The following is a 144,179-nucleotide window of genomic DNA, read 5'->3' as shown; positions in this document are numbered from 1 at the left end:
GACCTTTTGATATTTTATGTAAATTATATAATATATATTTGGTGTATTTATTGATATTTTACATAGGGTGTGTCATATACATTTACTGTAATTTTTGATATTTTATTTACAGTATATAATATACATTTGGTGTAATTTTTGATATTTTATGCACAGTATATTATATATAATTAGTGTAGTTTTGATAGTTTATTTATAGTATATATAACACATACTTGGGGTACTTTTTGATATTTTATGTACAGTATGTAATATATATTTACTGTAATTTTGATATTTATTTACAGTATATAAAATGTATTTGGTGTACTTTTAGTTAATATTATATGTACAATATATGAAATATTCTTACTGTACATTTTGATATTTTATGTAGAGTATATAATATATATTTGGTGTCCTTTTGACATTTTATGTGAATTTTATAATATATATTTGGTGTAGTTTTTGATATTTTACATAGGGTGTGTAATATATATTTACTGTAATTTTTGATATTTTATTTACTGTAAATATAATGCATTTGGTGTAATTTTTGATATTTTATGTACAGTATATTAAATATAATTACTGTAGTTTTTGATAGTTTATTTACAGTATATATAACACATATTTACTGTAATTTTTGATAATTTATTTACAGTATATAAAATGTATTTGGTGTACTTTTAGTTAATATTATATATACAACGTATGAAATATATTTACTGTACATTTTGATATTTTATGTACAGTATAGAAGATATATTTGGTGTCCTTTTGATATTTTATGTAAATTATATAATATATATTCGGTGTAGTTTGTGATATTTTACATAGGGTGTGTCATATATATTTACTGTGCTTTTTGATATTTTATTTACAGTATATAATATACATTTGGTGTAATTTTTGATATTTTATGTGCAGTATATTAAATAAAATTACTGTAGTTTTTGATAGTTTATTTACTGTATATATAACACATATTTGGTGTACTTTTTCATATTTTATGTACAGAATGTAATATATATTTACTGTACATTTTGATATTTTATTTACAGTATATAACGTATATTTGGTGTCCTTTGGTATTTCATGTAAATTATATAATATATATTTGTTGTAGATTGTGATATTTTACATATGGTGTGTAATATATATTTACTGTATTTTTGATATTTTATTTACAGTATATAAAATGTATTTGGTGTACTTTTAGTTAATATTATATGTACAATATATGAAATGTATTTACTCTACTTTTTGATATTTTATGTACAGTATATAAGATATATTTTGTGTCATTTTGATATTTTATGTAAATTATATAATATATATTTGGTGTAGATTGTGATATTTTACATACGGTGTGTAATATATATTTACTGTATTTTTGATATTTTATTTACAGTAAGTAATATACATTTGGTGTAATTTTTGATATTTTATGTACAGTATATTAAATATAATTACTGTAGTTTTTGATAGTTTATTTACAGTATATATAACACATATTTGGTGTACTTTTTGATATTTTATGTACAGTATGTAATACATATATACGGTAATTTTTGATATTTTATTTACAGTATATAAAATGTATTTGGTGTACTTTTAGTTAATATTATATATACAATATAAGAAATATATTTACTGTACTTTTTGATATTTTTTGTACAGTATAGAAGATATATTTGGTGTCCTTTTGATATTTTATGTAAATTATATAATATATATTTGGTGTAGTTTTTGATATTTTACATAGGGTGTGTCATATACATTTACTGTACTTTTTGATGTTTTATTTACAGTATATAATATACATTTGGTGTAATTTTTGATATTTTATGCACAGTATATTATATATAATTAGTGTAGTTTTGATAGTTTATTTATAGTATATATAACACATATTTGGTGTACTTTTTGATATTTTATGTACAGTATGTAATATATATTTACTGTACTTTTTGATATTTTATTTACAGTACATAAAATGTATTTGGTGTACTTTTAGTTAATATTATATGTACAATATATGAAATATAATTACTGTACATTTTGATGTTTTATGTTCAGTATATAAGGTATATTTGGTGTCCTTTTGATATTTTATGTAAATTATATAATATATATTTGGTGTACTTTGTGATATTTTACATACGGTGTGTAATGTATATTTACTGTACTTTTTGGTATTTTATTTACAGTAAATAATATACATTTGGTGTAATTTTTGATATTTTATGTACAGTATATTAAATATAATTACTGTAGTTTTTGATAGTTTATTTACAGTATATATTACACATATTTGGTGTACTTTTTGATATTTTATGTACAGTATGTAATATATATTTACTGTAATTTTTGATATTTTATTTACAGTATATAAAATGTATTTGGTGTACTTTCAGTTAATATTATATGTACAATATATGAAATATATTTACTGTACATTTTTATATTTTATGTACACTATATAAATATATTTGGTGTCCTTTTGATATTTTATGTAAATTATATAATATATATTTGTTGTAGATTGTGATATTTTACATATGGTATGTAATATATATTTACTGTAATTTTTGATAATTTATTTGCAGTATATAAAATGTATTTGGTGTACTTTTAGTTAATATTATATATACAATATATGAAATATATTTACTGTACTTTTTGATATTTTATGTACAGTATAGAAGATATATTTGGTGTCCTTTTGATATTTTATGTAAATTATATAGTATATATTTGGTGTAGTTTGTGATATTTTCCATAGGGTGTGTAATGTATATTTACTGTAATTTTTGATATTTTAATTACAGTATATAATATACATTTGGTGTAATTTTTGATATTTTATGTACGGTATAGTAAATATAATTACTGTAGTATTTCATAGTTTATTTACAGTATATATTACACATATTTGGTGTACTTTTTGATATATAATGTACACTATGTAATATATATTTACTGTAATTTTTGATATTTTATTTACAGTATATAAAATGTATTTGGTGTATTTTTATTTAATATTATATGTACCATATATGAAATATATTTACTGTACATTTGGATATTTTATGTACAGTATATAAGATATATTTTGTGTCCTTTTGATATTTTATGTAAATTATATAATATATATTTGGTGTAGTTTGTGATATTTTACATAGGGTGTGTAATATATATTTACTATATTTTTGATATTTTATTTACAGTACGTTATACATTTGCTCTAATTTTTTATATTTTATGTACAGTATATTAAATATAATTACTGTAGCTTTTGATAGTTTATTTACAGTATATATAACACATATTTGGTGTACTTTTTGATATTTTATATACAGTATGTAATATATATTTACTGTAAATTTTGATAATTTATTTACAGTATGTAAAATGTGTTTGGTGTACTTTTAGTTAATATTATATATACAATATATGAAATATATTTACTGTACATTTTGATATTTTATGTAAAGTATAGAAGATATAATTGGTGTCCTTTTGATATTTTATGTAAATTATATAATATATATTTGGTGAAGTTTGTGATATTTTACATAGGGTGTGTAATATATATTTACTGTACTTTATGATATATTATTTACAGTATATAATATACATTTGGTTTAATTTTTGATATTTTATGTACAGTATAGTAAATATAATTACAGTAGTTTTTGATAGTTTATTTACAGTATATATTACACATATTTGGTGAACTTTTTGATATTTTATGTACAGTATGTAATATATATTTACTGTACTTTTTGATACTTTATTTACTGTATATAAAATGTATTTGGTGTACTTTTAGTTAATATTATATGTACAATATATGAAATATATTTACTGTATATTTTGATATTTTATGTACACTATATAAGATATATTTGTTGTCCTTTTGATATTTTATGTAAATTATATAATATATATTTGGTGTAGATTGTGATATTTTATATATGGTGTGTAATATATATTTACTGTACATTTTGATACTTTATTTACACTATATAAAATGTATATGGTGTACTTTTAGTTAATATTATATGTACAATATATGAAATATATTTACTGTACATTTGATAATTTATGTACAGTATATAAGATATATTTGGTGTCCTTTTGACATTTTATGTGAATTTTATAATATATATTTGGTGTAGTTTGTGATATTTTACATAGGGTGTGTAATATATATTTACTGTAATTTTTGATGTTTTATTTACGGTATATAATATACATTTGGTTTAATTTTTGATATTTTAATTACAGTATATTAAATATAATTACTGTAGTTTTTGATAGTTTATTTACAGTATATATTACACATATTTGGTGTACTTTTTGATATTTTATGTACAGTATGTAATATATATTTAGTGTAATTTTTGATATTTTATTTACAGTATATAAAATGTATTTGGTGTACTTTCAGTTAATATTATATGTACAATATATGAAATATATTTACTGTACATTTTTATATTTTAAGTACACTATATAAATATATTTGGTGTCCTTTTGATATTTTATATGAATTTTGTAATATATATTTGGTGTAGTTTTTGATATTTTACATAGGGTGTGTAATATATATTTACTGTAATTTTTGATATATTATTTACAGTAAATAATATACATTTGGTGTAATATTTGATATTTTATGTAGAGTATATTAAATATAATTACTGTAGTTTTTGATTGTTTATTTACAGTATATATAACACATATTTGGTGTACTTTTTGATATTTTATGTACAGTATGTAATATATATTTACTGTAATTTTTGATAATTTATTTACAGTATATAAAATGTATTTGGTGTACTTTTAGATAATGTTATATATACAATATATGAAATATATTTACTGTACTTTTTGATATTTCATGTTCAGTATATAAGGTATATTTGGTGTCCTTTTGATATATTATGTAAATTATATAATATATATATGGTGTACTTTCTGATATTTTACATAGGGTGTGTAATATATATTTACTGTACTTTTTGATATTTTATTTACAATAAATAATATATATTTGGTTTAATTTTTGATATTTTATGTACAGCATATTAAATATAATTAGTGTAGTTTTGACAGTTTATTTACAGTATATATAACACATATTTGGTGTACTTTTTGATATTTAATGTACAGTATGTAATACATATTTACGGTAATTTTTGATATTTTATTTACAGTATATAAAATGTATTTGGTGTACTTTCAGTTAATATTATATGTTCAATATATGAAATATATTTACTGTACATTTTGATATTTTATATACAGTACATAAGATATATTTGGTGTCCTTTTGGTATTTTATGTAAATTATATAATATATATTTGGTGTAGTTTGTGATATTTTACATAGGGTGTGTCATATATATTTACTGTACTTTTTGATGCTTTATTTACAGTATATAATATACAATTCGTGTAATTTTTGATATTTTATGTACAGTATATTATATATAATTACTGTAGTTTTGATAGTTTACTTATAGTATATATAACACATATTTGGTGTACTTTTTGATATTTTATGTACTGTATGTAATATATATTTAATGTACTTTTTGATATTTTATTTACAGTATATAAAATGTACTTGGTGTACTTTTAGTTAATATTATATGTACAATATATGAAATATATTTACTGTACATTTTCATATTTTTTGTACAGTATAGAAGATATATTTGGTGTCCTTTTGATATTTTATGCAAATTATATAATATAAATTTGGTGTAGTTTTTGATATTTTACATAGCGTGTGTCATATATATTTACTGTACTTTTTGATATTTTATTTACAGTATATAATATACATTTGGTGTAATTTTTGATATTTTATGTACAGTATATTAAATATAATTACTGTATTTTGATAGTTTATTTACAGTATATATAACACATATTTTGTGTAGTTTTTCATATTTTATGTACAGTATGTAATATATATTTACTGTAATTTTGATAATTTATTTACAGTATATAAAATATATTTGGTGTAATTTTAGTTAATACTATATATACAATATAGGAAATATATTTACTGTAATTTTTGATATTTTTTGTACAGTATAGAAGATATATTTGGTGTCCTTTTGATATTTTATGTAAATTATATAGTATATATTTGGTGTAGTTTGTGATATTTTCCATAGGGTGTGTAATGTATATTTACTGTAATTTTTGATATTTTAATTACAGTATATAATATACATTTGGTGTAATTTTTGATATTTTATGTACGGTATAGTAAATATAATTACTGTAGTATTTCATAGTTTATTTACAGTATATATTACACATATTTGGTGTACTTTTTGATATATAATGTACACTATGTAATATATATTTACTGTAATTTTTGATATTTTATTTACAGTATATAAACTGTATTTGGTGTACTTTTAGTTAATATTTCATATACAATATATGAAATATATTTACTGTACTTTTTGACATTTTATGTACAGTATATAATATTTATTTGGTGTCCTTTTTATATTCTATGTAAATTATATAATATATATTTGGTGTAATTTTTGATATTTTATATACAGTACATTGAATATGATTACTGTAGTTTTTGATATTTACAGTATATATAACACATATTTGGTGTACTATTTGATATTTTATGTACATTATTTAATATATATTTACTGTACATTTTGATATTTTATTTACAGTATATAAAATGTATTTGGTGTACTTTTAGTTAATATTATATGTACAATATATGAAATATATTTACTGTACTTTTGCTATTTTGTGTACAGTATAGAAGATATATTTGGTGTCCTTTTGATATTTTATGTAAATTATATAATATATATTTGGTGTCGTTTTTGATATTTTACATAGGGTGTGTCATATATATTTACTGTACTTTTTGATATTTTATTTACAGTGTATAATATACATTTGGTGTAATTTTTGATATTTTATGAACAGTATAGTAAATATAAATACTGTAGTTTTTGATAGATTATTTACAGTATATATAACACATATTTGGTGTACTTTTTGATATTTTATGTACAGTATGTAATATATATTTACTGTAATTTTTGATAATTTATTTACAGTATGTAAAATGTATTTGGTGTACTTTTAGTTAATATTATATATACAATATATGAAATATATTTACTGTAATTTTTGATATTTAATGTACAGTATAGAAGATATATTTGGTGTCCTTTTGATATTTTATGTAAATTATACAATATAGATTTGGAGTAGTTTGTGATATTTTACATAGGGTGTGTAATATATATTTACTGTACTTTTTGATATTTTATTTACAGTATATAATATACATTTGGTGTAATTTTTGATATTTTATGTACAGTATAGTAAATATAATTACTGTAGCTTTTGATAGTTTATTTACAGTATATATTACACATATTTGGAGTACTTTTTGATATATTATGTACACTATGTAATATATATTTACTGTACTTTTTGATATTTTATTTACAGTATATAAAATGTATTTGGTGTACTTTTAGTTAATATTTCATGTACAATATATGAAATATATTTACTGTACTTTTTGATATTTTATGTACAGTATATAATATATATTTGGTGTCCTTTTTATATTCTATGTAAATTATATAATATATATTTGGTGTAGTTTGTGATATTTTACATAGGGTGTGTAATATATATTTACTATATTTTTGATATTTTATTTACAGTACGTTATACATTTGCTCTAATTTTTTATATTTTATGTACAGTATATTAAATATAATTACTGTAGCTTTTGATAGTTTATTTACAGTATATATAACACATATTTGGTGTACTTTTTGATATTTTATATACAGTATGTAATATATATTTACTGTAAATTTTGATAATTTATTTACAGTATGTAAAATGTGTTTGGTGTACTTTTAGTTAATATTATATATACAATATATGAAATATATTTACTGTACATTTTGATATTTTATGTAAAGTATAGAAGATATAATTGGTGTCCTTTTGATATTTTATGTAAATTATATAATATATATTTGGTGAAGTTTGTGATATTTTACATAGGGTGTGTAATATATATTTACTGTACTTTATGATATTTTATTTACAGTATATAATATACATTTGGTTTAATTTTTGATATTTTATGTACAGTATAGTAAATATAATTACAGTAGTTTTTGATAGTTTATTTACAGTATATATTACACATATTTGGTGAACTTTTTGATATTTTATGTACAGTATGTAATATATATTTACTGTACTTTTTGATATTTTATTTACAGTATATAAAATGTATTTGGTGTACTTTTAGTTAATATTTCATGTACAATATATGAAATATATTTACTGTACTTTTTGATATTTTATGTACAGTATATAATATATATTTGGTGTCCTTTTTATATTCTATGTAAATTATATAATATATATTTGGTGTAGTTTGTGATATTTTACATAGGGTGTGTAATATATATTTACTATATTTTTGATATTTTATTTACAGTACGTTATACATTTGCTCTAATTTTTTATATTTTATGTACAGTATATTAAATATAATTACTGTAGCTTTTGATAGTTTATTTACAGTATATATAACACATATTTGGTGTACTTTTTGATATTTTATATACAGTATGTAATATATATTTACTGTAAATTTTGATAATTTATTTACAGTATGTAAAATGTGTTTGGTGTACTTTTAGTTAATATTATATATACAATATATGAAATATATTTACTGTACATTTTGATATTTTATGTAAAGTATAGAAGATATAATTGGTGTCCTTTTGATATTTTATGTAAATTATATAATATATATTTGGTGAAGTTTGTGATATTTTACATAGGGTGTGTAATATATATTTACTGTACTTTATGATATTTTAATTACAGTATATAATATACATTTGGTGTAATTTTTGATATTTTATGTACGGTATAGTAAATATAATTACTGTAGTATTTCATAGTTTATTTACAGTATATATTACACATATTTGGTGTACTTTTTGATATATAATGTACACTATGTAATATATATTTACTGTAATTTTTGATATTTTATTTACAGTATATAAAATGTATTTGGTGTATTTTTATTTAATATTATATGTACCATATATGAAATATATTTACTCTACATTTGGATATTTTATGTACAGTATATAAGATATATTTTGTGTCCTTTTGATATTTTATGTAAATTATATAATATATATTTGGTGTAGTTTGTGATATTTTACATAGGGTGTGTAATATATATTTACTCTATTTTTGATATTTTATTTACAGTACGTTATACATTTGCTCTAATTTTTTATATTTTATGTACAGTATATTAAATATAATTACTGTAGCTTTTGATAGTTTATTTACAGTATATATAACACATATTTGGTGTACTTTTTGATATTTTATATACAGTATGTAATATATATTTACTGTAAATTTTGATAATTTATTTACAGTATGTAAAATGTGTTTGGTGTACTTTTAGTTTATATTATATATACAATATATGAAATATATTTACTGTACATTTTGATATTTTATGTAAAGTATAGAAGATATAATTGGTGTCCTTTTGATATTTTATGTAAATTATATAATATATATTTGGTGAAGTTTGTGATATTTTACATAGGGTGTGTAATATATATTTACTGTACTTTATGATATTTTATTTACAGTATATAATATACATTTGGTTTAATTTTTGATATTTTATGTACAGTATAGTAAATATAATTACAGTAGTTTTTGATAGTTTATTTACAGTATATATTACACATATTTGGTGAACTTTTTGATATTTTATGTACAGTATGTAATATATATTTACTGTACTTTTTGATATTTTATTTACAGTATATAAAATGTATTTGGTGTACTTTTAGTTAATATTTCATGTACAATATATGAAATATATTTACTGTACTTTTTGATATTTTATGTACAGTATATAATATATATTTGGTGTCCTTTTTATATTCTATGTAAATTATATAATATATATTTGGTGTAGTTTGTGATATTTTACATAGGGTGTGTAATATATATTTACTATATTTTTGATATTTTATTTACAGTACGTTATACATTTGCTCTAATTTTTTATATTTTATGTACAGTATATTAAATATAATTACTGTAGCTTTTGATAGTTTATTTACAGTATATATAACACATATTTGGTGTACTTTTTGATATTTTATATACAGTATGTAATATATATTTACTGTAAATTTTGATAATTTATTTACAGTATGTAAAATGTGTTTGGTGTACTTTTAGTTAATATTATATATACAATATATGAAATATATTTACTGTACATTTTGATATTTTATGTAAAGTATAGAAGATATAATTGGTGTCCTTTTGATATTTTATGTAAATTATATAATATATATTTGGTGAAGTTTGTGATATTTTACATAGGGTGTGTAATATATATTTACTGTACTTTATGATATTTTAATTACAGTATATAATATACATTTGGTGTAATTTTTGATATTTTATGTACGGTATAGTAAATATAATTACTGTAGTATTTCATAGTTTATTTACAGTATATATTACACATATTTGGTGTACTTTTTGATATATAATGTACACTATGTAATATATATTTACTGTAATTTTTGATATTTTATTTACAGTATATAAAATGTATTTGGTGTATTTTTATTTAATATTATATGTACCATATATGAAATATATTTACTCTACATTTGGATATTTTATGTACAGTATATAAGATATATTTTGTGTCCTTTTGATATTTTATGTAAATTATATAATATATATTTGGTGTAGTTTGTGATATTTTACATAGGGTGTGTAATATATATTTACTATATTTTTGATATTTTATTTACAGTACGTTATACATTTGCTCTAATTTTTTATATTTTATGTACAGTATATTAAATATAATTACTGTAGCTTTTGATAGTTTATTTACAGTATATATAACACATATTTGGTGTACTTTTTGATATTTTATATACAGTATGTAATATATATTTACTGTAAATTTTGATAATTTATTTACAGTATGTAAAATGTGTTTGGTGTACTTTTAGTTAATATTATATATACAATATATGAAATATATTTACTGTACATTTTGATATTTTATGTAAAGTATAGAAGATATATTTGGTGTCCTTTTGATATTTTATGTAAATTATATAGTATATATTTGGTGTAGTTTGTGATATTTTCCATAGGGTGTGTAATGTATATTTACTGTAATTTTTGATATTTTATTTACAGTATATAATATACATTTGGTGTAATTTTTGATATTTTATGTACGGTATAGTAAATATAATTACTGTAGTATTTCATAGTTTATTTACAGTATATATTACACATATTTGGTGTACTTTTTGATATATAATGTACACTATGTAATATATATTTACTGTAATTTTTGATATTTTATTTACAGTATATAAACTGTATTTGGTGTACTTTTAGTTAATATTTCATATACAATATATGAAATATATTTACTGTACTTTTTGACATTTTATGTACAGTATATAATATTTATTTTGTGTCCTTTTTATATTCTATGTAAATTATATAATATATATTTGGTGTAATTTTTGATATTTTATATACAGTACATTGAATATGATTACTGTAGTTTTTGATATTTACAGTATATATAACACATATTTGGTGTACTATTTGATATTTTATGTACATTATTTATTATATATTTACTGTACATTTTGATATTTTATTTACAGTATATAAAATGTATTTGGTGTACTTTTAGTTAATATTATATGTACAATATATGAAATATATTTACTGTACTTTTGCTATTTTGTGTACAGTATAGAAGATATATTTGGTGTCCTTTTGATATTTTATGTAAATTATATAATATATATTTGGTGTCGTTTTTGATATTTTACATAGGGTGTGTCATATATATTTACTGTACTTTTTGATATTTTATTTACAGTATATAATATACATTTGGTGTAATTTTTGATATTTTATGAACAGTATAGTAAATAAAAATACTGTAGTTTTTGATAGATTATTTACAGTATATATAACACATATTTGGTGTACTTTTTGATATTTTATGTACAGTATGTAATATATATTTACTGTAATTTTTGATAATTTATTTACAGTATGTAAAATGTATTTGGTGTACTTTTAGTTAATATTATATATACAATATATGAAATATATTTACTGTAATTTTTGATATTTAATGTATAGTATAGAAGATATATTTGGTGTCCTTTTGTTATTTTATGTAAATTATACAATATAGATTTGGAGTAGTTTGTGATATTTTACATAGGGTGTGTAATATATATTTACTGTACTTTTTGATATTTTATTTACAGTATATAATATACATTTGGTGTAATTTTTGATATTTTATGTACAGTATAGTAAATATAATTACTGTAGCTTTTGATAGTTTATTTACAGTATATATTACACATATTTGGAGTACTTTTTGATATATTATGTACACTATGTAATATATATTTACTGTACTTTTTGATATTTTATTTACAGTATATAAAATGTATTTGGTGTACTTTTAGTTAATATTTCATGTACAATATATGAAATATATTTACTGTACTTTTTGATATTTTATGTACAGTATATAATATATATTTGGTGTCCTTTTTATATTCTATGTAAATTATATAATATATATTTGGTGTAGTTTGTGATATTTTATATAGGGTGTGTAATATATATTTACTATATTTTTGATATTTTATTTACAGTACGTTATACATTTGCTCTAATTTTTTATATTTTATGTACAGTATATTAAATATAATTACTGTAGCTTTTGATAGTTTATTTACAGTATATATAACACATATTTGGTGTACTTTTTGATATTTTATATACAGTATGTAATATATATTTACTGTAAATTTTGATAATTTATTTACAGTATGTAAAATGTGTTTGGTGTACTTTTAGTTAATATTATATATACAATATATGAAATATATTTACTGTACATTTTGATATTTTATGTAAAGTATGGAAGATATAATTGGTGTCCTTTTGATATTTTATGTAAATTATATAATATATATTTGGTAAAGTTTGTGATATTTTACATAGGGTGTGTAATATATATTTACTGTACTTTATGATATTTTAATTACAGTATATAATATACATTTGGTGTAATTTTTGATATTTTATGTACGGTATAGTAAATATAATTACTGTAGTATTTCATAGTTTATTTACAGTATATATTACACATATTTGGTGTACTTTTTGATATATAATGTACACTATGTAATATATATTTACTGTAATTTTTGATATTTTATTTACAGTATATAAAATGTATTTGGTGTATTTTTATTTAATATTATATGTACCATATATGAAATATATTTACTGTACATTTGGATATTTTATGTACAGTATATAAGATATATTTTGTGTCCTTTTGATATTTTATGTAAATTATATAATATATATTTGGTGTAGTTTGTGATATTTTACATAGGGTGTGTAATATATATTTACTCTATTTTTGATATTTTATTTACAGTACGTTATACATTTGCTCTAATTTTTTATATTTTATGTACAGTATATTAAATATAATTACTGTAGCTTTTGATAGTTTATTTACAGTATATATAACACATATTTGGTGTACTTTTTGATATTTTATATACAGTATGTAATATATGTTTACTGTACATTTTGATATTTTATTTACAGTATATAAAATGTATTTGGTGTACTTTTAGTTAATATTATATGTACAATATATGAAATATATTTACTGTACATTTTGATATTTTGTGTACAGTATAGAAGATATATTTGGTGTCCTTTTGATATTTTATGTAAATTATATAATATATATTTGGTGTCGTTTTTGATATTTTACATAGGGTGTGTCATATATATTTACTGTACTTTTTGATATTTTATTTACAGTATATAATATACATTTGGTGTAATTTTTGATATTTTATGAACAGTATAGTAAATATAAATACTGTAGTTTTTGATAGATTATTTACAGTATATATGACACATATTTGGTGTACTTTTTGATATTTTATGTACAGTATGTAATATATATTTACTGTAATTTTTGATAATTTATTTACAGTATGTAAAATGTATTTGGTGTACTTTTAGTTAATATTATATATACAATATATGAAATATATTTACTGTAATTTTTGATATTTAATGTACAGTATAGAAGATATATTTGGTGTCCTTTTTATATTCTATGTAAATTATACAATATATATTTGGTGTAATTTTTGATATTTTACATAGGGTGTGTAGTGTATATTTACTGTCCTTTTTGATATTTAATTTACAGTATTTAATTTATATTTGGTGTAATTTTTGATATTTTATATACAGTACATTGAATATGATTACTGTAGTTTTTGATATTTACAGTATATATAACACATATTTGGTGTACTTTTTGATATTTTATGCACAGTATGTAATATATATTTACTGTACATTTTGATATTTTATTTACAGTATATAAAATGTATTTGGTGTACTTTTAGTTAATATTATATGTACAATATATGAAATATATTTACTGTACATTTTGATATTTTTTGTACAGTATAGAAGATATATTTGGTGTCCTTTTGATATTTTATGTAAATTATATAATATATATTTGGTGTAGTTTTTGATATTTTACATAGGGTGTGTAATATATATTTACTGTGCTTTTTGATATTTTATTTACAGTATATAATATATATTTGGTGTAATTTTTGATATTTTATGTACAGTATATTAAATATAATTACTGTAGATTTTGATAGTTTATTTACAGTATATATAACACATATTTGGTGTACTTTTTGATATTTTATGTACAGTATGTAATATATATTTACTGTAATTTTTGATAATTTATTTACAGTATATAAAATGTATTTGGTGTACTTTTAGTTAATATTATATGTACAATATATGAAATATATTTACTGTACTTTTTGATATTTTATGTACAGTATATAAGATATATTTTGTGTCCTTTGGATATTTTATGTAAATTATATAATATATATTTGGTGTAGATTGTGTTATTTTACATATGGTGTGCAATATACATTTACTGAACTTTCTGAAATTTTATTTACAGTAAATAATATACATTTGGTGTAATTTTTGATATTTTATGTACAGTATTTTAAATATAATTACTGTAGTTTTTTATAGTATATATACAGTATATGTAACACATATTTGTTGTACTTTTTCATATTTTATGTACAGTATGTAATATATATTTACTGTAGTTTTTGATATTTTATTTACAGTACATAAAATGTATTTGGTGTACTTTTACTTAATATTATATGTACAATATATGAAATATATTTACTGTACTTTTTGATATTTTATGTACAGTATATAATATATATTTTGTGTCCTTTTGATATTTTATGTTTATTTTATAATATATATTTAGTGTAGTTTTTGATATTTTCCACAGGGTGTGTAATATATATTTACTGTAATTTTTGATATTTTATTTACAGTAAATAATATACATTTGGTGTTATTTTTGATATTTTATGTACAGTATATTAACTATAATTACTGTAGTTTTTCATTGTTTATTTACAGTATATATTACACATATCTGGTGTACTTTTTGATATTTTATGTACAGTATGTAATATATATTTACTGTAATTTTTGATAATTTATTTGCAGTATATAAAATGTATTTGGTGTACTTTTAGTTAATATTATATATACAATATATGAAATATATTTACTGTACTTTTTGATATTTTATGTACAGTATAGAAGATATATTTGGTGTCCTTTTGATATTTTATGTAAATTATATAGTATATATTTGGTGTAGTTTGTGATATTTTCCATAGGGTGTGTAATGTATATTTACTGTACTTTTTGATATTTTATTTACAGTATATAATATACATTAGGTGTAATATTGGATATTTTATGTACAGTATATTAAATATAATTACTGTGGTTTTTGATAGTTTATTTACAGTATATATTACACATATTTGGTGTACCTTTTGATATTTCATGTACAGTGTGTAACATATATTTACTCTACTATTTGATATTTTATTTACAGTATATAAAATGTATTTGGTGTGCTTTTAGTTAATATTATATGTACAATATATGAAATATATTTACTGTACATTTTGATATTTTATATACAGTATATAAGATATATTTGGTGTCCTTTTGAAATTTTCTGTAAATTATATAATATATATTTGGTGTAGATTGTGATATTTTACCTAGGGTGTGTAAGATATATTTACTGTACTTTTTGATATTTCATTTACAGTAAATAATATACATTTGGTGTAATTTTTGATATTTTATGTAGAGTATATTAAATATAATTACTGCAGTTTTTGATAGTTTATTTACAGTATATATAACACATATTTCGTGTACTTTTTGATATTTTATGTACAGAATGTAATATATATTTACTGTACTTTTTGATATTTTATTTACAGTATATAAAATGTATTTGGTGTACTTTTAGTTAATATTATATGTACAGAATATGAAATATACTTACTGTACCTTTTGATAATTTATGTTCAGTATATAAGGTATATTTGGTGTCCTTTTGATATTTTATGAAAATTATATAGTATATATTTGTTGTAGTTTGTGATATTTTCCATAGGGTGTGTAATGTATATTTACTGTAATTTTTGATATTTTATTTACAGTATATAATATACATTTGGTGTAATATTTGATATTTTATGTACAGTATATTAAATATAATTACTGTAGTTTTTGATAGTTTATTTACACTATATATAACACATATTTGGTGAACTTTTTGATATTTTATGTACAGTATGTGATATATATTCACTGTAATTTTTGATATTTTATTTACACTATATAAAATGGATTTGGTGTACTTTTAGTTAATATTATATGTACAATATATGAAATATATTTAGTGTAGACTTTGATATTTTATGTACAGTCTATAAGATATATTTTGTGTCCTTTTGATATTTTATGTAAATTATATAATATATATTTGGTGTCGTTTTTGATATTTTACATAGGGTGTGTCATATATATTTACTGTACTTTTTGATATTTTATTTACAGTATATAATATACATTTGGTGTAATTTTTGATATTTTATGAACAGTATAGTAAATATAAATACTGTAGTTTTTGATAGATTATTTACAGTATATATAACACATAGTTGGTGTACTTTTTGATATTTTATGTACAGTATGTAATATATATTTACTGTAATTTTTGATAATTTATTTACAGTATGTAAAATGTATTTGGTGTACTTTTAGTTAATATTATATATACAATATATGAAATATATTTACTGTAATTTTTGATATTTAATGTACAGTATAGAAGATATATTTGGTGTCCTTTTGATATTTTATGTAAATTATACCATATAGATTTGGAGTAGTTTGTGATATTTTACATAGGGTGTGTAATATATATTTACTGTACTTTTTGATATTTTATTTACAGTATATAATATACATTTGGTGTAATTTTTGATATTTTATGTACAGTATAGTAAATATAATTACTGTAGCTTTTGATAGTTTATTTACAGTATATATTACACATATTTGGAGTACTTTTTGATATATTATGTACACTATGTAATATATATTTACTGTACTTTTTGATATTTTATTTACAGTATATAAAATGTATTTGGTGTACTTTTAGTTAATATTTCATGTACAATATATGAAATATATTTACTGTAATTTTTTGATATTTTATGTACAGTATATAATATATATTTGGTGTCCTTTTTATATTCTATGTAAATTATATAATATATATTTGGTGTAATTTTTGATATTTTACATAGGGTGTGTAGTGTATATTTACTGTCCTTTTTGATATTTTATTTACAGTATTTAATTTATATTTGGTGTAATTTTTGATATTTTATATACAGTACATTGAATATGATTACTGTAGTTTTTGATATTTACAGTATATATAACACATATTTGGTGTACTTTTTGATATTTTATGCACAGTATGTAATATATATTTACTGTACATTTTGATATTTTATTTACAGTATATAAAATGTATTTGGTGTACTTTTAGTTAATATTATATGTACAATATATGAAATATATTTACTGTACATTTTGATATTTTTTGTACAGTATAGAAGATATATTTGTTGTCCTTTTGATATTTTATGTAAATTATATAATATATATTTGGTGTAGTTTTTGATATTTTACATAGGGTGTGTAATATATATTTACTGTGCTTTTTGATATTTTATTTACAGTATATAATATATATTTGGTGTAATTTTTGATATTTTATGTACAGTATATTAAATATAATTACTGTAGATTTTGATAGTTTATTTACAGTATATATAACACATATTTGGTGTACTTTTTGATATTTTATGTACAGTATGTAATATATATTTACTGTAATTTTTGATAATTTATTTACAGTATGTAAAATGTATTTGGTGTACTTTTAGTTAATATTATATGTACAATATATGAAATATATTTACTGTACTTTTTGATATTTTATGTACAGTATATAAGATATATTTTGTGTCCTTTGGATATTTTATGTAAATTATATAATATATATTTGCTGTAGATTGTGTTATTTTACATATGGTGTGCAATATACATTTACTGAACTTTCTGAAATTTTATTTACAGTAAATAATATACATTTGGTGTAATTTTTGATATTTTATGTACAGTATTTTAAATATAATTACTGTAGATTTTATAGTATATATACAGTATATGTAACACATATTTGTTGTACTTTTTCATATTTTATGTACAGTATGTAATATATATTTACTGTAGTTTTTGATATTTTATTTACAGTACATAAAATGTATTTGGTGTACTTTTAGTTAATATTATATGTACAATATATGAAATATATTTACTGTACTTTTTGATATTTTATGTACAGTATATAATATATATTATGTGTCCTTTTGATATTTTATGTTTATTTTATAATATATATTTAGTGTAGTTTTTGATATTTTCCACAGGGTGTGTAATATATATTTACTGTAATTTTTGATATTTCATTTACAGTAAATAATATACATTTGGTGTTATTTTTGATATTTTATGTACAGTATATTAACTATAATTACTGTAGTTTTTCATTGTTTATTTACAGTATATATTACACATATTTGGTGTACTTTTTGATATTTTATGTACAGTATGTAATATATATTTACTGTAATTTTTGATAATTTATTTGCAGTATATAAAATGTATTTGGTGTACTTTTAGTTAATATTATATATACAATATATGAAATATATTTACTGTACTTTTTGATATTTTATGTACAGTATAGAAGATATATTTGGTGTCCTTTTGATATTTTATGTAAATTATATAGTATATATTTGGTGTAGTTTGTGATATTTTCCATAGGGTGTGTAATGTATATTTACTGTACTTTTTGATATTTTATTTACAGTATATAATATACATTAGGTGTAATATTTGATATTTTATGTACAGTATATTAAATATAATTACTGTGGTTTTTGATAGTTTATTTACAGTATATATTACACATATTTGATGTACCTTTTGATATTTCATGTACAGTGTGTAACATATATTTACTCTACTATTTGATATTTTATTTACAGTATATAAAATGTATTTGGTGTACTTTGAGTTAATATTATATGTGCAATATATGAAACATATTTACTGTACATTTTGATATTTTATGTACAGTATAGAAGATATATTTGGTGTCCTTTTCATATTTTATGTAAATTATATAATATATATTTGGTGTAGATTGTGATTTTTTACATATGGTGTGTAAGATGTATTTACTGTACTTTTTGATATTTTATTTACACTAAATAATATACATTTGGTGTAATTTTTGATATTTTATGTACAGTATATTAAATATAATTACTGCAGTTTTTGATAGTTTATTTACAGTATATATAACACATATTTGGTGTACTTTTTGATATTTTATGTACAGAATGTACTATATATTTACTGTACTTTTTGATATTTTATTTACAGTATATAAAATGTATTTGGTGTACTTTTAGTTAATATTATATGTACAATATACGAAATATATTTACTGTACATTTTGATATTTTATGTACAGTATAGAAGATATATTTGGTGTCCTTTTGATATTTTATGTAAATTATATAATATATATTTGGTGTAGTTTGTCCTATTTTACATAGGGTGTGTAATATATATTTACTGTACTTTTTGATATTTTATTTACAGTATATAATATACATTTGGTGTAATTTTTGATATTTTATGTACAGTATAGTAAATATAATTACTGTAGTTTTTGAGAGTTTATTTACAGTATATATTACACATATTTGGAGTACTTTTTGATATTTTATGTACACTATGTAATATATATTTACTGTACTTTTTGATATTTTATTAACAGTATATAAAATGTATTTGGTGTACTTTTAGTTAATATTACATGTACAATATATGAAATATATTTACTGTACTTTATGATATTTTATGTACAGTATACAATATATATTTGGTGTCCTTTTGATATTTTATGTGAATTTTATAACATATATTTGATGTAGGTTTTGATATTTTCCATAGGGTGTGTAATATATATTTACTGTAATTTTTGATATTTAATTTACAGTAAATAATATACATTTGGTGTAATTTTTGATATTTTATGTACAATATATAAGATATATTTGGTGTCCTTTTTATATTCTATGTAAATTATATAATATATATTTGGTGTAATTTTTGATATTTTTTCATAGGGTGTGTAGTATATATTTACTGTCCTTTTTGATATTTTATTTACAGTATTAAATTTATATTTGGTGTAATTCTTGATATTTTATATACAGTACATTGAATATGATTACTGTAGTTTTTGATATTTACAGTATATATAACACATATTTGGTGTACTTTTTGATATTTTATGTACAGTATGTAATATGTATTTACTGCACTTTTTGATATTTTATTTATAGTATATAAAATGTATTTGGTGTACTTTTAGTTAATATTATATGTACAATATATGAAATATATTTACTGTACTTTTTGATATTTTGTGTACAGTATAGAAGATATATTTGGTGTCCTTTTGATATTTTATGTAAATTATATTATATATATTTGGTGTAGTTTTTGATATTTTACATAGGGTGTGTCATAAACATTTACTGTACTTTTTGATATTTTATTTACAGTAAATAATATACATTTGGTGTAATTTTTGATATTTTATGTACAGTATATTATATATAATTAGTGTAGTTTTGATAGTTTATTTATAGTATATATTACACATGTTTGTTGTACATTTTGATATTTTATGTACAGTATGTAATATATATTTACTGTACATTTTGATATTTTATTTACAGTATATAAAATGTATTTGGTGTACTTTTAGTTAATATTTCATGTACAATATATGAAATATATTTACTGTACTTTTTGATATTTTATGTACAGTATATAATATATATTTGGTGTCCTTTTTATATTCTATGTAAATTATATAATATATATTTGGTGTAATTTTTGATATTTTACATAGGGTGTGTAGTGTATATTTACTGTCCTTTTTGATATTTTATTTACAGTATTTAATTTATATTTGGTGTAATTTTTGATATTTTATATACAGTACATTGAATATGATTACTGTAGTTTTTGATATTTACAGTATATATAACACATATTTGGTGTACTTTTTGATATTATATGCACAGTATGTAATATATATTTACTGTACATTTTGATATTTTATTTACAGTGTATAAAATGTATTTGGTGTACTTTTAGTTAATATTATATGTACAATATATGAAATATATTTACTGTACATTTTGATATTTTTTGTACAGTATAGAAGATATATTTGTTGTCCTTTTGATATTTTATGTAAATTATATAATATATATTTGGTGTAGTTTTTGATATTTTACATAGGGTGTGTAATATATATTTACTGTGCTTTTTGATATTTTATTTACAGTATATAATATATATTTGGTGTAATTTTTGATATTTTATGTACAGTATATTAAATATAATTACTGTAGATTTTGATAGTTTATTTACAGTATATATAACACATATTTGGTGTACTTTTTGATATTTTATGTACAGTATGTAATATATATTTACTGTAATATTTGATAATTTATTTACAGTATATAAAATGTATTTGGTGTACTTTTAGTTAATATTATATGTACAATATATGAAATATATTTACTGTACTTTTTGATATTTTATGTACAGTATATAAGATATATTTGGTGTCCTTTTGATATTTTATATGAATTTTGTAATATATATTTGGTGTAGTTTTTGATATTTTACATAGGGTGTGTAATATATATTTACTGTAATTTTTGATATATTATTTACAGTAAATAATATACATTTGGTGTAATATTTGATATTTTATGTAGAGTATATTAAATATAATTACTGTAGTTTTTGATTGTTTATTTACAGTATATATAACACATATTTGGTGTACTTTTTGATATTTTATGTACAGTATGTAATATATATTTACTGTAATTTTTGATAATTTATTTACAGTATATAAAATGTATTTGGTGTACTTTTAGTTAATGTTATATATACAATATATGAAATATATTTACTGTACTTTTTGATATTTCATGTTCAGTATATAAGGTATATTTGGTGTCCTTTTGATATATTATGTAAATTATATAATATATATATGGTGTACTTTCTGATATTTTACATAGGGTGTGTAATATATATTTACTGTACTTTTTGATATTTTATTTACAATAAATAATATATATTTGGTTTAATTTTTGATATTTTATGTACAGCATATTAAATATAATTAGTGTAGTTTTGACAGTTTATTTACAGTATATATAACACATATTTGGTGTACTTTTTGATATTTAATGTACAGTATGTAATACATATTTACGGTAATTTTTGATATTTTATTTACAGTATATAAAATGTATTTGGTGTACTTTCAGTTAATATTATATGTTCAATATATGAAATATATTTACTGTACATTTTGATATTTTATATACAGTACATAAGATATATTTGGTGTCCTTTTGGTATTTTATGTAAATTATATAATATATATTTGGTGTAGTTTGTGATATTTTACATAGGGTGTGTCATATATATTTACTGTACTTTTTGATGCTTTATTTACAGTATATAATATACAATTCGTGTAATTTTTGATATTTTATGTACAGTATATTATATATAATTACTGTAGTTTTGATAGTTTACTTATAGTATATATAACACATATTTGGTGTACTTTTTGATATTTTATGTACAGTATGTAATATATATTTAATGTACTTTTTGATATTTTATTTACAGTATATAAAATGTACTTGGTGTACTTTTAGTTAATATTATATGTACAATATATGAAATATATTTACTGTACATTTTCATATTTTTTGTACAGTATAGAAGATATATTTGGTGTCCTTTTGATATTTTATGCAAATTATATAATATAAATTTGGTGTAGTTTTTGATATTTTACATAGCGTGTGTCATATATATTTACTGTACTTTTTGATATTTTATTTACAGTATATAATATACATTTGGTGTAATTTTTGATATTTTATGTACAGTATATTAAATATAATTACTGTATTTTGATAGTTTATTTACAGTATATATAACACATATTTGGTGTAGTTTTTCATATTTTATGTACAGTATGTAATATATATTTACTGTAATTTTGATAATTTATTTACAGTATATAAAATATATTTGGTGTAATTTTAGTTAATATTATATATACAATATAGGAAATATATTTACTGTAATTTTTGATATTTTTTGTACAGTATAGAAGATATATTTGGTGACCTTTTGATATTTTATGTAAATTATATAATATATATTTGGTGTATTTATTGATATTTTACATAGGGTGTGTCATATACATTTACTGTAATTTTTGATATTTTATTTACAGTATATAATATACATTTGGTGTAATTTTTGATATTTTATGCACAGTATATTATATATAATTAGTGTAGTTTTGATAGTTTATTTATAGTATATATAACACATACTTGGGGTACTTTTTGATATTTTATGTACAGTATGTAATATATATTTACTGTAATTTTGATATTTATTTACAGTATATAAAATGTATTTGGTGTACTTTTAGTTAATATTATATGTACAATATATTAAATATTTTTACTGTACATTTTGATATTTTATGTAGAGAATATAATATATATTTGGTGTCCTTTTGACATTTTATGTGAATTTTATAATATATATTTGGTGTAGTTTTTGATATTTTACATAGGGTGTGTAATATATATTTACTGTAATTTTTGATATTTTATTTACTGTAAATATAATGCATTTGGTGTAATTTTTGATATTTTATGTACAGTATATTAAATATAATTACTGTAGTTTTTGATAGTTTATTTACAGTATATATAACACATATTTACTGTAATTTTTGATAATTTATTTACAGTATATAAAATGTATTTGGTGTACTTTTAGTTAATATTATATATACAACATATGAAATATATTTACTGTACATTTTGATATTTTATGTACAGTATAGAAGATATATTTGGTGTCCTTTTGATATTTTATGTAAATTATATAATATATATTCGGTGTAGTTTGTGATATTTTACATAGGGTGTGTCATATATATTTACTGTACTTTTTGATATTTTATTTACAGTATATAATATACATTTGGTGTAATTTTTGATATTTTATGTGCAGTATATTAAATATAATTACTGTAGTTTTTGATAGTTTATTTACTGTATATATAACACATATTTGGTGTACTTTTTCATATTTTATGTACAGAATGTAATATATATTTACTGTACATTTTGATATTTTATTTACAGTATATAACGTATATTTGGTGTCCTTTGGTATTTCATGTAAATTATATAATATATATTTGTTGTAGATTGTGATATTTTACATATGGTGTGTAATATATATTTACTGTATTTTTGATATTTTATTTACAGTATATAAAATGTATTTGGTGTACTTTTAGTTAATATTATATGTACAATATATGAAATGTATTTACTCTACTTTTTGATATTTTATGTACAGTATATAAGATATATTTTGTGTCATTTTGATATTTTATGTAAATTATATAATATATATTTGGTGTAGATTGTGATATTTTACATACGGTGTGTAATATATATTTACTGTATTTTTGATATTTTATTTACAGTAAGTAATATACATTTGGTGTAATTTTTGATATTTTATGTACAGTATATTAAATATAATTACTGTAGTTTTTGATAGTTTATTTACAGTATATATAACACATATTTGGTGTACTTTTTGATATTTTATGTACAGTATGTAATACATATATACGGTAATTTTTGATATTTTATTTACAGTATATAAAATGTATTTGGTGTACTTTTAGTTAATATTATATATACAATATAAGAAATATACTTACTGTACTTTTTGATATTTTTTGTACAGTATAGAAGATATATTTGGTGTCCTTTTGATATTTTATGTAAATTATATAATATATATTTGGTGTAGTTTTTGATATTTTACATAGGGTGTGTCATATACATTTACTGTACTTTTTGATGTTTTATTTACAGTATATAATATACATTTGGTGTAATTTTTGATATTTTATGCACAGTATATTATATATAATTAGTGTAGTTTTGATAGTTTATTTATAGTATATATAACACATATTTGGTGTACTTTTTGATATTTTATGTACAGTATGTAATATATATTTACTGTACTTTTTGATATTTTATTTACAGTATATAAAATGTATTTGGTGTACTTTTAGTTAATATTATATGTACAATATATGAAATATAATTACTGTACATTTTGATGTTTTATGTTCAGTATATAAGGTATATTTGGTGTCCTTTTGATATTTTATGTAAATTATATAATATATATTTGGTGTACTTTGTGATATTTTACATACGGTGTGTAATGTATATTTACTGTACTTTTTGGTATTTTATTTACAGTAAATAATATACATTTGGTGTAATTTTTGATATTTTATGTACAGTATAGTACATATAATTATTGTAGTTTTTGATAGTTTATTTACAGTATATATTACACATATTTGGAGTACTTTTTGATATTTTATGTACACTATGTAATATATATTTACTGTACTTTTTGATATTTTATTTACAGTATATAGAATGTATTTGGTGTACTTTTAGTTAATATTACATGTACAATATATGAAATATATTTACTGTACTTTTTGATATTTTATGTACAGTATATAATATATATTTGGTGTCCTTTTGATATTTTATGTGAATTTTATAATATATATTAGATGTAGTTTTTGATATTTTCCTTAGGGTGTGTAATATATATTTACTGTAATTTTTGATATTTTATTTACAGTAAATAAGATACATCTGGTGTAATTTTTGATATTTTATGTACAGTATATTAAATATAATTACTCTAGTTTTTGATTGTTTATTTACAGTATATATAACACATATTTGGTGTACTTTTTGATATTTTATGTACAGTATGTAATATATATTTACTGTAATTTTTGAGAATTTATTTACAGTATATAAAATGTATTTGGTGTACTTTTAGTTAATGTTATATATACAATATATGAAATATATTTACTGTACTTTTTGATATTTCATGTTCAGTACATAAGTTATATTTGGTGTCCTTTTGATATATTATGTAAATTATATAATATATATGGTGTAGTTTCTGATATTTTACATAGGGTGTGTAATATATATTTACTGTATTTTTGATATTTTATTTACAGTAAATAATATATATTTGGTGTAATTTTTGATATTTTATGTACAGTATTTTAAATATAATTAGTGTAGTTTTGATAGTTTATTTACAGTATATATAACACATATTTGGTGTACTTTTTCATATTTTATATATGGTATGTAATATATTTTTACTGTACTATTTGATATTTTATTTACAGTATATAAAATGTATTCGGTGTACTTTTAGTTAATATTATATGTACCATATATGAAATATATTTACTGTACATTTTGATATTTTATGTACAGTATATATGATATATTTGGTGTCCTTTTGATATTTTATGTAAATTATATAATATATATTTGTTGTAGATTGTGATATTTTACATAGGGTGTGTAAGATATATTTACTGTTCATTTTGATATTTTATTTACAGTAAATAACGTACATTTGGTGTAATTTTTCATTTTTCATGTACAGTATATTTAATATAATTACTGCAGTTTTTGATAGTTTATTTACAGTATATATAACACATATTTGGTGTACTTTTTGATATTTTATGTACAGTATGTAATATATATTTACTGTACTTTTTGATATTTTATTCACAGTATATAAAATGTATTTGGTGTACTTTTAGTTAATATTATATGTACAATATATGAAATATATTTACTGTACTTTTTGATATTTTGTGTACAGTATAGAAGATATATTTGGTGTCCTTTTGATATTTTATGTAAATTATATTATATATATTTGGTGTAGTTTTTGATATTTTACATAGGGTGTGTCATATACATTTACTGTACTTTTTGATATTTTATTTACAGTAAATAATATACATTTGGTGTAATTTTTGATATTTTATGTACAGTATATTATATATAATTAGTGTAGTTTTGATAGTTTATTTATAGTATATATTACACATATTTGTTGTACATTTTGATATTTTATGTACAATATGTAATATATATTTACTGTACTTTTTGATATTTAATTACACTACATAAAATGTATATGGTGTACTTTTAGTTAATATTATATGTACAATATATGAAATATATTTACTGTACATTTTGATATTTTATGTACACTATATAAGATATATTTGGTGTCCTTTTGATATTTTATGTAAGTTATATAATATATATTTGGTGTAGATTGTGATATTTTACATAGGGTGTGTAAGATATATTTACTGTAGTTTTTGATATTTTATTTACTGTAAATAATATACATTTGGTGTAATTTTTGATATTTTATGTACAGTATATTAAATATAATAACTGCAGTTATTGATAGTTTATTTACAGAATATATAACACATATTTGGTGTACTTTTTGATAGTTTATGTACAGAATGTAATATATATTTACTGTACTTTTTGATATTTTATTTACAGTATATAAAATGTATTTGGTGTACTTTTAGTTAATATTATATGTACAATATATGAAATATATTTACTGTACATTTTGATATTTCATGTTCAGTATATAAGGTATATTTGGTGTCCTTTTGATATTTTATATAAATTATATAATATATATTTGGTGTAGTTTCTGATATTTTACATAGGGTGTGTAATATATATTTACTGTACTTTTTGGAATTTTCTTTACAGTAAATAATATATATTTGGTTTAATTTTTGATATTTTATGTACAGTATATTAAATATAATTAGTGTAGTTTTGATAGTTTATTTACAGTATATATAACACATATTTGGTGTACTTTTTGATATTTTATGTACAGTATGTAATATATATTCACTGTAATATTTGATATTTTATTTACACCATATAAAATGTATTTGCTGTACTTTTAGTTAATATTATATGTACAATATATGAAATATATTTACTGTACGTTTTGATATTTTATGTACAGTATATAAGATATATTTGGTGTCATATTGATATTTTATGTAAATTATATAATATATATTTGTTGTAGATTGTGATATTTTATATATGGTGTGTAATATATATTTAGTGTACTTTTTGATATTTTATTTACACTATATAAAATGTATTTGGTGTACTTTTAGTTAATATTATATGTACAATATATGAAATATATTTACTGTACTTTTTGATATTTTATGTACAGTATATAAGATATATTTTGTGTCATATTGATATTTTATGTAAATTATATAATATATATTTGGTGTAGATTGTGATATTTTACATAGGGTGTGTAATATATATTTACTGTACTTTTTGATATTTTATTCACAGTAAATAATATACATTTGGTGTAATTTTTGATGTTTTATGTACAGTATATTAAATAAAATTACTGTAGTTTTTGATAGTTTATTTACAGTATATATAACACATATTTTGTGTACTTTTTGATATTTTATGTACAGTATGTAATACATATTTACTGTAATATTTGATATTTTATTTACACTATATAAAATGTATTTGGTGTACTTTCAGTTAATATTATATGTACAATATATGAAATATATTTACTGTACATTTTGATATTTTATGTACAGTATAGAAGATATATTTGGTGTCCTTTTGATATTTTATGTAAATTATATAATATATATTTGCTGTAGTTTGTGATATTTTACATAGGGTGTGTAATATATATTTACTGTAATTTTTGATATTTTATTTACAGTATATAATATACATTTGGTGTAATTTTTGATATTTTATGTACAGTATAGTAAATATAATTACTGTAGTTTTTGATAGTTTATTTACAGTATATATTACACATATTTGGAGTACTTTTTGATATTTTATGTACACTATGTAATATATATTTACTGTAATTATTGATATTTTATTTACAGTATATAAAATGTATTTGGTGTACTTTTAGTTAATATTACATGTACAATATATGAAATATATTTACTGTACTTTTTGATATTTTATGTACAGTATATAATATATATTTGGTGTCCTTTTGATATTTTATGTGAATTTTATAATATATATTTGGTGTAGTTTTTGATATTTTACATAGGGTGTGTAATCTATATTTACTGTAATTTTTGATATTTTATTTACAGTAAATAAGATACATCTGGTGTAATTTTTGATATTTTATGTACAGTATATTAAATATAATTACTGTAGTTTTTGATTGTTTATTTACAGTATATATAACACATATTTGGTGTACTTTTTGATATTTTATGTACAGTATGTAATATATATTTACTGTAATTTTTGATAATTTATTTACAGTATATAAAATGTATTTGGTGTACTTTTACTTAATATTATATGTACAATATATGAAATATATTTCCTGTAATTTTTGATATTTTATGAACAGTATAGAAGATATATTTGGTGGCCTTTTGATATTTTATGTAAATTATATAATATATATTTGGTGTAGTTTGTGATATTTTACATAGGGTGTGTAATATATATTTACTGTACTTTTGATATTTTATTTACAGTTTATAATATACAATTGGTTTAATTTTTGATATTTTATGTACAGTATATTAAATATAATTACTGTAGTTTTTGATAGTTTATTTACAGTATATATAACGCATATTTGGTGTACTTTTTGATATTTTATGTACACTATGTAATATATATTTACTGTACTTTTCGATATTTTATTTACAGTATATAAAATATATTTGGTGTCCTTTTAGTTAATATTATATGTACAATATATGAAATATATTTACTGTACTTTTTGATATTTTATGTACAGTATATAATATATATTTGGTGTCCTTTTGATATTTTATATGAATTTTGTAATATATATTTGGTGTAGTTTTTGATATTTTACATAGGGTGTGTAATATATATTTACTGTAATTTTTGATATATTATTTACAGTAAATAATATACATTTGGTGTAATTTTTGATATTTTATGTAGAGTATATTAAATATAATTACTGTAGTTTTTGATTGTTTATTTACAGTATATATAACACATATTTGGTGTACTTTTTAATATTTTATGTACAGTATGTAATATATATTTACTGTAATTTTTGATAATTTATTTACAGTATATAAAATGTATTTGGTGTACTTTTAGTTAATGTTATATATACAATATATGAAATATATTTACTGTACTTTTTGATATTTCATGTTCAGTATATAAGGTATATTTGGTGTCCTTTTGATATATTATGTAAATTATATAATATATATATGGTGTACTTTCTGATATTTTACATAGGGTGTGTAATATATATTTACTGTACTTTTTGATATTTTATTTACAATAAATAATATATATTTGGTTTAATTTTTGATATTTTATGTACAGCATATTAAATATAATTAGTGTAGTTTTGACAGTTTATTTACAGTATATATAACACATATTTGGTGTACTTTTTCATATTTTATATACAGTATGTAATATATATTTACTATACTATTTGATATTTTATTTACAGTATGTAAAATGTATTCGGTGTACTTTTAGTTAATATTATATGTACAATATATGAAATATATTTACTGTTCATTTTGATATTTTATGTACAGTATATAAGATATATTTGGTGTCCTTTTGATATTTTATGTAAATTATATAATATATATTTGGTGTAGATTGTGATATGTTACATAGGGTGTGTAAGATATATTTACTGTTGTTTTTCATATTTTATTTACCGTAAATAACGTACATTTGGTGTAATTTTTGATATTTCATGTACAGTATATTTAATATAATTACTGCAGTTTTTGATAGTTTATTTACAGTATATATAACACATATTTGGTGTACTTTTCGATATTTTATGTAAAGAATGTAATATATATTTACTGTAATTTTTGATAGTTTATTTACTGTATATATAACACATATTTGGTGTACTTTTTGATATTTTATTTACAGTATATAAAATGTATTTGGTGTACTTTTAGTTAATATTATATGTACAATATATGAAATATATTTACTGTACTTTTTGATATTTTATGTACATTATAGAAGATATATTCGGTGTCCTTTTGATATTTTATGTAAATTATATAATATATATATGGTGTAGTTTCTGATATTTTACATAGGGTGTGTAATATACATTTACTGTACTTTTTGATATTTTATTTACAGTAAATAATATATATTTGGTGTAATTTTTGATATTTTATGTACAGTATTTTAAATATAATTAGTGTAGTTTTGATAGTTTATTTACAGTATATATAACACATATTTGGTGTACTTTTTCATATTTTATATACGGTATGTAATATATATTTACTGTACTATTTGATATTTTATTTACAGTACATAAAATGTATTCGGTGTACTTTTAGTTAATATTATATGTACAATATATGAAATATATTTACTGTACATTTTGATATTTTATGTACAGTATATATGATATATTTGGTGTCCTTTTGATATTTTATGTAAATTATATAATATATATTCGGTGTAGATTGTGATATTTTACATAGGGTTGTAAGATATATTTACTGTTCTTTTTGATATTTTATTTACAGTAAATAACGTACATTTGGTGTAATTTTTGATATTTCATGTACAGCATATTAAATATAATTACTGTAGTTTTTGATAGTTTATTCACAGTATATATATCACATATTTGGTGTACATTTTGATATTTCATGTACAGTATGTAATATATACTTACTGTAATTTTTGATAATTTATTTACAGTATATAAAATGTATTTGGTGTACTTTTAGTTAATATTATATATACAATATATGAAATATATTTACTGTACTTTTTGATATTTTATGTACAGTATAGAAGATATATTTGGTGTCCTTTTGATATTTTATGTAAATTATATAATATATATTTGGTGTAGTTTGTGATATTTTACATAGGGTGTGTAATGTATATTTACTGTACTTTTTGATATTTTATTTACAGTATATAATATACATTTGTTGTAATATTTGATATTTTATGTACAGTATATTAAATATAATTACTGTAGTTTTTGATAGTTTATTTACAGTAGATATAACACATATTTGGTGTACTTTTTGATATTTTATGTACAGTATGTAATATATATTTACTGTAATTTTTGACAGTTTATTTACAGTATACAAAATGTATTTGGTGTTCTTTTAGTTAATATTATATGTACAATATATGAAATATAATTACTGTAGTTTTTGATATTTTATGTACAGTATAGAAGATATATTTGGTGTCCTTTTGATATTTTATGTAAATTATATAATATATATTTGGTGTAGATTGTGATATTTTACATATGGTGTGCAATATATATTTACTGTCCTTTTTGATATTTTATTTACAGTAAATAATATACATTTGGTGTAATTTTTGATATTTTATGTACAGTATATTAAATATAATTACTGTAGTATTTTATAGTTTATTTACAGTATATATAACACATATTTGGTGAACTTTTTGATATTTTATGTACAGTATGTAATATATATTTACTGTATTTTTGATATTTTATTTACAGTATATAAAATGTATTTGGTGTACTTTGAGTTAATATTATATGTGCAATATATGAAATATATTTACTGTACATTTTGATATTTTATGTACAGTATAGAAGATATATTTGGTGTCCTTTTCATATTTTATGTAAATTATAAAATATATATTTGGTGTAGATTGTGATTTTTTACATATGGTGTGTAAGATATATTTACTGTACTTTTTGATATTTTATTTACACTAAATAATATACATTTGGTGTAATTTTTGATATTTTATGTACAGTATATTAAATATAATTACTGCAGTTTTTGATAGTTTATTTACAGTATATATAACACATATTTGGTGTACTTTTTGATATTTTATGTACAGAATGTACTATATATTTACTGTACTTTTTGATATTTTATTTACAGTATATAAAATGTATTTGCTGTACTTTTAGTTAATATTATATGTACAATATACGAAATATATTTACTGTACATTTTGATATTTTATGTACAGTATAGAAGATATATTTGGTGTCCTTTTGATATTTTATGTAAATTATATAATATATATTTGGTGTAGTTTGTCATATTTTACATAGGGTGTGTAATATATATTTACTGTACTTTTTGATATTTTATTTACAGTATATAATATACATTTGGTGTAATTTTTGATATTTTATGTACAGTATAGTAAATATAATTACTGTAGTTTTTGATAGTTTATTTACAGTATATATTACACATATTTGGAGTACTTTTTGATATTTTATGTACACTATGTAATATATATTTACTGTACTTTTTGATATTTTATTAACAGTATATAAAATGTATTTGGTGTACTTTTAGTTAATATTAAATGTACAATATATGAAATATATTTACTGTACTTTATGATATTTTATGTACAGTATATAATATATATTTGGTGTCCTTTTGATATTTTATGTGAATTTTATAACATATATTTGATGTAGGTTTTGATATTTTCCATAGGGTGTGTAATATATATTTACTGTAATTTTTGATATATAATTTACAGTAAATAATATACATTTGGTGTAATTTTTGATATTTTATGTACAATATATAAGATATATTTGGTGTCCTTTTTATATTCTATGTAAATTATATAATATATATTTGGTGTAATTTTTGATATTTTTTCATAGGGTGTGTAGTATATATTTACTGTCCTTTTTGATATTTTATTTACAGTATTAAATTTATATTTGGTGTAATTCTTGATATTTTATATACAGTACATTGAATATGATTACTGTAGTTTTTGATATTTACAGTATATATAACACATATTTGGTGTACTTTTTGATATTTTATGTACAGTATGTAATATATATTTACTGCACTTTTTGATATTTTATTTATAGTATATAAAATGTATTTGGTGTACTTTTAGTTAATATTATATGTACAATATATGAAATATATTTACTGTACTTTTTGATATTTTGTGTACAGTATAGAAGATATATTTGGTGTCCTTTTGATATTTTATGTAAATTATATTATATATATTTGGTGTAGTTTTTGATATTTTACATAGGGTGTGTCATAAACATTTACTGTACTTTTTGATATTTTATTTACAGTAAATAATATACATTTGGTGTAATTTTTGATATTTTATGTACAGTATATTATATATAATTAGTGTAGTTTTGATAGTTTATTTATAGTATATATTACACATGTTTGTTGTACATTTTGATATTTTATGTACAGTATGTAAAATATATTTACTGTACTTTTTGATATTTAATTACACTACATAAAATGTATATGGTGTACTTTTAGTTAATATTATATGTACAATATATGAAATATATTTACTGTACATTTTGATATTTTATGTACACTATATAAGATATATTTGGTGTCCTTTTGATATTTTATGTAAATTATATAATATATATTTGGTGTAGATTGTGATATTTTACATAGGGTGTGTAAGATATATTTATTGTAGTTTTTGATATTTTATTTACAGTAAATAATATACATTTGGTGTAATTTTTGATATTTTATGTACGGTATATTAAATATAATTACTGCAGTTTTTGATAGTTTATTTACAGTATATATAACACATATTTGGTGTACTTTTTGATAGTTTATGTACAGAATGTAATATATATTTACTGCACTTTTTGATATTTTATTTACAGTATATAAAATGTATTTGGTGTACTTTTAGTTAATATTATATGTACAATATATGAAATATATTTACTGTACATTTTGATATTTCATGTTCAGTATATAAGGTATATTTGGTGTCCTTTTGATATTTTATGAAAATTATATAATATATATTTGGTGTAGTTTGTGATATTTTACATAGGGTGTGTAATGTATATTTACTGTACTTTTTGGTATTTTATTTACAGTAAATAATATACATTTGATGTAATTTTTGATATTTTATGTACAGTTTATTAAATATAATTACTGTAGTTTTTGATAGTTTATTTACAGTATATATAACACATATTTGGTGTACTTTTTCTATTTTATGTACAGTATGTGATATATATTCACTGTAATTTTTGATATTTTATTTACACTATATAAAATGGATTTGGTGTACTTTTAGTTAATATTATATGTACAATATATGAAATATATTTAGTGTACACTTTGATATTTTATGTACAGTCTATAAGATATATTTTGTGTCCTTTTGATATTTTATGTAAATTATAAAATATATATTTGGTGTATATTGTGATATTTTATATAGGGTGTGTAAGATATATTTACTGTACTTTTTGATATTTTATTTACAGTAAATAATATACATTTGGTGTAATTTATGATATTTTAAGTACAGTATATTAAATATAATTACTGCAGTTTTTGATAGTTTATTTACAGTATATATAACACATATTTGGTGTACTTTTTGATATTTTATGTACAGAATGTAATATATATTTACTGTACTTTTTGATATTTTATTTACAGTATATAAAATGTATTTGGTGTACTTTTAGTTAATATTATATGTACAAAATATGAAATATATTTACGGTACATTTTGATATTTTATGTTCAGTATATAAGGTATATTTGGTGTCCTTTTGTTATTTTATGTAAATTACATAATATATATTTTGTGTAGATTGTGTTATTTTACATAGGGTGTGTAATATATATTTACTGTACATTTTGATATTTTATTTACACTATATAAAATGTATTTGGTGTACTTTTAGATATTTTATGTACAGTATGTAATATATATTCACTGTAATTTTTGATATTTTATTTACACCATATAAAATGTATTTGCTGTACTTTTAGTTAATATTATATGTACAATATATGAAATATATTTACTGTACGTTTTGATATTTTATTTACAGTAAATAATATACATTTGGTGTAATTTTTGATATTTTATGTACAGTATATTATATATAATTAGTGTAGTTTTGATAGTTTATTTATAGTATATATTACACATGTTTGTTGTACATTTTGATATTTTATGTACAGTATGTAATATATATTTACTGTACTTTTTGATATTTAATTACACTACATAAAATGTATATGGTGTACTTTTAGTTAATATTATATGTACAATATATGAAATATATTTACTGTACATTTTGATATTTTATGTACACTATATAAGATATATTTGGTGTCCTTTTGATATTTTATGTGAATTTTATAATATATATTTGGTGTAGTTTTTGATATTTTACATAGGGTGTGTAATCTATATTTACTGTAATTTTTGATATTTTATTTACAGTAAATAAGATACATCTGGTGTAATTTTTGATATTTTATGTACAGTATATTAAATATAATTACTGTAGTTTTTGATTGTTTATTTACAGTATATATAACACATATTTGGTGTACTTTTTGATATTTTATGTACAGTATGTAATATATATTTACTGTAATTTTTGATAATTTATTTACAGTATATAAAATGTATTTGGTGTACTTTTACTTAATATTATATGTACAATATATGAAATATATTTCCTGTAATTTTTGATATTTTATGAACAGTATAGAAGATATATTTGGTGGCCTTTTGATATTTTATGTAAATTATATAATATATATTTGGTGTAGTTTGTGATATTTTACATAGGGTGTGTAATATATATTTACTGTACTTTTGATATTTTATTTACAGTTTATAATATACAATTGGTTTAATTTTTGATATTTTATGTACAGTATATTAAATATAATTACTGTAGTTTTTGATAGTTTATTTACAGTATATATAACGCATATTTGGTGTACTTTTTGATATTTTATGTACACTATGTAATATATATTTACTGTACTTTTCGATATTTTATTTACAGTATATAAAATATATTTGGTGTCCTTTTAGTTAATATTATATGTACAATATATGAAATATATTTACTGTACTTTTTGATATTTTATGTACAGTATATAATATATATTTGGTGTCCTTTTGATATTTTATATGAATTTTGTAATATATATTTGGTGTAGTTTTTGATATTTTACATAGGGTGTGTAATATATATTTACTGTAATTTTTGATATATTATTTACAGTAAATAATATACATTTGGTGTAATTTTTGATATTTTATGTAGAGTATATTAAATATAATTACTGTAGTTTTTGATTGTTTATTTACAGTATATATAACACATATTTGGTGTACTTTTTAATATTTTATGTACAGTATGTAATGTATATTTACTGTAATTTTTGATAATTTATTTACAGTATATAAAATGTATTTGGTGTACTTTTAGTTAATGTTATATATACAATATATGAAATATATTTACTGTACTTTTTGATATTTCATGTTCAGTATATAAGGTATATTTGGTGTCCTTTTGATATATTATGTAAATTATATAATATATATATGGTGTACTTTCTGATATTTTACATAGGGTGTGTAATATATATTTACTGTACTTTTTGATATTTTATTTACAATAAATAATATATATTTGGTTTAATTTTTGATATTTTATGTACAGCATATTAAATATAATTAGTGTAGTTTTGACAGTTTATTTACAGTATATATAACACATATTTGGTGTACTTTTTCATATTTTATATACAGTATGTAATATATATTTACTATACTATTTGATATTTTATTTACAGTATGTAAAATGTATTCGGTGTACTTTTAGTTAATATTATATGTACAATATATGAAATATATTTACTGTTCATTTTGATATTTTATGTACAGTATATAAGATATATTTGGTGTCCTTTTGATATTTTATGTAAATTATATAATATATATTTGGTGTAGATTGTGATATGTTACATAGGGTGTGTAAGATATATTTACTGTTGTTTTTCATATTTTATTTACCGTAAATAACGTACATTTGGTGTAATTTTTGATATTTCATGTACAGTATATTTAATATAATTACTGCAGTTTTTGATAGTTTATTTACAGTATATATAACACATATTTGGTGTACTTTTCGATATTTTATGTAAAGAATGTAATATATATTTACTGTAATTTTTGATAGTTTATTTACTGTATATATAACACATATTTGGTGTACTTTTTGATATTTTATTTACAGTATATAAAATGTATTTGGTGTACTTTTAGTTAATATTATATGTACAATATATGAAATATATTTACTGTACTTTTTGATATTTTATGTACATTATAGAAGATATATTCGGTGTCCTTTTGATATTTTATGTAAATTATATAATATATATATGGTGTAGTTTCTGATATTTTACATAGGGTGTGTAATATACATTTACTGTACTTTTTGATATTTTATTTACAGTAAATAATATATATTTGGTGTAATTTTTGATATTTTATGTACAGTATTTTAAATATAATTAGTGTAGTTTTGATAGTTTATTTACAGTATATATAACACATATTTGGTGTACTTTTTCATATTTTATATACGGTATGTAATATATATTTACTGTACTATTTGATATTTTATTTACAGTACATAAAATGTATTCGGTGTACTTTTAGTTAATATTATATGTACAATATATGAAATATATTTACTGTACATTTTGATATTTTATGTACAGTATATATGATATATTTGGTGTCCTTTTGATATTTTATGTAAATTATATAATATATATTCGGTGTAGATTGTGATATTTTACATAGGGTTGTAAGATATATTTACTGTTCTTTTTGATATTTTATTTACAGTAAATAACGTACATTTGGTGTAATTTTTGATATTTCATGTACAGTATATTAAATATAATTACTGTAGTTTTTGATATTTTATTCACAGTATATATATCAGATATTTGGTGTACATTTTGATATTTCATGTACAGTATGTAATATATACTTACTGTAATTTTTGATAATTTATTTACAGTATATAAAATGTATTTGGTGTACTTTTAGTTAATATTATATATACAATATATGAAATATATTTACTGTACTTTTTGATATTTTATGTACAGTATAGAAGATATATTTGGTGTCCGTTTGATATTTTATGTAAATTATATAATATATATTTGGTGTAGTTTGTGATATTTTACATAGGGTGTGTAATGTATATTTACTGTACTTTTTGATATTTTATTTACAGTATATAATATACATTTGTTGTAATATTTGATATTTTATGTACAGTATATTAAATATAATTACTGTAGTTTTTGATAGTTTATTTACAGTAGATATAACACATATTTGGTGTACTTTTTGATATTTTATGTACAGTATGTAATATATATTTACTGTAATTTTTGACAGTTTATTTACAGTATACAAAATGTATTTGGTGTTCTTTTAGTTAATATTATATGTACAATATATGAAATATAATTACTGTAGTTTTTGATATTTTATGTACAGTATAGAAGATATATTTGGTGTCCTTTTGATATTTTATGTAAATTATATAATATATATTTGGTGTAGATTGTGATATTTTACATATGGTGTGCAATATATATTTACTGTTCTTTTTGATATTTTATTTACAGTAAATAATATACATTTGGTGTAATTTTTGATATTTTATGTACAGTATATTAAATATAATTACTGTAGTATTTTATAGTTTATTTAAAGTATATATAACACATATTTGGTGAACTTTTTGATATTTTATGTACAGTATGTAATATATATTTACTGTATTTTTGATATTTTATTTACAGTATATAAAATGTATTTGGTGTACTTTGAGTTAATATTATATGTGCAATATATGAAATATATTTACTGTACATTTTGATATTTTATGTACAGTATAGAAGATATATTTGGTGTCCTTTTCATATTTTATGTAAATTATATAATATATATTTGGTGTAGATTGTGATTTTTTACATATGGTGTGTAAGATATATTTACTGTACTTTTTGATATTTTATTTACACTAAATAATATACATTTGGTGTAATTTTTGATATTTTATGTACAGTATATTAAATATAATTACTGCAGTTTTTGATAGTTTATTTACAGTATATATAACACATATTTGGTGTACTTTTTGATATTTTATGTACAGAATGTACTATATATTTACTGTACATTTTGATATTTTATTTACAGTATATAAAATGTATTTGGTGTACTTTTAGTTAATATTATATGTACAATATACGAAATATATTTACTGTACATTTTGATATTTTATGTACAGTATAGAAGATATATTTGGTGTCCTTTTGATATTTTATGTAAATTATATAATATATATTTGGTGTAGTTTGTCATATTTTACATAGGGTGTGTAATATATATTTACTGTACTTTTTGATATTTTATTTACAGTATATAATATACATTTGGTGTAATTTTTGATATTTTATGTACAGTATAGTAAATATAATTACTGTAGTTTTTGATAGTTTATTTACAGTATATATTACACATATTTGGAGTACTTTTTGATATTTTATGTACACTATGTAATATATATTTACTGTACTTTTTGATATTTTATTAACAGTATATAAAATGTATTTGGTGTACTTTTAGTTAATATTAAATGTACAATATATGAAATATATTTACTGTACTTTATGATATTTTATGTACAGTATATAATATATATTTGGTGTCCTTTTGATATTTTATGTGAATTTTATAACATATATTTGATGTAGGTTTTGATATTTTCCATAGGGTGTGTAATATATATTTACTGTAATTTTTGATATTTAATTTACAGTAAATAATATACATTTGGTGTAATTTTTGATATTTTATGTACAATATATAAGATATATTTGGTGTCCTTTTTATATTCTATGTAAATTATATAATATATATTTGGTGTAATTTTTGATATTTTTTCATAGGGTGTGTAGTATATATTTACTGTCCTTTTTGATATTTTATTTACAGTATTAAATTTATATTTGGTGTAATTCTTGATATTTTATATACAGTACATTGAATATGATTACTGTAGTTTTTGATATTTACAGTATATATAACACATATTTGGTGTACTTTTTGATATTTTATGTACAGTATGTAATATATATTTACTGCACTTTTTGATATTTTATTTATAGTATATAAAATGTATTTGGTGTACTTTTAGTTAATATTATATGTACAATATATGAAATATATTTACTGTACTTTTTGATATTTTGTGTACAGTATAGAAGATATATTTGGTGTCCTTTTGATATTTTATGTAAATTATATTATATATATTTGGTGTAGTTTTTGATATTTTACATAGGGTGTGTCATAAACATTTACTGTACTTTTTGATATTTTATTTACAGTAAATAATATACATTTGGTGTAATTTTTGATATTTTATGTACAGTATATTATATATAATTAGTGTAGTTTTGATAGTTTATTTATAGTATATATTACACATGTTTGTTGTACATTTTGATATTTTATGTACAGTATGTAATATATATTTACTGTACTTTTTGATATTTAATTACACTACATAAAATGTATATGGTGTACTTTTAGTTAATATTATATGTACAATATATGAAATATATTTACTGTACATTTTGATATTTTATGTACACTATATAAGATATATTTGGTGTCCTTTTGATATTTTATGTAAATTATATAATATATATTTGGTGTAGATTGTGATATTTTACATAGGGTGTGTAAGATATATTTATTGTAGTTTTTGATATTTTATTTACAGTAAATAATATACATTTGGTGTAATTTTTGATATTTTATGTACAGTATATTAAATATAATTACTGCAGTTTTTGATAGTTTATTTACAGTATATATAACACATATTTGGTGTACTTTTTGATAGTTTATGTACAGAATGTAATATATATTTACTGCACTTTTTGATATTTTATTTACAGTATATAAAATGTATTTGGTGTACTTTTAGTTAATATTATATGTACAATATATGAAATATATTTACTGTACATTTTGATATTTCATGTTCAGTATATAAGGTATATTTGGTGTCCTTTTGATATTTTATGAAAATTATATAATATATATTTGGTGTAGTTTGTGATATTTTACATAGGGTGTGTAATGTATATTTACTGTACTTTTTGGTATTTTATTTACAGTAAATAATATACATTTGATGTAATTTTTGATATTTTATGTACAGTTTATTAAATATAATTACTGTAGTTTTTGATAGTTTATTTACAGTATATATAACACATATTTGGTGTACTTTTTCTATTTTATGTACAGTATGTGATATATATTCACTGTAATTTTTGATATTTTATTTACACTATATAAAATGGATTTGGTGTACTTTTAGTTAATATTATATGTACAATATATGAAATATATTTAGTGTACACTTTGATATTTTATGTACAGTCTATAAGATATATTTTGTGTCCTTTTGATATTTTATGTAAATTATAAAATATATATTTGGTGTATATTGTGATATTTTATATAGGGTGTGTAAGATATATTTACTGTACTTTTTGATATTTTATTTACAGTAAATAATATACATTTGGTGTAATTTATGATATTTTAAGTACAGTATATTAAATATAATTACTGCAGTTTTTGATAGTTTATTTACAGTATATATAACACATATTTGGTGTACTTTTTGATATTTTATGTACAGAATGTAATATATATTTACTGTACTTTTTGATATTTTATTTACAGTATATAAAATGTATTTGGTGTACTTTTAGTTAATATTATATGTACAAAATATGAAATATATTTACGGTACATTTTGATATTTTATGTTCAGTATATAAGGTATATTTGGTGTCCTTTTGTTATTTTATGTAAATTACATAATATATATTTTGTGTAGATTGTGTTATTTTACATAGGGTGTGTAATATATATTTACTGTACATTTTGATATTTTATTTACACTATATAAAATGTATTTGGTGTACTTTTAGATATTTTATGTACAGTATGTAATATATATTCACTCTAATTTTTGATATTTTATTTACACCATATAAAATGTATTTGCTGTACTTTTAGTTAATATTATATGTACAATATATGAAATGTATTTACTGTACGTTTTGATATTTTATTTACAGTAAATAATATACATTTGGTGTAATTTTTGATATTTTATGTACAGTATATTATATATAATTAGTGTAGTTTTGATAGTTTATTTATAGTATATATTACACATGTTTGTTGTACATTTTGATATTTTATATACAGTATGTAATATATATTTACTGTACTTTTTGATATTTAATTACACTACATAAAATGTATATGGTGTACTTTTAGTTAATATTATATGTACAATATATGAAATATATTTACTGTACATTTTGATATTTTATGTACACTATATAAGATATATTTGGTGTCCTTTTGATATTTTATGTAAATTATATAATATATATTTGGTGTAGATTGTGATATTTTACATAGGGTGTGTAAGATATATTTATTGTAGTTTTTGATATTTTATTTATAGTAAATAATATACATTTGGTGTAATTTTTGATATTTTATGTACAGTATATTAAATATAATTACTGCAGTTTTTGATAGTTTATTTACAGTATATATAACACATATTTGGTGTACTTTTTGATAGTTTATGTACAGAATGTAATATATATTTACTGCACTTTTTGATATTTTATTTACAGTATATAAAATGTATTTGGTGTACTTTTAGTTAATATTATATGTACAATATATGAAATATATTTACTGTACATTTTGATATTTCATGTTCAGTATATAAGGTATATTTGGTGTCCTTTTGATATTTTATGAAAATTATATAATATATATTTGGTGTAGTTTGTGATATTTTACATAGGGTGTGTAATGTATATTTACTGTACTTTTTGGTATTTTATTTACAGTAAATAATATACATTTGATGTAATTTTTGATATTTTATGTACAGTTTATTAAATATAATTACTGTAGTTTTTGATAGTTTATTTACAGTATATATAACACATATTTGGTGTACTTTTTGATATTTTATGTACAGTATGTGATATATATTCACTGTAATTTTTGATATTTTATTTACACTATATAAAATGGATTTGGTGTACTTTTAGTTAATATTATATGTACAATATATGAAATATATTTAGTGTACCCTTTGATATTTTATGTACAGTCTATAAGATATATTTTGTGTCCTTTTGATATTTTATGTAAATTATAAAATATATATTTGGTGTATATTGTGATATTTTATATAGGGTGTGTAAGATATATTTACTGTACTTTTTGATATTTTATTTACAGTAAATAATATACATTTGGTGTAATTTATGATATTTTAAGTACAGTATATTAACTATAATTACTGCAGTTTTTGATAGTTTATTTACAGTATATATAACACATATTTGGTGTACTTTTTGATATTTTATGTACAGAATGTAATATATATTTACTGTACTTTTTGATATTTTATTTACAGTATATAAAATGTATTTGGTGTACTTTTAGTTAATATTATATGTACAAAATATGAAATATATTTACGGTACATTTTGATATTTTATGTTCAGTATATAAGGTATATTTGGTGTCCTTTTGTTATTTTATGTAAATTACATAATATATATTTTGTGTAGATTGTGTTATTTTACATAGGGTGTGTAATATATATTTACTGTACATTTTGATATTTTATTTACACTATATAAAATGTATTTGGTGTACTTTTAGATATTTTATGTACAGTATGTAATATATATTCACTGTAATTTTTGATATTTTATTTACACCATATAAAATGTATTTGCTGTACTTTTAGTTAATATTATATGTACAATATATGAAATATATTTACTGTACGTTTTGATATTTTATGTACAGTATATAAGATATATTTGGTGTCCTTTTGATATTTTATGTAAATTATATAATATATATTTGTTGTAGATTGTGATATTTTATATATGGTGTGTAATATATATTTAGTGTACTTTTTGATATTTTATTTACACTATATAAAATGTATTTGGTGTACTTTTAGTTAATATTATATGTACAATATATGAAATATATTTACTGTACTTTTTGATATTTTATGTACAGTATATAAGATATATTTTGTGTCATATTGATATTTTATGTAAATTATATAATATATATTTGGTGTAGATTGTGATATTTTACATAGGGTGTGTAATATATATTTACTGTACTTTTTGATATTTTATTTACAGTAAATAATATACATTTGGTGTAATTTTTGATATTTTATGTACAGTATATTAAATAAAATTACTGTAGTTTTTGATAGTTTATTTACAGTATATATAACACATATTTTGTGTACTTTTTGATATTTTATGTACAGTATGTAATACATATTTACTGTAATATTTGATATTTTATTTACACTATATAAAATGTATTTGGTGTACTTTCAGTTAATATTATATGTACAATATATGAAATATATTTACTGTACATTTTGATATTTTATGTACAGTATAGAAGATATATTTGGTGTCCTTTTGATATTTTATGTAAATTATATAATATATATTTGCTGTAGTTTGTGATATTTTACATAGGGTGTGTAATATATATTTACTGTACTTTTTGATATTTTATTTACAGTATATAATATACATTTGGTGTAATTTTTGATATTTTATGTACAGTATAGTAAATATAATTACTGTAGTTTTTGATAGTTTATTTACAGTATATATTACACATATTTGGAGTACTTTTTGATATTTTATGTACACTATGTAATATATATTTACTGTAATTATTGATATTTTATTTACAGTATATAAAATGTATTTGGTGTACTTTTAGTTAATATTACATGTACAATATATGAAATATATTTACTGTACTTTTTGATATTTTATGTACAGTATATAATATATATTTGGTGTCCTTTTGATATTTTATGTGAATTTTATAATATATATTTGGTGTAGTTTTTGATATTTTACATAGGGTGTGTAACATATATTTACTGTAATTTTTGATATTTTATTTACAGTAAATAAGATACATCTGGTGTAATTTTTGATATTTTATGTACAGTATATTAAATATAATTACTGTAGTTTTTGATTGTTTATTTACAGTATATATAACACATATTTGGTGTACTTTTTGATATTTTATGTACAGTATGTAATATATATTTACTGTAATTTTTGATAATTTATTTACAGTATATAAAATGTATTTGGTGTACTTTTACTTAATATTATATGTACAATATATGAAATATATTTCCTGTAATTTTTGATATTTTATGAACAGTATAGAAGATATATTTGGTGTCCTTTTGATATTTTATGTAAATTATATAATATATATTTGGTGTAGTTTGTGATATTTTACATAGGGTGTGTAATATATATTTACTGTACTTTTGATATTTTATTTACAGTTTATAATATACAATTGGTTTAATTTTTGATATTTTATGTACAGTATATTAAATATAATTACTGTAGTTTTTGATAGTTTATTTACAGTATATATAACGCATATTTGGTGTACTTTTTGATATTTTATGTACACTATGTAATATATATTTACTGTACTTTTCGATATTTTATTTACAGTATATAAAATATATTTGGTGTCCTTTTAGTTAATATTATATGTACAATATATGAAATATATTTACTGTACTTTTTGATATTTTATGTACAGTATATAATATATATTTGGTGTCCTTTTGATATTTTATATGAATTTTGTAATATATATTTGGTGTAGTTTTTGATATTTTACATAGGGTGTGTAATATATATTTACTGTAATTTTTGATATATTATTTACAGTAAATAATATACATTTGGTGTAATATTTGATATTTTATGTAGAGTATATTAAATATAATTACTGTAGTTTTTGATTGTTTATTTACAGTATATATAACACATATTTGGTGTACTTTTTGATATTTTATGTACAGTATGTAATATATATTTACTGTAATTTTTGATAATTTATTTACAGTATATAAAATGTATTTGGTGTACTTTTAGTTAATGTTATATATACAATATATGAAATATATTTACTGTACTTTTTGATATTTCATGTTCAGTATATAAGGTATATTTGGTGTCCTTTTGATATATTATGTAAATTATATAATATATATATGGTGTACTTTCTGATATTTTACATAGGGTGTGTAATATATATTTACTGTACTTTTTGATATTTTATTTACAATAAATAATATATATTTGGTTTAATTTTTGATATTTTATGTACAGCATATTAAATATAATTAGTGTAGTTTTGACAGTTTATTTACAGTATATATAACACATATTTGGTGTACTTTTTCATATTTTATATACAGTATGTAATATATATTTACTATACTATTTGATATTTTATTTACAGTATGTAAAATGTATTCGGTGTACTTTTAGTTAATATTATATGTACAATATATGAAATATATTTACTGTTCATTTTGATATTTTATGTACAGTATATAAGATATATTTGGTGTCCTTTTGATATTTTATGTAAATTATATAATATATATTTGGTGTAGATTGTGATATGTTACATAGGGTGTGTAAGATATATTTACTGTTGTTTTTCATATTTTATTTACAGTAAATAACGTACATTTGGTGTAATTTTTGATATTTCATGTACAGTATATTTAATATAATTACTGCAGTTTTTGATAGTTTATTTACAGTATATATAACACATATTTGGTGTACTTTTCGATATTTTATGTAAAGAATGTAATATATATTTACTGTAATTTTTGATAGTTTATTTACTGTATATATAACACATATTTGGTGTACTTTTTGATATTTTATTTACAGTATATAAAATGTATTTGGTGTACTTTTAGTTAATATTATATGTACAATATATGAAATATATTTACTGTACTTTTTGATATTTTATGTACATTATAGAAGATATATTCGGTGCCCTTTTGATATTTTATGTAAATTATATAATATATATATGGTGTAGTTTCTGATATTTTACATAGGGTGTGTAATATACATTTACTGTACTTTTTGATATTTTATTTACAGTAAATAATATATATTTGGTGTAATTTTTGATATTTTATGTACAGTATTTTAAATATAATTAGTGTAGTTTTGATAGTTTATTTACAGTATATATAACACATATTTGGTGTACTTTTTCATATTTTATATACGGTATGTAATATATATTTACTGTACTATTTGATATTTTATTTACAGTACATAAAATGTATTCGGTGTACTTTTAGTTAATATTATATGTACAATATATGAAATATATTTACTGTACATTTTGATATTTTATGTACAGTATATATGATATATTTGGTGTCCTTTTGATATTTTATGTAAATTATATAATATATATTTGGTGTAGATTGTGATATTTTACATAGGGTTGTAAGATATATTTACTGTTCTTTTTGATATTTTATTTACAGTAAATAACGTACATTTGGTGTAATTTTTGATATTTCATGTACAGTATATTAAATATAATTACTGTAGTTTTTGATAGTTTATTTACAGTATATATATCACATATTTGGTGTACATTTTGATATTTCATGTACAGTATGTAATATATACTTACTGTAATTTTTGATAATTTATTTACAGTATATAAAATGTATTTGGTGTACTTTTAGTTAATATTATATATACAATATATGAAATATATTTACTGTACTTTTTGATATTTTATGTACAGTATAGAAGATATATTTGGTGTCCTTTTGATATTTTATGTAAATTATATAATATATATTTGGTGTAGTTTGTGATATTTTCCATAGGGTGTGTAATGTATATTTACTGTACTTTTTGATATTTTATTTACAGTATATAATATACATTTGTTGTAATATTTGATATTTTATGTACAGTATATTAAATATAATTACTGTAGTTTTTGATAGTTTATTTACAGTATATATAACACATATTTGGTGTACTTTTTGATATTTTATGTACAGTATGTAATATATATTTACTGTAATTTTTGACAGTTTATTTACAGTATACAAAATGTATTTGGTGTTCTTTTAGTTAATATTATATGTACAATATATGAAATATAATTACTGTAGTTTTTGATATTTTATGTACAGTATAGAAGATATATTTGGTGTCCTTTTGATATTTTATGTAAATTATATAATATATATTTGGTGTAGATTGTGATATTTTACATATGGTGTGCAATATATATTTACTGTCCTTTTTGATATTTTATTTACAGTAAATAATATACATTTGGTGTAATTTTTGATATTTTATGTACAGTATATTAAATATAATTACTGTAGTATTTTATAGTTTATTTACAGTATATATAACACATATTTGGTGAACTTTTTGATATTTTATGTACAGTATGTAATATATATTTACTGTATTTTTGATATTTTATTTAGAGTATATAAAATGTATTTGGTGTACTTTGAGTTAATATTATATGTGCAATATATGAAATATATTTACTGTACATTTTGATATTTTATGTACAGTATAGAAGATATATTTGGTGTCCTTTTCATATTTTATGTAAATTATATAATATATATTTGGTGTAGATTGTGATTTTTTACATATGGTGTGTAAGATATATTTACTGTACTTTTTGATATTTTATTTACACTAAATAATATACATTTGGTGTAATTTTTGATATTTTATGTACAGTATATTAAATATAATTACTGCAGTTTTTGATAGTTTATTTACAGTATATATAACACATATTTGGTGTACTTTTTGATATTTTATGTACAGAATGTACTATATATTTACTGTACTTTTTGATATTTTATTTACAGTATATAAAATGTATTTGGTGTACTTTTAGTTAATATTATATGTACAATATACGAAATATATTTACTGTACATTTTGATATTTTATGTACAGTATAGAAGATATATTTGGTGTCCTTTTGATATTTTATGTAAATTATATAATATATATTTGGTGTAGTTTGTCATATTTTACATAGGGTGTGTAATATATATTTACTGTACTTTTTGATATTTTATTTACAGTATATAATATACATTTGGTGTAATTTTTGATATTTTATGTACAGTATAGTAAATATAATTACTGTAGTTTTTGATAGTTTATTTACAGTATATATTACACATATTTGGAGTACTTTTTGATATTTTATGTACACTATGTAATATATATTTACTGTACTTTTTGATATTTTATTAACAGTATATAAAATGTATTTGGTGTACTTTTAGTTAATATTACATGTACAATATATGAAATATATTTACTGTACTTTATGATATTTTATGTACAGTATATAATATATATTTGGTGTCCTTTTGATATTTTATGTGAATTTTATAACATATATTTTATGTAGGTTTTGATATTTTCCATAGGGTGTGTAATATATATTTACTGTAATTTTTGATATTTAATTTACAGTAAATAATATACATTTGGTGTAATTTTTGATATTTTATGTACAATATATAAGATATATTTGGTGTCCTTTTTATATTCTATGTAAATTATATAATATATATTTGGTGTAATTTTTGATATTTTTTCATAGGGTGTGTAGTATATATTTACTGTCCTTTTTGATATTTTATTTACAGTATTAAATTTATATTTGGTGTAATTCTTGATATTTTATATACAGTACATTGAATATGATTACTGTAGTTTTTGATATTTACAGTATATATAACACATATTTGGTGTACTTTTTGATATTTTATGTACAGTATGTAATATATATTTACTGCACTTTTTGATAATTTATTTATAGTATATAAAATGTATTTGGTGTACTTTTAGTTAATATTATATGTACAATATATGAAATATATTTACTGTACTTTTTGATATTTTGTGTACAGTATAGAAGATATATTTGGTGTCCTTTTGATATTTTATGTAAATTATATTATATATATTTGGTGTAGTTTTTGATATTTTACATAGGGTGTGTCATAAACATTTACTGTACTTTTTGATATTTTATTTACAGTAAATAATATACATTTGGTGTAATTTTTGATATTTTATGTACAGTATATTATATATAATTAGTGTAGTTTTGATAGTTTATTTATAGTATATATTAAACATGTTTGTTGTACATTTTGATATTTTATGTACAGTATGTAATATATATTTACTGTACTTTTTGATATTTAATTACACTACATAAAATGTATATGGTGTACTTTTAGTTAATATTATATGTACAATATATGAAATATATTTACTGTACATTTTGATATTTTATGTACACTATATAAGATATATTTGGTGTCCTTTTGATATTTTATGTAAATTATATAATATATATTTGGTGTAGATTGTGATATTTTACATAGGGTGTGTAAGATATATTTATTGTAGTTTTTGATATTTTATTTACAGTAAATAATATACATTTGGTGTAATTTTTGATATTTTATGTACAGTATATTAAATATAATTACTGCAGTTTTTGATAGTTTATTTACAGTATATATAACACATATTTGGTGTACTTTTTGATAGTTTATGTACAGAATGTAATATATATTTACTGCACTTTTTGATATTTTATTTACAGTATATAAAATGTATTTGGTGTACTTTTAGTTAATATTATATGTACAATATATGTAATATATTTACTGTACATTTTGATATTTCATGTTCAGTATATAAGGTATATTTGGTGTCCTTTTGATATTTTATGTAAATTACATAATATATATTTGGTGTAGTTTCTGATATTTTACATAGGGTGTGTAATATATATTTACTGTACTTTTTGGAATTTTCGTTACAGTAAATAATATATATTTGGTTTAATTTTTGATATTTTATGTACAGTATATTAAATATAATTAGTGTAGATTTGATAGTTTATTTACAGTATATATAACACATATTTGGTGTACTTTTTGATATTTTATGTACAGTATGTAATATATATTCACTGTAATTTTTGATATTTTATTTACACCATATAAAATGTATTTGCTGTACTTTTAGTTAATATTATATGTATAATATATGAAATATATTTACTGTACTTTTTGATATTTTATGTACAGTATATAAGATATATTTGGTGTCCTTTTGATATTTTATGTAAATTATATAATATATATTTGTTGTAGATTGTGATATTTTACATATGGTGTGTAATATATATTTAGTGTACTTTTTGATATTTTATTTACACTATATAAAATGTATTTGGTGTACTTTTAGTTAATATTATATGTACAATATACGAAATATATTTACTGTACTTTTTGATATTTTATGTACAGTATATAAGATATATTTCGTGTCATTTTGATATTTTATGTAAATTATATAATATATATTTGGTGTAGATTGTGATATTTTACATAGGGTGTGTAATATATATTTACTGAACTTTTTGATATTTTATTTACAGTAAATAATATACATTTGGTGTAATTTTTGATATTTTATGTACAGTATATTAAATATGATTACCGTAGTTTTTGATAGTTTATTTACAGTATATATAACACATATTTGGTGTACTTTTTGATATTTTATGTACAGTATGTAATACATATTTACTGTAATATTTGATATTTTATTTACAGTATATAAAATGTATTTGGTGTACTTTCAGTTAATATTATATGTACAATATATGAAATATATTTACTGTACATTTTGATATTTTATGTACAGTACATAAGATATATTTGGTGTCCTGTTGATATTTTATGTAAATTATATAATATATATTTGGTGTAGTTTGTGATATTTTACATAGGGTGTGTCATATATATTTACTGTACTTTTTGATATTTTATTTACAGTATATAATATACATTTGGTGAAATTTTTGATATTTTATGTACAGTATATTAAATATAATTACTGTAGTTTTGATAGTTTATTTACAGTATATATAACGTATATTTGGTGTAGCTTTTGATATTTTATGTACAGTATGTAATATATATTTACTGTAATTTTTGATATTTTATTTACAGTATATGAAATGTATTTGGTGTACTTTTAGTTAACATTATATGTACAATATATGAAATATATTTACTGTACTTTTTGATGTTTCATGTTTAGTATATAAGGTATATTTGGTGTCCTTTTGATATTTTATGTAAATTATATAATATATATTTGGTGTAGTTTGTGATATTTTACATAGGGTGTGTAATATATATTTACTGTACTTTTGATATTTTATTTACAGTATATAATATACAATTGGTTTAATTTTTGATATTTTATGTACAGTATATTAAATATAATTACTGTAGTTTTTGATAGTTTATTTACAGTATATATAACACTTATTTGGTGTACTTTTTGATATTTTATGTACACTATGTAATATATATTTACTGTACTTTTCGATATTTTATTTACAGTATATAATATATATTTGGTGTCCTTTTAGTTAATATTATATGTACAATATTTGAAATATATTTACTGTACTTGTTGATATTTTATGTACAGTATATAATATATATTTGGTGTCCTTTTGATATTTTATGTGAATTTTGTAATATATATTTGGTGTAGTTTGTGATATTTTACATAGGGTGTGTAATATATATTTACTGTAATTTTTGATATATTATTTACAGTAAATAATATACATTGCGTGTAATTTTTGATATTTTATGTACAGTATATTAAATATAATTACTATAGTTTTTGATTGTTTATTTACAGTATATATAACACATATTTGGTGTACTTTTTGATATTTTATGTACAGTATGTAATATATATTTACTGTAATATTTGATAATTTATTTACAGTATATAAAATATATTTGGTGTAGTTTTAGTTAATGTTATGTATACAATATATGAAATATATTTACTGTACTTTTTGATATTTCATGTTCAGTATATAAGATATATTTGGTGTCCTTTTGATATATTATGTAAATTATATAATATATATATGGTGTAGTTTCTGATATTTTACATAGGGTGTGTAATATATATTTACTGTACTTTTTGATATTTTATTTACAGTAAATAATATATATTTGGTGTAATTTTTGATATTTTATATACAGTATTTTAAATATAATTAGTGTAGTTTTGATAGTTTATTTACAGTATATATAACACATATTTGGTGTACTTTTTCATATTTTATATACGGTATGTAATATATATTTACTGTATTATTTGATATTTTATTTACAGTATATAAAATGTATTCGGTGTACTTTTAGTTAATATTATATGTACAATATATGAAATATATTTACTGTACATTTTGATATTTTATGTACAGTATATATGATATATTTGGTGTCCTTTTGATATTTTATGTAAATTATATAATATATATTTGGTGTAGATTGTGACATTTTACATATGGTGTGTAAGATATGTTTACTGTTCTTTTTGATATTTTATTTATAGTAAATAACGTACATTTGGTGTAATTTTTGATATTTCATGTACAGTATATTTAATATAATTACTGCAGTTTTTGATAGTTTATTTACAGTATATATAACACATATTTGGTGTACTTTTTGATATTTTATGTACAGAATGTAATATATATTTACTGTACTTTTTGATATTTTATTTACAGTATATAAAATGTATTTGGTGTGCTTTTAGTTAATATTATATGTACAATATATGAAATATATTTACTGTACATTTTGATATTTTATGTTCAGTATATAAGGTATATTTGGAGTCCTTTTGATATTTTATGTAAATTATATAATATATATTTGGTGTAGTTTGTGATATTTTACATAGGGTGTGTAATATATATTTACTGTACTATTTGGTATTTTATTTACAGTAAATAATATACATTTGGTGTAATTTTTGATATTTTATGTACAGTATATTAAATATAATTACTGTAGTTTTTGATAGTTTATTCACAGTATATATATCACATATTTGGTGTACATTTTGATATTTTATGTACAGTATGTAATATATATTTACTGTAATATTTGATAATTTATTTACAGTATATAAAATGTATTTCGTGTACTTTTAGTTAATATTATATATACAATATAAGAAATATATTTACTGTACGTTTTGATATTTTTTGTACAGTATAGAAGATATATTTGGTGTCCTTTTGATATTTTATGTAAATTATATAATATATATTTGGTGTAGTTTTTGATGTTTTACATAGGGTGTGTCATACACATTTACTGTACTTTTTGATATTTTATTTACAGTATATAACATACATTTTGTGTAATTTTTGATATTTTATGCACAGTACATTATATATAATTAGTGTAGTTTTGATAGTTTATTTATAGTATATATAACACATATTTGGTGTACTATTTGACATTTTATGTACAGTATGTAATATATATTTACTGTACTTTTTGATATTTTATTTACAGTATATAAAAGGTATTTGGTGTACTTTTAGTTAATATTATATGTAGAATATATGAAATATATTTACTGTACATTTTGATATTTTATGTACAGTATAGAATATATATTTGGTGTCCTTTTGATATTTTATGTGAATTTTATAATATATATTTGGTGTAGTTTTTGATATTTTACATATTGTGTGTAATATATATTTACTGTAATTTTTGATATTTTGTTTACGGTAAATAATATGCATTTGGTGTAATTTTTGATATTTTATGTACAGTATATTAAATATAATTACTGTAGTTTTTGATAGTTTATTTACAGTATATATAACACATATTTGGTGTACTGTTTGATATTTTATGTACAGTATGTAATATATATTTTCTGTAATTTTTGATAATTTATTTACAGTATATAAAATGTATTTGGTGTACTTTTAGTTAATATTATATGTACAATATATGAAATATATTGACGGTACATTTTGATATTTTATATTCAGTATATAAGGTATATTTGGTGTCCTTTTATATTTTATGTAAATTACATAATATATATTCGGTGTAGATTGTGGTATTTTACATAGTGTGGGGAATATATATTTACTGTACATTTTGATATTTTATTTACACTATATAAAATGTCTTTGGTGTACTTTTAGTTAACATTATATGTACAATATATGAAATGTATTTACTGTACTTTTTGATATTTTATATACATTATATAAGATATATTTGGTGTCCTTTTGATATTTTATGTAAATTATATAATATATATTTGGTGTAGATTGTGATATTTTACATAGGGTGTGTAATATATATTTACTGTAATTTTTGATATTTTATTTACAGTAAATAATATACATTTGGTGTAATTTTTGATATTTTATGTACAGTATATTAAATATAATTACTGTAGTTTTTGATAGTTTATTTATAGTATATATAACACATAATTGTTGTACTTTTTGATATTTTATGTACAGTATGTAATATATATTTACTGTAATTTTTGATAATTTATTTACAGTATATAAAATGTATTTGGTGTACTTTTAGTTAATATTATATATACAATATATGAAATATATTTACTGTAAATTTTGATATTTTATGTACAGTATAGAAGATATATTTGGTGTCCTTTTGATATTTTATGTAAATTACAAAATATATATTTGGTGAAGTTTGTGATATTTTACATAGGGTGTGTAATATATATTTACTGTACTTTTTGATATTTTATTTAGTGTATATAATATACATTAGGTTTAATTTTTGATATTTTATATACAGTATATTAAATATAATTACTGTAGTTTTTCACAGTTCATTTACAGTGTATATTACACATATTTGGTGTACTTTTTGATATTTTATGTACAGTATGTAATATATAATTACTGTACTTTTTGATATTTTATTTACAGTACATAAAATGTATTTGGTGTACTTTTAGTTAATATTATATGTACAATATATGAAATATATTTACAGTACATTTTGACATTTTATGTACACTACATAAGATATATTTCGTGTCCTTTTGATATTTTATGTAAATTATATAACATATATTTGGTGTAGATTGTGATGTTTTACATAGTGTGGGGAATATATATTTACTGTACATTTTGATATTTTATTTACACTATATAAAATGTATTTGGTGTACTTTTAGTTAACATTATATGTACAATATATGAAATGTATTTACTGTAAATTTTGATATTTTATATACATTATATAAGATATATTTGGTGTCCTTTTGATATTTTATGTAAATTATATAATATATATTTGCTGTAGATTGTGATATTTTACATAGGGTGTGTAATATATATTTACTGTAATTTTTGATATTTTATTTACAGTAAATAATATACATTTGGTGTAATTTTTGATATTTTATGTACAGTATATTAAATATAATTACTGTAGTTTTTGATAGTTTATTTACAGTATATATAACACATATTTGGTGTACTTTTTGATATTTTACGTACAGTATTTAATATATACTTACTGTAATTTTTGATAATTTATTTACAGTATATAAAATGTATTTGGTGTACTTTTAGTTAATATTATATATACAATATATGAAATATATTTACTGTAAATTTTGATATTTTATATACAGTATAGAAGATATATTTGGTGTCCTTTTGATATTTTATGTAAATTACAAAATATATATTTGGTGAAGTTTGTGATATTTTACATAGGGTGTGTAATATATATTTACTGTACTTTTTGATATTTTATTTACTGTATATAATATACATTAGGTTAAATTTTTGATATTTTATATACAGTATATTAAATATAATTACTGTAGTTTTTGATAGTTTATTTACAGTATATATTACACATATTTGGTGTACTTTTTGATATTTTATGTACAGTATGTAATATATATTTACTGTACTTTTTGATATTTTATTTACAGTACATAAAATGTATTTGGTGTACTTTTAGTTAATATTATATGTTCAATATATGAAATATATTTACTGTACATTTTGACATTTTATGTACACTACATAAGATATATTTCGTCTCCTTTTGATATTTTATGTAAATTATATAATATATATTTGGTGTAGATTGTGATATTTAACATAGGGTGTGTAAGATATATTTACTGTACTTTTTGATATTTTATTTACAGTATATAATATACATTTGGTGTAATTTTTGATATTTTATGTACAGTATATTATATATAATTACTGTAGTTTTGATAGTTTATTTATAGTATATATAACACATATTTGGTGTACTTTTTGATATTTTATGTACAGTATGTAATATATATTTACTGTACTTTTTGATATTTTATTTGCAGTATATAAAATGTATTTGGTGTACTTTTAGTTAATATATGTACAATATATGAAATATATTTACTCTACATTTTGATATTTTTTGTACATTATAGAAGATATATTTGGTGTCCTTTTGATATTTTATGTAAATTATATAATATATATTTGGTGTAGTTTTTGATATTTTACATAGTGTGTGTCATATATATTTAAGTACTTTTTGATATTTTATTTACAGTATATAATATACATTTGGTGAAATTTTGATATTTTATGTACAGTATATTAAATATAATTACTGTAGTTTTTGATAGTTTATTTACAGTATATATAACACATATTTGGTGTACTTTTTGATATTTTATGTACAGTATGTAATATATATTCACTGTAATTTTTGATATTTTTTTTACACTATATAAAATGTATTTGGTGTACTTTTAGTTAATGTTATATGTACAATATATGAAATATATTTACTGTACTTTTTTATATTTTATGTACAGTATATAAGATATATTTGGTGTCCTTTTGATATTTTATGTAAATTATATAATATATATTTGGTTAAGATTGTGATGTTTTACATATGTTGTGTAATATATATTTACTGTACATTTTGATAATTTATTTACAATATATAACATGTATTTGGTGTACTTTTAGTTAATATTATATGTACAATATATGAAATATATTTACTGTACATTTTGATATTTTATGTTCAGTATATAAGGTATATTTGGTGTCCTTTTGACATTTTATGTAAATTATATAATATATATTTGGTGTAGATTGTGATATTTTACATAGGGTGTGTAAGATATATTTACTGTACTTTTTGATATTTTATTTACAGTAAATAATATACACTTGGTGTAATTTTTGATATTTTATGTACAGTATATAATATATATTTGGTGTACTTTTGATATTTTATGTAAATTATATAATATATATTTGGTGTAGTTTTTGATATTTTACATAGAGTTTAATATATATTTACTGTCCTTTTTGATATTTTATTTAGAGTGTATAATATACATTTGGTGTAATTTTTGATATTTTATGTACAGTATATTAAATATAATTTCTGAAGTTTTTGATAGTTTATTTACAGTATATATAACACATATTTGGTGTACTTTTTGATATTTTATGTACAGTAGATAATATATACTTACTGTAATTTTTAATATTTTATTTACAGTATGTAAAATGTATTTGGTGTACTTTTAGTTAATATTATATGTACAGTATATGAAATATATTTACTGTACTTTTTGATATTTTATGTACAGTATATAATATATATTTGGTGTACTTTTGATATTTTATGTAAATTATATAATATATACTTGGTGTAGTTTTTGATATTTTACATAGAGTGTAATATATATTTACTGTAATTTTTGATATTTTATTTAGATTGTATAATATAAATTTGGTGTAATTTTTGATATTTTATGTACAGTATATTAAATATAATTACTGAAGATTTTGATAGTTTATTTACAGTATATATAACTCATGTTTGGTGTACTTTTTGATATTTTATGTACAGTAGATAATATATACTTACTGTAATTTTTGATATTTTATTTACAGTATTTAAAATGTATTTGGTGTACTTTTAGTTAATATTATATGTACAATATATGAAATATATTTACTGTACTTTTTGATATTTTATGTACAGTATATAATATATATTTGGTGTACTTTTGATATTTTATGTAAATTATCTAATATATACTTGGTGTAGTTTTTGATATTTTACATAGAGTGTAATATATATTTACTGTCATTTTTGATATTTTATTTAGAGTGTATAATATACATTTGGTGTAATTTTTGATATTTTATGTACAGTATATTAAATATAATTACTGAAGATTTTGATAGTTTATTTACAATATATATAACTCATGTTTGGTGTACTTTTTGATATTTTATGTACAGTAGATAATATATACTTACTGTAATTTTTGATATTTTATTTACAGTATGTAAAATGTATTTGGTGTACTTTTGGTTAATATTATATGTACAATATATGAAATATATTTACTGTACTTTTTGATATTTTATATACAGTATATAATATATATTTGGCGTACTTTTGATATTTTATGTAAATTATATAATATATATTTGGTGTAGTTTTTGATATTTCACATAGAGTGTAATATTTATTTACTGTCATTTTGATATTTTACTTAGAGTGTATAATATACATTTGGTGTAATTTTTGATATTTTATGTACAGTATATTAAATATAATTACTGAAGATTTTGATAGTTTATTTACAGTATATATAACACATATTTGGTGTACTTTTTAATATTTTATGTACAGTAGATAATATATACTTACTGTAACTTTTTATATTTTATTTACAGTATGTAAAATGTATTTGGTGTATTTTTAGTTAATACTATATGTACAATATATGAAATATATTTACTGTACTTTTTGATATTTTATGTACAGTATATAATATATATTTGGTGTACTTTTGATATTTTATGTAAATTATATAATATATATTTGGTGTAGTTTTTGATATTTTACATAGAGTGTAATATATATTTACTGTCCTTTTTGATATTTTATTTAGAGTGTATAATATACATTTGGTGTAATTTTTGATAGTTTATGTACAGTATATTAAATATAATTACTGAAGATTTTGATGGTTTATTTACAGTATATATAACACGTATTTGTTGTACTTTTTGATATTTTATGTACAGTAGATAATATATACTTACTGTAATTTTTGATATTTTATTTACAGTATGTAAAATGTATTTGGTGTACTTTTAGTTAATATTATATGTACAATATATGAAATATATTTACTGTACTTTTTGATATTTTATGTACAGTATATAATATATATTTGGTGTACTTTTGATATTTTATGTAAATCATATAATATATAGTTGGTGTAGCTTTTGATATTTTACAGAGTGTAATATATATTTACTGTCCTTTTTGATATTTTATTTAGAGTGTATAATATACATTTTGTGTAATTTTTGATATTTTATGTACAGTATATTAAATATAATTACTGAAGATTTTGATAGTTTATTTACAGTATATATAACACATATTTGGTGTACTTTTTGCTATTTTATGTACAGTAGATAATATATACTTACTGTAAATTTGATATTTTATTTACAGTATGTAAAATGTATTTGGTGTACTTTTAGTTAATATTATATATACAATATATGAAATATATTTACTGTACTTTTTGATATTTTATGTACAGTATATAATATATATTTGGTGTACTTTTGATATTTTATGTAAATTATATAATATATAGTTGGTGTAGTTTTTGATATTTTACAAAGTGTGTAAAATATATTTACTGTCCTTTTTGATATATTATTTAGAGTGTATAATATACATTTGGTGTAATTTTTGATATTTTATGAACAGTATATTAAATATAATTACTGAAGATTTTGATAGTTTATTTACAGTATATATAACACATATTTGGTGTACTTTTTGATATTTTATGTACAGTAGATAATATATACTTACTGTAATTTTTTATATTTTATTTACAGTATGTAAAATGTATTTGTTGTAATTTTAGTTAATATTATATGTACAATATATGAAATATATTTACTGTACTTTTTGATATTTTATGTACAGTATATAATATATATTTGGTGTACTTTTGATATTTTATGTAAATTATATAATATATAGTTGGTGTAGTTTTTGATATTTTACATAGAGTGTAATATATATTTACTGTCATTTTGATATTTTATTTAGAGTGTATAATATACATTTGGTGTAATTTTTGATATTTTATGTACAGTATATTAAATATAATTACTGAAGATTTTGATAGTTTATTTACAGTATATATAACACATATTTGGTGTACTTTTTGATATTTAATGTACAGTAGATAATATATACTTACTGTAATTTTTGATATTTTATTTACAGTATGTAAAATGTATTTGGTGTACTTTTAGTTAATATTATATGTACAATATATGAAATATATTTAATGTACTTTTTGATATTTTATGTACAGTACATAATATATATTTGGTGTACTTTTGATATTTTATGTAAATTATATAATATATAGTTGGTGTAGTTTTTGATATTTTACATAGAGTGTAATATGTATTTACTGTCCTTTTTGATATTTTATTTAGAGTGTATAATATACATTTGCTGTAATTTTTGATATTTTATGTACAGTATATTAAATATAATTACTGAAGATTTTGATAGTTTATTTACAGTATATATAACACATAATTGGTGTACTTTCTGATATTTTATGTACAGTAGATTATATATACTTACTGTAATTTTTGATATTTTATTTACAGTATGTAAAATGTATTTGGTGTACTTTTAGTTAATACTATATGTACAATATATGAAATATATTTACTGTACTTTTTGATATTTTATGTGCGGTATATAATATATATTTGGTGTACATTTGATATTTTATGTAAATTATATAATATATAGTTGGTGTAGTTTTTGATATTTTACATAGAGTGTAATATATATTTACTGTCCTTTTTGATATTTTATTTAGTGTGTATAATATACATTTGGTGTAATTTTTGATATTTTATGTACAGTATATTAAATATAATTACTGAAGATTTTGATAGTTTATTTACAGTATATATAACACATATTTGGTGTACTTTTTGATATTTTATGTACAGTATGTAATATATATTTACTGTACCTTTTGATATTTTATTTACAGTATATAAAATGTATTTGGTGTACTTTTAGTTAATATTATATGTACAATATATGAAATATATTTACTGTAATTTTTGATATTTTATGTACAGTATAGTAAATATAATTACTGTAGTTTTTGATAGTTTATTTACAGTATATATTACAGATATTTGGAGTACTTTTTGATATTTTATGTACACTATGTAATATATATTTACTGTACTTTTTGATATTTTATTTGCAGTCTATAAAATGTATTTGGTCTACTTTTAGTTAATATTACATGTACAATATATGAAATATATTTACTGTACATTTTGATATTTTATGTACAGTACATAATATATATTTGGTGTCCTTTTGATATTTTATGTGAATTTTATAATATATATTTGATGTAGTTTTTGATATTTTCCATAGGGTGTGTAATATATATTTACTGTGCTTTTTGATATTTTATTTACAGTATATAATATACATTTGGTGTAATTTTTGATAATTTATGTACAGTATATTAAATATAATTACTGTAGTTTTGATAGTTTATTTACAGTATATATAACACATATTTGGTGTCCTTTTTGATATTTTATGTATAGTATGTAATATATATTTACTGTACTTTTTGATATGTTATTTACAGTATATAAAATGTATTTGGTGTACTTTTAGTTAATAATATATATACAATGTATGAAATATATATACTGTACTTTTTGATATTTTATGTACAATACATAATATATATTTGGTGTCCTTTTTATATTCTATGTAAATTATATAATATATATTTTGTGTAATTTTTGATATTTTACATAGGGTGTGTAATATATATTTACTGTCCTTTTTGATATTTTATTTACACTATTTAATTTTGTATTTGGTGTAATTTTTGATATTTTATATACAGTACATTGAATATGATTACTGTAGTTTTTGATATTTACAGTATATATAACACATATTTGGTGTACTTTTTGATATTTTATGTACAGTATGTAATATATATTTACTGTACTTTTTGATATTTTATTTACAGTATATAAAATGTATTTGGTGTACTTTTAGTTAATATTATATGTACAATATATGAAATATATTTACTGTAGTTTTTGATATTTTATGTACAGTACATAAGATATATTTGGTGTCCTTTTGATATTTTATGTAAATTATATAATATATATTTGGTGTAGATTGTGATATTTTACATAGGGTTTGTAAGATTTATTTACTGTACTTTTTGTTATTTTCTTTACAGTAAATAATATACATTTGGTGTAATTTTTGATATTTTATGTACAGTATATTAAATATAATTACTGTAGTTTTTGATAGTTTATTTACAGTATATATAACACATATTTGGTGTACTTTTTGATATTTTATGTACAGTATGTAATATATATTCACTGTAATTTTTGATATTTTATTTACCCTATATAAAGTGTATTTGGTGTACTTTTAGTTAATATTATATGTACAATATATGAAATATATTTACTGTAGTTTTTGATATTTTATGTACAGTATATAAGATATATTTGGTGTCCTTTTGATATTTTATGTAAATTATATAATATATATTTGGTGTAGATTGTGATATTTTACATAGGGTGTGTAAGATCTATTTACTGTACTTTTTGGTATTTTCTTTACAGTAAATAATATATATATGGTGTAATTTTTGATATTTTATGTACAGTATATTAAATACAATTAGTGTAGTTTTGATAGTTTATTTACAGTATATATAACACATATTTGGTGTACTTTTTGATATTTTATGTACAGTATGTAATATATATTCACTGTAATTTTTGATATTTTATTTACACTATATAAAATGTATTTGGTGTACTTTTAGTTAATATTATATCTACAATATATGAAATATATTTACCGCACTTTTTGATATTTTATGTACAGTATATAAGGTATATTTGCTGTCCTTTTGATATTTTATGTAAATTATATAATATATATTTGTTGTAGATTGTGATATTTTACATTTGGTGTGTAATATATATTTACTGTACTTTTTGATATTTTATTTACACTATATAAAATGTATTTGGTGTACTTTTAGTTAATATTATATGTACAATATATGAAATATATTTACTGTACATTTTGATATTTTATGTACAGTATATAAGATATATTTTGTTTCATTTTGATATTTTATGTAAATTATATAATATATATTTGGTGTAGATTGTGATATTATACATACGGTGTGTAATATATATTTACTGTATTTTTTGATATTTTATTTACAGTAAATAATATACATTTGGTGTAATTTTTGATATTTTATGTACAGTATATTAAATATCATTACTGTAGTTTTTGATAGTTTATTTACAGTATATATAACACATATTTGGTGTACCTTTTGATATTTTATGTACAGTATGTAATATATATTTACTGTAATTTTTGATAATTTATTTACAGTATATAAAATGTATTTGGTGTACTTTTAGTTAATATTATATATACAATATAACAAATATATTTACTGTACTTTTTGATATTTTTTGTACATTATAGAAGATATATTTGGTGTCCTTTTGATATTTTATGTAAATTATATAATATATATTTTGTGTAGTTTTTGATATTTTACATTGGGAGTCTCATATATATTTACTGTACTTTTTGGTATTTTATTTACAGTATATAATATACATTTGGTGTAATTTTTGATATTTTATGCACAGTATATTATATATAATTAGTGAAATTTTGATAGTTTATTTATAGTATATATAACACATATTTGGTGTACGTTTTGATATTTTATGTACAGTATGTAATATATATTTACTGTACATTTTGATATTTTATTTACAGTATATAAAATGTATTTGGTGTACTTTTAATTAATATTATATGTACAATATATGAAATATATTTACTGTACATTTTGATATTTTATGTACAGTGTATTTTATATTTGGTGTCCTTTTGATATGTTATGTGAATTTTATAATATATATTTGGTGTAGTTTTTGATATTTTACATAGGGTGTGTAATATATATTTACTGTAATTTTTGATATTTTATTTACAGTAAATAATATGCATTTGGTGTAATTTTTGATATTTTATGTACAGTATATTAAATATAACTACTGTAGTTTTTGATAGTTTATTTACAGTATATATAACACATATTTGGTGTACTTTTTGATATTTTATGTACAGTATGTAATATATATTTACTGTAAATTTTGATAATTTACAGTATATAAAATGTATTTGGTGTACTTTTAGTTAATATTATATATACAATATATGAAATATATTTACTGTACATTTTGATATTTTATGTACAGTATAGAAGATATATTTGGTGTCCTTTTGATATTTTATGTAAATTATATAATATATATTTGGTGTAGTTTGTGATATTTTACATAGGGTGTGTCACACATATTTAGTGTACTTTTTGATATTTTATTTACAGTACATAATATACATTTGGTGTAATTTTTGATATTTTATGTACAGTATATTAAATATAATTACTGTGGTATTTGATAGTTTATTTACAGTATATATAACACATATTTGGTGTACTTTTTGATATTTTATGTACAGCATGTAATATATATTTACTGTAGTTTTTGATATTTTATTTACAGTATATAAAATGTATTTGGTGTACTTTTAGCTAATATTATATGTGCAATATATGAAATATATTTACTGTACATTTTGATATTTCATGTTATGTATATAAAGTATATTTGGTGTCCTTTTGATATTTTATGTAAATTATATCATATATATTTGGTGTAGTTTCTGATATTTTACATAGGGTGTGTAATATATATTTACTGTACTTTTTGGTATTTTCTTTACAGTAAATAATATATATTTGGTGTACTTTTTGATATTTTATGTACAGTATGTAATATATATTCACTGTAATTTTTGATATTTGATTTACACTATATAAAATGTATTTGGTGTACTTTTAGTTAATATTATATGTACAATATATGAAATATATTTACTGTACTTTTTGAAATTTTATGTACAGTATATAAGATATATTTGGAGTCCTTTTGATATTTTATGTAAATTATATAATATATATTTGTTGTAGATTGTGATATTTTACATATGGTGTGTAATATATATTTACTGTAGTTTTTGATATTTTATTTACACTATATAAAATGTATTTGGTGTACTTTTAGTTAATATTATATGTACAATATATGAAATATATTTACTGTATTTTTGATATTTTATGTACAGTATATAAGATATATTTTGTGTCATTTTGATATTTTATGTAAATTATATAATATATATATGGTGTAGATTGTGATATTTTACATAGGGTTTGTAATATATATTTACTGTACTTTTTGATATTTTATTTTCAGTAAATAATATACATTTGGTGTAATTTTTGATATTTTATGTACAGTATATTAAATATAATTACTGTAGTTTTTGATAGTTTATTTACAGTATATATAACACATATTTGGTGTACTTTTTGATATTTTATATACAGTATGTAACACATATTTACTGTAATTTTTGATATTTTATGTACAGCATATAAAATGTATTTGGTGTACTTTCAGTTAATATTATATGTACAATATATGAAATATATTTACTGTACATTTTGATATTTTATGTACAGTACATAAGATATATTTGGTGTCCTTTTGATATTTTATTTAAATTATATAATATATATTTGGTGTAGATTGTGATATTTTACATAGGGTGTGTCATATATATTTACTGTACTTTTTGATATTTTATTTACAGTATATAATATACATTTGGTGTAATTTTTGATATTTTATGTACAGTATATTATATATAATTACTGTAGTTTTGATAGTTTATTTATAGTATATATAACACATATTTGGTGTACTTTTTGATATTTTATGTACAGTATGTAATATATATTTACTGTACATTTTGATATTTTATTTGCAGTATATAAAATGTATTTGGTGTACTTTTAGTTAATATATGTACAATATATGAAATATATTTACTCTACATTTTGATATTTTTTGTACATTATAGAAGATATATTTGGTGTCCTTTTGATATTTTATGTAAATTATATAATATATATTTGGTGTAGTTTTTGATATTTTACATAGTGTGTGTCATATATATTTATGTACTTTTTGATATTTTATTTACAGTATATAATATACATTTGGTGAAATTTTGATATTTTATGTACAGTATATTAAATATAATTACTGTAGTTTTTGATAGTTTATTTACAGTATATATAACACATATTTGGTGTACTTTTTGATATTTTATGTACAGTATGTAATATATATTCACTGTAATTTTTGATATTTTTTTTACACTATATAAAATGTATTTGGTGTACTTTTAGTTAATATTATATGTACAATATATGAAATATATTTACTGTACTTTTTTATATTTTATGTACAGTATATAAGATATATTTGGTGTCCTTTTGATATTTTATGTAAATTATATAATATTTATTTGGTGTAGATTGTGATATTTTACATAGGGTGTGTAAGATATATTTACTGTACTTTTTGGTATTTTCTTTACAGTAAATAATATATATTTGGTGTAATATTTGATATTTTATGTACAGTATATTAAATACAATTAGTGTAGTTTTGATAGTTTATTTACAGTATATATAACACATATTTGGTGTACTTTTTGATATTTTATGTACAGAATGTAATATATATTTACTGTACTTTTTGATATTTTATTTACAGTATATAAAATGTATTTGGTGTAATTTTAGTTAATATTATGTATACAATATATGAAATATATTCACTGTACATTTTGATATTTTATGTACAGTATATAAGATATATTTGGTGTCCTTTTGATATTTTATGTAAATTATATAATATATATTTGTTGTAGATTGTGATATTTTACATATGGTATGTAATATATATTTACTGTACTTTTTGATATTTTATTTACACTATATAAAATGTATTTGGTGTACTTTTAGCTAATATTATATGTACAATATATGAAATATATTTACTCTACTTTTTGATATTTTTTGTACAGTATAGAAGATATATTTGGTGTCCTTTTGATATTTTATGTAAATTATATAATATGTATTTGGTGTAGTTTTTGATATTTTACATAGGGTGTGTCATATATATTTACTGTACTTTTTGATATTTTATTTACAGTATATAATATATACTTGGTGTAATTTTTGATATTTTATGTACAGTATCTTATATATAATTACTGTAGATTTGATAGTTTATTTACAGTATATATAACACATATTAGGTGTACTTTTTGATATTTTAGGTACAGTATGTAATATATATTTACTGAAATTATTGATATTTTATTTACAGTATATGAAATGTATTTGGTGTACTTTTAGTTAATATTATATGTACAGTTTATGAAATATAATTACTGTACTTTTTGATATTTTTTGTACAGTATATAATATATAGTTGGTGTCCTTTTGATATTTTATGTGAGTTTTATAATAGATATTTGGTGTTGATTTCGATATTTTACATAGGGTGTGTATTATATATTTACTGTAATTTTTGATATTTTATTTACAGTAAATAATATATATTTGTTGTAATTTTTGATATTTTATGTACAGCATATTAAATATAATTACTGTAGTTTTTGATAGTTTATTTACAGTATATATAACACATATTTGGTGTACTTTTTGATATTTTATGTACAGTATGGAATATATATTTACTGTAATTTTTGATAATTTATTTACAGTATATACAATGTATTTGGTGTACTTTTAGTTAATATTATATATACAATATCTGAAATATATTTACTGTACATTTTGATATTTTATGTACAGTATAGAAGATATATTTGGTGTCCTTTTGATATTTTATGTAAATTATATAATATATATATGGTGTAGTTTGTGATATTTTACATAGGGTGTGTAATATATATTTACTGTACTTTTTGATATTTTATTTACAGTATATAATATACATTTGGTGTAATTTTTGGTATTTTATGTACAGTATATTAAATATAATTACTGTAGTTTTTGATAGTTTATTTACAGTATATATTACACATATTTGGGGTACTTTTTGATATTTTATGTACAGTATGTAATATATATTCACTGTACTTTTTGATATTTTATTTACAGTATATAAAATGTATTTGGTGTACTTTTAGTTAATATTATATGTACAATATATGAAATATATTTACTGTACATTTTGATATTTTATGTACACTATACAAGATATATTTGGTGTCCTTTTGATATTTTATGTAAATTATATAATATATATTTGGCGTAGATTGTGATATTTTACATAGGGTGTGTAAGATATATTTACTGTACTTTTTGATATTTTATTTACAGTAAATAATATACATTTTTGTAATTTTTGATATTTTATGTACAGTATATTTAATATAATTACTGCAGTTTTTGATAGTTTATTTACAGTATATATAACACATATTTGGTGTACTTTTTGATATTTTATGTACAGAAAGTAACATATATTTACTGTACATTTTGATATTTTATTTACAGTATATAAAATGTACTTGGTGTACTTTTAGTTAATATTATATGTACAATATATGAAATATATTTACTGTACATTTTGATATTTTATGTTCAGTATATAAGGTATATTTGGTGTCCTTTTGATATTTTATGTAAATTATATAATATATATTTGGTGTAGTTTGTGATATTTTACATAGGGTGTGTAATATATATTTACTGTACTTTTTGGTATTTTCTTTACAGTAAATAATATATATTAGGTGTAATTTTTGATATTTTATGTACAGTATATTAAATATAATTAGTGTAGTTTTGATAGTTTATTTACAGTATATATAACACATATTTGGTGTACTTTTTGATATTTTATGTACATTATGTAATATATATTCACTGTAATTTTTGATATTTTATTTACACTATATAAAATGTATTTGGTGTACTTTTAGTTAATATTATATGTACAATATATGAAATATATTTACTGTACATTTTGATATTTTATGTACAGTATATAAGATATATTTGGTGTCCTTTTGATATTTTATGTAAATTATATAATATATATTTGGTGTATATTGTGATATTTTACATATGGTGTGTAATATATATTTACTGTACTTTTTGATATTTTATTTACACTATATAAAATGTATGTGGTGTACTTTTAGTTAATATTATATGTACAACATATGGAATATATTTACTGTAGTTTTTGATATTTTATGTTCAGTATATAAGATATATTTGGTGTCATTTTGATATATTATGTAAATTATATAATATATATTTGGTGTAGATTGTGATATATTACATACGGTGTGTAATATATATTTACTGTAATTTTTGATATTTTACTTACAGTAAATGGTATACATTTGGTGTAATTTTTGATATTTTATGTACAGTATATTATATATAATTACTGTAGATTTGATAGTTTATTTACAGTATATATAACACATATTTGGTGTACTTTTTGATATTTTATGTACAGTATGTAATACATATTTACTGTAATTATTGATATTTTATTTACAGTATATAAAATGTATTTGCTGTGCTTTCAGTTAATATTATATGTACAATATATGAAATATATTTACTGTACATTTGATATTTTATGTACAGTACATAAGATATATTTGGTGTCCTTTTTATATTTTATGTAAATTATATAATATATATTTGGTGTAGTTTTTGACATTTTACATAGGGTGTGTCATATATATTTACTGTAATTTTTTATATTTTATTTACAGTATAAAATATACTTTTAGTGTAATTTTTGTATTTTATGTACAGTATATTAAATATAATTACTGTAGTTTTTGATAGTTTATTTACTGTATATATAACACATATTTGGTGTACTTTTTGATATTTTATGTACAGTATGTAATATATATTTACTGTAATTTTAGATAATTTATTTACAGTATATAATATTTATTTGGTGTACTTTTAGTTAATATTATATATACAATATATGAAATATATTTAGTATACATTTTGATATTTTTTGTACAGTATAGAAGATATATTTGGTGTTATTTTGATATTTTATATAAATTATATAATATATATTTGGTGTAGTTTTTGATATTTTGCATAGTGTGTGTCATATACATTTACTGTACTTTTTGATATTTTATTTACAGTGTATAATATACATTTGGTGTAATTTTTGATATTTTATGTACAGTATATTATATATAATTAGTGCAGTTTTGATAGTTTATTTATAGTATATATAACACATATATGGTGTACTTTTTGATATTTTATCTACAGTATGTAATATATATTTACTGTATTTTATGATATTTTATTTACAGTATATAAAATGTATTTGGTGTACTTTTAGTTAATATTATATGTACAATATATGAAATATATTTACTGTACTTTTTGATATTTTATGTACAGTATATAATATATATTTGGTGTCCTTTTGATATTTTTTGTGAATTTTATAATATATATTTGGTGTAGTTTTGATATTTTACCTAGGGTGTGTAATATATATTTACTGTACTTTTTGATATTTTATTTACAGTATATAATATACATTTGGTGTAATTTTTGATATTTTATGTACAGTATATTAAATATTATTACTGTAGTTTTTGATAGTTTATTTACAGTATATATAACACATATTTGGTGTACTTTTTGATATTTTATGTACAGAATGTAATATATATTTACTGTACTTTTTGATATTTTATTTACAGTATATAAAATGTATTTGGTGTACTTTTAGTTAATATTATATGTACAATATATGAAATATATTTACTGTACATTTTGATATTTTATGTTCAGTATATAAGGTATATTTGGTGTCCTTTTGATATTTATGTAAATTATATAATATATATTTGATGTAGTTTGTGATATTTGACATAGGGTGTGTAATGTATATTTACTGTACTTTTTGGTATTTTATTTACAGTAAATAAGATACATTTGGTGTAATTTTTGATATTTTATGTACAGTATATTAAATATAATCACTGTAGTTATTGATTGTTTATTTACAGTATATATAACACATATTTGGTGTACTTTTTGATATTTTATATACAGTATGTCATATATATTTACTGTAATTTTTGATAATTTATTTACAGTGTATAAAATGTATTTGGTGTACTTTTAGTTAATATTATATGTACAATATATGAAATATATTTACTGTACATTTTGATATTTTATGTACAGTATATAAGATATATTTGGTGTCCTTTTTTATTTTAAGTAAATTATATAATATATATTTGGTGTAGATTGTGATATTTTACATATGGTGTGTAATATATATTTACTGTACATTTTGATATTTTATTTACACTATATAAAATGTATTTGGTGTACTTTTAGTTAATATTATATGTACAATATATGAAATATATTCACTGTATATTTGATAATTTATGTACAGTATATAAGATATATTTGGTGTCCTTTTGATATTTTATGTGAATTTTATAATATATATTTGGTGTAGTTTGTGATATTTTACATAGGGTGTGTAATATATATTTACTGTAATTTTTGATATTTTATTTACAGTAAATAATATTCCTTTGGTGTAATTTTTGATATTTTATGTACAGTATATTAAATATAATCACTGTAGTTATTGATTGTTTATTTACAGTATATATAACACATATTTGGTGTACTTTTTGATATTTTATATACAGTATGTCATATATATTTACTGTAATTTTTGATAATTTATTTACAGTATATAAAATGTATTTGGTGTACTTTTTGTTAATATTATATGTACAATATATGAAGTATATTTACTGTAATTTTTGATATTTTAGGAACAGTATAGAAGATATATTTGGTGTCCTTTTGATATTTTATGTAAATTATATAATATATATTTGGTGTAGTTTGTGATATTTTACATAGGGTGTGTAATATATATTTAGTGTACTTTTTGATATTTTATTTACAGTATATAATATACATTTCGTTTAATTTTTGATATTTTATGTACAGTATATTAAATATAATTGCTGTAGTTTTTGATAGTTTAATTACAGTATATATAACACATATTTGGTGTAGTTCTTGATATTTTATGTACACTATGTAATATATATTTACTGTACTTTTCGATATTTTATTTACAGTATATAAAATAAATTTGGTGTAGTTTTAGTTAATATTATATGTACAATATATGAAATATATTTACTGTACTTTTTGATATTTTATGTACAGTATATAATATATATTTGGTGTCCTTTTGATATTTTATGTGAATTTTATAATATATATTTGGTGTAGTTTTTGATATTTTACATAGGGTGTGTAAGATATATTTACTGTACTTTTTGATATTTTATTTACAGTAAATACTATACATTTGGTGTAATTTATGATATTTTATGTACAGTATATTAAATATAATTTCTGCAGTTTTGATAGTTTATTTACAGTAGATATAACACATATTTGGTGTACTTTTTGATATTTTATGTACAGAATGTAATATATATTTACTGTAATTTTTGATAATTTATTTGCAGTATATAAAATGTATTTGGTGTACTTTTAGTTAATATTATATGTACAATATATGAAATATATTTACTGTACATTTTGATATTTTATGTACAGTATATATGATATATTTGGTGTCCTTTTGATATTTTATGTAAATTATATAATATATATTTGGTGTAGATTGTTATATATTACATAGGGTGTGTGAGATATATTTACAGTTCTTTTTGATATTTTATTTACAGTAAATAACGTACATTTGGTGTAATTTTTGATATTTCATGTACAGTATATTTAATATAATTACTGCAGTTTTTGATGGTTTATTTACAGTAAATATAACACATATTTGGTGTACTTTTTGATATTTTATGTACAGAATGTGATATATATTTAATGTACTTTTTGATATTTTATTTACAGTATATAAAATGTATTTGGTGTACTTTTAGTTAATATTATATGTACTATATATGAAATATATTTACTGTACATTTTGATATTTTATGTTCAGTATATAAGGTATATTTGGTGTCCTTTTGATATTTTATTTGAATTATATAATATATATTTGGTGTAGTTTGTGATATTTTACATAGGGTGTGTAATATATATTTACTGTACTATTTGGTATTTTATTTACAGTAAATAATATACATTTGGTGTAATTTTTGATATTTTATGTACAGTATATTAAATATAATTACTGTAGTTTTGATAGTTTATTTACAGTATATATAACACATATTTGGTGTACTTTTTCATATTTTATGTACAGTATGTAATATATATTTACTGTACTTTTTGATATTTTATTTTCAGTATAAAAAAAGTATTTGGTGTACTTTTAGTTAATAATGTATGTACAATTTAGGAAATATATATACTGTATTTTTTGATATTTTATGTACAATATATAAGATATATTTGCTGTCCTTTTTATATTCTATGTAAATTATATAATATATATTTGGTGTAATTTTTGATATTTTACATAGGGTGTGTAGTATATATTTACTGTCCTTTTTGATATTTTATTTACAGTATTTAATTTATATTTGGTGTAATTTTTGATATTTGATATACAGTACATTGAATATGATTACTGTAGTTTTTGATATTTACAGTATATATAACACATATTTGGTGTAATTTTTTATATTTTATGTACAGTATGTAATATATATTCACTGTAATTTTTGATATTTTATTTTCAGTATATAAAATGTGTTTGGTGTACTTTTAGTTAATATTGTATGTACAATATATGAAATATATTTACTGTACTTTTTGATATTTTGTGTACAGTATAGAAGATATATTTGGTGTCCTTTTGATATTTTATGTAAATTATATAATATATATTTGGTGTAGTTTTTGATATTTTACATAGGGTGTGTCATAGAAATTTACTGTACTTTTTGATATTTTATTTACAGTAAATAATATATATTTGGTGTAATTTTTGATATTTTATGCACAGTAAATTATATATAATTAGTGTAGTTTTGATAGTTTATTTATAGTATATATAACACATATTTGGTGTACTTTTTGATATTTTATGTACAGTATGTAATATATATTTACTGTACTTTTTGATATTTTATTTACAGTATAAAATGTATTTGGTGTACTTTTAGTTAATATTATATGTACACTATATGAAATATATTTACTGTACTTTTTGATATTTTATGTACAGTATATAATATATATTTGGTGTCCTTTTGATATTTTATGTGAATTTTATAATATATATTTGGTGTAGTTTTTGATATTTTACATAGGGTGTGTAATATATATTTAGTGTAATTTTTGATATTTTATTTACTGTAAATAATATACATTTGGTGTAATTTTTGATATTTTATGTACAGTATATTAAATATAATTACTGTAGTTTTTGATAGGTTATTTACAGTATATATTACACATATTTGGTGCACTTTTTGATATTTTATGTACAGTATGTAATATATATTTACTGTACTTTTTGATATTTTATTTACGGTATATAAAATGTATTTGGTGTACTTTTAGTTAATATTATATGTACAATATATGAAATATATTTACTGTACATTTTGATGTTTTATGTACAGTATATAAGATATATTTGTTGTCCTTTTGAAATTTTATGTAAATTATATAATATATATTTGGTGTATATTGTGATATTTTACATAGGGTGTGTAAGATATATTTACTGTACTTTTTGATATTTTATTTACAGTAAATACTATACATTTGGTGTAATTTATGATATTTTATGTACAGTATATTAAATATAATTTCTGCAGTTTTGATAGTTTATTTACAGTATATATAACACATATTTGGTGTACTTTTTGATATTTTATGTACAGAATGTAATATATATTTACTGTACTTTTTGATATTTTATTTACAGTATATAAAATGTATTTGGTGTAATTTTAGTTAATATTATATGTACAATATATGAAATACATTCACTGTACATTTTGATATTTTATGTACAGTATATAAGATATGTTTGGTGTCCTTTTGATATTTTATGTAAATTATATAATATATATTTGTTGTAGATTGTGATATTTTACATATGGTATGTAATATATATTTACTGTACTTTTTGATATTTTATTTACACTATATAAAATGTATTTGGTGTACTTTTAGCTAATATTATATGTACAATATATGAAATATATTTACTGTATTTTTGATATTTTTTGTACAGTATAGAAGATATATTTGGTGTCCTTTTGATATTTTATGTAAATTATATAATATATATTTGGTGTAGTATTTGATATTTTACATAGGGTGTGTCATATATATTTACTGTAGTTTTTGATATTTTATTTACAGTATATAACATATACTTGTTGTAATTTTTGATATTTTATGTACAGTATATTATATATAATTACTGTAGATTTGATAGTTTATTTACAGTATATATAACACATATTTGGTGTACTTTTTGATATTTTATATACAGTATGTAATATATATTTACTGAAATTTTTGATATTTTATTTACAGTATATGAAATGTATTTGGTGCACCTTTAGTTAATATTATATGTACAGTTTATGAAATATATTTACTGTACTTTTTGATATTTTATGTACAGTATATAATATATAGTTGGTGTCCTTTTGATATTTTATGTGAATTTTATAATAGATATTTGGTGTTGTTTTTGATATTTTACATAGGGTGTGTATTATATATTTACTGTAATTTTTGATATTTTATTAACAGTAAATAATATATATTTGTTGTAATTTTTGATATTTTATGTACAGTATATTAAATATAATTACTGTAGTTTTTGATAGTTTATTTACAGTATATATAACACATAATTGTTGTACTTTTTGATATTTTATGTACAGTATGGAATATATATTTACTGTAATTTTTGATAATTTATTTACAGTATATAAAATGTATTTGGTGTACTTTTAGTAAATATTATATATACAATATATGAAATATATTTACTGTACATTTTGATATTTTATGTACAGTATAGAAGATATATTTTGTGTCCTTTTGATATTTTATGTAAATTATATAACATATATATGGTGTAGTTTGTGATATTTTACATAGGGTGTGTAATATATATTTACTGTACTTTTTGATATTTTATTTACAGTATATAATATATAATTGGTGTAATTTTTGGTATTTTATGTACAGTATATTAAATATAATTACTGTAGTTTTTGATAGTTTATTTACAGTATATATTACACATATTTGGTGTACTTTTTGATATTTTATGTACAGTATGTAATATATATATACTGTACTTTTTGATATTTTATTTACAGTATATAAAATGTATTTGGTGTACTTTTAGTTAATATTAAATGTACAATATATGAAATATATTTACTGTACATTTTGATATTTTATGTACACTATATAAGATATATTTGGTGTCCTTTTGATATTTTATGTAAATTATATAATATATATTTGGTGTAGATTGTGATATTTTACATAGGGTGTGCAAGATATATTTACTGTACTATTTGATATTTTATTTACAGTAAATAATATACATTTGGTGTAATTTTTGATATTTTATGTACAGTATATTTAATATAATTACTGCAGTTTTTGATAGTTTATTTACAGTATATATAACACATATTTGGTGCACTTTTTGATATTTTATGTACAGAAAGTAATATATATTTACTGTACTTTTTGATAGTTTAATTACAGTATATAAAATGTATTTGGTGTACTTTTAGTTAATATTATATGTACAATATATGAAATATATTTACTGTACATTTTGATATTTTATGTTCAGTATATAAGGTATATTTGGTGTCCTTTTGATATTTTATGTGAATTTTATAATATATATTTGGTGTAGTTTTTGATATTTTACCTAGGGTGTGTAATATATATTTACTGTACTTTTTGATATTTTATTTACAGTATATAATATACATTTGGTGTAATTTTTGATATTTTATGTACAGTATATTAAATATTATTACTGTAGTTTTTGATAGTTTATTTACAGTATATATAACACATATTTGGTGTACTTTTTGATATTTTTTGTACAGAATGTAATATATATTTACTGTACTTTTTGATATTTTATTTACAGTATATAAAATGTATTTGGTGTACTTTTAGTTAATATTATATGTACAATATATGAAATATATTTACTGTACATTTTGATATTTTATGTTCAGTATATAAGGTATATTTGGCGTCCTTTTGATATTTATGTAAATTATATAATATATATTTGATGTAGTTTGTGATATTTGACATAGGGTGTGTAATGTATATTTACTGTACTTTTTGGTATTTTATTTACAGTAAATAAGATACATTTGGTGTAATTTTTGATATTTTATGTACAGTATATTAAATATAATTACTGTAGTTTTTGATAGTTTATTTACAGTATATATAACACATATTTGGTGTACTTTTTGATATTTTATGTACAGTATGTAATATATATTCAGTGAAATATTTGATATTTTATTTACACTATATAAAATGTGTTTGGTGTACTTTTAGTTAATATTATAGGTACAATATATGAAATATATATACTGTACATTTTGATATTTTATGTACAGTATATAAGATATATTTGGTGTCCTTTTTTATATTTTATGTAAATTATATAATATATATTTGGTGTAGATTGTGATATTTTACATATGGTGTGTAATATATATTTACTGTACATTTTGATATTTTATTTACACTATATAAAATGTATTTGGTGTACTTTTAGTTAATTTTATATGTACAATATATGAAATATATTCACTGTACATTTGATAATTTATGTACAGTATATAAGATATATTTGGTGTCCTTTTGATATTTTATGTAAATTATATAATATATATTTGGTGTAGTTTGTGATATTTTACATAGGGTGTGTAATATATATTTAGTGTACTTTTTGATATTTTATTTACAGTATATAATATACATTTCGTTTAATTTTTGATATTTTATCTACAGTATATTAAATATAATTGCTGTAGTTTTTGATAGTTTAATTACAGTATATATAACACATATTTGGTGTGGTTTTTGATATTTTATGTACACTATGTAATATATATTTACTGTACTTTTTGATATTTTATTTACAGTATATAAAATAAATTTGGTGTACTTTTAGTTAATATTATATGTACAATATATGAAATATATTTACTGTACTTTTTGATATTTTATGTACAGTATATAATATATATTTGGTGTCCTTTTGATATTTTATGTGAATTTTATAATATATATTTGGTGCAGTTTTTGATATTTTAGATAAGGTGTGTAATATATATTTACTGTAATTTTTGATATTTTATTTACAGTAAATAATATACATTTGGTGTAATTTTTGATATTTTATGTACAGTATATTAAATATAATTACTGTAGTTTTTGATTGTTTATTTACAGTATATATAACACATATTTGGTGTACTTTTTGATATTTTATGTACAGTATGTAATATATATTTACTGTAATTTTTGATAATTTATTTACAGTATATAAAATGTATTTGGTGTACTTTTAGTTAATATTATATGTACAATATATGAAATATATTTACTGTACATTTTGATATTTTATGTACAGTATATATGATATATTTGGTGTCCTTTTGATATTTTATGTAAATTATATAATATATATTTGTTGTAGATTGTGATATTTTACATATGGTATGTAATAGATATTTACTGTACTTTTTGATGTTTTATTTACACTATATAAAATGTAATTGGTGTACTTTTAGTTAATATTATATGTACAATATATGAAATATATTTACTGTACTTTTTGATATTTTTTGTACAGTATAGAAGATACATTTGGTGTCCTTTTGATATTTTATGTAAATTATATAATATATATTTGGTATAGATTGTGATATTTTACATAGGGTGTGTAAGATATATTTACTGTACTTTTTGATATTTTATTTACAGTAAATACTATACATTTGGTGTAATTTATGATATTTCATGTACAGTATATTAAATATAATTACTGTAGTTTTTGATAGTTTATTTACAGTATATATAACACATATTTGGTGTGCATTTTGATATTTTATGTACAGTATGTAATATATATTTACTGTAATTTTTGATAATTTATTTACAGTATATAAAATGTATTTGGTGTACTTTTAGTTAATATTATATATACAATATAAGAAAGATATTTACTGTACTTTTTGATATTTTTTGTACAGTATAGAAGATATATTTGGTGTCCTTTTGATATTTTATGTAAATTATATAATATATATTTTGTGTAGTTTTTGATATTTGACATAGGGTGTGTGATATATATTTACTGAACTTTTTGATATTTTATTTACAGTATATAATATACATTTGGTGTAATTTTTGATATTTTATGTACAGTATATTAAATATAATTACTGTGGTTTTTGATAGTTTATTTACAGTATATATTACACATATTTGGTGTACTTTTTGATATTTTATGTACAGTATGTAATATATATTTACTCTACTTTTTGATATTTTATTTACAGTATATAAAATGTATTTGGTGTACTTTTAGTTAATATTATATGTACAATATATGAAATATATTTACGGTACATTTTGATATTTTCTGTTCAGCATATAAGATATATTTGGTGTCCTTTTGATATTTTATGTAAATTACCTAATAAATATTGGGTGTAGATTGTGATATTTTACATAGGGTGTGTAATATATATTTACTGTACATTTTGATATTTTATTTACACTATATAAAATGTATTTGGTGTACTTTTAGTTAACATAATATGTACAATATATGAAATATATTTACTGTAATTTTGATATTTTATGTACGGTATATAAGATATATTTGGTGTCCTTTTGATATTTTATGTAAGTTATATCATATATATTTTGTGTAGATTGTGATATTTTACATAGGGTGTGTAATATATATGTACTGTAATTTTTGATAATTTATTTACAGTAAATAATATACATTTGGTGTAATTTTTGATATTTTATGTACAGTATATTAAATATAATTACTGTAGTTTTTGATAGTTTATTTACAGTATATATAACACATATTTGGTGTACTTTTTGATATTTTATGTACAGTATGTAATATATATTTACTGTACTTTTTGATATTTTATTTACAGTATATGAAATGTATTTGGTGTACTTTTAGTTAATATTATATGTACAATATATGAAATATATTTACTGTACTTTTTGATATTTTATGTACAGTACATAAGATATATTTGGTGTCCTTTTGATATTTTATGTAAATTATATAATATATATTTGATGTAGTTTTTGATATTTTACATAGTGTGTGTCATATATATTTACTGTACCATTTGATATTTTATTTACAGTATATAATATACATTTGGTGAAATTTTTGATATTATATGTACAGTATATTAAATATAATTACTGTAGTTTTTGATAGTTTATTTACAGTATATATAACACATATTTGGTGTACCTTTTGATATTTTATGTACAATATGTAATATATATTTACTGTAATTTTTGATAATTTATTTACAGTATATAAAATGTATTTGGTGTACTTTTAGTTAATATTATATATACAATATAAGAAATATATTTACTGTACTTTTTGATATTTTTTGTACAGTATAGAAGATATATTTGGTGTCATTTTGATATTTTATGTAAATTATATAATATATATTAGGTGTAGTTTTTGATATTTTACATAGGGTGTGTCATATATATTTACTGTACTTTTTGATATTTTATTTACAGTATATAATACACATTTGGTGTAATTTTTGATATTTTATGTACAGTATATTAAATATAATTACTGTAGTTTTTGATAGTTTATTTACAGTATATATAACACATATTTGGTGTACTTTTTGATAGTTTATGTACAGTATGTAATATATATTTACTGTAATTTTTGATAATTTATTTACAGTATATAAAATGTATCTGGTGTACTTTTAGTTAATATTATATATACAATATATGAAATATATTTACTGTACATTTTGATATTTTATGTACAGTATAGAAGATATATTTGGTGTCCTTTTGATATTTTATGTAAATTATATAATATATATTTGGTGTAGTTTGTGATATTTTACATAGGGTGTGTAATATATATTTACTGTACTTTTTGATATTTTATTTACAGTATATAATATACATTTGGTGTAATTTTTTATATTTTATGTACAGTATATTAAATATAATTACTGTAGTTTTTGATAGTTTATTTACAGTATATATTACACATATTTGATGTACTTTTTGATATTTTATGTACAGTATGTAATATATATTTACTGTACTTTTTGATATTTTATTTACAGTATATAAAATGTATTTGGTGTACTTTTAGTTAATATTATATGTACAATATATGAAATATATTTACTGTACATTTTGATATTTTATGTACACTATATAAGATATATTTGGTGTCCTTTTGATATTTTATGTAAATTATATAATATATATTTGGTGTAGATTGTGATATTTTACATAGGGTGTGTAAGATATATTTACTGTACTTTTTGATATTTTATTTACAGTAAATAATATACATTTGGTGTAATTTTTGATATTTTATGTACAGTATAATTAATATAATTACTGCAGTTTTTGATAGTTTATTTCCAGTATATATAACACATATTTGGTGTACTTTTTGATATTTTATGTACAGAATGTAATATATATTTACTGTACTTTGATATTTTTTTTACAGTATATAAAATGTATTTGGTGTACTTTTAGTTAATATTATATGTACAATATATGAAATATATTTACTGTACATTTTGATATTTCATGTTCAGTATATATGATATATTTGGTGTCCTTTTGATAATTTATGTAAATTAGATAATATATATTTGGTGTAGTTTGTGATATTTTACATAGGGTGTGTAATATATATTTACTGTACTTTTTGGTATTTTCTTTACAGTAAATAATATATATTTGGTGTAATTTTTGATATTATATGTACAATATATTAAATATAATTAGTGTAGTTTTGATAGTTTATTTACAGTATATATAACCCATATTTGGTGTACTTTTTGATATTTTATGTACAGTATTTAATATATATTCACTGTAATTTTTGATATTTTATTTACACTATATAAAATGTATTTGGTGTACTTTTAGTTAATATTATATGTACAGTATATGAAATATATTTACTGTACTTTTTGATATTTTATGTACAGTATATAAGATATATTTTGTGTCCTTTTGATATTTTATGTAAATTATATAATATATATTTGGTGTAGATTGTGATATATTACATATGGTGTGTAATATATATTTACTGTACTTTTTGATATTTTATTTACACTATATAAAATGTATTTGGTGTACTTTTAGTTAATATAATATATACAATATATGAAATATATTTACTGTAATTTTTGATATATTATGTTCAGTATATAAGATATATTGGGTGTCATTTTGATATATTATGTAAATTATATAATATATATTTGGTGTAGATTGTGATATATTACATACGGTTTGTAATATATATTTACTGTACTTTTTGATATTTTACTTACAGTAAATAATATACATTTGGTGTAATTTTTGATATTTTATGTACAGTATATTAAATATAATTACTGTATTTTTTGATAGTTTATTTACAGTATATATAACACATATTTGGTGTACTTTTTGATATTTTATGTACAGTATGTAATACATATTTACGGTAATTTTTGATATATTATTTTCAGTATATAAAATGTATTTGGTGTACTATCAGTTAATATTATATATACAATATATGAAATATATTTACTGTACATTTTGATATTTTATGTACAGTACATAAGATATATTTGGTGTCCTTTTGATATTTTATGAAAATTATATAATATATATTTGGTGTAGTTTTTGATATTTTACATAGGGTGTGTCATATATATTTACTGTACTTTTTGATATTTTATTTACAGTATAAAATATACATTTGGTGTAATTTTTGGTATTTTATGTACAGTATATTAAATATAATTACTATAGTTTTTGATAGTTTATTTACAGTATATATAACACATATTTTGTGTACTTTTTGATATTTTATGTACAGTATGTAATATATATTTACTGTAATTTTTGATAATTTATTTACAGTATATAAAATTTATTTGGTGTACTTTTAGTTAATATTATATATACAATATATGAAATATATTTACTATAATTTTTGATATTTTTTTACAGTATAGAAGATATATTTGGTGTTCTTTTGATATTTTATGTAAATTATATAATATATATTTGGTGTAGTTTTTGATATTTTACATAGGGTATGTCATATACATTTACTGTACTTTTTGATATTTTATTTACAGTATATAATATACATTTGGTGTTATTTTTGATATTTTATGTACAGTATATTATATATAATTAGTGCAATTTTGATAGTTTATTTATAGTATATATAACACACATTTGGTGTACTTTTTGATATTTTATGTACCGTATGTAATCTATATTTACTGTACTTTTTGATATGTTATTTACAGTATATAAAATGTATTTGGTGTACTTTTAGTTAATATTATATGTACAATATATGAGATATATTTACTGTACTTTTTGATACTTTATGTACAGTATATAATATATATTTGTTGTCCTTTTGATATTTTATGTGAATTTTATAATATATATTCAGTGTAGTTTTTGATATTTTACATATGGTGTGTAATATATATTTACTGTACATTTTGATATTTTATTTACACTATATAAAATGTATCTGGTGTACTTTTGGTAAATATTATACGTATAATATATTAAATATATTTACTGTACATTTGATAATTTATGTACAGTATATAAGATATATTTGGTGTACTTTTGATATTTTATGTGAATTTTATAATATATATTTGGTGTAGTTTTTGATATTTTACATAGGGTGTGTAAGATATATTTACTGTAATTTTTGATATTTATTTACAGTAAATAATATACATATGGTGTAATTTTTGATATTTTATGTACAGTATATTAAATATAATTACTGTAGTTTTTGATTGTTTATTTACAGTATATATAACACATATTTGGTGTACTTTTTGATATTTTATGTACAGAATGTAATATATATTTACTGTACTTTTTGATATTTTATTTACAGTATATAAAATGTATTTGGTGTACTTTTAGTTAATATTATATATACAATATATGAAATATATTTACTGAACTTTTTGATATTTCATGTTAAGTATATAAGGTATATTTGGTGTCCTTTTGATATATTATGTTAATTATATAATATATATATGGTGTAGTTTGTGATATTTTACATAGTGTGTGTAATATATATTTAATGTACTTTTTAATATTTTATTTACAGTAAATAATATATATTTGGTGTAATTTTTGATATTTTATGTACAGTATATTAAATATAATTAGTGTAGTTTTGATAGTTTATTTACAGTATATATAACACATATTTGGTGTACTTTTTCATATTTTATGTACAGTATGTAATATATATTTACTGTACTATTTGATATTTTATTTACAGTATATAAAATGTATTTGGTGTACTTTTAGTTAATATTAAATGTACAACATATGAAATATATTTACTGTACATTTTGATATTTTATGTACAGTATATATGATATATTTGGTGTCCTTTTGATATTTTATGTAAATTATATAATATATATTTGGTGTAGATTGTGATATTTTACATAGGGTGTGTAAGATATATTTACTGTTCTTTTTGATAGTTTATTTACAGCAAATAACGTACATTTGGTGTAATTTCTGATATTTCATGTACAGTATATTTAATATAATTACTGCAGTTTTTGATAGTTTATTAACAGTATATATAACACATATTTGGTGTACTTTTTGATATTTTATGTACAGAATGTAATATATATTTACTGTACTTTTTGATATTTTATTCACAGTATATAAAATGTATTTGGTGTACTTTTAGTTAATATTATATGTACAATATATGAAATATATTTACTGTACATTTTGATATTTTATGTTCAGTATATAAGTTATATTTGGTGTCCTTTTGATATTTTATGTAAATTATATAATATAAATTTGGTGTAGTTTGTGATATTTTACATAGGGTGTGTAATATATATTTACTGTACTATTTGGTATTTTATTTACAGTAAATAATATACATTTGGTGTAACTTTTGATATTTTATGTACAGTATATTAAATATAATTACTGTAGTTTTTGATAGTTTATTTACAGTATATATAACACATATTTGGTGTACTTTTTGATATTTTATGTACAGTATGTAATATATATTTACTGTAATTTTTGATAATTTATTTACAGTATATAAAATGTATTTGGTGTACTTTTAGTTAATATTATATATACAATATATGAAATATATTTACTGTACATTTTGATATTTTATGTACAGTATAGAAGATATATTTGGTTTCCTTTTGATATTTTATGTAAATTATATAATATATATTTGGTGTAGTTTGTGATATTTTACATAGGGTGTGTAATGTATATTTACTGTACTTTTTGATGTTTTATTTACAGTATATAATATACATTTGGTGTAATATTTGATATTTTATGTACAGTATATTAAATATAATTAATGTAGTTTTTGATAGTTTATTTACAGTATATATAACACATATTTGGTGTACTTTTTGATATTTTATGTACAGTATGTAATATATATTTTCTGTAATTTTTGATAATTTATTTACAGTATACAAAATGTATTTGGTGTACTTTTAGTTAATATTATATGTACAATATATGAAATATATTTACTGTACCTTTTGATATTTTATGTATAGTGTAGAAGATATATTTGGTGTCCTTTGGATATTTTATATCAATTAAATAATATATATTTGGTGTAGACTGTGATATTTTACATACGGTGTGCAATATATATTTACTGTACTTTTTGATATTTTATTTACAGTAAATAATACACATTTGGTGTAATTTTTGATATTTTATGTACAGTATATTAAATATAATTACTGTAGTATTTTATAGTTTATTTTCACTATATATAACGCATATTTGGTGTACTTTTTGATATTTTATGTACAGAATGTAATATATATGTACTGTACTTTTTGATATTTTATTTACAGTATATAAAATGTATTTGGTGTACTTTTAGTTAATATTATATGTACAATATATGAAATATATTTACTGAAATTTTTGATATTTTATGTACAGTATAGAAGATATATTTGGTGTCCTTTTGATATTTTATGTAAATTATATAATATATATTTGTTGTAGATTGTGATATTTTACATATGGTATGTAATAGATATTTACTGTACTTTTTGATGTTTTATTTACACTATATAAAATGTAATTGGTGTACTTTTAGTTAATATTATATGTACAATATATGAAATATATTTACTGTACTTTTTGATATTTTTTGTACAGTATAGAAGATACATTTGGTGTCCTTTTGATATTTTATGTAAATTATATAATATATATTTGGTATAGATTGTGATATTTTACATAGGGTGTGTAAGATATATTTACTGTACTTTTTGATATTTTATTTACAGTAAATACTATACATTGGGTGTAATTTATGATATTTCATGTACAGTAAATTAAATATGATTACTGCAGTTTTTGATAGTTTATTTATAGTATATATAACACATATTTGGTGTACTTTTTGATATTTTATGTAAAGAATGTAATATATATTTACTGAACTTTTTGATATTTTATTTACGGTATATAAAATGTATTTGGTGTAATTTTAGTTAATATTATATGTACAATATATGAAATATATTTACTGTACATTTTGATATTTTATGTACAGTATATAAGATATATTTGGTGTCCTTTTGATATTTTATGTAAATTATATAATATATATTTGTTGTAGATTGTGATATTTTACATATGGTATGTAATAGATATTTACTGTACTTTTTGATGTTTTATTTACACTATATAAAATGTAATTGGTGTACTTTTAGTTAATATTATATGTACAATATATGAAATATATTTACTGTATTTTTGATATTTTTTGTACAGTATAGAAGATATATTTGGTGTCCTTTTGATATTTTATGTAAATTATATAATATATATTTGATGTAGTTTTTGATATTTTACATAGTGTGTGTCGTATATATTTACTGTATTTTTGATATTTTATTTACAGTATATAATATACATTTGGTGAAATTTTTGATATTATATGTACAGTATATTAAATATAATTACTGTAGTTTTTGATAGTTTATTTACAGTATATATAACACATATTTGGTGTGCATTTTGATATTTTATGTACAGTATGTAATATATATTTACTGTAATTTTTGATAATTTATTTACAGTATATAAAATGTATTTGGTGTACTTTTAGTTAATATTATATATACAATATAAGAAAGATATTTACTGTACTTTTTGATATTTTTTGTACAGTATAGAAGATATATTTGGTGTCCTTTTGATATTTTATGTAAATTATATAATATATATTTGGTGTAGTTTTTGATATTTGACATAGGGTGTGTGATATATATTTACTGAACTTTTTGATATTTTATTTACAGTATATAATATACATTTGGTGTAATTTTTGATATTTTATGTACAGTATATTAAATATAATTACTGTGGTTTTTGATAGTTTATTTACAGTATATATTACACATATTTGGTGTACTTTTTGATATTTTATGTACAGTATGTAATATATATTTACTCTACTTTTTGATATTTTATTTACAGTATATAAAATGTATTTGGTGTACTTTTAGTTAATATTATATGTACAATATATGAAATATATTTACGGTACATTTTGATATTTTCTGTTCAGCATATAAGATATATTTGGTGTCCTTTTGATATTTTATGTAAATTACCTAATAAATATTGGGTGTAGATTGTGATATTTTACATAGGGTGTGTAATATATATTTACTGTACATTTTGATATTTTATTTGCACTATATAAAATGTATTTGGTGTACTTTTAGTTAACATAATATGTACAATATATGAAATATATTTACTGTAATTTTGATATTTTATGTACGGTATATAAGATATATTTGGTGTCCTTTTGATATTTTATGTAAGTTATATCATATATATTTTGTGTAGATAGTGATATTTTACATAGGGTGTGTAATATATATGTACTGTAATTTTTGATAATTTATTTACAGTAAATAATATACATTTGGTGTAATTTTTGATATTTTATGTACAGTATATTAAATATAATTACTGTAGTTTTTGATAGTTTATTTACAGTATATATAACACATATTTGGTGTACTTTTTGATATTTTATGTACAGTATGTAATATATATTTACTGTACTTTTTGATATTTTATTTACAGTATATGAAATGTATTTGGTGTACTTTTAGTTAATATTATATGTACAATATATGAAATATATTTACTGTACTTTTTGATATTTTATGTACAGTACATAAGATATATTTGGTGTCCTTTTGATATTTTATGTAAATTATATAATATATATTTGATGTAGTTTTTGATATTTTACATAGTGTGTGTCATATATATTTACTGTACCATTTGATATTTTATTTACAGTATATAATATACATTTGGTGAAATTTTTGATATTATATGTACAGTATATTAAATATAATTACTGTAGTTTTTGATAGTTTATTTACAGTATATATAACACATATTTGGTGTACCTTTTGATATTTTATGTACAATATGTAATATATATTTACTGTAATTTTTGGTAATTTATTTACAGTATATAAAATGTATTTGGTGTACTTTTAGTTAATATTATATATACAATATAAGAAATATATTTACTGTACTTTTTGATATTTTTTGTACAGTATAGAAGATATATTTGGTGTCATTTTGATATTTTATGTAAATTATATAATATATATTAGGTGTAGTTTTTGATATTTTACATAGGGTGTGTCATATATATTTACTGTACTTTTTGATATTTTATTTACAGTATATAATACACATTTGGTGTAATTTTTGATATTTTATGTACAGTATATTAAATATAATTACTGTAGTTTTTGATAGTTTATTTACAGTATATATAACACATATTTGGTGTACTTTTTGATAGTTTATGTACAGTATGTAATATATATTTACTGTAATTTTTGATAATTTATTTACAGTATATAAAATGTATCTGGTGTACTTTTAGTTAATATTATATATACAATATATGAAATATATTTACTGTACATTTTGATATTTTATGTACAGTATAGAAGATATATTTGGTGTCCTTTTGATATTTTATGTAAATTATATAATATATATTTGGTGTAGTTTGTGATATTTTACATAGGGTGTGTAATATATATTTACTGTACTTTTTGATATTTTATTTACAGTATATAATATACATTTGGTGTAATTTTTTATATTTTATGTACAGTATATTAAATATAATTACTGTAGTTTTTGATAGTTTATTTACAGTATATATTACACATATTTGATGTACTTTTTGATATTTTATGTACAGTATGTAATATATATTTACTGTACTTTTTGATATTTTATTTACAGTATATAAAATGTATTTGGTGTACTTTTAGTTAATATTATATGTACAATATATGAAATATATTTACTGTACATTTTGATATTTTATGTACACTATATAAGATATATTTGGTGTCCTTTTGATATTTTATGTAAATTATATAATATATATTTGGTGTAGATTGTGATATTTTACATAGGGTGTGTAAGATATATTTACTGTACTTTTTGATATTTTATTTACAGTAAATAATATACATTTGGTGTAATTTTTGATATTTTATGTACAGTATAATTAATATAATTACTGCAGTTTTTGATAGTTTATTTCCAGTATATATAACACATATTTGGTGTACTTTTTGATATTTTATGTACAGAATGTAATATATATTTACTGTACTTTGATATTTTTTTTACAGTATATAAAATGTATTTTGTGTACTTTTAGTTAATATTATATGTACAATATATGAAATATATTTACTGTACATTTTGATATTTCATGTTCAGTATATATGATATATTTGGTGTCCTTTTGATAATTTATGTAAATTAGATAATATATATTTGGTGTAGTTTGTGATATTTTACATAGGGTGTGTACTATATATTTACTGTACTTTTTGGTATTTTCTTTACAGTAAATAATATATATTTGGTGTAATTTTTGATATTATATGTACAATATATTAAATATAATTAGTGTAGTTTTGATAGTTTATTTACAGTATATATAACCCATATTTGGTGTACTTTTTGATATTTTATGTACAGTATTTAATATATATTCACTGTAATTTTTGATATTTTATTTACACTATATAAAATGTATTTGGTGTACTTTTAGTTAATATTATATGTACAGTATATGAAATATATTTACTGTACTTTTTGATATTTTATGTACAGTATATAAGATATATTTTGTGTCCTTTTGATATTTTATGTAAATTATATAATATATATTTGGTGTAGATTGTGATATATTACATATGGTGTGTAATATATATTTACTGTACTTTTTGATATTTTATTTACACTATATAAAATGTATTTGGTGTACTTTTAGTTAATATAATATATACAATATATGAAATATATTTACTGTAATTTTTGATATATTATGTTCAGTATATAAGATATATTGGGTGTCATTTTGATATATTATGTAAATTATATAATATATATTTGGTGTAGATTGTGATATATTACATACGGTTTGTAATATATATTTACTGTACTTTTTGATATTTTACTTACAGTAAATAATATACATTTGGTGTAATTTTTGATATTTTATGTACAGTATATTAAATATAATTACTGTAGTTTTTGATAGTTTATTTACAGTATATATAACACATATTTGGTGTACTTTTTGATATTTTATGTACAGTATGTAATACATATTTACGGTAATTTTTGATATATTATTTTCAGTATACAAAATGTATTTGGTGTACTATCAGTTAATATTATATGTACAATATATGAAATATATTTACTGTACATTTTGATATTTTATGTACAGTACATAAGATATATTTGGTGTCCTTTTGATATTTTATGAAAATTATATAATATATATTTGGTGTAGTTTTTGATATTTTACAGAGGGTGTGTCATATATATTTACTGTACTTTTTGATATTTTATTTACAGTATAAAATATACATTTGGTGTAATTTTTGGTATTTTATGTACAGTATATTAAATATAATTACTATAGTTTTTGATAGTTTATTTACAGTATATATAACACATATTTGGTGTACTTTTTGATATTTTATGTACAGTATGTAATATATATTTACTGTAATTTTTGATAATTTATTTACAGAATATAAAATGTATTTGGTGTACTTTTAGTTAATATTATATATACAATATATGAAATATATTTACTATAATTTTTGATATTTTTTTACAGTATAGAAGATATATTTGGTGTTCTTTTGATATTTTATGTAAATTATATAATATATATTTGGTGTAGTTTTTGATATTTTACATAGGGTATGTCATATACATTTACTGTACTTTTTGATATTTTATTTACAGTATATAATATACATTTGGTGTAATTTTTGATATTTTATGTACAGTATATTATATATAATTAGTGCAATTTTGATAGTTTATTTATAGTATATATAACACACATTTGGTGTACTTTTTGATATTTTATGTACCGTATGTAATCTATATTTACTGTACTTTTTGATATGTTATTTACAGTATATAAAATGTATTTGGTGTACTTTTAGTTAATATTATATGTACAATATGTGAGATATATTTACTGTACTTTTTGATACTTTATGTACAGTATATAATATATATTTGTTGTCCTTTTGATATTTTATGTGAATTTTATAATATATATTCAGTGTAGTTTTTGATATTTTACATATGGTGTGTAATATATATTTACTGTACATTTTGATATTTTATTTACACTATATAAAATGTATCTGGTGTACTTTTGGTAAATATTATACGTATAATATATTAAATATATTTACTGTACATTTGATAATTTATGTACAGTATATAAGATATATTTGGTGTACTTTTGATATTTTATGTGAATTTTATAATATATATTTGGTGTAGTTTTTGATATTTTACATAGGGTGTGTAAGATATATTTACTGTAATTTTTGATATTTATTTACAGTAAATAATATACATATGGTGTAATTTTTGATATTTTATGTACAGTATATTAAATATAATTACTGTAGTTTTTGATAGTTTATTTACAGTATATATAACACATATTTGGTGTACTTTTTGATATTTTATGTACAGTATGTAATACATATTTACGGTAATTTTTGATATATTATTTTCAGTATATAAAATGTATTTGGTGTACTATCAGTTAATATTATATATACAATATATGAAATATATTTACTGTACATTTTGATATTTTATGTACAGTACATAAGATATATTTGGTGTCCTTTTGATATTTTATGAAAATTATATAATATATATTTGGTGTAGTTTTTGATATTTTACATAGGGTGTGTCATATATATTTACTGTACTTTTTGATATTTTATTTACAGTATAAAATATACATTTGGTGTAATTTTTGGTATTTTATGTACAGTATATTAAATATAATTACTATAGTTTTTGATAGTTTATTTACAGTATATATAACACATATTTGGTGTACTTTTTGATATTTTATGTACAGTATGTAATATATATTTACTGTAATTTTTGATAATTTATTTACAGTATATAAAATGTATTTGGTGTACTTTTAGTTAATATTATATATACAATATATGAAATATATTTACTATAATTTTTGATATTTTTTTACAGTATAGAAGATATATTTGGTGTTCTTTTGATATTTTATGTAAATTATATAATATATATTTGGTGTAGTTTTTGATATTTTACATAGGGTATGTCATATACATTTACTGTACTTTTTGATATTTTATTTACAGTATATAATATACATTTGGTGTAATTTTTGATATTTTATGTACAGTATATTATATATAATTAGTGCAATTTTGATAGTTTATTTATAGTATATATAACACACATTTGGTGTACTTTTTGATATTTTATGTACCGTATGTAATCTATATTTACTGTACTTTTTGATATGTTATTTACAGTATATAAAATGTATTTGGTGTACTTTTAGTTAATATTATATGTACAATATATGAGATATATTTACTGTACTTTTTGATACTTTATGTACAGTATATAATATATATTTGTTGTCCTTTTGATATTTTATGTGAATTTTATAATATATATTCAGTGTAGTTTTTGATATTTTACATATGGTGTGTAATATATATTTACTGTACATTTTGATATTTTATTTACACTATATAAAATGTATCTGGTGTACTTTTGGTAAATATTATACGTATAATATATTAAATATATTTACTGTACATTTGATAATTTATGTACAGTATATAAGATATATTTGGTGTACTTTTGATATTTTATGTGAATTTTATAATATATATTTGGTGTAGTTTTTGATATTTTACATAGGGTGTGTAAGATATATTTACTGTAATTTTTGATATTTATTTACAGTAAATAATATACATATGGTGTAATTTTTGATATTTTATGTACAGTATATTAAATATAATTACTGTAGTTTTTGATTGTTTATTTACAGTATATATAACACATATTTGGTGTACTTTTTGATATTTTATGTACAGAATGTAATATATATTTACTGTACTTTTTGATATTTTATTTACAGTATGTAAAATGTATTTGGTGTACTTTTAGTTAATATTATATATACAATATATGAAATATATTTACTGAACTTTTTGATATTTCATGTTAAGTATATAAGGTATATTTGGTGTCCTTTTGATATATTATGTTAATTATATAATATATATATGGTGTAGTTTGTGATATTTTACATAGTGTGTGTAATATATATTTAATGTACTTTTTAATATTTTATTTACAGTAAATAATATATATTTGGTGTAATTTTTGATATTTTATGTACAGTATATTAAATATAATTAGTGTAGTTTTGATAGTTTATTTACAGTATATATAACACATATTTGGTGTACTTTTTCATATTTTATGTACAGTATGTAATATATATTTACTGTACTATTTGATATTTTATTTACAGTATATAAAATGTATTTGGTGTACTTTTAGTTAATATTAAATGTACAACATATGAAATATATTTACTGTACATTTTGATATTTTATGTACAGTATATATGATATATTTGGTGTCCTTTTGATATTTTATGTAAATTATATAATATATATTTGGTGTAGATTGTGATATTTTACATAGGGTGTGTAAGATATATTTACTGTTCTTTTTGATAGTTTATTTACAGCAAATAACGTACATTTGGTGTAATTTCTGATATTTCATGTACAGTATATTTAATATAATTACTGCAGTTTTTGATAGTTTATTAACAGTATATATAACACATATTTGGTGTACTTTTTGATATTTTATGTACAGAATGTAATATATATTTACTGTACTTTTTGATATTTTATTCACAGTATATAAAATGTATTTGGTGTACTTTTAGTTAATATTATATGTACAATATATGAAATATATTTACTGTACATTTTGATATTTTATGTTCAGTATATAAGTTATATTTGGTGTCCTTTTGATATTTTATGTAAATTATATAATATAAATTTGGTGTAGTTTGTGATATTTTACATAGGGTGTGTAATATATATTTACTGTACTATTTGGTATTTTATTTACAGTAAATAATATACATTTGGTGTAACTTTTGATATTTTATGTACAGTATATTAAATATAATTACTGTAGTTTTTGATAGTTTATTTACAGTATATATAACACATATTTGGTGTACTTTTTGATATTTTATGTACAGTATGTAATATATATTTACTGTAATTTTTGATAATTTATTTACAGTATATAAAATGTATTTGGTGTACTTTTAGTTAATATTATCTATACAATATATGAAATATATTTACTGTACATTTTGATATTTTATGTACAGTATAGAAGATATATTTGGTTTCCTTTTGATATTTTATGTAAATTATATAATATATATTTGGTGTAGTTTGTGATATTTTACATAGGGTGTGTAATGTATATTTACTGTACTTTTTGATGTTTTATTTACAGTATATAATATACATTTGGTGTAATATTTGATATTTTATGTACAGTATATTAAATATAATTAATGTAGTTTTTGATAGTTTATTTACAGTATATATAACACATATTTGGTGTACTTTTTGATATTTTATGTACAGTATGTAATATATATTTTCTGTAATTTTTGATAATTTATTTACAGTATACAAAATGTATTTGGTGTACTTTTAGTTAATATTATATGTACAATATATGAAATATATTTACTGTACCTTTTGATATTTTATGTATAGTGTAGAAGATATATTTGGTGTCCTTTGGATATTTTATATCAATTAAATAATATATATTTGGTGTAGATTGTGATATTTTACATACGGTGTGCAATATATATTTACTGTACTTTTTGATATTTTATTTACAGTAAATAATATACATTTGGTGTAATTTTTGATATTTTATGTACAGTATATTAAATATAATTACTGTAGTATTTTATAGTTTATTTTCACTATATATAACGCATATTTGGTGTACTTTTTGATATTTTATGTACAGAATGTAATATATATGTACTTTACTTTTTGATATTTTATTTACAGTATATAAAATGTATTTGGTGTACTTTTAGTTAATATTATATGTACAATATATGAAATATATTTACTGAAATTTTTGATATTTTATGTACAGTATAGAAGATATATTTGGTGTCCTTTTGATATTTTATGTAAATTATATAATATATATTTGGTGTAGTTTGTGATATTTTACATAGGGTGTGTAATATATATTTACTGTACTTTTTGATATTTTATTTACAGTATATAATATACATTTGGTGTAATTTTTGATATTTTATGTACAGTATAGTAAATATAATTACTGTAGTTTTTGATAGTTTATTTACAGTATATATTACACATATTTGGAATACTTTTTGATATTTTATGTACACTATGTAATATATATTTACTGTACTATTTGATATTTTATTTGCAGTCTATAAAATGTATTTGGTGTACTTTTAGTTAATATTGCATTTACAATATATGAAATATATTTACTGTACTTTTTGTTATTTTATGTACAGTATGTGATATATATTTGTTGTCCTTTTGATATTTTATGTGAATTTTATAATATATATTTGATGTAGTTTTTGATATTTTCCATAGGGTGTATAATATATATTTACTGTAATTTTTGATATTTTATTTACAGTAAATAATATACATTTGGTGTAATATTTGATATTTTATATACAGTATATTAAATATAATTACTGTAGTTTTTGATTGTTTATTTACAGTATATATAACACATATGTGGTGTACTTTTTGATATTTTATGTACAGTATGTAATATATATTTACTGTAATTTTGATAAATTATTTACAGTATATAAAATTGTATTTGGTGTACTTTTAGTTAATATTATATATACAATATATGAAATATATTTACTGTACCTTTTCATATTTTATGTACAGTATAGAAGATATATTTGGTGTCCTTTTGATATTTTATGTAAATTATATAATATATATTTGGTGTAGTTGGTGATATTTTACATAGGGTGTGTAATATATATTTACTGTACTTTTTGATATTTTATTTACAGTATATAATATACATTTGGTGTAATTTTTGATATTTTATGTACAGTATAGTAAATATAATTACTGTAGTTTTTGATAGTTTATTTACGGTATATATTACACATATTTGGAGTACTTTTTGATATTTTATGTACACTATGTAATATATATTTACTGTAGTTTTTGATATTTTATTTACAGTATATAAAATGAATTTGGTGTACTTTTAGCTAATATTACATGTACAATATATGAAATATATTTACTGTGCTTTTTGATATTTTATGTACAGTATATAATATATATTTAGTGTCCTTTTGATATTTTATGTGAATTTTATAATATATATTTGATGTAGTTTTTGATATTTGCCATAGGGTGTGTAATATATATTTACTGTAATTTTTGATATTTTATTTACAGCAAATAATATACATTTGGTGTAATTTTTGATATTTTATGTACAGTATATTAAATATAACTACTGTAGTTTTTGATAGTTTATTTACAGTATATATTACGCATATTTGGTGTACTTTTTGATATTTTATGTACAGTATGTAATATATATTTAGTGTAGTTTTTGATATTTTATTTACAGTATATAAAATGAATTTGGTGTACTTTCAGTTAATATTATATGTACAATATATGAAATATATTTACTGTACATTTTGATATTTTATGTACGGTAAATAAGATATATTTGGTGTCCTTTTGATATTTTATGTAAATTATATAATATATATTTGGTGTAGTTTGTGATATTTTACATAGGGTGTGTCATATATATTTACTGTACTTTTTGATATTTTATTTACAGTATATAATATACATTTCGTGTAATTTTTGAAATTTTATGTACAGTATATTATATATAATTACTGTAGATTTGATAGTTTATTTATAGTATATATAACACATATTTGGTGTACTTTTTGATATTTTATGTACAGTATGTAATATATATTTACGGTACATTTTGATATTTCATTTACAGTGTATAAAATGTATTTGGTGTACTTTTAGTTAATATTATATGTACAATATATGAAATATATTTACTGTACATTTTGATATTTCATGTTCAGTATATAAGGTATATTTGGTGTCCTTTTGATATTTTATGTAAATTATATTATATATATTTGGTATAGTTTGTGATATTTTACATAGGGTGTGTAATATATATTTACTGTACTTTTTGGTATTTTCTTTACAGTAAATAAAATATATTTGTTGTTATTTTTGATATGTTATGTACAGTATATTAAATATAATTAGTGTAGTATTGATAGTTTATTTAGAGTATATATAACACATATTTGGTGTACTTTTTGATATTTTATGTACAGTATGTAATATATATTCACTGTAATTTTTGATAATTTATTTACAGTATATAAACTGTATTTGGTGTACTTTTAGTTAATATTATATGTACAATATATGAAATATATTTACTGTACTTTTTGATATTTTATGTACAGTATATAAGGTATATTTGGTGTCCTTTGGAATTTTATGTAAATTATATACTATATATTTGTTGTAGATTGTGATATTTTACATATGGTGTGTAATATATATTTACTGTAATTTTTAATATTTTATTTACAGTATATATAACACATATTTGGTGTACTTTTTGATATTTTATGTACAGTACGTAATATATATTTACTGTAATTTGTGATAATTTATTTACAGTACGTTAAATGTATTTGGTGTACTTTTAGTTAATAGTATATATACAATATATGAAATATAGTTACTGTAAATTTTGATATTTTATGTACAGTATAGATGATATATTTGGTGTCCTTTTGATATTTTATGTAAATTATATAATATATATTTGGTGAAGTTTGTGATATTTTACATAGGGTGTGTAATATATATTTACTGTACTTTTTGATATTTTATTTACAGTATATAATATGCATTTGGTTTAATTTTTGATATTTTATGTACTGTATATTAAATATAACTACTGTAGTTTTTGATAGTTTATTTACAGTATATATTACACATATTTGGTGTACTTTTTGATATTTTATGTACAGTATGTAATATATATTTACTGTGTTTTTGATATTTTATTTACAGTATATAAAATGTATTTGGTGTACTTTTAGTTAATATTATATGTACAATATATGAAATATATTTACTGTACATTTTGATATTTTATGTACACTATATAAGATATATTTGGTGTCCTTTAGATATTTTATGTAAATTATATAATATATATTTGGTGTAGATTGTGATATCTTACATAGGGTGTGTAAGATATATTTACTGTACTTTTTGATATTTTATTTACAGTAAATAATATACATTTGGTGTAATTTTTGATATTTTATGTACAGTATATTAAATATAATTACTGCAGTTTTTGATAGTTTATTTACTGTATATATTCACATATTTGGCATACTTTTTGATATTTTATGTACAGTATGTAATATATATTTACTGAAATTATTGATATTTTATTTACAGTATATGAAATGTATTTGGTGTACTTTTAGTTAATATTATATGTACAGTTTATGAAATATATTTACTGTACTTTTTGATATTTTATGTACAGTATATAATATATAGTTGGTGTCCTTTTGATATTTTATGTGGATTTTATAATAGATATTTGGTGTTGATTTCGATATTTTACATAGGGTGTGTATTATATATTTACTGTAATTTTTGATATTTTATTTACAGTAAATAATATATATTTGTTGTAATTTTTGATATTTTATGTACAGCATATTAAATATAATTACTGTAGTTTTTGATAGTTTATTTACAGTATATATAACAGATATTTGGTTTACTTTTTGATATTTTATGTACAGTATGGAATATATATTTACTGTAATTTTTGATAATTTATTTACAGTATATAAAATGTATTTGGTGTACTTTTAGTTAATATTATATATACAATATCTGAAATATATTTACTGTATATTTTGATATTTTATGTACAGTATAGAAGATATATTTGGTGTCCTTTTGATATTTTATGTAAATTATATAATATATATATGGTGTAGTTTGTGATATTTTACTTAGGGTGTGTAATATATATTTACTGTACTTTTTGATATTTTATTTACAGTATATAATATACATTTGGTGTAATTTTTGGTATTTTATGTACAGTATATTAAATATAATTACTGTAGTTTTTGATAGTTTATTTACAGTATATATTACACATATTTGGGGTACTTTTTGACATTTTATGTACAGTATGTAATATATATTCACTGTACTTTTTGATATTTTATTTACAGTATATAAAATGTATTTGGTGTACTTTTAGTTAATATTATATGTACAATATATGAAATATATTTACTGTACATTTTGATATTTTATGTACACTATACAAGATATATTTGGTGTCCTTTTGATATTTTATGTAAATTATATAATATATATTTGGTGTAGATTGTGATATTTTACATAGGGTGTGTAAGATATATTTACTGTACTTTTTGATATTTTATTTACAGTAAATAATATATATTTGGTGTAATTTTTGATATTTTATGCACAGTATATTATATATAATTATTGTAGTTTTGATTGTTTATTTACAGTATATATAACACATATTTGGTGTACTTTTTGATATTTTATGTACAGTATGTCATATATATTTACTGTAATTTTTGATAATTTATTTACAGTATATAAAATGTATTTGGTGTACTTTTTGTTAATATTATATGTACAATATATGAAGTATATTTACTGTAATTTTTGATATTTTAGGAACAGTATAGAAGATATATTTGGTGTCCTTTTGATATTTTATGTAAATTATATAATATATATTTGGTGTAGATTGTGATATTTTACATAGGGTGTGTAATATATATTTAGTGTACTTTTTGATATTTTGTTTACAGTATATAATATACATTTCGTTTAATTTTTGATATTTTATCTACAGTATATTAATTATAATTGCTGTAGTTTTTGATAGTTTAATTACAGTATATATAACACATATTTGGTGTAGTTTTTGATATTTTATGTACACTATGTAATATATATTTACTGTACTTTTCGATATTTTATTTACAGTATATAAAATAAATTTGGTGTACTTTTAGTTAATATTATATGTACACTATATGAAATATATTTACTGTACTTTTTGATATTTTATGTACAGTATATAATATATATTTGGTGTCCTTTTGATATTTTATGTGAATTTTATAATATATATTTGGTGTAGTTTTTGATATTTTACATAGGGTGTGTAATATATATTTACTGTAATTTTTGATATTTTATTTACAATAAATAATATACATTTGGTGTAATTTTTGATATTTTATGTACAGTATATTAAATATAATTACTGTAGTTTTTGATAGTTTATTTACAGTATATATAACACATATTTGGTGTACTTTTTGATATTTTATGTACAGTATGTAATATATATTTACTGTAATTTTTGATAATTTATTTACAGTATATAAAATGTATTTGGTGTACTTTTAGTTAATACTATATATACAATATATGAAATATATTTACTGTAAATTTTGATATTTTATGTACAGTATAGAAGATATATTTGGTGTCCTTTTGATATATTATGTAAATTATATAATATATATTTGGTGTAGTTTGTGATATTTTACATAGGGTGTGTAATATATATTTACTGTACTTTTTGATAATTTATTTACAGTAAATAATATGCATTTGGTGTAATTTTTGATATTTTATGTACAGTATATTAAATATAATTACTGTAGTTTTTGATAGTTTATTTACAGTATATATTACACATATTTGGTGTACTTTTTGATATTTTATGTACAGTATGTAATATATATTCACTGTAATTTTTGATATTTTATTTACAGTATATAAAATGTATTTGGTGTACTTTTAGTGAATATTATATGTACAATATATCAAATATATTTACTGTACATTTTGATATTTCATGTTCAGTATATAATGTATATTTGGTGTCCTTTTGATATTTCATGTAAATTATATAATATATATTTGGTGTAGTTTGTGATATTTTACATAGGGTGTGTAATATATATTTACTGTACTTTTTCGTATTTTTTTTACAGTAAATAATATATATTTGGTGTAATTTTTGATATTTTATGTACAGTATATTAAATATAATTAGTGTAGTTTTGATAGTTTATTTACAGTATATATAACACATATTTGGTGTACTTTTTGATATTTTATGTACAGTATGTAATATATATTCACTCTAATTTTTGATATTTTATTTACACAATATAAAATGTATTTGGTGTACTTTTAGTCAATATTATATGTACAATATATGAAATATATTTACTGTACTTTTTGATATTTTATCTACAGTATATAAGATATATTTTGTGTCCTTTTGATATTTTATGTAAATTATATAATATATATTTGCTGTAGATTGTGATATTTTACATATGGTATGTAATATATATTTACTGTACTTTTTGATATTTTATTTACACTATGTAAAATGTATTTGGTGTACTTTTAGTTAATATTATATGTACAATATATGAAATATATTTACTGTACATTTTGATATTTTTTGTACAGTATAGAAGATATATTTGGTGTCCTTTTGATATTTTATGTAAATTATATAATATATATTTGGTGTAGTTTTTGATATTTTACATAGGGTGTGTCATATATATTTACTGTACTTTTTGATATTTTATTTACAGTATATAATATACATTTGGTGTAATTTTTGATATTTTATGTACAGTATAGTATATATAATTACTGTAGATTTGATAGTTTATTTACAGTATATATAACACATATTTGGTGTACTTTTTGATATTTTATGTACAGTATGTAATATATATTTACTGTACTTTTTGATATTTTATTTACTGCATATGAAATGTATTTGGTGTACTTTTAGTTAATATTATATGTACAATATATGAAATATATTTACTGTACTTTTTGATATTTTATGTACAGTACATAAGATATATTTGGTGTCCTTTTGATATTTTATGTAAATTATATAATATATATTTGATGTAGTTTTTGATATTTTACATAGTGTGTGTCGTATATATTTACTGTATTTTTGATATGTTATTTACAGTATAAAATATACATTTGGTGAAATTTTTGATATTATATGTACAGTATATTAAATATAATTACTGTAGTTTTTGATAGTTTATTTACAGTATATATAACACATATTTAGTGTACATTTTGATATTTTATGTACAGTATGTAATATATATTTACTGTAATTTTTGATAATTTATTTACAGTATATAAAACGTATTTGGTGTACTTTTAGTTAATATTATATATACAATATAAGAAAGATATTTACTGTACTTTTTGATATTTTTTGTACAGTATAGAAGATATATTTGGTGTCCTTTTGATATTTTATGTAAATTATATAATATATATTTGGTGTAGTTTTTGATATTTTACATAGGGTGTGTGATATATATTTACTGAACTTTTTGTTATTTTATTTACAGTATATAATATACATTGGGTGTAATTTTTGATATTTTATGTACAGTATATTAAATATAATTACTGTGGTTTTTGATAGTTTATTTACAGTATATATTACACATATTTGGTGTACTTTTTGATATTTTATGTACAGTATGTAATATATATTTACTCTATTTTTGATATTTTATTTACAGTATATAAAATGTATTTGGTGTACTTTTAGTTAATATTATATGTACAATATATGAAATATATTTACGGTACATTTTGATATTTTCTGTTCAGCATATAAGATATATTTGGTGTCCTTTTGATATTTTACGTAAATTACCTAATAAATATTGGGTGTAGATTGTGATATTTTACATAGGGTGTGTAATATATATTTACTGTACATTTTGATATTTTATTTACACTATATAAAATGTATTTGGTGTACTTTTAGTTAACATAATATGTACAATATATGAAATATATTTACTGTAATTTTGATATTTTATGTACGGTATATAAGATATATTTGGTGTCCTTTTGATATTTTATGTAAGTTATATCATATATATTTTGTGTAGATTGTGATATTTTACATAGGGTGTGTAATATATATTTAATGTAATTTTTGATAATTTATTTACAGTATATAAAATGTATTTGGTGTACTTTTAGTTAATATTATATATACAATATATGAAATATATTTACTATAATTTTTGATATTTTTTTACAGTATAGAAGATATATTTGGTGTTCTTTTGATATTTTATGTAAATTATATAATATATATTTGGTGTAGTTTTTGATATTTTACATAGGGTGTGTCATATACATTTACTGTACTTTTTGATATTTTATTTACAGTATATAATATACATTTGGTGTAATTTTTGATATTTTATGTACAGTATATTATATATAATTAGTGCAATTTTGATAGTTTATTTATAGTATATATGACACACATTTGGTGTACTTTTTGATATTTTATGTACCGTATGTAATATATATTTACTGTACTATTTGATATGTTATTTACAGTATATAAAATGTATTTGGTGTACTTTTAGTTAATATTATATGTACAATATATGAAATATATTTACTGTACTTTTTGATACTTTATGTACAGTATATAATATATATTTGTTGTCCTTTTGATATTTTATGTGAATTTTATAATATATATTCAGTGTAGTTTTTGATATTTTACATATGGTGTGTAATATATATTTACTCTACTTTTTGATATTTTATTTACACTATATAAAATGTATTTGGTGTACTTTTGGTAAATATTATACGTATAATATATTAAATATATTTACTGTACATTTGATAATTTATGTACAGTATATAAGATATATTTGGTGTACTTTTGATATTTTATGTGAATTTTATAATATATATTTGGTGTAGTTTTTGATATTTTACATAGGGTGTGTAAGATATATTTACTGTAATTTTTGATATTTATTTACAGTAAATAATATACATATGGTGTAATTTTTGATATTTTATGTACAGTATATTAAATATAATTACTGTAGTTTTTGATTGTTTATTTACAGTATATATAACACATATTTGGTGTACTTTTTGATATTTTATGTACAGAATGTAATATATATTTACTGTACTTTTTGATATTTTATTTACAGTATATAAAATGTATTTGGTGTACTTTCAGTTAATATTATATATACAATATATGAAATATATTTACTGAACTTTTTGATATTTCATGTTCAGTATATAAGGTATATTTGGTGTCCTTTTGATACATTATGTTAATTATATAATATATATATGGTGTAGTTTCTGATATTTTACATAGTGTGTGCAATATATATTTAATGTACTTTTTGATATTTTATTTACAGTAAATAATATATATTTGGTGTAATTTTTGATATTTTATGTACAGTATATTAAATATAATTAGTGTAGTTTTGATAGTTTATTTACAGTATATATAACACATATTTGGTGTACTTTTTCATATTTTATGTACAGTATGTAATATATATTTACTGTACTATTTGATATTTTATTTACAGTCTATAAAATGTATTTGGTGTACTTTTAGTTAATATTAAATGTACAATATATGAAATATATTTACTGTACATTTTGATATTTTATGTACAGTATATATGATATATTTGGTGTCCTTTTGATATTTTATGTAAATTATATAATATATATTTGGTGTAGATTGTGATATTTTACATAGGGTGTGTAAGATATATTTACTGTTCTTTTTGATAGTTTATTTACAGCAAATAACGTACATTTGGTGTAATTTCTGATATTTCATGTACAGTATATTTAATATAATTACTGCAGTTTTTGATAGTTTATTAACAGTATATATAACACATATTTGGTGTACTTTTTGATATTTTATGTACAGAATGTAATATATATTTACTGTACTTTTTGATATTTTATTTACAGTATATAAAATGTATTTGGTGTACTTTTAGGTAATATATGTACAATATATGAAATATATTTACTGTACATTTTGATATTTTATGTTCAGTATATAAGTTATATTTGGTGTCCTTTTGATATTTTATGTAAATTATATAATATATATTTGGTGTAGTTTGTGATATTTTACATAGGGTGTGTAATATATATTTATTGTACTATTTCGTATTTTATTTACAGTAAATAATATACATTTGGTGTAATTTTTGATATTTTATGTACAGTATATTAAATATAATTACTGTAGTTTTTGATAGTTTATTTACAGTATATATAACACATATTTGGTGTACTTTTTTATATTTTATGTACAGTATGTAATATATATTTACTGTAATTTTTGATAATTTATTTACAGTATATAAAATGTATTTGGCGTACTTTTAGTTAATATTATATATACAATATATGAAATATATTTACTGTACCTTTTGATATTTTATGTATAGTGTAGAAGATATATTTGGTGTCCTTTGGATATTTTATGTAAATTAAATAATATATATTTGGTGTAGATTGTGATATTTTACATATGGTGTGCAATATATATTTACTGTACTTTTTGATATTTTATTTACAGTAAATAATATACATTTGGTGTAATTATTGATATTTTATGTACAGTATATTAAATATAATTACTGTAGTATTTTATAGTTTATTTTCACTATATATAACGCATATTTGGTGTACTTTTTGATATTTTATGTACAGAATGTAATATATATGTACTGTATTTTTGATATTTTATTTACAGTATATAAAATATATTTGGTGTACTTTTAGTTAATATTATATGTACAATATATGAAATATATTTACTGAAATTTTTGATATTTTATGTACAGTATAGAAGATATATTTGGTGTCCTTTTGATATTTTATGTAAATTATATAATATATATTTGGTGTAGTTTGTGATATTTTACATAGGGTGTGTAATATATATTTACTGTACTTTTTGATATTTTATTTACAGTATATAATATACATTTGGTGTAATTTTTGATATTTTATGTACAGTATAGTAAATATAATTACTGTAGTTTTTGATAGTTTATTTACAGTATATATTACACATATTTGGAGTACTTTTTGATATTTTATGTACACTATGTAATATATATTTACTGTACTATTTGATATTTTATTTGCAGTCTATAAAATGTATTTGGTGTACTTTTAGTTAATATTGCATTTACAATATATGAAATATATTTACTGTACTTTTTGTTATTTTATGTACAGTATGTGATATATATTTGGTGTCCTTTTGATATTTTATGTGAATTTTATAATATATATTTGATGTAGTTTTTGATATTTTCCATAGGGTGTATAATATATATTTACTGTAATTTTTGATATTTTATTTACAGTAAATAATATACATTTGGTGTAATATTTGATATTTTATATACACTATATTAAATATAATTACTGTAGTTTTTGATTTTTTATTTACTGTATATATAACACATATGTGGTGTACTTCTTGATATTTTATGTACAGTATGTAATACATATTTACTGTAATTTTTGATAATTTATTTACAGTATATAAAATTGTATTTGGTGTACTTTTAGTTAATATTATATATACAATATATGAAATATATTTACTGGACTTTTTCATATTTTATGTACAGTATAGAAGATATATTTGGTGTCCTTTTGATATTTTATGTAAATTATATAATATATATTTGGTGTACTTTGTGATATTTTACATAGGGTGTGTAATGTATATTTATTGTACTTTTTGATATTTTATATACAGTATATAATATACATTTGCTGTAATTTTTGATAATTTATGTACAGTATATTAAATATAATTACTGAAGTTTTTGATAGTTTATTTACAGTATATATAACACATATTTGGTGTACTTTTTGATATTTTATGTACAGTATTTAATATATATTTACTGTACTTTTTGATATTTTATTTTCAGTATACAAAATGTATTTGGTGTACTTTTAGTTAATAATATATGTACAATGTATGAAATATATATACTGTACTTTTTGATATATTATGTACAATATATAAGATATATTTGGTGTACTTTTCATATTCTATGTGAATTATATAATATATATTTGGTGTAATTTTTGATATTTTGCATAGGGTGTGTAGTATATATTTGCTGTCCTTTTTGATATTTTATTTACAGTATTTAATTTATATTTGGTGTAATTTTTGATATTTTATATACAGTACATTGAATATGATTACTGTAGTTTTTGATATTTACAGTATATATAACACATATTTGGTGTACTTTTTGATATTTTATGTACAGTATGTAATATATATTTACTGTACTTTTTGATATTTTATTTACAGTATATAAAATGTATTTGGTGTACTTTTAGTTAATATTATATGTACAATGTATGAAATATATTTACTGTAATTTTTGATATTTTATGTACAGTATAGAAGATATATTTGGTGTCCTTTTGATATTTTATGTAAATTATATAATATATATTTGGTGTAGTTTCTGATATTTTACATAGGGTGTGTAATATATATTTACTGTACTTTTTGATATTTTATTTACAGTATATAATATACATTTGGTGTAATTTTTGATATTTTATGTACAGTATAGTAAATATAATTACTGTAGTTTTTGAGAGTTTATTTACAGTATATATTACACATATTTGGAGTACTTTTTGACATTTTATGTACACTATGTAATATATATTTACTGTACTTTTTCATATATAATTTACAGTATATAAAATGTATTTGATGTACTTTTAGTTAATATTAGATTTACTATATATGAAATATATTTACTGTACTTTTTGATATTTTATGTACACTATATAGGATATATTTGGTGTACTTTTGATATTTTATGTAAATTATATAATATATATCTGGTGTAGTTTTTGATATTTTACATAGAGTGTAATACATATATTTACTGTATTTTTCATATTTTATTTACAGTATATAATATAAATTTGGTGTAATTTTTGATATTTAATGTACAGTATATTAAACATTATTACTGTAGTTATTGATACTTTATTTACAGTATATATAACACATATTTGGTGTACTTTTTGATATTTTATGTACAGTATGTAATATATATTTACTGTAATTTTTGATATTTTATTTACAGTATACAAAATGTATTTGGTGTACTTTTATTTAATATTACATGTACAATATATGAAATGTATTTACTGTACAATTTGATAATTTATGTACAGTATATAAGATATATTTGTGTCATTTTTATATTTTATGTAAATTATATAATATATATTTGGTGTAGATTGTGATATTTTACATACGGTGTGTAATATATATTCACTGTATTTTTTGATATTTTATTTACAGTAAATAATATACATTTGGGGTAATTTTTGATATTTTATGTACAGTATATTAAATATAATTACTGTAGTTTTTGATAGTTTATTTACAGTATATATAACACATATTTGGTGTGCTTTTTGATATTTTATGTACAGTATGTAATACATATTTACGGTAATTTTTGATATTTTATTTACAGTATATAAAATGTATTTGGTGTACTTTCAGTTAATATTATATGTACAATATATGAAATATATTTACTATACATTTTGATATTTTATGTACACTATATAAGATATATTTGGTGTCCTTTTGATATTTTATGTAAATTATATAATATATATTTGGTGTAGATTGTGATATTTTACATAGGGTGTGTAAGATATATTTACTGTACTTTTTGATATTTTATTTACAGTAAATAATATACATTTGGTGTAATTTTTGATATTTTATGTACAGTATATTAAATATAATTACTGCAGTTTTTGATAGTTTATTTACAGTATATATAACACATAGTTGGTGTACTTTTTGATATTTTATGTACAGAATGTAATATATATTTACTGTACATTTTGATATTTTATTTACAGTATATAAAATGTATTTGGTGTACTTTTAGTTAATATTATATATACAATATAAGAAATATATTTACTGTATTTTTGATATTTTTTGTACAGTATAGAAGATATATTTGGTGTCCTTTTGATATTTCATGTAAATTATATAATATATATTTGGTGTAGTTTTTGATATTTTACATAGGGTGTGTCATATACATTTACTGTACTTTTTGATATTTTATTTACATTATATAATATACATTTGGTGTAATTTTTGATATTTTATGCACAGTATATTATATATAATTAGTGTAGTTTTGATAGTTTATTTATAGTATATATAACACATATTTGGTGTACTATTTGATATTTTATGTACAGTATGTAATATATATTTACTGTACTTTTTGATATTTTATTTACAGTATATAAAATGTATTTGGTGTACTTTTAGTTAATATTATATGTACAATATATGAAATATATTTACTGAACATTTTGATATTTTATGTACAGTATATAATATATATTTGGTGTCCTTTTGATATTTTATGTGAATTTTATAATATATATTTGGTGTAGTTTTTGATATTTTACATAGGGTGTGTAATATATATTTACTGTAATTTTTGATATTTTATTTACAGTAAATAATATGCATTTGGTGTAATTTTTGATATTTTATGTACAGTATATTAAATATAATTACTGTAGTTTTTGATAGTTTATTTACAGTATATATAACACATATTTGGTGTAGTTTTTGATATTTTATATGCAGTATGTAATATATATTTACTGTAATTTTTGATAATTTATTTACAGTATATAAAATGTATTTGGTGTACTTTTAGTTAATATTATATATACAATATATGAAATATATTTACTGTACATTTTGATATTTTATGTACAGTATAGAAGATATATTTGGTGTCCTTTTGATATTTTATGTAAATTATATAATATATCTTTGGTGTAGTTTGTGATATTTTACATAGGGTGTGTCATATACATTTACTGTACTTTTTGATATTTTATTTACAGTATATAATATACATTTGGTGTAATTGTTGATATATTATGTACAGTATACTAAATATAATTACTGTGGTTTTTGATAGTTTATTTACAGTGTATATTACACATATTTGGTGTACCTTTTGATATTTTATGTACAGTGTGTAATATATATTTACTCTACTTTTTGATATTTTATTTACAGTATATAAAATGTATTTGGTGTACTTTTAGTTAATATTATATGTACAATATATGAAATATATTTACTGTACATTTTGATATTTTATGTACAGTATGTAAGATATATTTGGTGTCCTTTTGATATTTTATGTAAATTATATAATATATATTTGGTGTATATTGTGATATTTTATATAGGGTGTGTAAGATATATTTCCTGTACTTTTTGATATTTTATTTACAGTAAATAATATACATTTGGTGTAATTTATGATATTTTAAGTACAGTATATTAAATATAATTACTGCAGTTTTTGATAGTTTATTTACAGTATATATAACACATATTTGTTGTACTTTTTTATATTTTATGTACAGAATGTAATATATATTTACTGTAATTTTTGATATTTTATTTACAGTATATAAAATGTATTTCGTGTACTTTTAGTTAATATTATATGTACAATATATGAAATATATTTACGGTATATTTTGATATTTTATGTTCAGTATATAAGGTATATTTGGTGTCCTTTTGATATTTTATGTAAATTACATAATACATATTTGGTGTAGATTGTGATATTTTACATAGGGTGTTTAATATATATTTACTGTACATTTTGATATTTATTTACACTATATAAAATGTATTTGGTGTACTTTTAGTTAACATTATATGTACAATATATGAAATATATTTACTGTACTTTTTGATATTTTATGTACAGTATATAATATATATTTGGTGTCCTTTTGATATTTTATGTGAATTTTATAATATATATTTGGTGTAGTTTTTGATATTTTACATAGGGTGTGTAATATATATTTAGTGTAATTTTTGATATTTTATTTACAGTAAATAATATACATTTGGTGTAATTTTTGATATTTTATGTATAGTATATTAAATATAATTACTGTAGTTTTTGATAGTTTATTTACAGTATATAAAACACATATTTGGTGTACTTTTTGATATTTTATGTACAGTATGTATAATATATTTACTGTAATTTTTGATAATTTATTTACAGTATATAAAATGTATTTGGTGTACTTTTAGTTAATATTATATATACAATATATGAGATATATTTACTGTACATTTTGATATTTTATGTACAATATAGAAGATATATTTGGTGTCCTTTTGATATTTTATGTAAATTATATAATATATATTTGGTGTAGTTTGTGATATTTTACATAGGGTGTGTCATATATATTTACTGTACTTTTTGATATTTTATTAACAGTATATAATACACATTTGGTGTAATTTTTGATATTTTATGTACAGTATATTAAATATTATTACTGTACTTTTTGATAGGTTATTTACAGTGTATATTACACATATTTGGAGTACTTTTTGATATTTTATGTACAGTATGTAATATATATTTACTGTACTTTTTGATATTTTATTTACGGTATATAAAATGTATTTGGTGTACTTTTAGTTAATATTATATGTACAATATATGAAATATATTTACTGTACATTTTGATATTTTATGTACAGTATATAAGATATATTTGGAGTTCTTTTGAAATTTTATGTAAATTATATAATACATATTTGGTGTAGATTGTGATATTTTACATAGGGTGTGTAAGATATATTTACTGTACTTTTTGATATTTTATTTACAGAAAATAATATACATTTGGTGTAATTTTTGATATTTTATGTACAGTATATTAAATATAATTACTGCAGTTTTTGATAGTTTATTTACAGTATATATAACACATATTTGGTGTACTTTTTATATTTTATGTACAGAATGTAATATATATTCACTGTAAATTTTGATATTTTATTTACAGTACTGTAAAATGTATTTGGTGTACTTTTAGTTAATATTATATGTACAATATATGAAATATATTTACTGTACATTTTGATATTTTATGTTCAGTATATAAGGTATATTTGTTGTCCTTTTGAGATTTTATGTAAATTATATAATATATATTTGGTGTAGTTTGTGTTATTTTACATAGGGTGTGTAATGTATATTTACTGTACTTTTTGGTATTTTATTTACAGTAAATAATATACATTTGGTGTAATTTTTGATATTTTATGTACAGTATATTAAATATAATTACTGTAGTTTTTGATAGTTTATTTACAGTATATATAACACATATTTGGTGTACTTTTTGATATTTTATGTACAGTATGTAATATATATTCACAGTAATTTTTGATATTTTATTTACACTATATAAAATGTATTTGGTGTACTTTTAGTTAATATTATATGTACAATATATGAAATATATTTACTGTACTTTTTGATATTTTATGTAAAGTATATAAGATATATTTGGTGGCCTTTTGATACTTTATGTAAATTATATAATATATATTTGGTGTAGATTGTGATATTTTACATAGGGTGTGTAATATATATTTACTGTACTTTTTGATATTTTCTTTACAGTAAATAATATACATTTGGTGTAATTTTTGATACTTTATGTACAGTATATTAAATATAATTACTGTAGTTTTTGATAGTTTATTTACAGTATATATAACACATATTTGGTGTACTTTTTGATATTTTATGTACAGTACGTAATATATATTTACTGTAATTTGTGATAATTTATTTACAGTATGTTAAATGTATTTGGTGTACTTTTAGTTAATAGTATATATACAATATATGAAATATATTTACTGTAAATTTTGATATTTTATGTACAGTATAGATGATATATTTGGTGTCCTTTTGATATTTTATGTAAATTATATAATATATATTTGGTGAAGTTTGTGATATTTTACATAGGGTGTGTTATATATATTTACTGTACTTTTTGATATTTTATTTACAGTAAATAATATACATTTGGTGTAATTTGTGATATTTTAAGTACAGTATATTAAATATAATTACTGCAGTTTTTGATAGTTTATTTACAGTATATATAACACATATTTGGTGTACTTTTTGATATTTTATGTACAGAATGTAATATATATTTACTGTAATTTTTGATATTTTATTTACAGTATATAAAATGTATTTCGTGTACTTTTAGTTAATATTATATGTACAATATATGAAATATATTTACGGTATATTTTGATATTTTATGTTCAGTATATAAGGTATATTTGGTGTCCTTTTGATATTTTATGTAAATTACATAATACATATTTGGTGTAGATTGTGATATTTTACATAGGGTGTGTAATATATATTTACTGTACATTTTGATATTTGTTTACACTATATAAAATGTATTTGGTGTACTTTTAGTTAACATTATATGTACAATATATGAAATATATTTACTGTACTTTTTGATATTTTATGTACAGTATATAATATATATTTGGTGTCCTTTTGATATTTTATGTGAATTTTATAATATATATTTGGTGTAGTTTTTGATATTTTACATAGGGTGTGTAATATATATTTAGTGTAATTTTTGATATTTTATTTACAGTAAATAATATACATTTGGTGTAATTTTTGATATTTTATGTACAGTATATTAAATATAATTACTGTAGTTTTTGATAGTTTATTTACAGTATATTAAACACATATTTGGTGTACTTTTTGATATTTTATGTACAGTATGTAAAATATATTTACTGTAATTTTTGATAATTTATTTACAGTATATAAAATGTATTTGGTGTACTTTTAGTTAATATTATATATACAATATATGAGATATTTTTACTGTACATTTTGATATTTTATGTACAATATAGAAGATATATTTGGTGTCCTTTTGATATTTTATGTAAATTATATAATATATATTTGGTGTAGTTTGTGATATTTTACATAGGGTGTGTCATATATATTTACTGTACTTTTTGATATTTTATTAACAGTATATAATACACATTTGGTGTAATTTTTGATATTTTATGTACAGTATATTAAATATAATTACTGTACATTTTGATAGGTTATTTACAGTGTATATTACACATATTTGGTGTACTTTTTGATATTTTATGTACAGTATGTAATATATATTTACTGTACTTTTTGATATTTTATTTACGGTATATAAAATGTATTTGGTGTACTTTTAGTTAATATTATATGTACAATATATGAAATATATTTACTGTACATTTTGATATTTTATGTACAGTATATAAGATATATTTGGAGTTCTTTTGAAATTTTATGTAAATTATATAATACATATTTGGTGTAGATTGTGATATTTTACATAGGGTGTGTAAGATATATTTACTGTACTTTTTGATATTTTATTTACAGAAAATAATATACATTTGGTGTAATTTTTGATATTTTATGTACAGTATATTAAATATAATTACTGCAGTTTTTGATAGTTTATTTACAGTATATATAACACATATTTGGTGTACTTTTTATATTTTATGTACAGAATGTAATATATATTTACTGTACTTTTTGATATTTTATTTACAGTACAGTAAAATGTATTTGGTGTACTTTTAGTTAATATTATATGTACAATATTTGAAATATATTTACTGTATATTTTTATATTTTATGTTCAGTATAGAAGGTATATTTATTGTCCTTTTGAGATTTTATGTAAATTATATAATATATATTTGGTGTAGTTTGTGATATTTTACATAGTGTGTGTAATGTATATTTACTGTACTTTTTGGTATTTTATTTACAGTATATAATATACATTTGGTGTAATTTTTGATATTTAATGTACAGTATATTAAATATAATTACTGTAGTTTTTGATAGTTTATTTACAGTATATATAACACATATTTGGTGTACTTTTTGATATTTTATGTACAGTATGTAATATATATTCACTGTAATTTTTGATATTTTATTTACACTATATAAAATGTATTTGCCGTACTTTTAGTTAATGTTATATGTACAATATATGAAATATATTTACTGTATTTTGATATTTTATGTAAAGTATATAAGATATATTTGGTGTCCTTTTGATATTTTATGTAAATTATATAATATATATTTGGTGTAGATTGTGATATTTTACATAGGGAGTGTAATATATATTTACTGTACTTTTTGATATTTTATTTACAGTAAATAATATACATTTGGTGTAATTTTTGATACTTTATGTACAGTATATTAAATATAATTACTGTAGTTTTTGTTAGTTTATTTACAGTATATATAAGACATGTTTGGTGTACTTTTTGATATATTATGTACAGTACGTAATATATATTTACTGTAATTTTTGATAATTTATTTACAGTATGTTAAATGTATTTGGTGTAGTTTTAGTTAATAGTATATATACAATATATGAAATATATTTACTGTAAATTTTGATATTTTATGTACACTATATAAGATATATTTGGTGTCTTTTTGATATTTTATGTAAATTATATAATATATATTTGGTGTAGATTGTGATATCTTACATAGGGTGTGTAAGATATATTTACTGTACTTTTTGATATTTTATTTACAGTAAATAATATACATTTGGTGTAATATTTGATATTTTATGTACAGTATATTAAATATAATTACTGCAGTTTTTGATAGTTTATTTACAGTATATATACACATATTTGGTGTACTTTTTGACATTTTATGTACAGAATGTAATATATATTTACTGTACATTTTGATATTTTATTTACAGTATATAAAATGTATTCGGTGTACTTTTAGTTAATATTATATGTACAATATATGAAATATATTTACTGTACATTTTGATATTTCATGTTCAGTATATAAGGTATATTTGGTGTCCTTTTGATATTTTATGTAAATTATATAATATATATTTGGTGTAGTTTGTTATATTTTACATAGGGTGTGTAAAATATATTTACTGTTCTTGTTGGTATTTTCATTACAGTAAATAACGTATATTTGTTGTAATGTTTGATATTTTATGTACAGCATAATAAATATAATAAGTGTAGCTTTGATAGTTTATTTGCAGTATATATAACACATATTTGGTGTACTTTTTGATATTTAATGTACAGTATGTAATATATATTCACTGTAATTTTTGATATTTTATTTACACAATATAAAATGTATTTGGTGTACTTTTAGTTAATATTATATGTACAATATATGAAATATATTTACTGTACATTTGATATTTTATGTACAGTATATAAGATATATTTGGTGTCCTTTTGATATTTTAGGTAAATTATATAATATATATTTGGTGTAGATTGTGATACTTTACATATGGTGTGTAATATATATTTACTGTACTTTTTGATATTTTATTTACACTATATAAAATGTATTTGGTGTACTTTTAGTTAATATTATATGTACAATATATGAAATATATTTACTGTATTTTTGATATTTTATGTTCAGTATATAAGACATATTTGGTGTCATTTTGATATATTATGTAAATTATATAATATATATTTGGTGTAGATTGTGATATATTACATACGGTGTGTAATATATATTTACTGTACTTTTTGATATTTTACTTACAGTAAATAATATACATTTGGTGTAATTTTTGATATTTTATGTACAGTATATTAAATATAATTAGTGTAGTTTTGATAGTTTATTTACAGTATATATAACACATATTTGCTGTACTTTTTGATATTTTATGTACATTATGTAATATATATTCACTGTAATTTTTGATAATTTATTTACACTATATAAAATGTATTTGGTGTACTTTCGTTAATATTATATGTACAATATATGAAATATATTTACTGTACTTTTTGATATTTTATGTACAGTATATAAGGTATATTTGGTGTCCTTTGGTATTTTATGTAAATTATATAATATATATTTGTTGTAGATTGTGATATTTTACATAAGGTGTGTAATATATATTTACTGTACTTTTTGATATTTTATTTACAGTATACAAAATGTATTTGGTGTACTTTTAGTTAATATTATATATACAATATATGAAATATATTTACTGTAAATTTTGATATTTTATGTACAGTATAGAAGATATATTTGGTGTCCTTTTGATATTTTATGTAAATTATATAATATATATTTGGTGAAGTTTGTGATATTTTACATAGGTTGTGTAATATATAGTTACTGTACTTTTTGATATTTTATTTACAGTATATAATATACATTAGGTATAATTTTCGATATTTTATATACAGTATATTAAATATAATTACTGTAGTTTTTGATAGTTTATTTACAGTATATATTACACATATTTGTTGTACTTTTTGATATTTTATGTACAGTATGTAATATATATTTACTGTAATTTTTGATATTTAATTACTGTACATAAAATGTATTTGGTGTACTTTTAGTTAATATTATATGTACTATATATCAAATATATTTACTGTACATTTTGATATTTTATGTACACTATATAAGATATATTTGGTGTCCTTTTGATATTTTATGTAAATTATATAATATATATTTGGTGTAGATTGTGATATTTTACATAGGGTGTGTAAGATATATTTACTGTACTTTTTGATATTTTATTTACAGTAAATAATATACATTTGGTGTAATTTTTATATTTTATGTACAGTATATTAAATATAATTACTGCAGTTTTTGATAGTTTATTTACAGTATATATAACACATATTTGGTGTACTTTTTGATATTTTATGTACAGAATGTAATATATATTTACTGTACTTTTTGATATTTTATTTACAGTATATAAAATGTATTTGGTGTACTTTTAGTTAATATTATATGTGCAATATATGAAATATATTTACTGTACATTTGATATTTTATGTACAGTATATAAGATATATTTGGTGTCCTTTTGATATTTTATATAAATTATATAATATATATTTGTTGTAGATTGTGATATTTTACATATGGTGTGTCATGTATATTTACTGTACTTTTTGATATTTTATTTACACTATATAAAATGTATTTGGTGTACTTTTAGTTAATATTATATGTACAATATATGAAATATATTTACTGTACTTTTTAATATTTTATGTACAGTATATAAGATATATTTTGTGTCATTTTGATATTTTATGTAAATTATATTATATATATTTGGTGTAGATTGTGATATTTTACATAGGGTGTGTAATATATATTTACTGTACTTTTTGATATTTTATTTACAGCAAATAATATACATTTGGTGTAATTTTTGATATTTTATGTACAGTATATTAAATATAATTACTGTAGTTTTTGATAGTTTATTTAGAGTATGTATAACACATATTTGGTGTACTTTTTGATATTTTATGTACAGTATGAAATACATATTTACTGTAATTTTTGATATTTGATTTACAGTATATAAAATGTAATTGGTGTACTTTCAGTTAATATTATATGTACAATATATGAAATATATTTACTGTACATTTTGATATTTTATGTACAGTACATAAGATATATTTGGTGTCCTTTTGATATTTTATGTAAATTATAAAATATATATTTGGTGTAGTTTGTGATATTTTACATAGGGTGTGTCGTATATATTTACTGTACTTTTTGATATTTTATTTACAGTATAAAATATACATTTGGTGTAATTTTTGATATTTTATGTACAGTATATTATATATAATTACTGTTGTTTTGATAGTTTATTTATAGTATATATAACACATATTTGGTGCACTTTTTGATATTTTATGTACAGTATGTGATATATATTTAATGTAATTTTTGATAATTTATTTACAGTATATAAAACGTATTTGGTGTACTTTTAGTTAATATTATATGTACAATATATGAAATGTATTTACTGTACATTTTGATATTTTTTGTACAGTATAGAAGATATATTTGGTGTCCTTTTGATATTTTATGTAAATTATATAATATATATTTGGTGTAGTTTTTGATATTTTACATAGTGTGTGTCATATATATTTACTGTACTTTTTGATATTTAATTTACAGTATATAATATACATTTGGTGAAATTTTTGATATTTTATGTACAGTATATTAAATATAATTACTGTAGTTCTTGATAGTTTATTTACAGTATATATAACACATATTGGTGTACCTTTTGATATTTTATGTACAGTATGTAATATATATTTACTGTAATTTTTGAGAATTTATTTACAGTATATAAAATGTATTTGGTGTACTTTTAGTTAATATTATATATACAATATAAGAAATATATTTACTGTACTTTTTGATATTTTTTGTACAGTATGTAAGATATATTTGGTGTCCTTTTGATATTTTATGTAAATTATATAATATTTATTTGGTGTAGTTTTTGATGCTTTACATAGGGTGTGTCATATACATTTACTGTATTTGTCATATTTTATTTACTGTATATAGCATACATTTTGTGTAATTTTTGATATTTTATGCACAGTATATTATATATAATTAGTGTAGTTTTGATAGTTTATTTCTAGTATATATAACACATATTTGGTGTACTATTTGATATTTTATGTACAGTATGTAATATATATTTACTGTACTTTTTGATATTTTATTTACAGTATATAAAATATATTTGGTGTACTTTTAGTTAATATTATATGCACAATATATGAAATATATTTACTGTACATTTTGATATTTTATGTACAGTATATAATATATATTTGGTGTCCTTTTGATATTTTATGTGAATTTTATAATATATATTTGGTGTAGTTTTTGATATTTTACATAGGGTGTGTAATATATATTTACTGTAATTTTTGATATTTTATTTACAGTAAATAATATGCATTTGGTGTAATTTTTGATATTTTATATACAGTATATTAAATATAATTACTGTAGTTTTTGATAGTTTATTTACAGTATATATAACACATATTTGGTGCACTTTTTGATATTTTATGTACAGTATGTAATATATATTTACTGTAATTTTTGATAATATATTTACAGTATATAAAATGTATTTGGTGTACTTTTAGTTAATATTATGTATACAATATATGAAATATATTTACTGTACATTTTGATATTTTATGTACAGTATAGAAGATATAATTTGTGTCCTTTTGATATTTTATGTAAATTATATAATATATATTTGGTGTAGTTTGTGATATTTTACATAGGGTGTGTCATATATATTTACTGTACTTTTTGATATTTTATATACAGTTTATAATATACATTTGGTGTAATTTTTGATATTTTATGTACAGTATATTAAATATAATTACTGTGGATTTTGATAGTTTATTTACAGTATATATTACACATATTTGCTGTGCATTTTGATATTTTATATACAGTAAGTAATATATATTTACTCTACTTTTTGATATTTTATTTACAGTATATAAAATGTATTTGGTGTACTTTTAGTTAATATTATATATACAATATATGAAATATATTTACTGTACATTTTGATATTTTATGTTCAGTATATAAGATATATTTGGTGTCCTTTTGAAATTTTATGTAAATTATATAATATATATTTGGTGTAGATTGTGATATTTTACCTAGGGTGTGTAAGATATATTTACTGTACTTTTTGATATTTTATTTACAGTAAATAATATACATTTGGTGTAATTTTTGATATTTTATGTACAGTATATTTAATATAATTACTGCAGTTTTGATAGTTTATTTACAGTATATATAACACATATTTGGTGTACTTTTTGATATTTTATGTACATTATGTAATATATATTCACTGTAATTTTTGATAATTTATTTACACTATATAAAATGTATTTGGTGTACTTTAGTTAATATTATATGTACAATATATGAAATATATTTACTGTACTTTTTGATATTTTATGTACAGTATATAAGGTATATTTGGTGTCCTTTGGTATTTTATGTAAATTATATAATATATATTTTTTGTAGATTGTGATATTTTACATAAGGTGTGTAATATATATTTACTGTACTTTTTGATATTTTATTTACAGTATACAAAATGTATTTGGTGTACTTTTAGTTAATATTATATATACAATATATGAAATATATTTACTGTAAATTTTGATATTTTATGTACAGTATAGAAGATATATTTGGTGTCCTTTTGATATTTTATGTAAATTATATAATATATATTTGGTGAAGTTTGTGATATTTTACATAGGTTGTGTAATATATAGTTACTGTACTTTTTGATATTTTATTTACAGTATATAATATACATTAGGTTTAATTTTCGATATTTTATATACAGTATATTAAATATAATTACTGTAGTTTTTGATAGTTTATTTACAGTATATATTACATATTTGTTGTACTTTTTGATATTTTATGTACAGTATGTAATATATATTTACTGTAATTTTTGATATTTAATTACAGTACATAAAATGTATTTGGTGTACTTTTAGTTAATATTATATGTACTATATATGAAATATATTTACTGTACCTTTTGATATTTTATGTACACTATATAAGATATATTTGGTGTCCTTTTGATATTTTATGTAAATTATATAATATATATTTGGTGTAGATTGTGATATTTTACATAGGGTGTGTAAGATATATTTACTGTACTTTTTGATATTTTATTTACAGTAAATAATATACATTTGGTGTAATTTTTATATTTTATGTACAGTATATTAAATATAATTACTGCAGTTTTTGACAGTTTATTTACAGTATATATAACACATATTTGGTGTACTTTTTGATATTTTATGTACAGAATGTATTATATATTTACTGTACTTTTTGATAATTTATTTACAGTATATAAAATGTATTTGGTGTACTTATAGTTAATATTATGTGTACAATATATGAAATATATTTACTGTACATTTTGATATTTCATGTTCAGTATATAAGGTATATTTGGTGTACTTTTGATATTTTATGTAAATTATATAATATATATTTGGTGTAGTTTCTGATATTTTATATAGGGTGTGTAATATATATTTACTGTACTTTTTGGTATTTTCTTTACAGTAAATAATATATATTTGGGGTAATTTTTGATATATTATGTACAGTATATTAAATATAATTAGTGTAGATTTGATAGTTTATTTACAGTATATATAACACATATTTGGTGTACTTTTTGATATTTTATGTACAGTATGTAATATTTATTCACTGTAATTTTTGATATTTTATTTACACTATATAAAATGTATTTGGTGTACTTTTAGTTAATATTATATGTGCAATATATGAAATATATTTACTGTATATTTGATATTTTATGTACAGTATATAAGATATATTTGGTGTCCTTTTGATATTTTATATAAATTATATAATATATATTTGTTGTAGATTGTGATATTTTACATATGGTGTGTAATGTATATTTACTGTACTTTTTGATATTTTATTTACACTATATAAAATGTATTTGGTGTACTTTTAGTTAATATTATATGTACAATATATGAAATATATTTACTGTACTTTTTAATATTTTATGTACAGTATATAAGATATATTTTGTGTCATTTTGATATTTTATGTAAATTATATTATATATATTTGGTGTAGATTGTGATATTTTACATAGGGTGTGTAATATATATTTACTGTACTTTTTGATATTTTATTTACAGCAAATAATATACATTTGGTGTAATTTTTGATATTTAATGTACAGTATATTAAATATAATTACTGTAGTTTTTGATAGTTTATTTACAGTATGTATAACACATATTTGGTGTACTTTTTGATATTTTATGTACAGTATGAAATACATATTTACTGTAATTTTTGATATTTTATTTACAGTATATAAAATGTAATTGGTGTACTTTCAGTTAATATTATATGTACAATATATGAAATATATTTACTCTACATTTTGATATTTTATGTACAGTACATAAGATATATTTGGTGTCCTTTTGATATTTTATGTAAATTATAAAATATATATTTGGTGTAGTTTGTGATATTTTACATAGGGTGTGTCATATATATTTACTGTACTTTTTGATATTTTATTTACAGTATATAATATACATTTGGTGTAATTTTTGATATTTTATGTACAGTATATTATATATAATTACTGTAGTTTTGATAGTTTATTTATTGTATATATAACACATATTTGGTGCACTTTTAGATATTTTATGTACAGTATGTAATATATATTTACTGTAATTTTTGATAATTTATTTACAGTATATAAAACGTATTTGGTGTACTTTTAGTTAATATTATATGTACAATATATGAAATGTATTTACTGTACATTTTGATATTTTTTGTACAGTATAGAAGATATATTTGGTGTCCTTTTGATATTTTATGTAAATTATATAATATATATTTGGTGTAGTTTTTGATATTTTACATAGTGTGTGTCATATATATTTACTGTAATTTTTGATATTTTATTTACAGTATATAATGTACATTTGGTGAAATTTTTGATATTTTATGTACAGTATATTAAATATAATTACTGTAGTTTTTGATAGTTTATTTACAGTATATATAACACATATTTGGTGTACCTTTTGATATTTTATGTACAGTATGTAATATATATTTACTGTAATTTTTGATAATTTATTTACAGTATATAAAATGTATTTGGTGTACTTTTAGTTAATATTATATATACAATATAAGAAATATATTTACTGTACCTTTTGTTATTTTTTGTACAGTATAGAAGACATATTTGGTGTCCTTTTGATATTTTATGTAAATTATATAATATATATTTGGTGTAGTTTTTGATGTTTTACATAGGGTGTGTCATATACATTTACTGTATTTTTGATATTTTATTTAGAGTATATAGCATACATTCTGTGTAATTTTTGATACTTTATGCACAGTATATTATATATAATTAGTGTAGTTTTGATAGTTTATTCATAGTATATATAACACATATTTGGTGTACTTTTTGATATTTTATGTACAGTATGTAATATATATTTACTGTATTTTTGATAATTTATTTACAGTATATAAATTGTATTTGGTGTACTTTTAGATAATATTATATGTACAATATATGAAAGATATTTACTGTACATTTTGATATTTTATGTACAGTATAGAAGATATACTTGGTGTCCTTTTGATATTTTATGTAAATTATATAATATATGTTTGGTGTAGATTGTGATATTTTACATAGGGTGTGTCATATATATTTACTGTACTTTTGATATTTTATTTACAGTATATAATATACATTTGGTGTAATATTTGATATTTTATGTACAGTATATTAAATATAATTACTGTGGTTTTTGATAGTTTATTTACAGTATATATTACACATATTTGGTGTACTTTTTGATAATTTATGTACAGTATGTAATATATATTTACTCTACTTTTTGATATTTTATTTACAGTATATAAAATGTATTTGGTTTACTTTTAGTTAGTATTATATGTACAATATATGAAATATATTTACTGTACATTTTGATATTTTATGTACACTATATAAGATATATTTGGTGTCGTTTTGAAATTTTATGTAAATTATATAATATATATTTGGTGTAGATTGTGATATTTTACCTAGTGTGTGTAAGATATATTTACTGTACTTTTTGATATTTTATTGGCAGTAAATAATATACATTTGGTGTAATTTTTGATATTTTATGTACAGTATATTAAATATAATTACTGCAGTTTTTGATAGTTTATTTACAGTATATATTACACATATTTGGTGTACTTTTTGATATTTTATGTTCAGAATGTAATATATATTTACTGTACATTTTGATATATTATTTACAGTATATAAAATGTATTTGGTGTATTTTTAGTTAATATTATATGTACAGTATATGAAATATATTTACTGTACATTTTGATATTTTATGTTCATTATATAATGTATATTTGGTGTCCTTTTGATATTTTATGTAAATTATATAATATATATTTGGTGTAGTTTGATATTACATCGGGTGTGTAATGTATATTTACTGTATTTTTGGTATTTTATTTACAGTAAATAATATACATTTGGTGTAATTTTTGATATTTTATGTACAGTATATTAAATATAATTACTGTTGTTTTTGATAGTTTATTTACCGTATATATAACACATATTTGGTGTACTTTTTGATATTTTATGTACAGTATGTAATATATATTCACTGTAATTTTTGATATTTTATTTACACTTTATAAAATGTATTTGGTGTACTTTTAGTTAATATTATATGTACAATATATGAGATATATTTACATTTTGATGTTATATGTACAGTATATAAGATATATTTGGTGTCCTTTTGATATTTTATGTAAATTATATAATACATATTTGGTGTATATTGTGATATTTTATATAGGGTGTGTAAGATATATTTACTGTAGTTTTTGATATTTTATTTACAGTAAAGAATATACATTTGGTGTAATTTATGATATTTTATGTACAGTATATTAAATATAATTACTGCAGTTTTTGATAGTGTATTTACTATATATAACACATATTTGGTGTACTTTTTGAAATTTTATGTACAGAATGTAATATATATTTACTGTACTTTTTGATATTTTATTTACAGTATATAAAATGTATTTGGTGTACTTTTAGTTATTATTATATGTACAATATATGAAATATATGTACGGTACATTTTGATATTTTATTTTCAGTATAAAAAGTATATTTGGTGTCCTTTTGATATTTTATGTAAATTACATAATATATATTTGTTGTAGATTGTGATATTTTACATAGGGTGTGTAATATATATTTACTGTACATTTTGATATTTTATTTACACTATATAAAATGTATTTGGTGTACTTTTAGTTAACATTATATGTACAATATATGAAATATATTTACTGTAATTTTGATATTTTATGTACAGTATATAAGATATATTTGGTGTCCTTTTGATATTTTATGTAAATTACATAATATATATTTGGTGTAGTTTGTGATATTTTACATAGGGTGTGTCATATATATTTACTGTAATTTTTGATATTTTATTTACAGTATATAAGATTCATTTGGTGTAAATTTGATATTTTATGTACAGTATATTAAATATAATTACTGTGGTTTTGATAGTTTATTTACAGTATATATTACACATATTTGGTGTACTTTTTGATATTTTATGTACAGTATGTAATATATATTTACTCTACTTTTTGATGTTTTATTTACAGTATATAAAATGTATTTGGTGTACTTTTAGTTTATATTATATGTACAATATTTGAAATATATTTACTGTACATTTGGATATTTTATGTACAGTACATAAGATATATTTGCTGTCCTTTTGATATTTTATGTAAATTATATAATATATATTTGGTGTAGATTGTGATGTTTTACCTAGGTTGTGAAAGATATATTTACTGAACTTTTTGATATTTTATTGACAGTAAATAATATACATTTGGTGTAATTTTTGATATTTTATGTACAGTATATTAAATATAATTACTGCAGATTTTGATAGTTTATTTACAGTATATATAACACATATTGGGTGTACTTTTTGATATTTTATGTACAGAATGTAATATATATTTACTGTACATTTTGATATATTATTTACAGTATATAAAATGTATTTGGTGTACTTTTAGTTAATATTATATGTACAGTATATGAAATATATTTACTGTACATTTTGATATTTTATGTACAGTATATAAGGTATATTTGGTGTCCTTTTGATATTTTATGTAAATTATATAATATATATTTGGTGTAGATTGTGATATTTTACATAGGGTGTGTAATATATATTTACTGTAAATTTTGATATTTTATTTACACTATATAAAATGTATTTGGTGTACTTTTAGTTAACATTATATGTGCAATATATGAAATATATTTACTGTATTTTTGATATTTTATGTACAGTATATAAGATATATTTGGTGTCCTTTTGATATTTTATGCAAATTATATAATATATATTTGGTGTAGATTGTGATATTTTACATAGGGTGTGTAATATATATTTACTGTAATTTTTGATATATTTTTTACATTAAATAATATACATTTGGTGTAATTTTTGATATTTTATGTACAGTATATTAAATATGATTACTGTAGTTTTGATAGTTTATTTACAGTATATAAAACACATATTTGGTGTACTTTTTGATATTTTTTGTACAGTATGTAATATATATTTACTGTATTTTTTGATATTTTATTTACAGTAAATAATATACATTTGGTGTAATTTTTGACATTTTATGTACAGTATATTAAATATAATTACTGTAGTTTTTGATTGTTTATTTACAGTATATATAACACATATTTGGTGTACTTTTTGATATTTTATGTACAGTATGTAATATATATTTACTGTAATTTTTGATAATTTATTTACAGTATATAAATGTATTTGGTGTACTTTTAGTTAATATTATATGTACAATATATGAAATATATTTACTGTAAATTATGATATATTATGTACAGTATAGAAGATATATTTGGTGTCCTTTTGATATATTATGTAAATTATATAATATATATTTGGTAAAGTTTGTGATATTTTACATAGGGTGTGTCATATATATTTACTGTTCTTTTTGATATTTTATTTACAGTATATAATATACATTTGGTGTAATTTTTGATATTTTATGTACAGTATATTATATATAATTAGCGTAGTTTTGATAGTTTATTTATAGTATATATAACACATATTTGGTGTACTTTTTGATATTTTATGTACAGTATGTAATATATATTTACTGTACTTTTTGGTATTTTATTTACAGTATATAAAATGTATTTGGTGTACTTTTAGTTAATATTATATGTACACTATATGAAATATATTTACTGTACTTTTTGATATTTTACGTACAGTATATAATATATATTTGGTGTCCTTTTGATATTTTATGTGAATTTTATAATATATATTTGGTGTAGTTTTTGATATTTTACATAGGGTGTGTAATATATATTTACTGTAATTTTTGATATTTTATTTACAGTAAATAATATACATTTGGTGTAATTTTTGATATTTTATGTACAGTATATTAAATATAATTACTGTAGTTTTTGATAGTTTATTTACAGTATATATAACACATATTTGGTGTACTTTTTGATATTTTATGTACAGTATGTAATATATATTTACTGTAATTTTTGATAATTTATTTACAGTATATAAAATGTATTTGGTGTACTTTTAGTTAATATTATGTATACAATATATGAAATATATTTACTGTACATTTAGATATTTTATGTACAGTATAGAAGATATATTTGGTGTCCTTTTGATATATTATGTAAATTATATAATATATATTTGGTGTAGTTTTTGATATTTTACATAGGGTGTGTAAGATATATTTACTGTACTTTTTGATATTTTATTTACAGTAAATACTATACATTTGGTGTAATTTATGATATTTCATGTACAGTAAATTAAATATGATTACTGCAGTTTTTGATAGTTTATTTATACTATATATAACACATATTTGGTGTACTTTTTGATATTTTATGTAAAGAATGTAATATATATTTACTGAACTTTTTGATATTTTATTTACGGTATATAAAATGTATTTGGTGTAATTTTAGTTAATATTATATGTACAATATATGAAATATATTTACTGTACATTTTGATATTTTATGTACAGTATATAAGATATATTTGGTGTCCTTTTGATATTTTATGTAAATTATATAATATATATTTGTTGTAGATTGTGATATTTTACATATGGTATGTAATAGATATTTACTGTGCTTTTTGATGTTTTATTTACACTATATAAAATGTAATTGGTGTACTTTTAGTTAATATTATATGTACAATATGTGAAATATATTTACTGTACTTTTTGATATTTTTTGTACAGTATAGAAGATATATTTGGTGTCCTTTTGATATTTTATGTAAATTATATAATATATATTTGGTGTAGTTTTTGATATTTAACATACGGTGTGTCATATATATTTACTGTACTTTTTGATATTTTATTTACAGTATATAATATACATTAGGTGTAATTTTTGATATTTTATGTACAGTATATTATATATAATTACTGTAGATTTGATAGTTTATTTACAGTATATATAACACATATTTGGTGTACTTTTTGATATTTTATGTACTGTATGTAATATATATTTACTGTACTTTTTGATATTTTATTTACAGTATATGAAACGTATTTGGTGTACTTTTAGTTAATATTATATATACAATTTATGAAATATATTTACTGTACATTTTGATATTTTATGTACAGTATATAATATATAGCTGGTGTCCTTTTGATATATTATGTGAATTTTATAATAGATATTTGGTGTAGTTTTTGATATTTTACATAGGGTGTGTAACATATATTTACTGTAATTTTTGATATTTTATTTACAGTAAATAATATACATTTGTTGTAATTTTTGATATTTTATGTATAGTATATTAAATATAATTACTGCAGTTTTTGATAGTTTATTTACAGTATATATAACACATATTTGGTGTACTTTTTGATATTTTATGTACAGTATGTAATATATATTCACTGTAATTTTTGATATTTTATTTACACAATATAAAATGTATTTGGTGTACTTTTAGTTAATATTACATGTACAATATATGAAATATATTTACTGTACTTTTTGATATTTTATGTACAGTATATAAGATATATTTTGTGTCCTTTTGATATTTTATGTAAATTATATAATATATATTTGTTGTAGATTGTGATATTTTACATATGGTATGTAATATATATTTACTGTACTTTTTGGTATTTTATTTACATTATATAAAATGTATTTGGTGTACTTTTAGTTAATATTATATGTACAATATATGAAATATATTTACTGTATGTTTTGATATTTTTTGTACAGTATAGAAGATATATTTGGTGTCCTTTTGATATTTTATGAAAATTCTATAATATATATTTGGTGTAGTTTTTGATATTTTACATAGGGGGTGTCATATATATTTACTGTACTTTTTGATATTTTATTTACAGTATATAATATACATTTGGTGTAATTTTTGATATTTTATGTACAGTATATTATATATAATTACTGAAGATTTGATAGTTTATTTACAGTATATATAACACATATTTGGTGTACTTTTTGATATTTTATGTACAGTATGTAATATATATTTACTGTACTTTTTGATATTTTATTTACAGTATATGAAATGTATTTGGTGTACTTTTAGTTAATATTATATGTACAATATATGAAATATATTTACTGTACTTTTTGATATTTTATGTACAGTACATAAGATATATTTGATGTCCTTTTGATATTTTATGTAAATTATATAATACATATTTGGTGTAGTTTTTGATATTTTACATAGGGTGTGTCATATATATTTAGTGTACTTTTTGATATTTTATTTACAGTATATAATATACATTTGGTGTAATTTTTGATATTTTATCTACAGTATATTAAATATAATTACTGTGGTTTTTGATAGTTTATTTACAGTATATATTACACATATTTGGTGTACTTTTTGATATTTTATGTACAGTATGTAATATATATTTACTCTACATTTTGATATTTTATTTACAGTATATAAAATGTATTTGGTGTACTTTTACTTAATATTATATGTACAATATATGAAATATATTTACGGTACATTTTGATATTTTATGTTCAGCATATAAGATATATTTGGTGTCCTTTTGATATTTTATGTAAATTACATAATATATATTTGGTGTAGATTGTGATATTTCACATAGGGTGTGTAATATATATTTACTGTACATTTTGATATTTTATTTACAGTATATAAAATGTATTTGGTTTACTTTTAGTTAACATTATATGTACAATATATGAAATATATTTACTGTAATTTTGATATTTTATGTACAGTATATAAGTTATATTTGGTGTCCTTTTGATATTTTATGTAAGTTATATCATATATATTTTGTGTAGATTGTGATATTTTACATAGCTTGTGCAATATATATTTACTGTAATTTTAGATATTTTATTTACAGTAAATAATATACATTTGGTGTAATTTTTGATATTTTATGTACAGTATATTAAATATAATTACTGTAGTTTTTGATTGTTTATTTACAGTATATATAACACATATTTGGTGTACTTTTTGATATTTTATGTACAGTATGTAATATATATTTACTGTACATTTTGATATTTTATTTACAGTATATAAAATGTTTTTGGTATACTTTTAGTTAATATTATATGTACAATATATGAAATATATTTACTGTACATTTTGATATTTTATGTACACTATATAAGATATATTTGGTGTCCTTTTGATATTTTATGTAAATTATATAATATATATTTGGTGTAGATTGTGATATTTTACATAGGGTGTGTAAGATATATTTACTGTACTTTTTGATATTTTATTTACAGTAAATAATATACGTTTGGTGTAATTTTTGATATTTTATGTACAGTATATTAAATATAATTACTGCAGTTTTTGATAGTTTATTTACATTATATATAACACATATTTGGTGTACTTTTTGATATTTTATGTACAGAATGTAATATATATTTACTGTACTTTTTGATATTTTATTTACAGTATATAAAATGTATTTGGTGTACTTTTAGTGAGTATTATATGTACAATATATCAAATATATTTACTGTTCATTTTGATATTTCATGTTCAGTATATAATGTACATTTGGTGTCCTTTTGATATTTCATGTAAATTATATAATATATATTTGGTGTAGTTTGTGATATTTTACATAGGGTGTGTAATATATATTTACTGTACTTTTTGATATTTTATTTACAGTAAATAATATACATTTGGTGTAATTATTGATATTTTATGTACAGTATATTAAATATAATTACTGTAGTTTTTGATTGTTTATTTACAGTATATATAACACATATTTGGTGTACTTTTTGATATTTTATGTACAGTATGTAATATATATTTACTGTAATTTTTGATAATTTATTTACAGTATATAAATGTATTTGGTGTACTTTTAGTTAATATTATATATACAATATATGAAATATATTTACTGTAAATTTTGATATTTTATGTACAGTATAGAAGATATATTTGGTGTCCTTTTGATATATTATGTAAATTATATAATATATATTTGGTGAAGTTTGTGATATTTTACATAGGGTGTGTCATATATATTTACTGTTCTTTTTGATATTTTATTTACAGTATATAATAAACATTTGGTGTAATTTTTGATATTTTATGTACAGTATATTATATATAATTAGTGTAGTTTTTATAGTTTATTTATAGTATATATAACACATATTTGGTGTACTTTTTGATATTTTATGTACATTATGTAATATATATTTACTGTACTTTTTGATATTTTATTTACAGTGTATAAAATGTATTTGGTGTACTTTTAGTTAATATTATATGTACACAATATGAAATATATTTACTGTACTTTTTGATATTTTATGTACAGTATATAATATATATTTGGTGTCCTTTTGATATTTTATATGAATTTTATAATATATATTCGGTGTAGTTTTTGATATTTTACATAGGGTGTGTAATATATATTTACTGTAATTTTTGATATTTTATTTACAGTAAATAATATACATTTGGTGTAATTTTTGATATTTTATGTACAGTATATTAAATATAATTACTGTAGTTTTTGATACTTTATTTACAGTATATATAACACATATTTGGTGTACTTTTTGATATTTTATGTACAGTATGTAATATATATTTACTGTAATTTTTGATAATTTATTTACAGTATATAAAATGTATTTGGTGTACTTTTAGTTAATATTATATATACAATATATGAAATATATTTACTGTAAATTTTGATATTTTATGTACAGTATAGAAGATATATTTGGTGTCCTTTTGATATATTATTTAAATTATATAATATATATTTGGTGTAGTTTGTGATATTTTACATAGGGTGTGTAATATATATTTACTGTACTTTTTGATATTTTATTTACAGTAAATAATATGCATTTGGTGTAATTTTTGATATTTTATGTACAGTATATTAAATATAATTACTGTAGTTTTTGATAGTTTATTTACAGTATATATTACACATATTTGGTGTACTTTTTGATATTTTATGTACAGTATGTAATATATATTCACTGTAATTTTTGATATTTTATTTACAGTATATAAAATGTATTTGGTGTACTTTTAATGAATATTATATGTACAATATATCAAATATATTTACTGTACATTTTGATATTTCATGTTCAGTATATAATGTATATTTTGTGTCCTTTTGATATTTCATGTAAATTATATAATATATATTTGGTGTAGTTTGTGATATTTTACATAGGGTGTGTAATATATATTTACTGTACTTTTTCGTATTTTATTTACAGTAAATAATATATATTTGGTTTAATTTTTGATATTTTATGTACAGTATATTAAATATAATTAGTGTAGTTTTGATAGTTTATTTACAGTATATATAACACATATTTGGTGTACTTTTTGATATTTTATGTACAGTATGTAATATATATTCACTCTAATTTTTGATATTTTATTTACACAATATAAAATGTATTTGGTGTACTTTTAGTCAATATTATATGTACAATATATGAAATATATTTACTGTACTTTTTGATATTTTATGTACAGTATATAAGATATATTTTGTGTCCTTTTGATATTTTATGTAAATTATATAATATATATTTGCTGTAGATTGTGATATTTTACATATGGTATGTAATATATATTTACTGTACTTTTTGATATTTTATTTACACTATGTAAAATGTATTTGGTGTACTTTTAGTTAATATTATATGTACAATATATGAAATATATTTACTGTACATTTTGATATTTTTTGTACAGTATAGAAGATATATTTGGTGTCCTTTTGATATTTTATGTAAATTATATAATATATATTTGGTGTAGTTTTTGATATTTTACATAGGGTGTGTCATATTTATTTACTGTACTTTTTGATATTTTATTTACAGTATATAATATACATTTGGTGTAATTTTTGATATTTTATGTATAGTATAGTATATATAATTACTGTAGATTTGATAGTTTATTTACAGTATATATAACACATATTTGGTGTACTTTTTGATATTTTATTTACAGTATGTAATATATATTTACTGTACATTTTGATATTTTATTTACAGTATATGAAATGTATTTGGTGTACTTTTAGTTAATATTATATGTACAATATATGAAATATATTTACTGTACTTTTTGATATTTTATGTACAGTACATAAGATATATTTGGTGTCCTTTTGATAATTTATGTAAATTATATAATATATATTTGATGTAGTTTTTGATATTTTACATAGTGTGTGTCGTATATATTTACTGTACTTTTTGATATTTTATTTACAGTATATAATATACATTTGGTGAAATTTTTGATATTATATGTACAGTATATTAAATATAATTACTGTAGTTTTTGATAGTTTATTTACAGTATATATAACACATATTTGGTGTACATTTTGATATTTTATGTACAGTATGTAATATATATTTACTGTAATTTTTGATAATTTATTTACAGTATATAAAATTTATTTGGTGTACTTTTAGTTAATATTATATATACAATATAAGAAAGATATTTACTGTACTTTTTGATATTTTTTGTACAGTATAGAAGATATATTTGGTGTCCTTTTGATATTTTATGTAAATTATATAATATATATTTGGTGTAGTTTTTGATATTTTACATAGGGTGTCTAATATATATTTACTGAACCCTTTTATATTTTATTTACAGTATATAATATACATTTGGTGTAATTTTTGATATTTTATGTACAGTATATTAAATATAATTACTGTGGTTTTTGATAGTTTATTTACAGTATATATTACACATATTTGGTGTACTTTTTGATATTTTATGTACAGTATGTAATATATATTTACTCTACTTTTTGATATTTTATTTACAGTATATAAAATGTATTTGGTGTACTTTTAGTTAATATTATATGTACAATATATGAAATATATTTACGGTACATTTTGATAATTTCTGTTCAGCATATAAGATATATTTGGTGTCCTTTTGATATTTTATGTAAATTACATAATAAATATTGGGTGTAGATTGTGATATTTTACATAGGGTGTGTAATATATATTTACTGTACATTTTGATATTTTATTTACACTATATAAAATGTATTTGGTGTACTTTTAGTTAACATAATATGTACAATATATGAAATATATTTACTGTAATTTTGATATTTTATGTACGGTATATAAGATATATTTGGTGTCCTTTTGATATTTTATGTAAGTTATATCATATATATTTTGTGTAGATTGTGATATTTTACATAGGGTGTGTAATATATATTTACTGTAATTTTTGATAATTTATTTACAGTAAATAATATACATTTGGTGTAATTTTTGATATTTTATGTACAGTATATTAAATATAATTACTGTAGTTTTTGATAGTTTATTTACAGTATATATAACACATATTTGGTGTACTTTTTGATATTTTATGTACAGTATGTAATATATATTTACTGTACTTTTTGATATTTTATTTACAGTATATGAAATGTATTTGGTGTACTTTTAGTTAATATTATATGTACAATATATGAAATATATTTACTGTACTTTTTGATATTTTATGTACAGTTCATAAGATATATTTGGTGTCCTTTTGATATTTTATGTAAATTATATAATATATATTTGATGTAGTTGTTGATATTTTACATAGTGTGTGTCATATATATTTACTGTACTTTTTGATATTTTATTTACAGTATATAATATACATTTGGTGAATTTTTTGATATTATATGTACAGTATATTAAATATAATTACTGTAGTTTTTGATAGTTTATTTACAGTATTTATGACACATATTTGGTGTACCTTTTGATATTTTATGTACAGTATGTAATATATATTTACTGTAATTTTTGATAATTTATTTACAGTATATAAAATGTATTTGGTGTACTTTTAGTTAATATTATATATACAATATAAGAAAAATATTTACTGTACTTTTTGATATTTTTTGTACAGTATAGAAGATATATTTGGTGTCATTTTGATATTTTATGTAAATTATATAATATATATTTGGTGTAGTTTTTGATATTTTACATAGGGTGTGTCATATATATTTACTGTACTTTTTGATATTTTATTTACAGTATATAATATACATTTGGTGTAATTTTTGATATTTTATGTACAGTATATTAAATATAATTACTGTAGTTTTTGATAGTTTATTTACAGTATATATAACACATATTTGGTGTACTTTTTGATAGTTTATGTACAGTATGTAATATATATTTACTGTAATTTTTGATAATTTATTTACAGTATATAAAATGTATTTGGTGTACTTTTAGTTAATATTATATATACAATATATGAAATATATTTACTGTACATTTTGATATTTTATGTACAGTATAGAAGATATATTTGGTGTCCTTTTGATATTTTATGTAAATTATATAATATATATTTGGTGTAGTTTGTGATATTTTACATAGGGTGTGTAATATATATTTACTGTACTTTTTGATATTTTATTTACAGTATATAATATACATTTGTGTAATTTTTTATATTTTATGTACAGTATATTAAATATAATTACTGTAGTTTTTGATAGTTTATTTACAGTATATATAACACATATTTGGTGTACTTTTTGATAGTTTATGTACAGTATGTAATATATATTTACTGTAATTTTTGATAATTTATTTACAGTATATAAAATGTATTTGGTGTACTTTTAGTTAATATTATATATACAATATATGAAATATATTTACTGTACATTTTGATATTTTATGTACAGTATAGAAGATATATTTGGTGTCCTTTTGATATTTTATGTAAATTATATAATATATATTTGGTGAAGTTTGTGATATTTTACATAGGGAGTGTAATGTATATTTACTGTACTTTTTGATATTTTATTTACAGTATATAATATACATTAGGTTTAATTTTTGATATTTTACATACAGTATATTAAATATAATTACTGTAGTTTTTGATAGTTTATTTACAGTATATATAACACATATTTGGTGTACATTTTGATATTTTATTTACAGTATGTAATATATATTTACTGTACTTTTTGATATTTAATTACAGTACATAAAATGTATTTGGTGTACTTTTAGTTAATATTATATGTACAATATATGAAATATATTTACTGTACATTTTCATATTTTATGTACAGTATATAAGATATATTTGGTGTCCTTTTGATATTTTATGTAAATTATATAATATATATTTGGTGTATATTGTGATATTTTACATAGGGTGTGTAAGATATATTTACTGTACTTTTTGATATTTTATTTACAGTAAATAATATACATTTGGTGTAATTTATGATATTTTTAGTACAGTATATTAAATATAATTACTGCAGTTTTTGATAGTTTATTTACAGTATATATAACACATATTTGGTGTACTTTTTGATATTTTATGTACAGGATGTAATATATATTTACTGTATTTTTGATATTTTATTTACAGTATATAAAATGTATTTGGTGTAATTTTAGTTAATATTATTTGTACAATATATGAAATATATTTACGGTACATTTTGATATTTTATGTTCAGTATATAAGGTACATTTGGTGTCCTTTTGTTATTTTATGTAAATTACATAATATATATTTTGTGTAGATTGTGATACTTTACATAGGGTGTGTAATATATATTTACTGTACATTTTGATATTTTATTTACACTATATAAAATGTATTTGGTGTACTTTTAGTTAACATTATATGTACAAAATATGAAATATATTTACTGTACTTTTTGATATTTTATGTACAGTATATAAGATATATTTGGTGTCCTTTTGATATTTTATGTAAATTATATAATATATATTTGGTGTAGTTTCTGATATTTTACATAGGGTGTGTAATATATATTTACTGTACTTTTTGGTATTTTCTTTACAGTAAATAATATATATTAGGTGTAATTTTTGATATTTTATGTACAGTATATTAAATATAATTAGTGTAGTTTTGATAGTTTATTTACAGTATATATAACACATATTTGGTGTAGTTTTTGATATTTTATGTACAGTATGTAATATATATTCACTGTAATTTTTGATATTTTATTTACACTATATAAAATGTATTTGGTGTACTTTTAGTTAATATTATATGTACAATATATGAAATATATTTACTGCACATTTTGATATTTTATGTACAGTATATAAGATATATTTTGTGTCATTTTGATATTTTATGTAAATTATATAATATATATTTGGTGTAGATTGTGATATTTTACATACTGTGTGTAATATATATTTACTGTAGTTTTTGATATTTTATTTACAGTAAATAATATACATTTGGTGTAATTTTTGATATTTTATGTACAGTATATTAAATATAATTACTGTAGTTTTTGATAGTTGATTTACAGTATATATAACACATATTTGGTGTACTTTTGGATATTTTATGTACAGTATGTAATATACATTTACTGTACTTTTTGATATTTTATTTACAGTATATAAAATGTATTTGGTGTACTTTCAGTTAATATTATATGTACAATATATGAAATATATTTACTGTACATTTTGATATTTTATGTACAGTACATAAGATATATTTGGTGTCCTTTTGATATTTTATGTAAATTATATAATATATATTTGGTGTAGATTGTGATATTTTACATAGGGTGTTTCATATATATTTACTGTACTTTTTGATATTTTATTTACAGTATATAATATACATTTGGTGTAATTTTTGATATTTTATGTACAGTATATTATATATAATTACTGTAGTTTTGATAGTTTATTTATAGTATATATAACACATATTTGGTGTACTTTTTGATATTTTATGTACAGTATGTTATATATATTTACTGTACTTTTTGATATTTTATTTACAGTAAATAAAATGTATTTGGTGTACTTTTAGTTAATATTATATGTACAATATATGAAATATATTTACTGTACATTTTGATATTTTTTGTACAGAATAGAAGATATATTTGGTGTCCTTTTGATATTTTATGTAAATTATATAATATATATTTGGTGTAGTTTTTGATATTTTACATAGTGTGTGTCATATATATTTACTGTACTTTTTGATATTTTATTTACAGTATATAATATACATTTGGTGAGATTTTGATATTTTATGTACAGTATATTAAATATAATTACTGTATTTTTTTATAGTTTATTTACAGAATATATATAACACATATTTGTTGTACCTTTTGATATTTCATGTACAGTATGTAATATATATTTACTGTAATTTTTGATAATTTATTTACAGTATATAAAATGTATTTGGTGTACTTTTAGTTAATATTATATATACAATATAAGAAATATATTTACTGTATTTTTGATATTTTTTGTACAGTATAGAAGATATATTTGGTGTCCTTTTGATATTTTATGTAAATTATATAATATATAATTGGTGTAGTTTTTGATATTTTACATAGGGTGTGTCATATACATTTACTGTAATTTTTGATATTTTATTTACTGTAAATAATATACATTTGGTGTAATTTTTGATATTTTATGCACAGTATAGTATATATAATTAGTGTAGTTTTGATAGTTTATTTATAGTATATATAACACATATTTGGTGTACTTTTTGATATTTTATGTACAGTATGTAATATATATTTACTGTATTTTTGATATTTTATTTACAGTATATAAAATGTATTTGGTGTACTTTTAGTTAATATTATAAGTACAATATATGAAATATATTTACTGTACTTTTTGATATTTTATGTACAGTATATAAGATATATTTGGTGTCCTTTTGATATTTTATGTGAATTATATAATATATA

This window comes from Pan paniscus, chromosome 22, assembly GCF_029289425.2.
Source record: "Pan paniscus chromosome 22, NHGRI_mPanPan1-v2.0_pri, whole genome shotgun sequence".
NCBI classification, from domain to species: Eukaryota; Metazoa; Chordata; class Mammalia; order Primates; family Hominidae; genus Pan; species Pan paniscus.
This window is presented reverse-complemented; position numbering follows the sequence as displayed.